This window comes from Erpetoichthys calabaricus, chromosome 2 (genome assembly GCF_900747795.2).
Source record: "Erpetoichthys calabaricus chromosome 2, fErpCal1.3, whole genome shotgun sequence".
Lineage (NCBI taxonomy): Eukaryota > Metazoa > Chordata > Cladistia > Polypteriformes > Polypteridae > Erpetoichthys > Erpetoichthys calabaricus.
Window position 1 is genome coordinate 97,301,019 of NC_041395.2, and position 138,593 is coordinate 97,439,611.

General features: G+C 37.2%; 1 protein-coding gene across 1 annotated transcript; it reads left to right on the top strand.

Moving 5' to 3' along the window:
* Nucleotides 1-40,108: 40,108 nt before the first annotated feature.
* On the top strand, nucleotides 40,109-112,222 carry LOC114645308 (mucin-5AC-like). Its single transcript, XM_051922828.1, has 50 exons — nucleotides 40,109-40,201; nucleotides 44,387-44,461; nucleotides 45,443-45,704; nucleotides 49,229-49,343; nucleotides 49,526-49,616; nucleotides 49,753-49,859; nucleotides 50,429-50,645; nucleotides 50,960-51,085; nucleotides 51,367-51,484; nucleotides 54,361-54,499; nucleotides 54,718-54,828; nucleotides 55,984-56,053; nucleotides 56,770-56,907; nucleotides 57,319-57,483; nucleotides 59,050-59,144; nucleotides 59,442-59,568; nucleotides 62,718-62,973; nucleotides 63,109-63,161; nucleotides 63,326-63,426; nucleotides 65,168-65,319; nucleotides 65,951-66,089; nucleotides 66,486-66,596; nucleotides 67,167-67,346; nucleotides 67,470-67,709; nucleotides 67,991-68,147; nucleotides 68,450-68,578; nucleotides 71,737-71,887; nucleotides 72,829-72,872; nucleotides 73,547-73,765; nucleotides 76,311-78,747; nucleotides 83,707-83,831; nucleotides 87,730-89,694; nucleotides 92,704-92,987; nucleotides 94,446-94,620; nucleotides 96,005-96,255; nucleotides 97,216-97,399; nucleotides 97,843-98,077; nucleotides 99,123-99,301; nucleotides 99,456-99,525; nucleotides 100,442-100,563; nucleotides 103,117-103,148; nucleotides 103,402-103,573; nucleotides 104,284-104,388; nucleotides 104,928-104,968; nucleotides 105,852-105,974; nucleotides 106,885-106,983; nucleotides 107,630-107,758; nucleotides 108,601-108,640; nucleotides 108,742-108,865; nucleotides 111,218-112,222. Exons 1-50 carry the CDS (start codon nucleotides 40,126-40,128, stop codon nucleotides 111,498-111,500), a joined length of 11,139 nt encoding a protein of 3,712 aa, XP_051778788.1. The 5' UTR covers nucleotides 40,109-40,125; the 3' UTR covers nucleotides 111,501-112,222.
* The last annotated feature ends 26,371 nt before the right edge of the window (nucleotides 112,223-138,593 follow it).

The window sequence follows — 138,593 nt, forward strand, 5'->3', positions numbered from 1 at the left end:
CAGAGGAGTTGGTGTGGTAGTCGGCTTGCATCCATTCGACATACATGGCCAAACCATTGCAGTCGACGTGTTTGAATTTGTTCCTCGATTGGCGGTTGGTTGTCACATCTCCGTCGGATGTCCTCATTTCGAAGCCGGTCTCGGAGTGATACTCGTAATATCTGCCGGAAGCAACGCATCTGGCAAATTTCGAGTTTGTTGAGGTCCGCCTTGAGCACGTTTCGGATCCATAGAATAGAATCGGCAGGATCAGGGTCCGGAAAAGGCGGATTTTGGTCGGAATGGAAATATTAGTTCGCTTCCACAAGCACCACTTTAGAGAAGCGAATGCTGTGGTTGCTTGACCTATTCGACTGTGGATCTCCGCCGTCGACGCGACTTTCTTCTGTTCGATCAGTGAGCCAAGGTATTTGAACTGCTGAACTTGCTGTATTTGGATGCCGTTGAGGTGGACATTTGCAGGTGATCCATCTGTTGTCAGCACCTTCGTCTTTTCAATGTTTATCTTCAATCCATATGGCTGGGTGGTGCGGGCAATCTTATAGAGAGCGTCCGTGGCTTCGGCGTCATCCTCAGCCAGCACACTGCTGTCATCTGCAAACATTAGATCTGTTACGGTGCCATTTTCATCGAACTGGACTCCGCGTCTGCCCCCAAAGACTTTCCTCATAATGGCGTCGAGTACGATGTTGAAGAGCAGCGGTGAGGCGACGTCTCCCTGGCGAACTCCAGTGCGAATGGCGAGTTCAGTCGACAGCTCGTTTCGGATGCGTATTTGGCTCGATGATCCGTTGTAATTGTCCCACAGTAGCTTGATGACTTTTGGTGGGATGTGCTCGGTCTCCAGCGTCATCCAAAGTGCTGGCCAATCGATGCAGTCGAACGCGGACCGAAAGTCAATAAAGACGATGACCGTCCATTTCCCACATCGAATTCGCTCCTCCATAACCTGGCGAAGGCTGAATATCTGGTCACAGCAACCGCGGCGAGGCCTGAAGCCAGCTTGCTCCGCGTGGCTTGTTTGTTCGCGATACTTCTGCAGGCGTGATTGGATTACTTTCATGAAGACTTTTCCAACAATCGAGAGCAGACTGATGCCATGGTAGTTTTGGCATTCTCGGTTGTCACCTTTCTTGAAGATTGGGATAATGATGGCCTTCTTCCACGTTCTTGGAATCGTCTCTGTGCGCCAAATGTTTTGCAGAAGCAGGTGCACTCGTTGGAGGAGAACATCACCGCCAGCCTTGATCGATTCCACGGTGATCGCATCCACACCGGGCGCTTTACCATTTTTCAAAGTCCAGATGGCCATCTTCACCTCCGCCATGGTCGGTTCATCATCGGACATTGGGGTCTCTGGTGCCTTGATGAGTGGCGGCTCTGCTAGTGGTCCTTGTGGCGGGTCGTGGTTATACAGTGTCTCGAAGAACTCCTTCCAACGCTGTAACCGCTCAGTCGGTGATCGTACGAAGGTGCCATCAGCTTTTCGGATGTTATCGTTTGTTGATTTGGTTTTTCCACTCAGGCGTCGGAGCGTTCGATAAATCGTGTGGTACTCGTGCTTTGAGGCCGCTTCTTCCAAGTCGGCTGCTACTTGGTTCCAGTAAGCCTCGCGTTCTTCCTTCATTTGGCGTCGGACGTCCTTGTTGAGCTGACGATATCGCTCAAAGTTGACCAGCTTTACACTTTTTCGTTCATCTACCATATCGAGGCATTCATCGGATATCCACGGCTGTGTTCGGTGGCGTGTGGGAGGACATAGTTCTTTGGCGCTTTCCATGATGGCATCCGAAACTTGTTGCTCTTCGACGTTGACGTCTTCGGATGGCACCAATGCTGTGAAATGGTTGGATAATGCTATTTGAAATTCCGCCTTGTGAGTGGGATCTGACAAGCATTTCCAGTCAAGTTTTGCCGATAGGCGCGATTTGCATTTGGCTCTTTGCAGTCGAAGTTTGACCACGGCGCGCACAAGATAGTGGTCTGATCCACAGTCCGGGCCACGCATTGAACGGACATCCTTGAGTGATGATCGGAAACGGGAGTTGATCAAGATGTAGTCCAACATCGCCGAGTCGTTGCTCGATGGATTTCGCCATGTGAGTTGATGCTTCTTTGGATGTTGAAATTGGGTGTTTCCAATGATATATTTGTTGGTGTTGGCGAAGTACAAGAGGCGCAAACCGTTGTCATTGATTACACCATGTCCAAAACGACCCATCGTGCTCTCCCACCCAGTCTGATCGGCGCCAATGTGGGCATTGAAATCTCCAGCCAGTATAATCAATTCGGTCTGTGGGATCGAATCCAAAGTGTGTTGTAGTTGGTTGTAAAAATCGTCCTTGGCCAGGTCTGGGTTTGTCTCGGTTGGTGCGTAGATGGTGACGAGGTGGGTTTTGATGGTGCCCTTGATGGTGAGCTCTGCAAGACGATTAGAGATCGGCTGGTATGCAACGATGCTATTGACTGCGTGACGGGCAACCATGAATCCGACTCCTGCTTCTCGCTTTTCTCCACCCGAGTAGTAGAGTACCATCTGGTCTTTCTTACAGTAATCTAATTGGCTGAAAACAAAGGTGTGAACTAATTTTTAGCAGCTTGCAGTCAGGAGAGATCTAACTTGTGCTATATTTCTTAAGTGAATATGTGATTTAAAATTTAGGTCAGAGTCAATAGTTTACCCCTAAATTCTTTACCGCCAACTTGACTTTTAAACCTTTATTTGTTAAACCTTCACTATATCCATCTTTGACAATCACTAAGATTTCTGTTTTCTCCTTACTTAGTTTGAGAATTCACACAACTAAATGTGTTTTTTGTTTTTTAACATTAGCACTCATTACCAATTTGTATATTATAAAACACAGTATCTGTATTGACTGATTTGGAGTGAGGTGCCGTATACCTAGGAATCTGTGAATTTCCCATTGGGATTAATAAAGTATGTATCTATCTATCTATCTATCTATCTATCTATCTATCTATCTATCTATCTCTTTATATGTTATATGTTCTCTTCTATGTCTTTTCAGTGTGAAGATGTCACCTTTTCACGGAGCACACTGGTAGAAAATCCTGTTGTGTTTTAATATACTGCCTGAAATTCACATGGATAGCCCTTGCTATAATTCAATTCTTACACTGGCCCAGCACTCTGCCACTAGAATTAATTTTCAATTTGAACCTCTAGGTCTTGACTTGCAATCCATTTGGTACAGCCAGTTGTGTCCCTGAGGTTTTGATCTGACGGATGCGCACACCTACTCATCTGAACCTTGAGATAACCTACCACAGGAAGTAATTAGCCTATAAATCTGACCTACAAGACCGTAAAAAGCAAGGAATGTGAGCACTGCTGCCTTACTTGCAGAAGCTCTCATTGGACTGAAACACAAATGTAGCATTAATAAGTTGGATAGTTACCAAAATTATGTATGGCCGTTTTTTTTTATCATTTTTATCCTAGCACCATTGGAGAGCTATGAGCACAAGTGAAATTTCTTCACTAAGAATTGTTAACTTCTATAATAACATCATGAAATTGGATATGGCTGACTTTTTAAAGAAAGGGTTGGACTTGTGGTTTCAAAGGCATAAGAAAGCTTTGTGTTTAAGATGGTGGTTTCACCACGACTAGCAAATCAAGACTTAATCCAAACAATGCTGGGTGAGGACCAGCATAAACAAATGGAGATTTGTACAGTATGACATTAAATTAACATTTTTAAATGAAGTCTGGTTCTTAATAAACTGTTTGGTTCTATGCACCACTTACTACAATATTTAAAAGTATAGCGAGTGGGATCTGAAATTTAATAATGAGTTAATTATGGATTTTAAATGGAAAGAAATGCAAAGTTAAATGGACAATGGGCCTCAGTTATAGTGCCATTGGTTAATCAGATATATCAGAATTACTATGTAACTTACTATTTATTTTTGAATACAATATTTTTATTTTTTTTATTATTTTTTTTAGTTTACTAGTGGTTAATATAATTAGTTCACTAGAGCTCCTTACTCTGGATATGCTACATGCATTTGCACATGACTAAAATATTCCTGCCATTGATCAATTCCTGCTTTTCCTAGTGACTGGCATTGGGTTTTGTTGATGGTCAATGCAAACAATTTTAGAGGAATCTATTCTTTTGAATTGAAATAGGTTATTAGTAAGAATAATGGGAATTTTGGGATGTTTTACTGTTATTTTGTTATTATAATTAATTATATTTATATGTTTCTGCTTTTCATTTGTTTAGATTGTTCAGTTAAGCATTATTTTTTGTGTTTTTCTTCCTTTGTATGTTCAAGCTTATATTTTATTATATTTTTTATTTTTGTTTTTTAGGAAAAGCATACCAACATGTTATAACTTTTATTTTGATCATTAGAAACTTTTCTTTGATCAGTTAATTTTTTTATGATTTTTGATGATGGAGAATTCAGATATATTAATGTTTTTAAATTATTTTGTTTAAGCTTGGTTGATTTTGTTATCACTATATTTTAAATTTTATTGCTCTGCTAAGCCATTTTATTATGTAGCAGGTGTTGCTATTTGCTGTGATGCTAGGATCATGGCCAACAGAAGCTGCACACTGTTATGTCATCAGAGCAACAATATTGAGGTCAACATGACACATAATCCAAAATTGTGGATAATCTTATGAAATATTCTTGAATGTGCTAAAGGGATTTAGTTCTTTGGTTATCATTCTTTCTGTTTGACTTTTGACAATAATTTAAGTTTGTGTAATGGTTTTGGCAGCTCAGTTTCTTTGGATTTCATAGTATAGAAGTTTTGGCCAGCTCTCAACTATGTCTGTTCTCCTGTGGCCTCATGTATAATGCTGTGCGTAGAACTCACACTATAACATGGCGTAAGCACAAAAGTGGAAATGTTCGTATGCACAAAGAAATCCAGATGCATAAATCTGTGCAAACGCCAACTCCCACGTTCTTCCGCTACATAAATCCCGGTCAGCGTGAAAAGTAACGCATGTGCACACACCTGCTGTCCCGCCCCAACTCCTCCCAGAATTACACCTCTTTGAATATGCAAATCAATATAAATAGCCCTTAAGCTCAGCGTTCTGTGAAAAGGCAATGGCAAAAGCATTGGAAGAAGAGAAAATTAGAGCAATTTCAGCGAAAACCAAGTGGAGGCAAGGAAAAACATACTATTTGTTGGTTTAAACAGTGCTATAAACAACAAAAGGAAGTTGATCGAGTGACATAGAGTGTCGGAGAAACTCGAAAGCACAAGTTCACAAAGTCGCACAGTGCCAGAAATAAAAAAGAATTTGTCAGATATCAAAGTCGCTGTGAAATAAGCGAGTCATAGCCCACCGTCTGAGTGTCATATGAAAGCTTACTAGGGTACAGAGAAAAGAATAAAAATAGGGACACAGTGGGAAAAAAGCACAAAATGTCAACTTCAATCTCTAAATTTGTGGAACATTATAAATTTCATCTTAAAATCGTTTAATTTACTAGTTTCTCAAATCCCATCATAACTAAAGTAGCATTTTAAATGCTTTGTTTTGTATTTGATCTGCTACTGTATGTGCTCTATGTGTGTGAATCACTACATGCTTCTTAAACCAGCTTTCTCTTCCTCCGACAGGACACAGAATCCATTACATTTGTGATATTACAGCTCTCTGAATAATTAAAATACTGAGATGTATACTTGATATAATTTTCGTGATGATAGGAGTTAAAGCATGTTATTAACCATGGGAACATGGTGGAGCAGTAATTGTTCATGCCTCACGTAGGATGCTTGCTGCGCCATGCGCACCTTCGATGAAATAATTTATTGCAGCAGTACTGTCTCTTTCAAACGTACTAACCCCCAATTCCTGTACTTACTTTTCTTTCTCCAAATACCCAATCGCCACACAATCAGCTCTGTAATAGACGTTAAGCCATCTGTAAGCTTAGAACACCGATTCTTCAAAACTTTTAAGGAACATTGAAATATCTTCGTACTACATGTTAAATTATTCTATCCATCCAGTGTCGCACCAGTCCCAGCATGAATACAACGCGAGGCTGGAACAATCCGCGAATGGAACACCAGCTCCTTGCTAGCACTGCCACACCGTGTCCTCACATGTTTATTTATTAACAATATAAATTATTTAAATGAAGTTAAAGTTTTATCTGTATAATATAATAAACATATTTTGCTGCATTTCACCTTAAAAATGATTTTGTCATCATATGTAAATACGCGCTTTATAAAGCGGCGCAGGTTGTGCAATATTATATCTGTATCGCTAGTTTACAGTGAGGTAATTGTACTTATAAGTACAAACAGTTCTACAAGGAGCACTTGATGGACTGATTGAGTGCATTTATAGTTCTTGGGATGAAACTGTTTCTGAATCGTGATGTCTCTACAGGAAAGGCTCTGAAGCGTTTACTGTATGAGAGCAGTTCAATAGACAGCATGGTTGAGGCAGTGTGTGCTTGATTCTGTATACCGATAATTTTCTTTTCCGATCAGCTGCTGTACAGCTGTGATTCCACACTCAGATACAGTGATATAAATACTCCGAGTGGTGCAGTGAGAGTAATATGAAAAAAGATGATCCACTGTGGCAACCCCTAACGGGAGCAGCTGAATGAAGAAAAAGAAGGTGCAGTGAGAGTCACAACGCTAAAGCAGCTATGGTATTTAGAAGAGTTTGACCATCCTGTGGACCATTATATCGTTACAGGTTAATTACAATCAGATGCATTAAACTAATAAACAATATGCGGTTCATTTCAGTGTATTTATAAAGCCGCATCAGGGATGTGGATCTAAAAAAGAAAGGGAAACCACACTGGAATAGTAGCACTGCTTTGATACTGGGTGCCACCAGTCTGAAAACCCGAGCAGAGAACTTGCGTATGCCAGGATATGAGCTACTGTGGAAATGTGCGTTGCTTTATGCCAAGTTTAGGTTTCATTCATCGTGATTTGGTCCCTTATTCTTTAATCCTGCCACATTTCCCAGTTCCCAATGAAACATTGCATTTTCCAGTTCTACCCTTCTTTCAATGTCTGACATTCACCTTGGTTAGAAAAGTCACATATTTTACAGGCAGAAAATGCTGCCTCAAAATGTCATGTGACTACAGTATCATATGACCAGCAACAGACATAGCCACCTGTAAACAGTATGGCTACAGCCATTCAGACAGCCACAAAATGGTGACGAGCCCCCAACAACAGAATGGAGTTATATGAATAATGTTAAAAAATAATAACCATAAAATGAAATACATAATACACAAAATACATAAATGGATTCTGCATTGTTCAAACCTTGAACTTTTAACAGAAAGACAGCAAAATACACTGCAATCTGCTATGAAGGGCTGAAAATTAAGAGCTTAGGAAGCTCACTTCCTACTTAATTGAAGGGTCCCAAAGGCGTTAAGCAAAGATTTTAAGCCATTCAAATGTAGCTGTTTAACTAAACTTGTCTGGAAAAGTGGCATCTAGAAAAAGGAATATTAATTTAAATATTAAAATAAATGTTAAGGCTTTTGGCAGATGATGTGGTCCTGTTGACTTAATTGGCATGTGAACTTCAGCATGCTTTGGGACGGTTTGCGACCAAGTATGAAGTGGCAGGGATGAAGATCAGCAACTTCAAAGGTAATAGTCCTGAGGAAAAGAGTGGACTGTCCTCTGTGAGTGGGAGGTAAGTTACTGCCTCAAGTGGAGAAGTTTAAATACCTCAAGGTCTTGTCCACAAGGTGAAAAGGAATAGTAAGATTCACAGATGAATCTGGATGGTAGGTACAGTTATGCAGTCACTATACTGATATGGAGTGGTGAAGAAGGAGCTGAACCAGAAGGCCAAGTTCCCAAAATGAGCTTTCTCTGTAGGGTAGCTGTGCTCTCCCTTAGAGATGAGAAGCACAGACACCTGGGAGAAGCTTGGAGTAGAGCCGCTGACCCTCTGCATCAAGAGGTGCCTACTGAGGTGGTTTGGGCATCTGATAGAGATGCCTCCTAGACGCCTCACTGGGGAAGTTGTATTGGGAGGACCCAGGGCTCGCTGGTAGGATTAGATCTTCCAGATGGCCTGGCAATGCCTTGGGATTCCACAATATGAGTTGACAAATTTTGTTGGGGAAAAGGACCTTGGGGTGTCACTGCTAAGACTGTTGCCCCCATGACTCAGTCTTGTATAAGCGATGGAAAATGAATGGATGAATAATTAATAAGGAAGTAAAATTTAGTATCTTAACATCCTGCTAAAGTCCCTGGGTAACTCACACATTATTTTTAGAATAGCAGTTTTATTGTTCAACAAAACTGTATTGTTCTCCTTCATCGGAAAAAATATGTTAGCATGGATTAAAAAAATTCCTAACTTTAGCAACAGCAGACCTTCAGCCCACAGTATAAAGTTACATTAAAGCCATTTATGGAACAGTCTGTCCCAGGGTCACACACTCTGTAGGCGGAACTGCTGCAACTTTCAGCTTTCCCACAGTCAACTGTGTCAATAAAATATCAAGTTGCTGGGACTGAGCAAAGAATGTAAGATATTAGCATGAAATGAGTACTGTGACACTCTGGAAAGTATTCAGAGAGAAGGATGTGAAACATCTTGTATTAAATATTAAAGAAGCTCTGCAACGCCTGTCTTTGGCCAAGACCTGTCATCTTGTATACTAAGCAAATACTAGGCAATTGACAAAAGTGGTATTGTCCTTAGGGTAGAAAGTTTGGAAATAATAGAATTGTAAAAGTAAGTTAATTGCTAGGTTATATTTTTTATATTGTGCAGTCTGAATGAATTCCATCCCACTGCCACACAGATGCATGCCTTACAATCCCTTCCATAGTGACCTCACTGAGCTCATACCCTAATACTTATTGTGCAATAAAGTAGTAGGAGAATTGTTTTGAATTTAAGTAATTTTATAAAGGTGACCAACTGATCAGTACTGCAGCACTGAGCTGACTAGCACATTCTGAAAATGGACAGTTGGTGAGTTTGCACTTTCCCCTTTTGTCTATGTGGTTTTCTTTGCGTACTTCAATTTCCTTCCACCTCACAAATGCTTACTGATGAAGTTAATGTAAAACTAATAAAAGTTTCCTTTAAAACTCCATGTTAAATGAGTTCTCATTGTACCCTTACACATTTTCCACATGGATTTTTTTCCTGACTAAGACAGTTTCCTCCATCAGTAAAACGTAATTTCGGGTAAATTCGTAACTATTACTGTGAGAACGAACTTATAGAGGGCAGAGGAGCACAGTGCAGACACGAATAAAGGGGATTCTGGGCATATTAATCCCTGATTGTGAGTGAGAGGAGAGATAAAAGTATGAATTGGAGCTGGGTGTGGTAAGCGACTGACTTGGATCAATAGAGATAAAGAAGTGATGATCAGTAAAGACAGAGCAAGAAGAGCGTGGGAATTTGGAGTGTGCGAGATGAAGAAATTACATTTGCATTACCAATAAACTGCTTTTTACCAATAGAGAAAATTAAAACAGAGGATACTAGACAGTCATTCTAGTTTAATGTCTTGAAAGTTCATGGGTATGTTTAAATTGATGATAATATTTTGGTGAATCTTTTTGCATTATTTTCGGAAAGTGAAATTACTGCTATGATATTATCCAAAAATGTCTCTAAAAATGTACATACTAATGAAACAAAACCCAGATCTGTTTTCTTGAATTTTATAACACAGATGTCGGGTTTGTTCCCTTTGCCTTTGTATTTCCTAACACCAAGTTGAGCTGGTCTTTCTAAAGTTTCTAAAGGCCATTCTTTGTTCTGTTTGATGAGCTTTAACCCCTGATTTTAAGTTTTAAATTTTAGGTTTGCATGATATATAAAAAGGATAAATTTAAAAGTACAACAGAAGATAAATAGTCATGTCTTTTGAAAACTATGCAAATATGTTTCTAGCATTCTTTATTTCATTCCTTTTCCTAATTTATTCTTTGTTACTCTATACATAATCATTTGTAAAAGTAAGCACACCCCACAATGTTTTTTTTCTTTTTTAACATATGTGAATATATCAAGATCTGATCTTCATTTAAAGAATATCTTTAGATAAAGGTGATAAAATATGACAAACATCATGCCACACTTATATTTTGTAGTCCATTGTATAATTCATTAAACATAAATGCAGATCTGTCAGAAGACTGATGCTCAATCGAAAGTCGACCTTGCAACATGACAATGACTCTGATTATAGCAGCAAATCCACCAAGGAACAGCTGATAACAAAATGAAAATGTGACTTTGTAATAGTTAAATCAATGAGAAATGAATGTATGCCCCAGTTCTGTCGTTCTGTATGAAAAGTAAGTACACTTTTAGCTCTACTAGATGGCATTGCCCCCTTTAGCAGAAACAACCTCAAGGAGCCTCTTGCTCGAGAAGCAAGCTACAGGAATTCATCAATGATTTAACTAGTTACCATCCATTCCTTAGGTTTAAAGTCAGTGTTTTCACTGCATCACTGCCATTTTTAGATATCAGTCTTTTAATCAGCTTTCCAGGATTTATAATCTATAATCTATTTATAGTCTAATACACGCCAAATGATTCACAAAATGACTCCAATGATACACAAAGTCACCTTCTCCGCATCTCCTTCCTTTCCAAGCATTCTAAGAAATTCCTACCTCTTTCACAGTCCCTTAGACCCTTCCACCTACATAGTGATCTAATGAAGCATTCCCTTGGCAGCTTTTTCTGAGCCACTCTCACCTTTCCTCCTTTTGTCTGTCCTGGGTTTGTTCCTTCCTCCTCTTCCCATGTAAGTTATCTGTTCTTTCTTTTTCAGTTGCATACCATTTCAGCGTTAAAATAACCTTTAACCTTTTGTTTTTGTTAACTGTCTAATACTCTCTGACATAGATAGATAGATAGATAGATAGATAGATAGATAGATAGATAGATAGATAGATAGATACGTTTTTCTCACCCCTCCATGCAAAATTCTTTCACCTGCTCTCTTTATTTTCAGCCATTCCTAGATTTGCTGGTGGATTTGCTGGTATATTTAGAATCTTTGTCATGTTGTGAGGTCTACTTCTGGATGAGCTTCATTCTTCTGACAAATTTGCATTTATGCTTATTAAATTACATATATCATCTTTATCTACATATATTATTTGAAAGGAAGATCATATTTTGACATATCCATATGTGATAAAAAGAAAATCATTTCATTGTGTGTACTTTGTTGGGAATTTGCCATTAATAAATTGTCAGTTCTTTTTTTTTTACTATCATTATAATTAGTGCTGGAATTGTGTAATCCTTTTCTGTGGACACACACTAGAACTTTGCCACTGATGTTCACAATCTGAATATTCATATTTGATGAGTTTTACTTAATAGGTAGACTTTGGACTGTATGTAATATATATGAATATAGCTATCTAGCCTAAATACATATGCTACGGAAATGGCGCTTAGCCTCTGAGGTTGTATATGAAACATTATGTGATACATGATAAATTAGCTACTGAACCTCTGAGGTTTTATTATAAAACATGAATTAATTAAAAAGCAATTAGCCTCTAAAACTGTATATGAGCAGCAACTACTAGGCAACATCTGATTGATTTCTAGGGCTTTAAACTTTAAACATTTTTAATGATAGTAAGTGAAGGTAACTAACTCAAATATTACGGAAATAATCCATAAAGGCAAAACCAGTCTTTAGACTAAAGGCAATAATTATGAGTCAGATTAATGGACCATGTTGCTATTTTGTTATTGGTTAGTAGATGTGGAGCTAAGGTGAAACAGGTTGAGAAGAAAGAAAATACCATCTGGTTAAACTCATAACCAGGTAAAAAATTAACAAGCGTGCTACGGGCATTATACTGTGTGTACTGTACATACACCCATGAAAAGACTCTTTATGTGTTTGTTTGTGTGTGTGCATTTTAATCTAACCAAGAAACATTAAAATGCACTATTTGTCAGAACTTTAGCTGTGTGCTAGTAATTGTAGATGAGTGTACATGCTCAAAGGCTTTATTGTCACACATTTTGGTTTGGATGCTGGCCACAGCTCAGAGCAGGTAATGTTACACACAATCAACTTGGCATCTACTGTAGTGCTTACTTTTATTGTGCTACTTTTATTTTCTTACTTTATTTTTTCTATTCATTTCCAGATACTGATCCTTTGAAAATGATCTGTCCTCAAATTTGTTTTCAGTTTTTTCATTTATTTTCTAAACATTCTGTAAATCAATAACTTCCTACTTGCCAAAATGAAAGCCCCATGGGAGATCTGATTCTTCAGTGCTCTTCTGTGCAGTGTTATATACGCCGATCAGCCTCAACATTAGAAACATCTGCCTAATATTATGTACACCCCCCCTCTTGTCTCAAAACAGCTTTGTTCTGTTGAGGCATGGACTCCAAAAGACCTCTGAAAATATCCTATTGTTTCTGGCACCAAGATGTTAGCAGCAGATCCTTTAAGTCCTGTAATTTGGGAGGTAGGGCCTCCATGGATCAAACTTGTTCTTCCAGCACATCTCAAAGATGCTCTGATCGGATTGAAATCTGGGGAATTTGGAAGCCAAGTCAGCACCTTGTACTCTTTTTCTTGATTCTCAAACCATTCCTGAACAATTTTTGCAGTGTGTAGGGTGCATTATCCTGCAAAAAGTGGCCATAGTACCATCAGTAAATACTGATGCCATGAAGGGGTGAATGCCAGGACAAAGGGTTTCCCAGCAGAAAATTGCATCACACTGCCTTAACCGGCTTGCCTTCTTTGCATAGTGCATCCTGCTGACATCTCTTCCCTAGAAAAATGACATACACTAACTTGACATCCACATGATCTACAAGAAAATGTGATTCTTCAGACCAGGCCACCCTCTTCCATTACTACTTAGGTTGGGACCGTGCACTGATACAGTGCATTGCCACAACCACCACACGACAAACCACCTCAGGATCCCAAAATAGGATCTGAGTGCAGCTGTGCAATGGGTGATACCTCAGCACCACACTAGTTTGAATTTGAATGAAACAGTGTGAGGTTTTTTACAGTGGCTGGAGGGCTAATCCTGCCAAAAACCCAGAGTTTTCTCTGCAAGTTGGAGGACCTGCTTGCAGGGCAGGATGCAGGTTAATGTCATACCCAGGGCAGAGCAATTGTAGGTTAAGGGCCTTGCTACATGATCCAGTTTTGACACCACTTTCGGCGGTCGACACAGATCAGCATCAGCCCTCTGACCAGTCTGTGGCTATGCAGAATCATATTTAGCAAGCTGCAATACATCTTTCTCTAATGGCCAACATTAAGGTTTTTGGCAATATGTGCTGCTCTCACTCTTCTGTGGGATCAGACCAGATGAGTTAGCCTTTGCTCCCCTTGGGCGCCAATGAAACAGCCACTGGTTCACTAGTTGTCCTTCTTTCGACTATGTTTGGTAGGTACTAAGCACTGCATACCACAAACATCTCTCAAGATCTGATATTTTTGTGATGCTCTGACCCAGTTGCCTAGCCATAACAATTTGGCCTTGTCAAAGTCACACTGGTCCTTATGCTTACCCAATTTTACTTCATCCAACACATTACCTTCAAGAACTGACAGTTCACTTGCTGCCTAATATATCCTACTCCTTGACAGGTGCCATTGTCACTTCATCTGTCAGTGGTTGTTGTGGCTGAATGGTGTGTATCTCTGTTTTATCTTAGCTTCTTGTATTGATTATCAATTTCAGTTACCTTTATTTTGGAAGAATATAGTTACAGCTTAAAGTTTCATATTATTACAGTATCTATATGGCAATACTTGGTACACCACAGTCTTAGCAGGTATGTGCACACAGTAGCACTGCTTTCTCCAAATCAGATAATCTAAAATAATGGGTCATGGATCATGTCACATTACAATTCAATGAAGTCACAATTTATGGCAAGTTTATTCATGTATTTATCCCTAAAGAAGCTTTATATTGATAGGAAGATTATTATTTCAATATTTAGTTTAGGAGTGAAAACATAAGGAGACTTGACAGAAGATGCAAGAGCTCATGGTATGAGTGTGAGAGCCATCCCACATGGTGAAAATCTAAAAAGTATAGAGTAGTTCTGATCCACTTCTTATCACTTTAAGCATTATTAAGATTTTAACATTTTGCAATTTGTTGCAACAAATATTAAATAAAAAAAAGCTTTACGTTTTCAGAGCAATGGATTTGATAGCTACAGAAAGCTCTCCAGCCACCTGGTAGATTATGAAGAGCCCTCACCATTAACGTGGGAACACAATGACTTCTCTTTCAGACTCTTTGCACTAGCTATGTTTATAATTTTCCTGTTCGCAATCAAGGTAGTTAAATGTCACACCTCTAGTACATATTTAATTTCTTTAACCAGGGTTGGCACCCTAGAGCATGCAAACAGCCAAAATACACAAGAAGGATTCATTATTCAGTCCCTGCCCAGTATTAATACAACTGGCATTATGTGTCTTTGTTCACTGCAGATTTTGTCATAGCTGCATTCAAACCCATCACTAACAAAAATAAATAATAAAAATGCTTTTTGCTTTAAAATATTTGTCCTGGAAATGTCTGCTTTTGTGTGCTGAAATGCCAATGAGTTTAAATATCAACCTCCAAGTGATTGGCTTAGAAAGTTTAATGTTGATTCAGGCATTTGACCAAGAACCAGATAACTGAGGGTGAGACAGGCTTTTAAAATGCCATCAGGTACCCACGGGGCAATGGTATTACGTAAGTAATCACATATCTATAATATCTAAAACTTACAGCATTATTTGTTTCTTTTACACACATTCATACAGTCATAAAGCCTTCACTTGGCAACCAAGGAAACATCTAATACTAAATCTAAAAAAAATCTTTACAGTACCAAGGCACAATGAGTATTTAATTATATAGAGATTTGTCATGCAATGTTAGCAGGCAGGAATTCAGCCCTCATCTTAAGCGCATCTTAAGCCCTCATCTTGTGCAGGCTGATTTGTGATGGAAAGAGGAGAGCAGGTGTAATCTTCAAGTGAGATAACTAAACAACATGGTCGGTAAAAGAACATACAGAACTCATTCTCACAGCCCACTCTTACAAGCAGTGCTGCCATATATGAATGGAGCTGGGGTTATATGAAGCATATGTAATTCATTCTCATTATATGGTGGTCTTTCTTCCAGAAATACATGAACTGGGGCAAAGAAATCTCTCCTCCGTGGAAGAACCATCTGCTTGTAAACTGAGCTCGCTATCCTTATTTTCCTTAATGGTGGCATTAAGATAAGGCAAAACAGATGCAGTAAGTGTTAGAGGTGTGGGCTTTCCATTGCATCTTCCCAATATCTTAATTATTTTTAGAACCTAGTGGTTAATAGATTCAGTGAATGAAAATACCAAAGAATGTTTAAATATTCATTCAGAAACAATCCAGTTTTGCTCTAATGAAAAATCCAATCTATAATATAGACCAGATTCACTTTCACCTTCACCTGTCACAACCATGATGAGGTAGCTAGTTTGTTAGTCATGATGAAGCAATCAAAGGTGAAGGAGTTTAAGGAAGGACTGTCCTGTTTCACTGGAGACAGGAGAAGGAAATCTAAAACAACAGAAACATAATGACATGTAGGAATTAATACAAGGCATGCTTAAAGTAGCTTGAATTTGAATGCCTTTGTTACGAGTTGTACTTATGCAGCACGTAGCTTTGATTTTTACAGGTGACTCAGAACCAAACCCTGTTCTTCAAATTACTAATGCAACAATTTTAATACAAAGAGAAACTAGTCTCCTTAAGTATATATATTTAAATGAGTAAGATGTTTAATATAAATATATCAAAATTTATTATTTCATTTTATAGAACAGCTCCAGTATCATAGGATTATAAAACGTTTCCCAGCCAGAAGTACTTGAATTGATTATAAATAAAAAACTTTTAGAAAGCTTCTGTAATGTATTTTTTCTGATTGTTTGAATTCCAGTAGCAATGAAAAGAAGGCAGCATTTGCATGAAGACAATGTCATATAGTACGATCTGATTTACTGTAGGTCTTCAGACAGGCTTAAATGATATTTGTCCAATGATACAGTAGTTACCTTTATTGTGTGTCACTGTATATTGTTTAATGTTTCATACTACAGCACATGAAGTGTCTGTCATAAACATATTGGTATTTAAACCAGTGTTTACATGCTCATATATACACAATGTCTTTGGGCTCCATCTGCTCATTGGATGTCAGATCATAAGATGCAGAAGCAGCTGTCTTCAGAAGAATAGAATGGGCCAAACATTGCAAATGTGGGGCTGGATATGCTGAATGTTTTAAGAGCTGGAGATGATGTAAGATGTTACTACAGGGACTAAATTGACATAATAATTAAACAAGAAGCAGTGATGGTAAGCCATTATTTCAAAGAAAAGCACTATTTTTAAAGGAATTAGGTGGCTCCAGACTTTATGTATATTATGTTTGACATCAAAATTTGAATGTCTAGTGTGGCTTCTAGAAGTAAAATCTAAATTGAGATGTTGGTCTTTAGTTACAACATTCCGGCTATGAACTACTAGGCCATTAAGATACAATGATGGGCATAGGCCCGGCAAGGTGATGCCAGCAATAAAAGGGATATGGGAAGAGGTATTTACAAGAGAATGATCCATGGTAATAAAGATATGGGTAAGTAGCCATTAAAGAAAACATACTGTTCCTCCTCAAAACCTTTAGACACCAATTAGAGACATGGGTAATATGCACATGAGTGGCCGGTTTTAGAAGATGTAATCTTCACTCCACCCTTAAAGATTCTTATGTGCTACAGAAGTGACTGTTCTGGAATGCTCAGAAGAAAAGGGGGGTCTGTCCCTTTAAGATAAAATAGGGATATGAAACAAGGAGGTCTTATAAAGATAGTTCTGTAGGGAAGGCCACTAGATTTTTTAGGAAGCATTCCAGAAGTAGTTGCCCCAAAAATGTACTAAAGGGGAAGATAAACCAGTAGGCAAGTTGGACTGTTGGCCTTTCTTTTAGGGAAATAGCATGTGGTCAGTGTTACATAACAAAAAGTATATGAGAGTGAAAGTGGTGACCAAGGAGATGCCATTGAGTGCTTTTGCACTATAGCTTTCTGATTTATTATAATATTATATTAATTTGTACCACATGTATCTCTCTCCTAAATATTGCTTTCTTTTAATAAAGCATTTTTGTTCAAGTAAACGAGGCAGGCAGGGGTACTCCATATCATTGTATTTTTGCACTAAAACTCCCAAATATTCTTGTAACTAAATAGTTGCATGCTCTAGTAAAATCACTTTGGAGTTGAATTTCAGCTGTGACGATGCAAAGATCCTCAGATAGCCTTGGTACAATTAAATTGTTCTAAAGACAGTAGAAACACAAATAAAAAAGGGTTGTGGCATTTTCAAGTAGTATGTGTCCAGACTCTCTGATCAGAGATCTATGCAGGTACACCAGCCATCAATTTTCTTCTTTTGTAGAACTAGATTTAAAGCCCATGGGGTGGTGTTCACTGATAGGATAATTCCATTTCCACCATCCCCTTAAACTTATCATGTACCTCAGGACTTTCCTGTTCTAAACTAAAACTATGAAACCCAAATCACGAACAGACTAATTAACGAAGACAGAGGCTAATCAAATAGAAATGTTGCTGGCATACATCTGACACTTCAATAAATCAATATGCAGACTAAATGTGACTGACAAGCTTAGTGCAAACAAAAAGGCAGCCTCATACATAGATTTAGAATTGAAACATTCACCACCCGTGTTTGCTGTGCTGTGTTTTAAAACAGCTGCACCTTCACAAAACAGTGCAATGGCGTGTTAAATCCTATAATATGTACATGAGTAATAATCCTGCCCCTAGAACAATAGGCAACAAAGGAGGCAGTACCAGTGTGAGATTCTGCCTCAAATGACTCAGGGGACTGAAGGTCCTGTTTGAATGCCCAACAATTCCTGAAGGATGTTTCAGAATCTAAAACTCACACAATACCTTGCATCAAAGATGACTGTTTTCATAATAACTGGTAACAAAAAGATGACTGAGTCATCAAGTGAAGCCTGTCTAATTTTGAAATTGTGATCCAGGAACTAGATCCTGGATTACTTTGTTTTATTTATCTGTCAGATTATTTATTTATTTGCAATTGTGAATTTTCCCTCAAAGCATTGCCAGTAAAACATAGTTTCATTGTATGGGCTTACTGTTAACAAAGCAATTAGCAAAAGGACTATTATTACTACTATTTCCTGGCATAACACAATAACCCCAAAGATTTTTGCTAGTTATGTATAACGAATGGTAAAGTCTGAGCTCTGTTCAGCCTTCTTAATAAGATCTGAAATGCACTGGTCCCACTTTAGTTAGGGTTAGAGTTAGGGTTAGGGTTATCACTGATTGTCATAACAAGGAATTTAAAGTTACTCACTCTCTCAACAGTATCCAATCCAGTGAAGATCAGAGTGTGGTCTGCCTTCTGCTTCTTCTTTGACAGCACTTTGCTTTTGCTAACATTAAGAATAAAATTATTTTGCTAGCAGTCAGTAAGGAAAGCTTTTCTCTGTAAGCAGTCTCTTCAGTGTTGTTGATCACACATAAGACGGTGGTGTCAACAGCAAATTTAATGATAGAGTATCCTGTGGATTGACCATGTTAGGGCTCAGCATTGGAGGATGTGAGACTGCCAGTCCACAGAAACATTTGGTTGGTTAGGAAGTCCAAAATCCAATTGCAGAGAATGGTGTATGTTCTAGATTGAGGAGTTTGGTGGTCATCTTTGATACTGCAAGTGTGAAATGCTGACCTCTAGCCGATCAGCAGAATTTGTATTATCCAGATGTGTCAGGATGATATGTAGTGGAAGGGATATGGCATTCTAAGTGGGCTGGCTGTGGCAACAGAGACAAGAAGTGATAAAAGTTTTACAGTTCACTACATGTTTTTAAAACATGGCTGAAGCTCCATGATTTATCATGAATAGTAATTAATTTTAAAGTCCTCCATATCTGTATTTTAATACTTTTTTCTGCTTTAAACCTTGGTTTTGGAGACTAAATTTGGCGTTCTCCTTTTTTATGGTGCAGAACTCATTTCTTTTGATCCCCCATTAATGAACTTCGGCCTGTAAAAAGCAATGCTGCATCTACCTATCTTCTAATAAACAAATCTGTTTTGTTTCTGTACTGACAGAAAACTTACACATGTAGAGAAACAAAAAAAAGATAAATTGTGTGGTGCTGTAGGCAATCGAATGGTAAGCTGGTTGTTATCCTGATTATTATATTATTATTTCTTAGAGTCTCCTGTGTTTGGAGGGGGGGTGAGTGTCAGGTTCTTTCAAGGTTTGCTTTTTATTTCCAAGTGGCTAATTATGCAAGCATAGCACATGCGCCTGCTTCTCTTATACTGACATGGAACTCGAAGATCGACCTCTACATTTGGAGACAAGCAGAGATAGCTTGTTATTTATGCTGTATATTTTTCATAAAAATAAAATTTTGAGAACCTGCATTATTCACTTATCTGTTCTACCACTACCTAAGTCCTACAGAGTCTGTAATTCAAATGATCATCATTATTACCCAGGGGGCGGATCCATTCAATGTTGGCTATTATAGCTTCGGGGTATGTCACACTGGCCTCGCAAAGCATTATGTGGCACTGGGGAAACAAGTTCTCCTGTCTCCTAAACTGGCTGAATTATACAGTAAATAATTTGTCGAACAAGGGCAAATGCAAATGCAGCAATTAACGCTTTGGCGAAATTTGCTGATCAACACTGCTCCCTAGCAGCAAAAACAACAAGACTACAAAATGGCTGCATGGGAAAATAAATTAATTTTTAATATAGTGACAAAACACTTCAAATCAAAAGATAAATGCATTTTTTGACATCTAAAATGTAAGTCTACACTAAAGGAAACATGAAGAAAATTTTATAAAACACATAACTGAATCATAACAAGGGCTGCCTGAGAGCCCTCCAACCAAAGCATTTCCTAGAAGAAACCGCAGGGTATTATTTAAAGCCTTCTTTACATGTTTTCTTGTTGTCTGGATTTGTAATATGAGTGAGGCAAAAACAAACTGGTGAGGAGTGAGAGAATTTGGAGTAGAAGGAGAAATGAGAGAAAGGCATGAGGTGAGAGGAAGCATTTCATGGCGTTTTCCCAAAATGGGAAATTGTAGAAGCCACTCCACCACACAGTTAGAATCTAAGTCTGTATAACTCATTTTATTGGGGCAGGCAGACTATTTAATTCCTATTAGTTGTTGTGTGTCTCTATAATCACCCTTCTCTTTTATGTTTAATTTAAAAAAACATATTTTTATATATCTGTTGTCAAATTTTGGTATCACTCTGGATGTGCTGATAGATAGATATGCACGTTTGTTTGGGAGACATTTAAGTTACTTCAGCAATCCAAACTTTCTTACTACAGTTTTATCTCCACTTCTGATTCATTAGAATTAAATTAATAAAATTAGTCATTAGGCTGTACTTCCTTAGAAGACTGGCATCCTTCAACATCTGCAATAAGATGCTGCAGATGTTCTATCAGATGGTTGTGGCGAGTGCCCTCTTCTATGCGGTGGTGTGCTGGGGAGGCAGCATTAAGAAGAAGGACGCCTCACGCCATGACAAACTGGTGAGGAAGGCAGGCTCTGTTGTAGGCATGGAGCTGGACAGTTTAACATCTGGCAGAGCGACGGGTGCTCAGCAGGCTCCTATCAATTATGGAGAATCCACTGCATCCACTAAACAGTGTCATCTCCAGATAGAAGAGCAGCTTCAGCGACAGACTGCTGTCACTGTCCTGCTCCACTGACAGACTGAGGAGATCGTTCCTCCCCCACACTATGCAACTCTTCATTTCCACGGGGGGTAAACGTTAACATTATACAAAGTTATGGTCTGTTTTTACCTGCATTTTTATTACTCTTTAATTTAATATTGTTTTTGTATCAGTATGCTGCTGCTGGAGTATGTGAATTTCCCCTTGGGATTAATAAAGTATCTATCTATCTATCTATCTATCTATCTATCTATCTATCTATCTATCTATCAGTCTATAGGCAAATAGCAAGGACATGGAGCATATATTGACTATGCACTTTACTTTTTATCTTTCAAAAGTTTAACAGTTTTAGTAATTTAACCATATTGAACTAAAGACAAGTTAAAGAAAAATAAGATTATTTAAACAAATAACAGGAAATAGTCATTAGACAAATATCATTCTTTTGATATTCCAAATCGATCATTAAATAACAACCTTAAATTGCATAGCATTTTCATTTACCTTATTTTTTGCAATTGGCAGACCTCAAAAATTACTTTTTTATCATTGCGAATGTGATTTGTTTTCAATCAAACCTTTTCCTTTTGATGGATACTAATTTACTAATAAAGTTTTTACCCTTAACTGCATGACAAAACTTTCTGTCTGTACTGCTGTTCATATTATACAGAAGAACAATGTATTATTATATTTCTAATATAACACACATTTCTTAACCCTATTCTTTGGTAAAATTATCCCTGTTTTTGTAGGCAGTGTGCTGAAAGCAAACACTGTAGTTGAGGAAGATGTTGTTGTTGTAGGGGTTGTTCTTGACGTTGTGGTGCATGCGTAAATTTCTCTGTGAATTGTTCCATTCAGGCCACAATTGGCAGTAATGCAGCTTCCTAATCCGTCAGTGGTGTTGTAAATTGTTGCTCCATAAGGGTACTTGTTCCCATTATAGATGCAATAGCACTCTGCAAGAGAAATAAATAATATATTGTAGGAACCACAAAAGTAAGTCATTTATATATGTAGTGTTATCTTTCATTTTGTATTTTTATTATTCTGATCTTGAATTTTTCACACAAAAGATGGATTTAAATTTGTAAAGCTTTCCTACACTAGAGGTTTTAGCCATTGTTACACTTTATGGTATGTACATTGAAACAATATTTTTACTTTCTCTCTTTTTCTTGCATTTTTATTTCTTAGTATAAGTAGTCTTATAATTCAACAGTTATTTGTAAATATCACAACATATTGTTTTAAAATTTTACATGTTGCTTTCAGACATTTTAAATTAGCATTTGTATTTGGTAAGTACAAAATATTCCTCAGTACTTCAAATGTGAAAGGTTTAGGCTAATGCAATAGATAGATGATGGTATAAAGAAGTCCCAGGAGTGTTTCTTGACACACTTCTGCTGAATAATTTGCTGGTGAAAGTCCTCAGTGTTAGTGTGTCAGAGAGGGGACATGTAGCTTTGTTTTAATTCTTTCCTTCACTACTGGGAGTCCAGAGTGTGTCCTATAACTGAGCCTTCCCTTTAATTAGCTTGTTGATTCAGTGGGCCAATCTTGTAGTGATGTCAACAGTCCAACACACCACAGATTAGAAGATTGCACCGGCCATCAGAGAGTTATAGAAGATCTGAAGGATGTCACTTCCCACATTAAAGGCACACAGTCTCCTAAGGAGTCCTGCTCTGCCCTGTCTTATTTAGTTCCTTTGTGTCCTCTGTGACCAATCCAACCTGTCATTAATATGGACCCCCAAGTACTTGTAGTAGTGCTCCACCTCCACATCCACTTCCTGAATAGGGACTGGACATACAGGCTCTTTGGAGTTCTGCAACTGACTCCCATACTTCATCTCATCCTCTTTCCAAAACACCCCATTAGTTCAGAGTCATCTGAGAAACAGATTCTATATTAATTTGAGAAATACACAAATATTAGTTTGTGTATTTTTTGATGGAAAATGATCATGTGCACTGTGGAGCATCCACCAAAGCATCAAAATGTTAATGATACAATGCGTACACTTTTATATAGGTTAGTATTCCATTCATATCCAGCAATTACTTTTCTTGCATGCAAAAAGATTTTTTTCCAGGGCTGCTGCCAAATGTTTGTTTATAAAAAAGTAAAAAAACATAACATTTTTTGTACTTCTAATCTTATGCCCATGGCAAACAATTCAGCTTTTGTATACATTTTATTAGCAAACATTACTTTGAAGTCTAAGGCTAAAAAAGAATCAAATGATGCTGAAGGGTTTGGCTCTACTCACACTGAAATCTGAAGTAGTGGCTTCTAACATTCACACTGTTTTAAACTGTGATTTGTTTATTTTTTTAATGGAGATACCTGGGAACTACACAGCCTGGTCCAACACTCATACCTTTCCTACAGAGACACACCACACTCTTTTTTATGGTAAAAGTCCAAAAATATATCTTAAATACACTATATACAAACACAAATATAAATCTAATAAATGTCCACTGTTTAGAATAATAACATGACAGTGACATACAACAAACTTCTGTCAAACACACAATCCAGTTTACCAGTTGAAGTTGATAAAGAAATATGAAAACTGCCAAGTGAAAAGCCCCTCAGAAAGATGTAAAGTTTGACTACCGTATAATGTAAATGCCCAATGATGACCTGTAAAAGAAGGATTGTGATCCATATGACTCCAACAAACAAATCCTACAAACAACCAAAACAAAGAAAAAAGCACACACAAATCCAAGAAGCATTGCTGGAATCTAAAAAAAGTGAAATAAAAATAATTTGCAGCTACTATGAAATACAAAAGAAAAAAATGAGATCCCTTTATTAAATCTTATTAAGTCCCTATCGAGACTTCCGTCTAATAGCCCTCAGAATGCTGGGAATTGTAGTCCCTGTCAACTTGTGCTACTACAGCATGATGGACTGTAATACTTTAGACTAAATCACCTTAAAGACAGAAAAGGTGGAAAAAATGTAAAGCCTACAGAATATCATCGCTGTGAAAGTGGAAAAATATGATGCAGTATGAACAGACATTCCATCAGCTCTAGATCCAAAGGACATTTATTCCTATTCTAAATGCTGTGATCAATCGTCCATCCGTCACATATTCTGATCAATTATTTCAAAGTTTTGAGCCATACCATAATTTAATATGGTGCTTGAAATGTTTCAAGGAGCTTTTGATAGCATCACATAGTTCTAGCAAATTTGTTGACCTCACACTAATGCTAAAAACCGCTTACTGTACCTTACCTCAAAGCTGAAGGCTATACAGGCCATTGAAGAAATTGACGATGCTGTCATGTAACGTGAAGTATCATCAGACTGAAGTAGCTTTATTAAAAGAATACATGGTGAGCAACGCTGATTAAGTATGCTATAAAATTCATATGACGCTGAATTGGTATTAAGAGGCCTCAAGTGTGCCAACAAGCATTCACCACACCATTACTCTATCACCAGCACTCTGCACTTTTGACACATATCAGGATGGCTTAATGGTTTTATGCTATTTAAGGAATATTATGGCAGTATCATCTGCATCGCTTGAAAAAAGATCTGTATATAAACATAACCAGTTGCACTCATATTGTATATAGTACCCCACCGCACAATGCAACTTGTACAATCAAGTGTATCTGGTATCAAACTAACACCTGCTAGGGATACACAGTAAATGGAAGGAAGGATGATACCTTAACACGATAGAGAAAACATTAAATCAATAACATCAAAGAAATTTAATAATATTAATTCTTCCTTATCTTCTGTGTATATTTCTTCCACCTTGATACAATTATGATGAACTTTGTAAATATTGAGTTATGTTATATTTTTTGATTTAGACATTTTTGTGTGTAGGACCTTGTTCCACAATTTAAAGTTGCTTTACTGCTTAATTTGGACTATAAGATCCTTAAGAAAGGGACCAAGACAGTTCCAAACACATTGGACAGGGCAATTAATTGTTCTACGACAACAATATTTTCTCTTCCCTTTGAAAAAGACATGAGTTTTGACCTCTGAAACCCTGAAGTGGAATAGCTCCACCTTATACAGGACACCTATTGGTATGCAGCATCCAGGTGTAGACATTCTCTTAGACTATTGTTTTCTGACATGACTGCCCCCCAAAACCAGGATCCACAGCAACTGTGGGTTTACTGAATGGGTTTATTGCTGATGCCCTTAGTATTCTGTATACTTTGACCTCAATTGTGGTGATAGGGACATTTCATCCTGGGGCATGGGATATGTTAATTGTCACAACTCTCTTGTACTGTATGCTTCATGTATTGTAATCATTACTTTGAGTAAGGTTAGATCTTTATTACTAGCATTATTTAATTGCATACTGGGATTAGTAATATGATGAATCTTGCACCTATTGGTTTATATGAATGTGAATATGACTACCAGATGTCCAGTGGTATTCTGATTCCCAAAATCTCTTATTTATCTTGTAGTTATTAAGGAATTTTCTTTTGATTTTATTGATTTAATGTTTTCTATAGCCTGACCAGGAGTCATCCTACCTTTCCTTGGTGGTGTGTTCATAGCTTGACTACACTGTGTTAGCACAATACGAAAGACATTTGATTGCCCAAGTTGTACTGTGGAAATGGGTACTACCACCTGCATGTCACAAAATACTGAAATTTCTCAGGCCATGCAACATTTTTTCCAAGTCTTACAGTTTTGGCTATCTTGTGCTCAACATAGACTTGTCTTCCTTTTCATAACTGATAGAAGTAGAACCTAATGAGATCTTTTTGTTGCTATAGGCCATCTGCTTCAATGTTTGATGTGTTGTCCATTCAGTGATGCCCTTCTGTACAGAACATTTAAAGAGCTGTTATTTAAGTATTTGTGAACCTTCTGTTAGAGTCAACAATCAGTCTACTCTCCTCTGGTCTCAACCATTAACAAAGTGTTTTTCATTCACAGTCCTGTTATTACACTATTTGGTATCACCCTTTTGTGTTTGGCATATCAAAACATTTTTGATCAACAGACTTTATTTAATAAAATTATAGTCCAATGAAACAATGTTTCCATCCATTATCCTACCCGCTATATCCTAACTATAGGGTCACGGGGGTCTGCTGGAGCCAATCCCAGGGCGCAAGGCAGGAAACAAACCCTAGGCAGGGCGCGCACACACAGGACAATTTAGAATCGTCAATGCACCTAACCTGCATGTCTTTGGACTGTGGGAGGAAACCCACGCAGACACGGGGAGAACATGAAAACTCCACGCAGGAAGGACCCGGCAAGCGAGCCCGGGTCTCCTAACTGCAAGGCAGCAGCTCTACCCACTGTCCCACTGGGCCACCCTGAAACAATATTTAATTTAGATAATTTTCTTTTAAAAGCTCATTACAACATTTACAAAAGCCAGTATTGAAAACATCCAAATCATTTTCATATTTGTTACTCATATCCATCCATTATCCAACCCGCCACATCCCAACTACAGGGTCACGGGGTTCCGCAGGAGCCAATCCCAGCCAGCACAGGGCACAAGGCAAGAAACAAACCCCAGGCCAGCCAGCCCACTGCAAGGCACACACGCACACACACTAGGGACATTTTAGAATCGCCAATGCACCTAACCTGCATGTCTTTGGACTGTGGGAGGAAACCGGAGTACCCAGAGGAAACCCACGCAGACACAGGGAGAACATGCAAACTCCACGGAGGAAGGACCCAGGAAGCGAACCCGGGTCTCCTAACTGCGAGGCAGCAGCTCTACCCACTGCGCCACTCTGAAACAATATTTAATTTAGATAATTTTCTTCTAAAATCTCATTACAACATTTACAAAAGCCAGTATTGAAAACCTCCAAATCATTTTCATATTTCTTACTCATATGTTTCATCATTTTTAATTTTTAGATTTCTGACATCTTTATATCTGTCTCCAGCTTTCACACTGGCTCACTAAAGGTCCCCAGCACTAAGTGGCACTAAGTTAAAAAATTAAGGTAGCTGGAGTGTGAACAAGGCTTTAGGGAGTACTATTCCTAGATTTTGTGTGTTGTGTTGGATGGGTGTATAAATATGTCCATAACCATTTTCTGTAATTGTTATGTTTCCAATAAATTGTATTAAAGTGATTGTTTTTGTGTTACTCTCTGAAAGCACAGTCTAGCATCCAGCAGGCCCTCAATACAGAACATTGGAGAAAATGTATTGCTTAGCATTTTCATATATAGAGGTACAAATGTCCACAAATCAGCACCTCATTTCTCCACAATAGACATATTTTCTTTTGCATTTTTGGGAAAAATAATTTTTCTCTTATAAGTTTAATTAGTTTGATAAAGTCTGTTTTTATTTTATTTTATAAGTCCTAAGGACCTCAGACTTTGTATAGAAAAATTTGGTTCAAGCCATTTTATTTTGTTTCCGTCTAACTGTCCTGCTAACCCGTCTTCTTGACCGTCTTCATTTCATTGATTTTGAGTTCCACTAAAGTCTTTTGTCTGTGATTTTCCCTCAATCATAATGCTAACCCAGCCATTTTACATGACATTAAGGTGACGGCTGTTTTGAGTCTGTCAGGTCAGCCATCTCCCTGGCGGCTGATTCCATTCAGCCTCTGGTCTAGTGAGGAGGTCTCATATTTGTCTTGCTGGCCGTCAATGCAGTTGGCGGCTATTCTCTCTTTCTCACCCCCTTTCTGTTCTGTGCAGCTACCTCATATTGGTCCTGTCTGCCAAGCAGCATTCTGAATGTTTGTTTTACACATCCTCTTTCGGACACTCCGTTTTTCCTCTAGTTGTAATGAACACACCTAGTTGTAGCACCTAATGCTCCTGACATTGAATTTCCGATTGTACCTTTGCAAATAATAAATGAATGTTTGAAGAATTTACTGACTCTAATCCTTTATCTTGTTTGTGATAAATATTTTGTCATGTAGCTACAGTAAAAAAAAAAAAAGAAAAATCTGAGATTTGGCAGGCATAAGGGTAAAATTATTATCTGACTTTTTTATTTTTGTTTATTCAGCTGGAGTGTGACATTGGTAAAATAAAGAAGTAGAAGAAACAAAGAGTGCCCTTTGGTGTAAAGTCACTTGTAAAGACATTTAAGAACTTTTATCCAGAACCGCAAACAATCAGATTCTGACAGAGCTAGTGTTAAGTCAATAAGTGAACCAAAACAAGAGGAGGCCAATAATTATTTGGTAATTCCACATAAGCTAGACATAAACAGAGGACCGTGATTCAGAGATATTTTCAAGCCTGCAGCTAAGGACGTTTAAACCAAATATTATTAAAAATGTGTAAAAGATTAAATGGAGCAATTAGACTTGGAATAGTTAAGTAAAATGCAGTGCGGCGGAGCGGCCCTGACTGTACCGTAAGTGGCCGCCTATTGAGGACAGAGGCACAGATGAGCCGTGGAGGCGGCAACAGGCGTGTGGGCCTGAGTGAAGCGTAATGAATATTGGAGTGCCGAGTGGAGATGTCCAAGTGGAGTAATAAAGTGATGGAATATGTTGCCGTGAATTATATATATAAAAAAATTAGTAATAGAGGTTGGAGTGAAAGAGTCTGTTGCTCCATTGGACCCTCCGCAGCAGCGTCGCATCACAGGAAAAAAAAAACCTTGGGTGCAGTGGGCCCCCTCTAGCTGTGGGCCCGAAGCGGTTGCTTCTTTTGCTTTGCCCTACTGCACTGGTACGCAGTATATGTGATGGCAGCATTCAGCAGAGACTTTTGTCAGAACTGTCTCTGTGAACTTCAAGAAAGTGCTGGAATTAGTCCAAGTGTTGGAAATGGCCGTACAGAACACGCGCAACAAGCAAGGGGCTGCATTTCCTTTTGGTGTTGCAAAAATCTATATATACAGTATATGACAATTTAAAAAGAATAAGTGCCAATAAATTGGCAACATTTACAGAAGCCAGAGACAACCAAATACTACCTCAAACATTTCGTCAAGCATTAATCACCATCTTTCCTAAACAAAATAAGGACTTGTTACAATGAGCATCATACAGACCAATTTCACTCCTGAATAATGATGTTAAGATACTCTCAAAAATTATAGCTAGAAGGATGGAGAAAGTACTGCCCTCGGTAATATCACAGGATCAAACTGGATTTATTAAAGGCAGACATCTATCTTCCAATCTCCGATGCTTTGTTTAATATTATATATTCACCAGCAAAATCATACACCCCAGAGATATTACTATCATTAGATGCAGAAAAAAGCATTTGATATGATTGAATGGAACTACCTTTTCACTGCATTGGAGAAATTTGGGTTTTGCCCGAATATTTGTGTATGGATCAAACTACTGTATACCAATCCAGAAGCTTCAGTTTGTATTAATAACATTTGCTCAGACTACTTTAAGCTAGAACGTGGTACCAGACAAGGATGTCCCTTGTTGCCACTGCTGTTTGCAATCGCCATTGAACCACTGGCGGTTCACTCCCGAAATTCTTATCAGATAAAGGGGATTGTCAGAGAAGGACTGGAACAGAAAATTTCTCTATATGCAGATGATATGGTTTTATATATATCAGACCCAGAAAGCATTGTCCCTGCAGTTTTAACAGCACTAACAGAATTTCAAAAGATATCTGGTCTTAAAATTAATCTGAATAAAAGTATACTCTTTCCAGTGAATTCACAAGCATACAATATTAGACTGGACACCCTACCTTTTACCATAGCAGATCAGTTTAAATATCTAGGGGTAAATATCACAAGTAAACATAAAGCTCTTTATCAACAAAATTTTGCCGTCTGTTTGGAAAAAATTAAGCAAGACTTGCATAGATGGTCAACCCTTCATCTCACTCTAGCCGGAAGAATTAACGTTAAGATGAATATCCTTCCTAAACTTCTTTTTTTATTTCAAAACATTCCAATATATCAATTAATCATTTTTTAAACAGTTAGATTCAACAATAACCTCATTCATTTGGAACTCAAAACACCCACGTATCCGAAGAGCGACCCTACAATTTCCCATTGGGATTAATAAAGTATCTATCTATCTATCTATCTATCTATCTACAAAGACCTCAGGCAGAAGGTGGCATGGCTTACCTAATTTTCAGTTTTTATTACTGGGCAGCAAACATACAAGCCATAAAAACCTGGACACAAATAAATGAACATACACAGGCTTGGTCCGCAATAGAAGTAAAATCCTGTAGTACTTCTTTATACTCCCTGCTCTGCTCTCCAGTAAATGCAAGTTATCGCAAATATACTAATAACCCAATTGTGCTTTACTCACTCAGAATATGGAACCAAATTAGAAAGCATTTTAAGATGGAAAATCTTTTATCGGTGGCACCTCTGCAAGAGAACCACCTCTTTCAACCCTCGCAAACATATCCAGTTTTTAATACCTGGAAAAGTTTTGGGATTAAAATGCTCAGAGATCTTTATATTGACAACATTTTTACATCTTTTGAATCAATTATGTTCAAAATTCAACCTCCCAGCTACACATTTCTTTCACTATCTTCAAATTAGAAATTTTGTTAAACAGAAATTGCCCGATTTCTCCCACCTCGCACCCCCCACAATGCTGAAAAAAATACTGCTCAATTTCGAGGAATTAAACACCATTTCCGCATTATATAAAAAAAGGACATTGGGAAGAAGATCTCATAATCAATATATCAGAAAAGGAGTGGAAGGTAGCAAAGCAGAGAATTCACTCGAGCTCCATATGCGCAAAGCATAGAATTATTCAACTAAAAATTACATATCGAGCTCATCTGTCTTGCTTAAAACTGTCCAAAATTTTTCCAGGGCAAGATCCAACCTGTGAACACTGCAACCAAGCTCCTGCCTCACTGGGGTCACATGTTCTGGGCCTGCACCAAACTAACATCATTTTGGACCAAAATTTTTAAGTGCCTTTCAGACAGCCTTGGGGTCACAATCCCTCCTAACCCATTAACAGCTGTGTTCGGTGTTCTCCCAGACGGACTTGAAATGGAGAAGGACAAGCAAACTGTGATTGCACTCACTATACTTTTGGCACGTAGACTTATTCTGTTAAATTGGAAGAATCCTAACTCTCCTCTGATAAGTCAGTGGGAAACCGATGTTTTATATTATTTGAAATTGGAAAAAATCAAATTCTCAGTTAGAGGATCTGTACAAAATTTTTTCAAAACCTGGCAGGATGTAATCAATATTACATTATCTCTCTTTCTTTTGTTTATTGCTGCCTTATTAAAAAGCCCTAAGCAATTCTCCTTTGGCTAAGCTCTCCTTCTCATGGGTGGGTTTGATTTGTCTTCAATTTTCTTTGGTTATAAATTGATCTATTTGTATGGAATGATTACAATAAAAATTAAATAAAAAAAAAAGAATATGTGGCATTTTCTCCCTTTATGTTTCCTCACCTAGAGATTTTTTCTTGTAAATATGAAAGATGTTAATGCTTTATACTGTAGATGTTGTTCCACGCTCATGCGTCACACCTTCAGAGCTCTTAGCATCTTTGTTTCCAAGCTTTGAAAATAAAGCACACTGCATTCAAAATCAGAAGAATTCCCAGCACCTATGACAATAAATACTGTATACTCTGAATACTTGAAATAACATTAAAGCATCAAAGAATGTAGTGAAGTACAGCATAATGGAAAAAAGCAATGGCAAACAGTGAAGTTTGATTAATGCTACAAATAAAGGTGTGTAATAATGGATGAAAAGAATGCTTCACTATTGAAGAGTCACTCATGAAAAATAGAGATTTAAACAGAATTATGCAACAGAAATATAAAGTCAGGGCAAATAAATGTAATGTTGGAAAACTCAAAGCTCTTGAAGGAGAGTTGACACCCTTTGCCATATGAGCTCTTTAAAGCACATACCAGTGCCTTTGTTGGTATATCAAAGACATTGATACCTGTTGCTTAAGCAAAATTATATAAATTAACAAGCTTAAGCTACTGTTGTTCTTCCACAGAAATAAACTGGTAGGCAATAAAGGCTAGTAGATCTTCTTCTTCTTCTTCTTTCGGCTGCTCCCGTTAGGGGTTGCCACAGCGGATCATCTTCTTCCATATCTTTCTGTCCCTCTGCATCTTGTTCTGTCACACCCATCACCCTGCATGTCCTCTCTCACCACACCCATAAACCTTTGCTTAGGCCTTCCTCTTTTCATCTTCCCTGGCATCTCAATCCTTAGCATCCTTCCTCCCAATATACTCAGCATCTCTCCTCTGCACATGTCCAAACCAACACAGTCTTGCCTCTCTGACTTTGTCTCCCAACCGTCCAATTTGAGCTGACCCTCTAATGTACTAATTTCTAATCCTGTCCATCCTCGTCACACCCAGTGCAAATCTTAGCATCTTTAACTCTACTACCTCCAGCTCTGACTCCTGCTTTCTGGTCAGAGACCTTCCCTTTCACTCTTGCTGATACCCGTCTGTCACAAATCACTCCTGACACTCTTCTCCACCCATTCCACCCTGCCTGCACTCCCTTTTTCACCTCTCTTCCACAGTCCCCATTACTCTGTACTTTTGATCCCAAGTATTTAAAGTCATCCACTTTCGCCAACTCTACTCCTTGCATACAGTAGATACAGGAGAGGAAATCTTTACCTTATGACAAGTAGGGGTCAAAGCCAGGAATCAAGTTATCATGTAATAAAACCAAATATGCGAACCAAAATTAAAATCTTGTATTCACTAGCCAAGAATCTGTCATACAAGAAAGTGCCAAAGAAAAGGCAGTTGCAAAAGTTTTTAAAGTTATCCTCAAATTTGGACAATGACTACTTCTATGTGGTGCTAGCCTAAATAGCAACAGGCCAACAAGGTGCATGTGGGCGCCATTAAAAAATGAGACGTCAACATAATAAAATATGATAGTAAATAATGAAAATTAAACTAAATTCTACATGTTTCAAAAATGGGTAATAAAAAATAATACAGTAAATCCCAAAGAAAGATTTATTAAATCTAGAATAAATTAAAGAAAATAGGAAATGTAACAAATGCACTCTCACCTGGCTCTAAGTAGGAACACATTCAACTTATCTGCAATTCAAAATGAGTCATATTTTGTATTCTTTGCATTTGTATGTAATGTTATGCATACTGTACATACAGTAGATTCACTTTCTGCATGCTTGTGTTGTAGATCTAATTTTAAATAGATAAATTTCCCATTTTTGCCCATCAATCTGCACTCTGCAGGAGTCTTTGTCTGGTTCCTTGTATTTCAAGGAGGCAATGCTTGTACCTGAAAACTTCAGATCCCACTGAGGGATTACACTTGTACACTGGTAGAAGAGTGTACTTTGTGTCCCACTGGCCAGGTCTTTCAGATTTGTTACAACTTGCGTCATAAAATTGTACTGCAGTTACTTTCTTTTGAGGTCTCATACAAGGATTTTCTCTTGCCAGAGTAAAATATGCAAGTCAAGTGTGACAGATCAGATAACCGTTAGTTTCAGTAAGATTAATTAATTTCCTTTAATTATATTCCCTCTGGCCTTGTGCAACCTCTTTTCCCTCAGTAAGACATTAGCTGCCATCCATAACCACTCCATTAGTTGCGGCCTTATGCTTCTGGTGCCCCTTTTGTTGTATTGAGGGCTGCATAGTAGTCCATAATGGGTGTGAGGCTGAGCCCAGATTGAGTAGTGGCAGAAGGCTGTAAAACTGAGAGTTCCATTTTCCTACAAAAGGATGACATTTTTTATTGAGGTCCTGGATGAACATAAGTCCAACCTGAATGATCATTGGTGTACAGGCTGCCCATCAAGACTTGTTAAGTTGAGTTTATGGTCACTGGTCTGGCTCTCGAGGCCAAATCAGCTGCCTAGTCGGTAGAATTCTGGCAAAGATGTCACCGCATTGTAATTTCATCTTGATCAGATAGTAAACTCTACTTATAAACAACAGAAGACTTATTTTTGCCATTTTTCAATAAAGACAATCATCCTTTTAATTTCTGAAAAGTTCCACATGCATTATTGCTAATCGTGCAGTACACATTTCAGCTTGGAGGTCTATGGTGTCTAAAGAATAAATGGTAGACTTATAGTGAACAGAAACAGAGGATTGTTTTAAAACTGATGATAGTCAAAGAACGTTTTCTCAAACCTAATGTCAAAAATGCACACATCACTGTAAATCATTGCCTTTATGGAGGAAAAATAAAAATAATGAAAAACACTAGAAATGGATACAAAAATAGTTTTTTGGCATTTTTGGATGTTATACTGAGTCCACTTGAGCATAATGTGTTTCTGAACTATTATCTCATTCAATAATTGCCTTGCACCATTTTAGTGGTATGCACCTAATTTTGAGATTTTTTCTGTTAGCTTTATTACATCCTAAGTAGCAGTTCTTATGTGTAAGCTCAGGGGTTACTTTTATGAGATTTTTCAAAATCAGCAGTCTACATAAATAAAAAATATCCTACAAACTTCTAAAACTGACATGTTAATGATATGCAGCTGGTGCTGATTTGCAGATGAGATCCAAGAAAAATGTTATAAAGAGTTAACACTAAGCTGGCAAGGTACACGGTAGGATAAATGATGACTTTAACATTAGCCCGGTATGTGTGATTGTGGATATCAATGAGTAAGAGCAGAAAAGGTGAAGTGTTCCTGCTACCCTGCAAAGGAAGAAGGTGTTAGAGTATAGAAGGATAATTCCATTCAAGTTATTTAAAAATATTAAATTCAGCAGTTTTTATTATTTTTTGTGCATTTTTACAAAATGAATACTTACAAAGTATGAACCTATTTTGAGATTTTGGGACCCAAGGATTCTGAATTTACGTTAGTTTTTGCTTTTACAGCAAACTGAAAAACTCTAATACAGTAATCCCTCGCTATATCGCGCTTTGACTTTCGCGGCTTCACTCTATCATGGATTTTATATGTAAGCATATTTAAATATATTGCGGATTTTTCGCTGGTTCGTGTGTTTCAGTGGACAATGGGTCTTTTAATTTCTGGTACATGCTTCCTCAGTTGGTTTGCCAAGTTGATTTCATACAAGGGACGCTATTGGTGGATGGCTGTGAAGCTACCCAATCACAGCACGTATTACATATTAAATAAAACTCCTCAGATATATTGTGAGCAGGGGGGCTGTTCGCACCCCTAGAGGATACGGAAGCTGCTCAAAAAACGATGAAAGACTACCTTCATATTGCTCCCTTCCTTGCTGGGCTTACTTGTGGCTGCTTTGTCGCGCAATATGCTTTCCACACAGTGCTTCGCATACTTAAAAGCATGAACAGCACCTATTGATTTTTGATTGTTTGCTTTTCTCTCTGTCTCTCTTTCTCTGACATTCTCTGCTCCTGACGGAGGCAGTGTGAGCAGGGGGGCTGTTTGCACCCCTAGAGGATATGGACGCTCGTCTAAAACATGCTGAAAGACTACCTTAACATGACTCCCTTTCTTGCTGGGCTTACTTGCGGCTGCTTTGTCAAGCAATATGCTTCCCGCATGGTGCTTCGCATACTTAAAAGCCCGAACAGCACCTATCGGTTTTTGATTGTTTGCTTTTCTCTCTCTCTCTCTCTCTGACATTCTCTGCTCCTGACGCACACTCATTTGAAGAGGAAGATATGTTTACATTCTTTTAATTGGGAGACGGAACTGTCATCTCTGTCTTGTCATGGAGCACGTTTAAACTTTTGATGAAGAGACAAATGTTTGTTTGCAGTGTTTGAATAAAGTTCCTGTCTCTATAACCTCCTGTGTTTCTGTGCAAATCTGTGACCCAAGCATGACAATATAAAAATAACCATATAAATATATGGTTTTTACTTCGCGTATTTTCACCTTTCGTGGGGGTGTTCTGGAACGCAACCCCCGCGATCAAGGAGGGATCACTGTATTTTTAGCCATATGCTGTGATGCCATCTTTGTTTTCCTATGGTTGCTTCCATTTCAGAGCAAACATGTCCGTCATTTCAATAGCAGTACCCAGAGTTCCCCTGAAATGCTTAACACATAGGATTATTGTCAACTGCATAAACTTTGCCGAGGTATTTCCAGGGTATCCAAGACTAATACAGATAACTCCTAGTGGTGCCTAAGAATGAAAATCTTTTTGTTTTTCATTTCCTGGTGTGGATGGGTGGAAGGAACACAGGATGCCTGTAGGAAGTGTTGGGGTGCCAGCTGGGCTGCCCCTTTTAATTTCAGTGACAAATAATAAACAAAACTGGTGCTCAAGGGTACAAAATAGAACATAAATGGCCTTTTCTTGCATTATCAAGAGTAGCTCTTATGAGCAGGTGGAAATCTTGGGACTATATCCTCAATGTTGCCTGGGTTCAAATGAGAGGCAACATTTGAGGGCATTGGGTTTTTATAGCTCTCAGGCTGGAAGGAGTGAGGTTACTTGCCTTCAAGGGGCATCTCCCACTGCTGTAGAAGAGAAAAAACATGACATTATTAATGGCAGCACACCCTCTCGCCCCTGTGGGGGTATTGGATACCTTAAATGAGCCTTGAAGGCATCCCTCTGATGTGTATGACTGATACTCGTTTAAGAATTCTCTGTCTAGTTTTTGGTCTTGGAGTTTGTGGTTTACAGTTTTGATTTTGACAGCAGATCAGTTTGACTTTTGGTTTTGACCTTAGCTTGTTCTAACTACATGCTTCTTCCCACCATTTTCATTCTTCACATACTGTCTCTTCTGAGTCAATACAAGGTGTGGTTTGAATGACACTTAAAATTCTCAAACTGAACTCTAAAGTCAGACAATTGATTACCTTAATAAATCAAAAAGTTAGCTTCAACATTTTGTTGGTGCTTGCCCTGTAAATATGATTAGACCCACGAACTCTTGTGATGGTGGCCTACTTTCTATCCCAAAAGACACGCGACCTGATTCACAGTAAACTCATTCTGTTGGTTCAAATTATACCTGAAGCGGGCATTTTCTCTTTTGCACTTTAGAACTGTTATTCTTTTATTTAAAAATTTTATACTGTTGGAACAAGTATTTATATAGCACATTTTCATATACAAAAGTAGCTCAAAGTGCTTTCCAACAGAATTGGCTTAACAGAGTTACACAAAAAGGTAAAAATTAAAGAAGAGTTATTTATAACTCTGGTCTATATATGAAGCAGTAAAAAATCAAAAATGTCCAGCTTAATCATAAAAACTGCACAGATGGCCAAGGAAGAGAAGAAAATAAAAATTCCAAGTGGTAGAATGCTGGAGAAAACAGACTTCTAAGGATTAAAGGCCAAAAGGCCATCCAGACCCACTTGAGCATTCTACAGTGCCACTAATGTGCCACCATTAACAGGATACTCTTGTGGAGCTCTTTCTCTTTAGCAGCATACTTAAACTAGGAAGGCAGTAGAGCACAACACAGAAAAAAGGAAACACACAAAGTAGTGACCATTCTATAAGACAACAAGTAAACGACATTTTATGCAAAGAATCCATTTCCACATTCCCCCAGTATGAAGGAAAGCTAGTTATGCTAGTAACTTCTTAAGAGATCAAGAGAAGTCCAAATCAAAGAGGTGGATTTTTAGTAGTTTTTGAACTGGTCTGAATTACTAACAGTGCATCACTAATGGTAAAGTATTCTGAATTTTAGGTGCATATAAACAAAAGGTCATCTCACTAGGGGCCTCATGCATAATGCCGTGCATAGAATTCACACTAAAACATGGCATAAGGACAAAAGCGGAAATGTGCGTACACACAAAAAAATCCAGATGCATAAATCTGTGTGTTTGCCAACTTCCACGTTCTTCCGCTCCATAAATCCCAATCAGCGTGAAAAGTAACGCACGTGCATGCCCCAGCTGCCCCACCCAAACTCCTCCCAGAATTACACCTCTTTGAATATGCAAATCAATATAAATACCCTTAAGCCCAGCGTTCTGTGAAAAGGCAATGGCAAAAGAACGGGGGAAAATAGAAGAATTTCAGTGAATACCAAGTGGAGGCAAGGAAAAACATACTATTTGTTGGTTTAAATAGTGATATAAACAACAAAAGGAAGTTGATCGAGTAACATAGAGTGTCGGAGAAACTCGAAAGCTCAAGTTCACAAAGTTGCACAGTGCCAGAAATAAAAAAGAAGTTGTCAGATATCAAAGTCACCGTGAAAAGGCGAGTCAGCCCATCATCTGAGTGTCATAGGAAAGCTTATTAGGGTACAGAATAAAAAAAAATATATGGACACAGTGGGAAAAAAGTTTGAAATGTCAACTTTAATCACGAAATTTCCATTTTAATCACATAGTTTATTTTGTCATTAAAGTAGAACATCTTAAACTTCATCTTAAAATTTACTAGTTTTTCAAATCCCATCGTAACTAAAGTAGCATGTTACATGCTTTGTTTTGTATATGTTCTTCTATGTGGTCTATGTGTGTGAATCACTACATGCTTCTCCAACTGGACACAGAATCCATTACGTGATATTACAGCTCTCTGAATAATTAAAATACTGAGATGTATACTTGATATCATTTTCATGATGATAGGAATTAAAGCATGTATTGAACATGGGAACACGGTGGCGCAGTGATAGTGACGAGCTGGCACCCTGTCCAGAGTTTGTTCCTGCCCTCCCGCAAGATGCTTGCTGCGCTGTGCACAACCTTCGATGAAATAATTTATTCCAGCAGTACTGTCTCTTTCAAATGTACTAACCCCCAATTCCTGTCCTTCCTATTCTTTCTCCAAATACCCAATTGCCATACAATCAGCTCTGTAATAGATGTTAAGCCATCTGTAAGCTGAGAACGCCGATTCTTCAAAACTTCTAAGGAACATTGAAATATCTTCGTATAGTACATGTTTAATTATTCTATCCATCTGTCCTTCCAGTGTTATTGGATGTAACCGAGGAGGCAAATTTCATGTTTTCTTGTGTAAACATAACTAAATAAAAACATAGAACCTTGAACCATAGATAATACAATGGATTCCTGATGCACAACTGACAAAGAATTTTCTTCTTCTTATATAGGAGTGAAACGAACATAAAGCTCTTCCAAAAATGCCAACCCATTGTCTAAGGCGGCTAGTAAGAATGCTGTGATCAACGGCATCAAATGCTGCTCTAAAATCTAATATGACAAGAAATGATAGAATATTTCCATTAGCATTAAACTGTAAGTTATTAACTACTTTAGCCACAACAGTTTCTTTTCCGTGGTTTTGTTTAAAACCCAACTGATACTATCAAGACTAGAGTTTATAGTCATTTCATTGTTGAAATCTAGATTTTCTACAATCTTATTAAAAAAAAACTCAGGTTAAAGATAAGTCTAAAATTGTCCAAGACAGAACCATTCAGATTATTTTTCCTTAATAGTGGCTTGACTATTGAAGTTTGTGAAGAATTTGCTGCCGATTAACATGCAATTTCTGCTGCCAATCTAATTCCGTGTACATTCAGCTCAATACCAGGCTCTTCCTAACACCTAAATATTACTCTGTTTGTTTTGTTTTTATTTTATATGAAAATTAGCCCATAATCACATCTTGGTATCTCTTTGTTGCAGTGCATTGTGATTTTGGCTCCTGTATAAAGTACCCAGTGATACAGTTCACACTTAAAGGCAGACTGAAATCTTCTAAACATGTTTTGGGCTTTGCAAATAAATTTGATCCTTCCAAATAAATGTGAATAAAGTGGTGTTTGTGAACCAGATGCAGTTTCCTACCCATTGGTTTTCTAAATAATTGTCAACAGTAAACCATCACAGAGATCATTGGAGACTCTTGGAGAGAGTCTAACATTTTCTAGCTTCCAGATACAGAGACACGCCTTGTGACATCTTCCTCCATTCTCATCAGTAAGACATGAAATCTATCTCACATCTGTTTGCCTAATGACAATGATCACAGAAGACAATAGTGACTGAAAATATTACTCAAGCAAATTACACTGGAAAAGAGCCTGACATATTAGCGAGACTGTGCAAACATCAGTCTAGTTAGGAAAACTAAATAGGAAAGTGGAGTGTTACTGAAATCTGTTCTTAACAAATGATAGCCATGAATAAGTAAACCGGTTTTGCTGCTTTACAAGTTAAATATTATTGGCATGGGGAGGGGGGGCGTTGGTAACCTGTTAATAAAACAAAATGCACTTCCTAACCCACCCCTCCACATACAATTCCTGATTCCGCCCAGTGTTCCCCTGGGATATAAGCTGAAATCAGAGTTGGGGTGAGACTATTGCCACAAGCACCTGTGAAGCAACCCAATCAGGGGCAGATGGAGCCTGGTGGGATGGCACCCTTGTGGATGCTTGTTTGGATGGCATCTCTTTGCTATGGCTCTCTGCAAAATGGTAGGCACTATTTATTACAATCTAACTTTGGACTTCATGTTTATGTCTCTGGCCAATAGGAGATGCTGTCAGCAAAATCTTAGTATAACTGTTCTGCCTGTCTGCATACTTGAGACTAAACATTTAGTTATTTTTTGACCCATGTGATGTTAGTGTAGCTGGACATGAAATCTCAAGCAAATTGTGATGTCTGTGTAACAACTAATAAATGGAGCTATTACATAAAGTCTATAGACACTAGAGCATTGGAATAAGGATGTATCTGTCTATGCATATCACATTCATCTTTCTGTCCAGAATTGTCTGTTTGTCTTTATGCTTGTTGTAAATAAGGTCACCTCTTTGTGTTCATGTATGGTCTCTCACTGAAAGGCTGAATTTTCATTTGCCAATGCATTCTATGTTGTTCATCTCTGTGTATGTGCTTCTTTACATGTGCTTTCTTCTTTTCTTCATGTTATTTTAAGGGAGCATCTCCTATTCCACCTACTACATCTTATAATGTAGTCCTGTGTAGCATGTAAAACGATTTGCACCTTGGAGGTAACACCAACTCTAGTTGTCGTGTATCAATTGTAAATCTTTATAAATTGTCGTTTACTATTAGTGTGTTAATAAATGATCAGTTAGTGTGCTGTTCTTTATACACATTTCAGAGCATCCTGAGAGTCTTCTTCTGGGTTGGCTTGATTTTTTGATGTGAATCCAACATGAGTGTTGAAAGGAAGAGAGAACTAGAGCTGCTTAGATTAATTGTAGCCACATGTGTCATCCGCCAATGAATTCACTACATGAAAAAGCTTCTTCTGTGATGGTTCAAAGGATGAATACCCAGACGATATTGGTGTAATGTAGGCAGCAAAAAGGCAGGCTTTAGGACAAGGAAGAATGGACTGGCTTTTATGTGTAATTCTTCACTTTCATACTTTGTTGATAAGAGATGTTTGCAGTTGAAGAAATTATATATATTAATTAATGTCTATTGGTCCGGTGTCTGCCTTATATGTCTACCATACGTATTTGTGATGGCACTCCGGCAAAGTGGTTAGTGATCCTGCCACAAGATATTTGAAACCATAGACGGTTTACTATCTAAGAGAGTCATTCTCCTTGTGTCCATCGAGTTTTCTATCCATATTAGAAAGACAAGCATCCTAGGCTAAGGGGTGAACCGAAACTGACTTTGTTTGGGAGCATGTGTGTCCTATGTTGGACCAGTTCATTGAGATATACTGTCATCATTTTTATGGTTCAGCCACGGGAATTGCACTGGCTTGTGTTTTTTGTGCATTTAATATTTTTGCTCCTTCCATGTTTCTTTGTTTCTGTTTTTGTTTTCTTTCATATCAAATGTTTATATTTGATTATGTTCTCTTTAATTACTTAATTTATAAGTATTGTGTTTCTGTGTGTAATATTATGTTCTCCCACTGTCTATTTATAGTCTATTATAGTCTGTCTATTAAAAACTCATCTGTTTGGTTTATCTCTTCAAGCCAAATATTTTTATGATTTCTTTTCTCTTGGGAGACCCTAAATTTATTTCAGAACAATTAAGGGTGTTTTGAACTTTAAAATATCAGTTTACCCAATACATATTCTTAATAAAGTATCTATCTATCTATCTATCTATCTATCTATCTATCTATCTATCTATCTATCTATCTATCTATCTATCTATCTATTATAAGGATGTGTAGGATCACACCTGGATATTGGTTCAGGCCTTACACTTCATGCTGCTAGCTGGGATAGCTTCCAGGCATCTGCAGCTTTAGATTTGATTAAGCAGGCTCCAAATGGATCTAACTAATAACCTAGATTTGTTATGCTTTCTGCTTTATTCTGTCTGTCTGCACTATTCCTCTTTATATTATACATGTATGATTCCCTTTCATGGCTCCCTTATACCACTGCTCTGATCATGCCATATCTCTGTCATCTATCCATTCTTGTCTGTTCATTCTTCAGCTTATTGTGAGACGTTGATATCTCTACCTAAGACAGACTCCGCTATCGATGCTCACATTAGACTTGACTGAATTTCTAAAATTCTTTGTGTGTACCTTATATTTTTCTCTACTTAAGTAATGACACATTTTCCACTTTTCTTTTCAGTGGGCAGGAAGTTAGGCAATAGATGAATACAGAAAAACAAAAGAGAATGAGAATTGCGTAGCTTTGAAATCATACAGTATGCTTCCAGTTAATCAACAGGAAGGTTAATGAAGGATTCCCATTTATGCTTATCTTTCCTTTAATTATGCGTAGAGCACTGGCATCATGATGCATGGTGTTCTTGCACTTCAGTCTACCACAAGCAATAATTTACTATCCATCTGTCACATGCAGTATGAGGATAATCATATGTGAAAGTCTGAAAAAAACATTTCAAAAAGGCAAATTAAGTGTCTTTCCCATTTACATAATAGACACAAGTATAGGGTGTTGTTACAGTGATGTGATTTGATTTCCACCTATTCTACTTACTGTTTGGTGTTCACATATATCACTTGTGTCCAGTTTCGTTCTACAACCTAATGACATGCTTGTTAGATTAATCAGGTTTGTTAATGCTGACTGACAATGGGTGACTTTGGGTTTGTGCTTCAATGCACCCCATGGTGGACTGGTGACCAGGCCAGGTTTGCTTCAGGCTTTTGATAGATATTGAGCTTCTCTCAGCCTGTAATAAAACAGTGGAAGGACAGATCTTCATTAACTTAATTTGCTGATAAAAAGACATGCAAAAGTACACCACTGTGTGTGGCAATACTAGTTAAGATAATGCATTTCCCTTCTTATGAAACACCTCTCCTTAATACACTACATTTTCAGCTGGTATACATCAAGACCACTCAACCCAGAAAATAGAGGCTGGCAAAAATTGCAGAATTGATTGAACCCGTTTATACTGTATACTGTATATTTAATCAAAACCATTTGTTTTGTGAACCTTCTTATTTTAATTCAGGCTCAAAAGAGTTTTAGCTAATCCTGACCACACTGATTGCAAGGCAAGAACCAGCCTATTTTTACCCAACATTCTTCTGTGCACACCCACACCAGGCCAATTTATCAGTCAACCCAACGCACATTGTATTTGGGCAAGAACCCAGAAAAGCCCAGACAGACAAAACCTCACACAGACTGAGACCACCCTGAACTTTGGAGCTGTGAGGCAGCAGTGTTGACCACTGAGTATTTAAGTGGCTGAATTGTTCTTATGTTCATTTCAGAGCTCAGGGTAAGGACTGCCAACATTAATCCACTGGAGTTTTGCTTTTGTATGACCGTTACTAAACTTTCTATCTGCTAAAGTGATTTCAGAATACAGAATTGTACTCTGTCTCCTTCATGTGCCTGTTAATTGTCCGTAAAATCAACAGATGGGTGCAACTAATAAGTAGTACAGAGGTGCTGGCCACTCACTGTCACCTCCTACAGAGTCTAAGTGAAGACTACGCTGCAGTTAAGGGAGTGTCAAAACACCAACAAGACAGTGAGAGCGTGAACTGCTGTCGTGGGTTCAAGTGGACTGAGCACTCACTAATCCAAAATGTCAGTGGATCTTAGTTGTAACAGAAACCAGCTTTTGTACACTTGTGTCAAGTTTTACTTGTTGTATTCACCCGATTTTTTGACACCCATTGCACAGCCCAAACCTACCTGGAAAGGGGTCTCTACCTTAATTGCCTTTCCAAAGATTTCTTCCATTTTTTTCTCTACAAAGTACTTTTTGTGGAGTTTTTATTGTCATCTAATGGAGTCAAGGCTGGGGACTGTCAAAAATCAGGGCCTTCTAAAGCCCATTGACTCATTCCCTGTGTGATGTTATGCTTTACAAGAAGTAAATTTGTGCTTTCTCAATTGTTTTATTTTTAATAAATTTGCAAAAACCTAAAGTAAACTTTTTTCACGTTGTCATTATGGGGTGTTGTGTGTAGAATTCTGAGGAAAAAAATGAATTTCATCCATTTTGGAATAAGGCTGTAACATAACAAAATGTGGAAAAAGTGATGCGCTGTGAATACTTTCCAGATGCACTGTATGTTAGCACCACATGTTCTAAAAGCAGCTACTTTACTCATTAATGCATTCAAAGAAGCACAGGGCTTAGCTTTCATATAAACTGAACAAATCCTCATTCATTGTGGTTTCTAATATTTCTTTTAATGTCCCCAGTGCTACCTTTGCCCGGTGAAACTGATGGACAGAAAATCAACATTATTCCAGGAATGACAATACCTATTAAAACTGGTAAGAAGACTTCACAAGTTTATTTCAAACTATATTAGTGTACGAAAGTGTCATTGGAGAGCACATATGGTGTAAATTCTTTATATTGTTAGCAATAAAGGTGAGTAATATTACATTAGAATTCAGGAATGTATTTCAGGAACACCACTGTTACACAGTTTGGCTTTCATGGCTGCAACATTTCAGCAGTCAGTCCCTTAAGTGTAGTGGTGGTATCCTGTTTTACTGTTCAGTTTTGTGTGTTTGGTCAGGTATATATCAAATAGATCAATATGCACACTGTACATTTAAAAATAAGGCAGGGATTTTAAAGTTAAGTTGGGGCTTTTTGCTCGAGGCTCAATAAGATTTAGTCCTCTCAGCAAGAATTGACTATTGCCAAGTTCACTTTCAGATTTTCTAATAAGGAATGCTGAAATGTGTTCAATAATTCATATATGAAATATAATATTAAAGAAACCTGAACATCTTTTTATGCAACCTTTGAAAGCCTACAGAGTAATTTCTACAGATATTGAAACACATTATTTATGGCATGTCACAAAAAACTTTGAAAAAGTTTTAAATTTTTCTGTCCCAGAATTGTTAATGTTCAGGTTTAAAAAAAAATCACCTAACAAGTACATAAATGATCTCATACCAGTTAAGAAAGCAAATAGGCAGGAGTAAGTGCTGACAGATGTCTTAAGTGGTTATATCCAAATATCAGAAATAAAAGGGATTTTCTGTACTATTACAAAGCACACAGATTTTTTTTTTATTTTTCTTTCCATGCTTCATTAAGATATACTACATATCAACCCTGCATATCCTGCAAGAATCTGTAGAGCAAATGAAACAGAAAAAATTGTTTTGGAAAAAACAAACATTCCATATTTAGTCTATTATCAGTGTGTGATTTTCTTTTTTCATATGCAGATTTGTTTTACCAGCTTGTACTGTAGGTGTTTGTTCTGTCCCTAAATTCTTCTTTCACCATAGCTGTCAGCCCTGCTCACAACGGCCGTGTGTGCAGCACATGGGGGAACTATCACTTCAAGACCTTTGATGGAGATGTTTTCCAGCTTCTTACCCAGTGCAACTACATCTTTGCCTCCCACTGCAAAAGCATTTATGAAGACTTCAACATCCAGGTCAGGAGGAGTGTAGTGGACGGCATCCCAGTCATCAGTAAGATTACCATGAAGCTGGATGGCACTGTGGTGCAGTTCTCCAAGAGCGGAGTCTTAATCAATGGCCAAGAGTAAGAGGCAACTTGACATCTAACTACAGAGATGATCTTACAAATGTTATTATTATAATGATAACTGTTATTATACAATGTTAAGTAGCTTAAAGTATTTTGATTGGCAACCAACTTGGCAAATGCAAAAGTGTATCATCATTACTGTTTTTCATCTTCAGCTATAGTAGTTGTTAAATACAGTGTTCATATTTCAATTAATACTACATCATTCCATTTTAAGGAAATCAGTTGCCTTGCAGGGTATTGCAACAGCTTGCTCTAAGTTTGCATAAAAAATATACACATTAAGTACATGAATGTGCCTAATTTATTTATTTTGATATAATATGTTAACAATGTCTATAATTGGAATATTTTTTCAATGCATTGTAACACTCATTCAGTAATAATAATTATTAATTTATTACATTTATACAGAACTTTTCGAACCTACTCAAAACATTTTATATAGACATTAGGGAAACACCTCAACCACAACCAATGTGTAGCATCCTCCTGGATGATGCAACGGCACCCATTTTTACACAAGTACAGTACATACACCACACATGAGCTATTATGTGGTGAAGGGGTGAGAGAGAGAGAGAGTTAGTCAATAAGGGACAGGTGATGATTAGGGGCCCAGAAAGACTAGGCTATGGTGGACAGTTTATTCAGGACATCATCATCACTTTTTTGAAAGATGCCCAGGGATCTTTTATGACCATGGAGAGTAAGGAACCTGGTTTTATGTCTCATCTGAAGGACAGTGCCATTTTTACAGAACAGTGTATCAGTCACTGCACTGGGGAATTAGTATCCACACACAGATGATGGATTAGCAGCCACTGATGGCCTCATTGACACCTCTTCCAGCAGCAGCCTAAGCCTTTCCTAGATGGTCTCTCATCCAAGTACTGGCCAGCCACAAATATGCTTACCTGTAGGTGTATTACCTGTTCTGAAGTGCAGGTGGTAAGGCGGCTGGAATCTATTTAGATGCATGTATTTTCTGAATCGTCTCATTCTAATTCAGGATCATGGGAGTTTTATCCTAACAACATTAGGTGCAGGGAAGGAGCCACGCTTAACAGGGTGCCATTCTTTAATCCGACAGTGTTATGCACATACCCATACCCACACCAGGCCAATTTGACAATCAACCCAACACACATTGTCTTTGGGAAAGTACCCTGAAAAATCACACAAAGGTACAAGGAGACTATGCAAACCTCACATAGAGAGAAACCACCCTGGACTCTGGATGTGTGAGACAGTAGTGCTGACCACTGAGTGTTTAAGCGGCTAGATTGTTCTAGTTTTACTTCCTGAACTCAAGGTAAGGACTGCCAAAGTCACGTTGTTAGTGTTTGCTTTTTTTTAGAAGGCCTTTAGTATTCATTCAGAATGTAGAATTGGATTCTGTCGCTTTGATGTGACTGTTACAAGTGTTAATTACTTGTAAAATCAGTTATCAAGTAGTATATAAGAGCTGGACATTCATTGTCACTTTCTTCAGAGTCTGTTAAGCACCAAGCAGCTGCAGTTAAGAAACAACAAAATACTAATAAGGCAGTGGCAGCATGAACTGCTGTTGTTGGCTTGCCTGGGAAATAAAAAGTCAGTGGATCTTAGTTACAGCTTTCTTAGTTCATTTAATTGCAATACTCATTAGTACTTCTTGATTCTTGAAAAACCAGAGTGTCCAAGCTAAGACCATGTAGAGACATGGACAATGTGTAAACCTCATACCCTTATATTCAAGTAGGATGTATAATATGTGTCCTATACCACAGATGTTTTAAGAAGATGGTGGAGATCAAAGTAGGTCTTTTTTTGTGGGCAAAGCAAACATGTCATCATTGTAGAATGCTAAAGCCATTACATAGAGATTTCTTAAATCATTCACTGCAATTGTTTAAAGACATAAACTAAAGTTGTAGTCAAACCAAACCTAAAGTCAAAGCCAACATTTTTTTTAATGTATTATTGTAAATTGCCCAAATTCTGTTCTCTTGGGAAGTCTTTCTTTCAACATATAAACTTTAGATGCAGTGAGGTGCTCACTACCGTCTGGTGTGCCATGGGTAATATAACACATGCATCACATGCCCAGCATCATAGTCAAAGCCAGGAGACTGAGACAACCTAAGCATCAAAACCGAAAAGGAGAAGTGAAAAATCAGAGTCTTTGAACATGGCTGAAGTTAGATTATCAAAAAAAAATCAAACAATAAATATTCTTTATAAGAGCACAAAGTAAGGTTTGTTATCCACAACCTAGAAGAGAACACAATGAATTGGGTGACCTTTTAACCTCATCGCTGCAATTACACAGGGGTCATGACCCCTGGTGACAGGAAGAACTACCTGGACAACAGAATACAATGTGGCGGCCAGAAGCAAAACAAAACCCAAAATATATAACAAGCAGCAGCAATAGAAAATCAAATGCAAAAAATGAGGATACGATGATGTTACCATATTACTGATAATGATAACTAACAGAAATACAAAATTGATAACACATCAAAACAATAAATTAATTAACAACACATTCCACACACAGACAGCGACCAAGTTGAGATTTATGCCCAGGAATTAGTCAGTAACACCTGGGCTGTAATGCCATCATAAATTATAAAAAGTAGTTACTATTTTAAATTTGTGTTATCAAAGCTGTGAGTCCATACCAAAGAGAATTAAATTTACAATTTATATTCAATTTATTTATTCTTTACTTAAGGAGCTCTTTACTTTTAAGTCCAAGGATATAAATGTGACTGTTTTTGTCTGTTTTGGCACTTATTTGATTTATTTTTGCTTTTGCTATTTACTTTTAGTCTTCGGAGAGTGATGGCATCACATCATCATTTTGTGGTGATATTTTCTGCTGCTATATTGAGTTTTAATGTTAAAGGTCACCATATGGTTTACTGAACTGGACCCCCATTGCTAGTAACATCTTCTATACCTAACAATACAGTACATAACATTACTTTGTAGACACTTCAAAAGATGGCAGCACCTGTCTCCAGGTGTCCAAGTTTTTGGATTAAAATTTTTAAAAACTCATTCTTTTAATGGTTATTTTAAGGTTTTGTTAGTGACAGGATATAGGCTAGGGACTTAGCTTTGTTTTTTGACAAATGTTTAAGCTTTTGGCAATAAATCTTAGGTGGTTTCTGGTACTGACCTTGGCCCGTCCATTTCACGTATGATTTTTGCTTACCCCACCTCACCATCACTCTGTCACTGGCTCTTTACCCATTACTGTTTTTTTTGTCAGAAACAATTGTGGTCACAAAGCCCAGCACGCTAAACACTATTAGGTGTAGAAATGACAAAGCACCATGTAATATGTGTGTATGTGCACAGCATATAGACACATACACTCAAACGTATTCATTACTTTGGCAGGATGTTCACAGCTATTACAACCTTAGCTTCAAATATTTTATTTGAATGGTGAGACAGTGTGTATATTTATTATTTCTGTAATTTGCTTTGGTTACATATTGTCTGATGTTTGTCTTTTCCAGGGAAACCCTTCCCTACAGCAGCTCTGGAGTGTTTGTTGAGAAGAGTAATTCCTACATTAAAGTCACAGCCAAACTTGGCCTCATGGCAATGTGGAATGAAGAGGATGCATTATTGGTAGGAAACTCAAATATATCTTCTTTTTCAAAAAGCACATCTGTTTCAGCATTTTATTTTATGTTTTTAAACCAATTTCTTCAAAAATGATTGATAATAAACCATCAGATTATAAAATGTTTAGATGATTGGCCTAAAAATTCCAATAATTCCATAACCTGTGACTACCTATTTTCTCACAGTTGGAGATAGAAGAGAAGTATGCAAACCAGACCTGTGGACTGTGTGGGGACTTTAATGGTGTCCAGATTTATGATGAATTTATTAAGAACGGTATGTCTACAACAGTCTTTAGAGATATATACAACTGCTTTTATAAGAAATATGCAAAGAAAAAGCTTTGGGATCATACACGAGTTCATAAGAGCCAGTACTGTCCTTAACTGACACCTATTTTGTTTTCTTCTAGATGTACAAATAAATTCTGACGACTTTGGCAGCTTTTGGAAAATGGATGACCCAATGGAAACTTGCGTAGACAGCTCTCCTCAGACTGAGCAGCAGTGTCCTGATCAGGTGAGTCTTCCCTTCTTCTTGCTAATACAAACTGTATGGTGAAAAAATTTTGGATTATCTACTATATACTAAATTCTGTGGAGTCAAGAGTTATGAAACTTTTCGTGATTAATAACTTTCCATTATACATAGCAAACCACAAAGAACTGTAAAAACCATTGTCATGTAAATTTGTAGTTTTAGTGTGAAATCACAATTATTCTATTGGAAAGCCAGCTACCCAGATGATTAGAACATTCCGCAGGGAAAATGATCTGAAATCAAGACCATCACTTATTTAAACTCTCTGTCAAAAACCTCCTGACTAAACTAATCCACAAATACATTCTGAAATAAGTGTGTTTGTGGTTGCAGAGTAGCTATTATTATGTGTAACGTTCACCTTATGCTTTGAGACTAATAACATTATGAAATTATTACATTTTGTAATATCTGCATACTGTAAATACAAATATTAAGATATTACTAAAGACTGGCTGCCAAATGAAAAGTATGTTTTGCATCTAAGACCATCCTGTGTGTAATAAACTAATCAATGCTGATCACAGATTTCTTTTTTATTTGTGCAGAAACAATTATGTAGTCAGATTCTCAGCTTACCTGCTCTGAACTCGTGTAGGGATTTGGTTCCCATGGATGCATTCATTGACTCTTGTAACATGGATTTGTGTTACTGTAACAAGTCCACCAGCTCCTTCTGCCTGTGCAGCACCATTTCTGAATATTCGCGTCAATGTGTTCACGCTGGTGGGGAACCCCAGGTTTGGAGATCTGAGCAATTCTGCTGTAAGTCTACTTAGATTTATGTCACCACTACACTATCCATTTTAATTTGTCATCGCCCTTCAGAACTATAGAGTTGAATTTCCACGACAGCTTTTACAGTACAATCATTCAGTTTTCTGAAGGAGTGTAAAGTTCCTTTTTATTATCATCATGATGTGACAGCTTGTATTACTCTAACCCTAAAACATTTCCACATTGCTTCTTCCCTATTTTATTTCCTTTTTGGACTGGACATAAAGGAACATGACAGGCTATACTACACTCATATTAAAAACACTTCAATGTTATAAACCTTCTCTACATGTTTTCTCCAGATAAGGACTGCCCATTTAATATGAAATATCAGGAGTGCGGCAACCCCTGTGCTGACACCTGTACAAATCCAAGCAGAAGTAGCACATGTGAACAACACTGCGTTGATGGATGCTTCTGTCCCCCAGGTAATAATTGCAATGCTTGAATCTTGTTCTGAAGTAGACAAGAATTTTTCTTCATGTAATTTATAATTTGGTTAAATAAAGCAAAAGTTCACTTTCGCATATCCAAATCCAGTTCATGTGGAAGTATTCATAATGGAGTATTCATAATTTTTGAAAAGCATGCTGATTAGAACCCAAACTAGTCAGATTAAACAGTATAGTAGATATTTGTGAAAAATAAGTAAAAAATGTATTTATATATATATATATATATATATATTTTTTTTTTTTTTTTTTATCAGGTACTGTTTTAGATGATGTTAATGGAAAAGGTTGCATTTCTGTACAAGACTGTTCTTGCACCTACAGTGGGAAAACATATATGCCTGGAGAATCCTTTTCTGGAAACTGTCAAACTTTGTAAGTATTATATAAGTTCTCTGTGTATGTTACCTGACAAGTCAGGTAAAGGTTGGCATTAAAACTCTTAATTAGGTGGTCCGGCAAAATGAGTTCAAATGTTCAGTGAAGAGAGAACAGACTTGATATCAAAATGCCTGTTTAGAGTTCGGTTCAAATCTGTCCCTCTCCCAAACATTTTTATGACAACACATAAACACAATATAGTTTAGAGGTACTGAGAAAGATTTTAATGAGAACAGGCAATTGAGCCCAAAAAAAACATGACAACCCTATCAACCTAATTTCTCCAAAATACCATCACTTCAAGTTCTAAAGGTCTCTAAATTCCTACTCTCTACCACACTAGTTTATTCCACGTGTCTATGGTTGTCTGTGTGAAGAAGAACTTCCTAATACATTTGAGTGACATTTACCCTTAACAAGTTTCCAACTGTGCTCCCGTGTTTTTGTTGAAGAATTTATTTTAAAGTAACAGTCTGGATCCACTGTATTAATTCCTTTCATAACTGCAAAACTTTAATCATGTCACGTCTTAATCTCCATTTGCTTAAACTAAAAAGATTGAACTGCTCGATTCTTTTTTTCATAACTTATACCTTGCAGGCCTTGAATCCTAGTCACTTTTTTTGGATTTTTTCTAAAGCTGACGTTTCATTTTGTACCTGGAGACCATCGTGTTGTTAATATTGACAGTGAAACTGATACTTCAGTTGTTATATTTTAATAAATGTGTAAAAAACTCTAAAATCCTGTTTTCATATTGTCATTCTGTGATATTGTATGTTGCTTGATGTGGAAAAAATTAATTTAAACAATTTTAGAACAAGGCTGAAACACAGCAAAATGTGAAAAAGTGAAGGGTCTGAATACTTTCTGAATCTACTGTATGTTTGGCTTATATATTTGTATATAATATTAGTTAATGCACGTAACACTGACAGGACTCACCTTACAGATATCAGTGTAGAATCTATCTATCTATCTACAAAAACTAAAACTGTTTCTTGTAAATTCCTTTAACTCTGCTCATGGAACACGGAGAAAGCAGGCATGAGTGTGTTGTGCTTCCCTCCACCCAAAGCAAGATAATGAGAGGTGACGACATCGCCCACACAAAAACCTACAATACTGTCACAAGGAAGGTGGAATTTAAATATATGATCTAGCCCAGAGATATATCCATTACATAAACAAGAATAAAAATAAAAACTATAAAATCAAAATAAACCTGGATTACAGTCTGGGTTTCTACCACTTGTTCACACATTTTCACTAAGGTTTAATCATTAATGAGATTTCATCTAGTCATAATACAAACCTTTACAAATACGCCAATCAAGTGAGTCGGGTCTGTTTATAGTGAAAACAGCTACAATTAATACCACACTTTCAGTTTCCTCATTTGCTCTCTATTTGACCCGTTGTTTAACTTCCCTGAGCTTCAAATGTAAGAACATGTATTTCCAGTTTTGTCTCTGCTTTGGAAGGTGGCTTGGGATAATGTTTATAATAACAGGCATCATCTTACATGTTAAGCTATGGGTTAAAAAAAAAAAATCTCAGAGGAAACCCAACCCAGAAAATACCTCAGTAAACTACCACAAGGTGTAAAGTTCAAGACAATAATAAGCTTGAGTATTTTATTCAATTTCAATTTTTCTTTTGCATTTTCTCAGTCAGACTACACATCACATTTAGCAAATTTCACATAGTTTGATTCTTTTGACACATTTTAATTACATTAAAGCCATTCAATAACATTTGTGAAAATTAAAAGACCATCGTGGTCAAAGTGCAATCATCATGTTGTTAGCAACAGGTTATTATGGGTTATATAGATTGGGAAGTTCAAAGAATATTAAATTCTATTAATACAAAAGTTCTACAGTTCAGATCCATTCACATTCCCTTAGTATTGGCCACACATACAAATGTAATTAAAAAATAAAACACACATTAACAAACAAACACTGAATGCTCATTCAGTCCAAGAACCTGCTAGGGGAATCCTGGCAAATCATAAGACCAGGCATCAGGGGTGGTACCCAACTCTAGCTATGCTACTGTTTTTTTATTTATAATAATTTTCAACCTTTCTATAGCACCATCTATATATAAATATCAGTATATGTGAGGCTGGTGTGCCTAGGACACACTCTTGAGGAGACTGCATCACTCTTTTGGGTACTGCAAGGTACTCATTTTCTTTTACAGCATGTAATGCTTCACCACCATTTGAAATGTATTAAAATACATTATATTTTATGTAACACAAAAAACAAGTCTGCTTACCCGAAGTGCTCCTTATCCATATTCATCATTTCTAGTATATTTGTTAAAAAAAAAAAAAACCTCAATTGTAGTTAGCAATTAAAGTCAAGTTTCTTAGACTTAATGTATGAGAGTAAGAATTATCAAAAAACACCAAACATGAAAAAAGTTTGGAGAAAACTAACAAGAAATTATTTAATGTTCAGTTTTGCTCTAATACAACTATTACGAAATTTATAAATTCCTGCAAGGGGTGTCCCCGTGGTGCTGGTCCACTTTCTCATCTTGGGTAATTTCAGAACATCTGGACCTGTAGGAGCTCCCTCAGAGCTGTGTGTCCCTGGGTTTAGACTTCTGGCTCCTTTCTAGGGAATGAGAAGATCGCTCAATAAGGCATATGGATTTTTCAGGCACCTTTCTCATTGGTCTTCTCTGTGCTTGCCAATGTTCTAGCAGGGGTGGGAGGAGCAAAGCATGGCAATGCACAGTGAACCAAAGAAAGACAGAAAAATAGTAAAGGTTGTACTTCATTGAAGTTGAAAATTTCTGGAATATGATGAGTCTGTCCTGGATTAGAAGTGTTTATTTTTTTTACTTTATAGCAATTGCTCTGGTGGGAAATGGGTATCTGAAAAGCAAGATTGTCCTGGCACATGCTCTTTAGAAGGAGGGTCTCACATCACCTCTTTTGATGGACGCCTTTTCACCTTTCATGGAGACTGTTCTTATGTCCTTGCAAAGGTGAGCATTATCCATGACTTTAGCCCAATGTCTTTAGAATGCTTAGTAGAGGACAGAGTCTGGCGTTTTCTTGTATGACTAAGTCTTAAAGCAAGTCTAAAACATCTCTCATTTTCTGAGAACTGTGAGCATAAGGAAAACCCATTAGATAATTGTGAACTCCTCACTTCTTCTACATACCTGAACTTTATTAATTTTTAAAATTTTCTTTTCCTTAGATTTGCAGTAACTCAGCCTTTGCCATTCTGGGAGACATTATGAAGTGTGGCCTGACAAATACAGAAACCTGCCTTAAGAAGATAATTTTAAATATTGGAAATAACACCAATGTAAGTAGATATACTAGACAATGGTGGGCTTTGTGTCCAATTAGGCCATGTTATAGCTAGTATATGAATTCTTCATTTGTGAGAAGTCAAGCAAAATGACACAATTTGTTGGCTAACTAAAAAGATTACAATATGCAAGCTTTCGAGGCAACTCATTCCCCTTCTTCAGGCAAGATGTAACTTGCAAAATTTGGACTTACAAATTTAAGCAGAAAATCTGAAACTAGAACAGCAGGCATGATGAATGTTCATGAGTCTTATGAAGTCTTTTCACCAATAACTTCAAGGAATGCTGAAATTTGAATATTTGTAATTTCTTATTTTATTTTTATTTAACCTGCAGACACAAAACAACCCCAAGGATTTGTAAAAAAAAGTTGCATAATATTAGTTTTGAAATGTAGTAACTAAATCTGAGTGTTTATTATGATTATTCAGTGTTTATATTAAATTAGAACATTGTACTTTTTACATTAACATACCCAATAATCATTCCCTTCTGCTATTTTTGTTAGCCAATACTCAGGACAAATTCCTGAGTCATTTTTCAAAATTGTAATAAAAGCTGCAATCCAATGCAGAATGAAAGTGACCCAAATCATTGCTTTTTCAGAGGACTGAATAACAACCTGAAATGCACAAAATGGAGTTTAAGTAAAGAACTGAGCAGGCACAGTACTAACTGGTGCTGTTTTAGGCCTCTAGATTATTGTGTTCAAATCTAGGGTGGGTCACTGGTCATGTGCTCTTGTGTCTATAAGGATTGTCATTGGTTGAGTGGGTGTATGTCAGCCTGACATGTGAAGGACTGGTGTATTCCCAGATTTGGCTCTTGCCTTGCACTCGATACTGTTGTGTAAGCATCATCTACCTGTGACCACATAGTCCAATACTCAGATTTATGGAAAAAATGAGCAGGTGTGAAATGCAAAACTTGTAAATTTGACTCAATTTGTAAAGGCAAACATTAGCTAAACACTTATTTTTCAGCTTTCTTTTATAATGGCTGCATAGGTTTGTAACAATGCAGGCATAGACTGAGGAACAAAGGCACAAGAATCTCTTATGCAGAATATTTCAGAGTCTGTTTGTGCACCAAGGTCTGTAACACAGAATTCTTACTGAACCTTTAATCAAGTCAGGTTTCTGTGCTAGGTGATCGTCATCATGTCTTCTGGCATTGTCTTTGTAAAGGACGTCTTGGCTCAGCTACCACTGTCTACAGGTAAGTTGCTTCATGACTTAAATTTTTCCTTTGTCATTACTTTTTAAAAGAATATCAACAAAAGTCAAACAAAATGACACCTTTCATTGACTAACTAAAGGGATTACTATTTGCAAGCTTTTCGAGGCAACTCAGGCCCCTTCTTCAGGCCAGAACAAAAAGAACAAAACATGTAATAAGTATCTAAATGCAAGTATATATAAATAGATATAAACAACAGATAATAATGACTGAGCTGTACATACACATCTGATAAATGATTTTAATGGATGCAACAACTTAGGGAAGTTGGAACTTCCTCTGTGGTAATGGCTGTAAACAGTATTTTTTGTGTGTGTTAGTTAATGTTGTACAGTGTTACGTTTGTCATTATTAGCCTACATAAACAGTATAATGTGCTTTTAGAAGCGGCAGGGATGATTGCTCAAGCTGAACAAAGCACAAAGTTAAAGATGTCACAATCAGATTGAAGAATTAATCTACTGTACATTTTGTATCGACTACAGGGTACACTTGCTCTTGCTGGTATTTGCTAATTAATGAAAGCATTTTTTGGTCAATATTAGATTAAAAATATTTTGACAAGAGATTCTGCAAACAAATACTTGATTTTTACAACCCATATGAATTTAATATCCAAGGCTATGTACTAGTTAATTAATAATTTTTCCATCTGTTAAAATTTTACATTAACTTCATTTTGTTACATTCTACAGAGGGTGTCACCATCTTTAAACCCTCCACATTCTACCTGATCATCCAGACTTCATTTGGACTCCAGCTGAAGATCCAGCTCATTCCCATCATGCAGGTGTACATCAAATTAGATCAATCCTACAAACAACAGACTTGCGGTAGGTGAAATGGTTATTAGATGAAGCTGAATTAATGAGTCCTCACACACTAAATACTTTTCAGATTGACATTTCTGTAATTCATAACTACAGCATTCTACCCTAGTGACTTCCCGTGTTTTTTCTCTCAAAACTTAAAACTTTTCTCAAGAAAGCAGTCAAAAACAGAATTAACGTAGCTGAAAGGCATATAAAACACATTTGTTTTGATTATAGAATGATTGCCTTGTAGCTGTAACCTAATGTGACTGTTTCTTTCAATATATAATGTGTATATATATATATATATATATATATATATATATATATATATATATATATAACTCATAAAATATACCTGAGAATGTGCAGAATATTCTTAATATTGCATATCTCAGTATGATTTCTCTTTTACATTATATGTGAATTCAGGTCTTTGTGGCAATTTTAACAACAAACAAGAAGACGACTTCACAACAATGAGTGGAGTGGAAGAAGGAACAGCATCAACCTTTAGCAACACATGGAAAACTATGGCAGGCTGTCCTCAAGTCCAGAATTTTTATGACAATCCTTGCAGCCTGAGTGTTGAAAATGGTAAGTCTAAGCAAAAAAAAACAAAAACAAAAACAAAAAAATATATATATATATATAAATAATATGCAACACCAAAAATACAGGACACCATAAGAGTTACAATAAACTCACAACACTTCCTTTCTTCATACCAAAAGAAGTACATATGGCTGAAAAATAGAAAAAAGAATTATGAGCTCTATCCCATTTATTATCTATTGCTCAGCACAAAGTGCATTATAGATATAGCGATAATAATGTGTGTGTAAGACATATTGTAGTATTCCAGCTACGTAATTAAAATACATGTGCACAGTTAATATTTGAGTTTTAATGGTTTATTATCTTGTATGACCAACATTAACATCTTATGTAAATGACAAATTAAGTAAAATTAAGAAGTCAGAACTTTTCTTTTTTTATATACAAATAAAAAGTGTTCATTTGTATACCATTTGTATGAGAATGTATTTATTACATAAAACCTCTCCCTATCAAACTGAAGAGTGAATTCCCTAAGCTCCTCCTGGCCTTTGGATCATAAGTGTTCATGTGCTTCTTTTTATAAAATCTACTAAGTATGAATAGATATACTATAGCGAAGCCCTAGTTAAGCACATTTTTAGTATTTTCCAGCTTTCTTCTTCAATATTTCAAGTTCCGTGAGATTACTATCCACAATTTCAAAGAAAAATATGTTAGGAAGCAGAAGCAGGAGATTACTTGGGTTTGAAACTGAATAGCCGTATCTAAGAAAGAGCACAATAAAATAGATGTTGCTTTTTCAAGTTCACAAAACAAGCTAAAAATGTCATTTGCTGTCACTCTAAACTCAGTTCAGCATACTAGTGTGTAAGTAACCCCCGAGGAAGACAGGAAGAGTTCAATCAGCTTTTATTCAGTCACAGATGAGTAGATGGATTCATGCGTTTCAAGGTAGAAGAGCAAAGTTCATCTTTTCTATCGGCTTTTTATATTTTCTCCCTCCCTCTTCCCCTTACTTATCAAAAAGATTAATATTTTTTACCTAAGTATTTCATCTTATATTGCGCAAATCGTCCAACTGTTTCTGCTTTGTGTACGTGTCAGATGGGGCCCTAAAGAAGGGAAAGGTCATCTTTCCTGCGTCTAACAGACGCGTTCCTAAAGAGGAAGTTGTCCTAGGTCAGCTTACTGCACCCTGTCTTATGACAGACACCTGTATGAATAACCTGCCATTATAGCAAAACAGCTTTGTCAGCTTTTAACCCTTTTAGATTGCAAGCAGTTACATTTTCTTTCACACTAGTTGTTTTTGACTTGTTATACGTTAACCACATAAAATCTATCAGTAAATCCCAGCTCCTACCAAGTTACCAGTGGGGTGTAGCCTAGTGCTACAGAACTGGGGTCTAAAACAGAGATTCCTGGTTCAATCTCGTCATCCTCTGCCTTACTGTGTGACAATGGCCGAGTACTGATCCAGCTGTGACCAAAAGAAAATAAAACAGAGCAGCTCCTAACTACTGTTCTATAGGTCTGTACTTACAAATTTGTTTTGAGCTGCTTTATTTAGGTTCATTACACATATTTTTTGTTTATCCTCAGAGAGGTATGCCAAGTACTGGTGTTCATTCTTAACCAATTCTGTGGGTCCATTTGCTGAGTGCCATTCTGTGATCGACCCTGCTCCTTACAAAGCAGTAAGTTTCACAGTTCTGACAAACTGTTCTCTAAAGAATGTTAATATTCTTTTATTTTATTTGTTAATTTTACAATGTTTTCTTTATTTAAACTAATAAACAAATAAAATGATTTGTTGAAGATTATGTTAACAATGACAGTTTTCTCTTTCAACTTGAGTGCAGTTAAATCTATAAACTTTTGCCTCTTGTCTTCTGCTCAGTCCTATTCTCTGTAACCCTGTGATGAAAACAGCAGGTTCAAAAATCTCAATAAATATTTTTTCTGAATTTTCTGCACCTTTTATTTCAATGTAGAACTGTATGTATGACATCTGCAACTACGAGAAAAGTGAAGAGTCCATGTGTGCTGCCATTTCTTCCTATGTGCAAGCCTGTGCTGCCATTGGTATAGAGCTGATAGACTGGAGAACCACCATCTGCAGTGAGTTTTTCAATATGTTATTTCAACACCTTACCCGCTTCCAAAGAAATGACAGTTGCAGACCTGATTAAAAGAGTGCAGAATGCAAGAAACTGTTAATGGAAAGACAAGTAGAGATGAGGAATCCAAAACATTTAGATATACAGAGCAGCATAAAGTTTTTTTCCCCAGCTGTGTTTTTGGCATGGAATTTCTGGAAAGGCCATACCTGAATTGTCATAAACATTAACTTACCTAACTAATAATATCTGTCCCTGTTTGGCTAATGACTAATGAAACATGCAAGTTCACAAATCTTTCACATCATAAAAATTAATTCATCAATGGAATGCTGTGGCCAGGTCTGTCTCGATCATCTAAAAAAGTACAGCCATACAGATTTAAATATCATAAAATAGTGAGAGCCCCACAACCACTTTCTTCTCAGGAAAAATGAAGGCTTTTTAACTGCTTAAATTCAAAGGACAAGCCTTCCATTTTAGAATTAAATGGTTTTGGGGAGAAAATAAACATGCCAAAATAACATGGAAAGAATCACCAGACTACACAAGTGAAGAGAACACATAGACTACAGCATTAACTACCATGTGGCTTGGTGTTTATCGGTCAGTGCAAGGCCAGCAAACCACTGAAAAACTGATTTTCTATGCTCACACCTGTTTTTTTGCACCAGGAGTATGTATTTCTTTGAAACAGGAGCATCGCATTGCTAACTTCTTTTACATGAAGTGAAAGGAGCACAAGTAGGCTTCCTTGGTGGTAATGAATTCCTGATATTCATTTCCTTTCTTTGTATCTTCTTTAAATTGCTGCATAGCCTCTCCAGGGAAGATGAAATGAGTGATTAAAAAATAGAAAGCAACAACAACAGGCAGCAATGACCTTCATGTCCAGGCACTAAATTGGAAATTTCACAATGGACATGAACACATGCATACATGGGTACAGAGACCACTGCAGGGCCAAGTAGCCAACCCTTCAGCCGGAAACAAGTTTGCTGCACCTGGCATGAAGACAGTCTCACACACTATAAGAATCCATATTTTTCTACATTTAGTTAAGTCCATATGTATTTGGACAGTGACACAATTTTCATAATTGTGGCTCTGTATGCCACTACAGTAGATTTGAAATAAAGCAATCAAGATGTGATTGAAAAGTAAACTTTCAGCTTTAATTTAAGGGGTTTACCAAAAATACCGCATGAGCTGGTTAGGAATGACAGCCATTTTCCTGCATCGATTTCCAGAGGCTCAAAAGTATTTAGACATTTGACCAATAAGCTGTTTCATAACCAGGTGGGAGAAGTTCCCTCATTATTTCATTATGTACTAAGCAGGTAGAAGGTCTGGAATTGATTCCAAGTGTGGAATTTGTGTTTGGAAGCTGTTACTGTGAACTCTCAATATGAGGTTCAAAGAGTTGTCCATGCAAGTAAAAACAGGCCATCATTAGACAGAGAAAACAAAACAAACCTTTCAGAGACATAGCAGGAACACCAGGTGCGGTCAAATCAACCATTTGGTATATTCTTAAATAGAAGGAAGGCACTGGTGAGCTCAGCAACACCAGGAGGTGTGGAAAACCACAGAAGACAATTGTGGTAGATAACTGCAGAATTCTGTCCTTGGTGAAGACGAACCCTTTCACAACATGTAGCCAAACCAAGAACACACTCCAGGAGGTAGATCTATCATTGCCAAAGTCTATAATCAAGAGAAGATTTTATGAAAGTAAAGAGAAAGGGTTTATCACAAGGTGCAAACTATTGGTAAACCTCAACCAGAGGAAGGACAGATTAGACTTTGCCAGAAAACAATTTTTAAGAGCCTGTCCAGATCTGGAACAATTTTCTTTGGACAAAGGAAACTAAGATCAATATATAGAAGAGTGCTGGAAAAAGAAGAGTATAGAGAAGAAAAGGAATATCTCATGATTCAATGCATACCACATCATCTGTGAAACATGGTAGAGGCAGTTTTATTGCATTTTCATGCACAGCTGCTGAATGGAAGTTAGTCACTAGTGTTTATTGATGATGTAACTGCTGCAGAAGTAGCAGGTGGATTTCTGAAGTGTATAGGGCTATAGTGTCTGTATAGATTCAGACAAATGCTGCAAAACGGATAAGATGACACTTCACAGTACAGAAGGACAATGAGTCAAACCATACTGCAAAAGCAAACCAAGTTCATTTTAAAATGGACTATTCTTCAATGACCAAGTCAATCAACTGACCTCAACCGAATTGGACATTCATTTCACTTGATAAAGACAAACTGATGGCAGAAAGTCCAACAAACAAGCAGCAACTGAAGACAGTTGCAGTAAAGACCTGGTAAAGCCAAAGTAGGGTGGAAATGCAGCACTTGGAGATGACCATGGGTTCCAGACTTCAGGCAGTCATTGACTGTAAAGGATTTTTAACCAAATATTGAAAAAGATCATTATATTTATGATTATGTTAGTTTGTCAAATTACTTTTGAGCCACTGAAAATAGGGGGACCATGTATAAAAATGGCTCTTAAATGGCTCACATGATATTTTTGGTAAACCTCTTAAATTAAAACTGAAAGTCTACACTTCAGTCAAATAATGATTGTTTATGATTGCTAATGATTGCTTAATTTCAAGACCATTATGGTGGGGTACAGAGCCAAAATTTTGAAAGTTGTGTCATTGTACAAATACTTATTGACATAATTATAAGTACATTAAACATATGATATGAAATTAGAAAAAAAATACAAAGCTAAGGGTTGTTATAAACATTTTAGCAATATTTTAAATTATCGAGAGAAGCTTAATACTTGTTTTGCACAGCATCTGCTGGCCCATAATGTAGAAAACCCACTGTTAATCATAAAAAGAACAATAGTATAATATAATGGAAATGTATATTACATTTTTCTTCCAAGGGGAGGCTCAACCATATAGACAAATATATGAAAACTTCAAATGTACATCATTATGTGATATTTGTACCCATAAGAACACAAATATATATTAAATATCTGGTGTTAGACTGTTATAAAGATCACTGTACTTTTTCATGACTGCTCCAACTATGTAGTATTAAATATGATTTGGGGGGTTGCTGCCACTTCCATTGTTTAACATATGATCATTTATTATCCATTTCCATCAGCTAAGTACTCAACCAACTGCCCTAGGACTATGGTCTACGGATACAAAATGACTAGCTGTGGCCACACTTGCCGATCCCTCAGTGACCAGGACATCACCTGCAATGTGCCATTTGAGCCTGTGGATGGCTGTGGTTGTGCTGAAGGGACTTTTATGGATGAGGATGGAAAGTGTGTCTCTGCAGATTCCTGTCCTTGCTATTACAAGGGGACTGTAGTACCAGCACAGGAGGTGATTAGTGACGAAGGAACCACATGGTAAGGAATAAATGGAAGCAGCTTGTCTTCCCTTTGATGGATTGTGAAGGGGCAATGCTGAATTGCTGGACATATCAGGTGTTAGTAACTAAACATTTGGAGAGATTCCACAGTTTTACTTTTTTCTCATTCCAGCACCTGCCTGCAAGGGAAAATGAAATGCATTGGACTCCAGTCAGTGCAGACAAGTGAGTCTGGGATTATACTATTAGAAAAATATAAAGTGATCATAAATATTTGTCTGCTTTTAGTTTAACATGTTGCTTGAGTACACTAAATTATGTTAGAAATTTCACAACCTAAAGTGCAGGATTTATTAATACACTCCCTCTCTCTGTGTTTCTTTTCAAAGGCTGTAGTGAACCGATGGTCTTCTTCAACTGCAGTGGTGCTCCATCAGATAGTTTTGGTACTGAATGTCAGAAAAGTTGCCAGACACTAGACATGAACTGTGTAAGTGGCTATGAACATCATCTAAAAGTTGATCCAGTATATCTCCAATTGTGCCAGCTTTACAGACAGAGACAGAGACATGGAGCTAAAACCTCGAATGCTTCATTGTTGCAGTATAGAGAGCCAGGTGATGAACTTGGCAGGAACACCTTTACCTAGGTTGGCTGACTCAACACTAATAGCTCATCTTGTGTTTAGTTAGCAGTGTTATTGCAACCTCTTAATTCAGTTCATCTTAGTTTTGTATACTACTTTTCACCAAGTACAGCCTCAGACCACTCTAATACACAGATAAATGCAATTACAAAATACAAATTATTAATTACGTAATGAGAACAAATACAGACACAAGTTTGTTTAACCAGACAGGAATGCATAGTGGTTCAAAACTGATTAACATAAATGGAGCCCAGCCATATCTGTCTATTCATTAACTGTTTAACTATGGCCAGCTGACAACAAAGAAGTAGAAAACAAAACCTCCAATCACTCGAGTCTGTCTAGTCTTAGACATATTGGCTTCTTGAAAAACAAAGAATCTGCTGACATTTTGACACTGATATTGACAATACTGCATATTAATTTGCTTTTTATTTCAATTTTCTCTGATATTCCCTATGATGCCTTACATTTGATAGTCTGTACAGTTTAAACAAGAAATCTACTATGAAATGCCATATATATTCTTTTTTTTTTTAAACTAAATCGAGTGTGTCACAACAGCTAAATTCAAAGTCCAGAGTACTGGACTCAAATCCTGCATGGGTTTTCCAAGAGATCTCTGATACCCTCCGATATCTTAAAGTGTATCAAAATAAGTAAAAAACTTAATAAGAAGATGGATGAATGCATGAACTGCACAGATCTAGGATCTTCACTCACACTCCAACCAATTTCCCGATAAAAAGACAGTCCTTGCTGATAATGAAACTTGACATTTAATTATATTGCTTGTTAGTGCTTTTCTTCATCCAAGATCATTTTTAATTACACTGTACAAATTCACCATAGTAAATGGAACCAAGTTAGCTGGAGAGCTGGTGGTGTCTTTGTTATTTGTATTTTGTTATTAACTGTGGCAGGTTAAGAAAACAGGAAATAATTAAAATATGCAGCTGCTTTAAACTAAAATAAGAGATTAAGGGATCTGAATCATAACAAGTGACTAAAATTATCCCATAAAACATATTGCTTTAGCAGCAAATAAATGAGTTTCCATTAAGAAATTTGGTAATCTGAAAACCTGCATCCACTGTGACCCTCCAGGGCTTTTTTGTCCACATAAAATAAGACAAAATATTTAGAATATGTTGTGTCTATAAACATAAATAATTAAAACAGACTAAGGACCAGAAAAAAATAAAATGCAACAAAAACATCATTAAATATGCTCTTTTAAATTATCTGAATATCTGAAAACAGAAAACATTTATGAATCTATTAAAATATATGTAATAAATATGGAAATGTTTTTTACATATTGTAGTCAGGTGCTAACTAACATAATTATATGGACTGGGCCAGAGTAATAACAAACAGAGGCTTAATCTCTCCTAACAAGATTTATCTACGCCTGTTTTTGGTATGTGTTAATGACGTTAATAGACTTTTCATAATAAAGCTTCTTCTAAATAAACACTTGAATTTTACATAACAGTGTGATAGTTAATCATCTTAATATTGTGAATGTACAGTGACTGAGTTCAAAAATCCATTCTGTGTGTGTTTTCTTGTCCAACAGTATAGCACAGAATGCATCTCCGGTTGTGTTTGCCCAGAAGGTTTGGTCTCAGATGGAAATGGTGACTGTATCCCAGAGGACCAGTGTCCCTGTGTACACAATGGAAAATCCTACCAACCTGGGGAGAAAATTAAAGTTGACTGTAACACCTGGTAATTTTTTTTACTTTCATTGTACTCCTAAATTGTCTTAAACCTCATAAAGTAAAGCAATACTTAGCCATTTAAATATTTAAAAATGCTCCAGTATTTCAGATGAGGCTTCCATATGACAGCATGAACTCTATTTTGTAGGGTAGTTTCTGTGGAAATACATCTTTAACTGAAATACCTATGGGCTTCTTTCAAATCTTATGTTATTTCTTGACAAACAAAAGTCAAGCTGGGCTCATTGGTAAACTACATGTAGGTAGAACAGAGGAGTCAAATATCAGCTAGAGGAATGTAAAAATTCTAATTGTTGCTCAATGAATAGAACATGGACACCATGCAAACATGGGTGGTCAAATATTAGAGGTTTTTCATACACTTCTTGGGTTTTTAATGAAGGTATACACAGAGGCACTCTCAGTGTGAATTTGGAAGTTTAGTTAATGAACAAGAGTAATCATATTGAGTAAAAACCTAGGTCCACCTGCTACTTACAAATATATTCACTGAGCAGGAATTTAAAGGAGAGGATTTTCTGTCTTTTATTTACAAACTACTGAAGCATTTCATGCAATTGCATAGACTTCACGTAATTTTGTAAGACTCTGTCTAGATGAACTGTATTTTTTGACAGCACCTGCAAAGAGAGAAAATGGAAATGCACAAATAACCAGTGCCTTGGTACCTGTGCCATCTATGGGGATGGCCATTATATCACTTTTGATAAAAGAAGGTTCAGCTTTAATGGAGACTGTGAATACACCCTTACTCAGGTAAGCTGAGATTTTTTTCTAGCAAGAACAAAAAAATGCCAGTGAATATTACATCCATTATTTGAACAGAATTAATGGAGAAACACATCAAAATAATACTATTTACGTTCCTCTTATCTAAAAACAAAGTGACATAACAAGAAAGGAAAATGAAATTCAGCATGAATTTTGTCTTTTACTCTAAGCATAGTCTAACAACCACTAATGAGGATGCTCTAAATTTCCAATTTTACATAGTAGGATCAACAGATAAAAAGCAGTAGCGTGTCACAGAAGGTATGGTGGTACAGTACATCACCAGACAATGATACATTAATTAAACTTACTGAGTGACTTTCTAAATGTACACTAACTTTGATGCCTTAACACTTATGGTTCAATTTCTTCTACCCTCAGGATTATTGCAACAGCAGTCCAGACAATGGAACCTTTAGAGTGGTCACAGAAAATATTCCGTGTGGAACAACTGGCACCACCTGTTCCAAGGCAATAAAGCTGTTCCTCGGGGTATGAGTCTTATCTATCTATCTATCTATCTATCTATCTATCTATCTATCTATCTATCTATCTATCTATCTATCTATCTATCTATCTATCTATCTATCTATCTAGACTCAGTGAGTATCATTCCCACCTCACAGTACTTCAGTATGACAGGGTAGGTACCTCCTGCTTTCATTATCTCTCAGTTACTTTCACAGGACTCTTCTGAGGACTGTATTCATTCACACGAATACTCTGTTTAGATCATTGGTAACTGTAAATCTGTTACAGAAGTACAGCATATAAAATTATGGTACATACTGTATGAGCAAATGTGTATATGTATGGCAGTGCCCTGCAGTAAGTTGTATATCATTCAGGATGGCTTTGCCTTGCTCCCACTGCTGATGGGATGAGTTCCCACTTCGTAAGAATCCAGACAGCTAAAGGTAGATTTACAAAATGCTGTAGATAAATCAGGACATCTATTTTCTTTTCTTTGGAGGGGTGCTGTAAAATGCTCCTCTGGAAGGCACTCTTTTGGTTTTGGCTGAAAGTATGTAATTGCTAAAATATTTTCCTTATTTTTGCCAGAATAATGAACTCAAATTGTCAGAAGGACATGTTGAGGTGATCCAAAGAAACACTGGAACTGAAGTACCTTACAAAATTCGGATAATGGGCATATACCTTGTGATTGAAGCTAATAATGGAATGATCCTTATGTGGGACAGGAAGACCAGCATGTTCATAAAACTCAGCCCTAAGTTTAAGGTAAAGAAATGAAAAAAATAGGATATGAATCCCACCTGTCTTCACTACAGAAATACCAATTTATCTTTCTGTCTAATGACATTAAAACTGAAAAATTCATAAGTCATGACCACTGCCTTTTAGGGTGATGTCTGTGGCCTGTGTGGAAACTATGATGGAGATGCAAACAATGATTTCACCACCAGAAGTCTGTCAGTTGTTGTTGATGCTCTTGAATTTGGAAACAGCTGGAAGGTGTCACCAAGCTGCCCTGATGCAAAATATGCTAAAGATCCCTGCCTTTCCAACCCTTACCGACAGTCCTGGGCTCAAAAACAGTGCAGCATCATCAAAAGTGTAGTGTTCACAGACTGTCACCATCAGGTACTCTTGAAACTCATCAAATATATTTTTGTTGCTTGAACTAAATAGTAATGAGCATTATTGTTGTCCAAGTCACAAATGTCAGGGTTGCAGCATTGTGTCTTGTAGTATGCTTTTTTACTAACTAGTTATGGCAATATGTAGTCTCACCATATTGGTCAGATTATCTAATTAATTTAGAGAAGTCTTCTTTGTTCTCTAAAATCCATTCTAAAATCATAAAATAGTACCGACTGATCTGAATGTAACCTCAATGTATCACATGGTTCTTTAACCTCAAGGTGGACCCCATCCCATACTATGATGCCTGTGTGCAGGATTCCTGTGCTTGCGATTCTGGTGGTGACTGTGAGTGTTTCTGTACAGCTGTTGCCTCCTATGCCAAGGCCTGTAATGAAGCAGAAGTGTGTGTGGCATGGCGGAGCCCAGAAATATGCCGTAAGTTTTTCTTGTCCTGATAATTAACAGCAGTTCTTAAAAGCGATGTTTTACTAGAAATGTTTACATGTGGTTGTCTAAAAATGTTTGCTATTATGAAGCTAAAAAGCATTCTATGATGCATTCATTGCACCCTTCAAATTGCCATAACTTCTTGCTGCAACACTTCATTGAATTCGTCTAAATACACATGTATAAATGTAAGAGTCAACATGAATAAGAATTTTATCAATTGCGGTCATGAATGATTGGTAATAATATAACTTGTCCAAGTAAAATGAATGTTCTCAAATTGTTTTTAGCTCTTTTCTGTGACTATTACAACCCTCCTGGAGACTGTGAATGGCACTACAAGCCCTGTGGAGCACACTGCATGAAGACCTGTCGCAATCCAAGTGGAATGTGCTCTGAGCACATTAAAGGACTTGAAGGTACTTTGACCAAGTTAAGGGCAAGCATAGTCATTGTGAGGAAAACAAAAAGGATAACTGCAGAAGCAGAACATAAACTAATACTACCAGCAATGAGAACTGTCATGATATTTTCTCAAGAAAAAAGTCAGTACTGTACTCCTAATTAAGAGGACTTCCTGGAAGTGTAGTGGTTGGCACTTTTGTCTCACAAATCCAGGACCTTGGATTTGATTCCTGGTCCAGTCACTGTCTATGTGTAGTTTGCTTGTACTTTGCATGTCTCCATGGATTTTTTTACAGATCTTCGGGTTTTACCTTTCATCCTAGATCAAGGTATTATAGGCTGCATTGACTGCCAACTCTAAACTGGCTGATCATAGGATTATGCATGGAAATGGTCTGAAAAGTACTGACATCCAGTCTATTGTTGCATCCCCCCCTTGCATTTAATATTGTTCTGATCCCCATCAGTTCTCCATGATCTTCTAATACAAAAGGTTTAGCTGACAATATATATTAAATGTCACTAATAGCAGTGTACATTCACTGTAACTACTCATCAATTTGCTGAATAACTGCCATATTATTAGTAGTAGTAATGCAGTACTTGATAACATGCTACTGTAATCTCATTATATTTCCCAGTAACTAAGACATGTACAATGTTACATTTTAAAGTGTTATAATTATATTTCAATCAATGACTTAACTAGAAAATTTTTATCTACATTAAAACATTTTTTAAGCAAATATTTGTAAATATTGTAAATGTCTCAAAAGGCAGGAATTTCATCTTACATAATGGCAAAGGAGGGAAGTGTGGCTACCCAATCTGTGTCCCCTACCAATTTGCACTGCACATGCACACTATATTCTCACAAGCACAGAATGCGTTGAATTTCATGACAGTGCCAAATCTGTAATGGAGATGTGTGTCATTTTACAGCAACACATGACAGCCCAATTTACTCTGGTATTGTATTAATATCAACTTACACATTTCAGATTTAAATTTAAACAATAACAACTTTTCAGTTTTACAGCACATTGGAAGAATTTGTCTAGCGCAGAAAATGTATGTCTAGTTGATAGAAAAGCAGAGTGAAGTGAACCACAGAATGCATCTGGGAAATTTATAATTCAAAGTATGATAACTAAATGAATATTTTTGTTCCTTGTGATGTACAGCCTCTTGATCGAAAAGCTAATAAGAAATTAGATTTACAGGCAAAAAAGTCTTTCAATATCTATTTTAAAAAAGTGGACTACATTGTAAAATGTTGCACCATATCCCAACAGATATTCTGAAAAAGAAAAAAATCTCTGTACAAGTAGGTAACTGAATAGTTACCATAGTTATTAGTGAATGTATAATAGTTAAATATAAAATGTACATGCTTTCTTTCTGTTTATCGATCACCTTTTTTGATAGTGTATAGAGCACAGAGACAGGAGAGACATATGTACAATGGCCCATTGATTGTGTTACACATTAAACACTGCAGGTAGCTGGCCTCACTTGATCAATAAGTGCTCCCTTCTACTGCCCACAACAATTAACAATATGTTTACTCTCTACTGACTTCATGGTTTGTGCTGTATGCAGATTCAGAACTTTAATTCAAATACTATATTTATCATACTCAAACAAATGGCATTCTTGACTTTCCTTGATAATGTGAATCAGACCTGAACAAAGTAAAGTAATGTGATGGTGGTTTTACCAGTGGCACTATATATAAATTTCACTCTAATTTCACTGATGTTAGTGTTCTAGAAACATATTGTAGGAAGCATTCTAATCATAATAGCTTACCTGCACTGCCTAGATACAGGAAGTGACTTCAGTCCTAGGTACTTCTCATATGACTAAAATTGCATCCCTTTCATTTCACAAAAAAATTCTATTTGTTCCAGCTGTAGCCCCTCACATGCCTGACCATACACTTATTAACCTGCCAAGTGTCCTAATGATTTTCCAGTTAAACACACATTCACATTTAGCCATGGAACAGTGTCACCACAATTGTAGAGCTACTGTATGCTGCATGTGTGGGAAGATACATCACTTCCATCTATTCATTGTCAAAACCAGTTTTATTCAGTTTTGGGTCACAGGGGCCGGAGGCTATTCGGGAAGAATTGGCTGTAAAGCAGGAACAAGCCATAGGAAGTGTGTCAGTCCATCTAACGGTCCACACACCCACACTTACTCATGCAAAGCCAATTTAAAGTTGCCAATGAGCCTAACTTCTTCTTCTTTGAAAAGTGGGAAGAAAATTGGAGTACCCAGACAAAACACACACAGGGCAGAAGAGAATGTGCAAACACCACACAAACAGTGGAAAGGCTGAGATCAGAAGCCTGTAATCTATAGCTGTGAGACAAACCCACCAAACATTATCTAAAGCTAACAATCATTTCAGTGTAGAATTGGTGATATTAATTTGAAATCGATTTTGCACAGAAAATAAGTCACAGAAATACTTAGAAAAAAATATCATTTTAGGAGTTCTTCTAATAACTACAGCTGTATATTTAATTTTGATTTTACAGTTGGAACAAAAATTTGACCTATTAGTATTTGAAATATAAAAAAAACAGTAAAGTAAGATTAGATAGACTATAGAAATGTGTCTAATATATTATTTAAGCTGTTTTCCTAAAGTAATTTTAATTTAATACATCCATCCATCCATCCATTATCCAACCCGCTGAATCCGAACACAGGGTCACGGGGGTCTGCTGGAGCCAATCCCAGCCAACACAGGGCACAAGGCAGGGAACCAATCCCGGGCAGGGTGCCAACCCACCACAGGACACACACAAACACACCCACACACCAAGCACACACTAGGGCCAAGTTAGAATTGCCAATCCACCTAACCCGCATGTCTTTGGACTGTGGGAGGAAACCGGAGCGCCCGGAGGAAACCCACGCAGACATGGGGAGAACATGCAAACTCCACGCAGGGAGGACCTGGGAGGCGAACCCAGGTCCCCAGGTCTCCCAACTGCGAGGCAGCAGCGCTACCCACTGCGCCACCGTGCCGCCCTTAATTTAATACATAAAAAGGATATTTCATAATCATTCTAAAGAACTATCATCACAATTATAATTCAAAATCTATCTAAAGCTACCCAACTTCTGAATCATTTTTCACTGTCTATTTCAGGCTGCTACCCAGAATGCCCACCTGAAGAACCCTTCTTTGATGAGGACAGCATGAAATGTGTTCCAAGTGAAGACTGTGGATGCTTCGATGATGAAGGACACCATTACCAAAATGGAGATCTGGTCCCTTCAAACAATAACTGCCAGGAATGGTATGTAATCAACTAAGTAAATACCTATGTATCTTGTGAATCAGCATGAAACACGTCAGGTTTTACTTCAAATATTTAAACATTAAGAAACCAGACAAGTACTCCAGATGGAGTCCCAACAGCAAATTATACAGTTTCAGCATACTGTTTATTCAGTTATTCAATAGATTTTACATTATCACCTAACACTATGTGTAATTTGGTATTCTAACTGCTACTTCATATTACCTAGACAATAAGAATGTTGCATCAATGTACTGTAAATCCTAAATCCTTTTTGGAGTTTGCTTCCTGTTACACAACATCTAAGCTTGTAATCACAATTAATGTTCATTTTGTCTGTGCGTAACATTTTGCAAATTAGGTCCTGATCCTGTTTATCCAGCAGAATGGCTTGCCTCACTGACCCACCTCAATATACCAGTACACAAGCCCAAAATATTCCATTTGCCTTTTGACTTTCTCTTACTTCTTTTCTCTCTGTCTCCATAAATTAAGTTTCCCAGTCTACCTGTTAGTTGGATGTTTGTGTTCACTCTATCTGAAACTTGCAAGTAAATTGTCTGTTAGGTGGCTTTAAATTTCATTCCAGAGCTCAGAGATACTCCAAAATTGAAAACAGAGACATAAGGTCAGGATGGTGCTTCATCATTACAGTTACCAAATAATATAAGGTGCATGTCTTTGGCATGTGGGGGGAAAATTGAATTACTCAGTGAAAAACCCACAGAGATGATGCCTGGGTCAGAATTCAAACAAAATTTCTGGAGCTGTGGATCACTAACATTCATGGACCCAATAGCTATCCTAGTTGTGTCCTTGTTTTATATGTTTTAGGCTTTCTTTGTTTTTTCATAAGAATACAGTAGGCTTAAATTCTGTTTTGATTTTTTAAGAATTGAATTCATGATATTGATTCCTATCCTATGTTTCCTTTCTAGCCACTGTAAATCTGATGGCATACAGTGTGACTATAACATATATGGTATGTATTATCAATGTATTCAGAAGTGTGTATTGAAGTAGTTCTTTTAATTTCTGATTACCTTAATAATAATAAATGTGATACAGATGAAGTAAACATGAGTGAACAAATAATACCAAATGATAATGCTCATTTTTTATAAACCAAATCATTAATCATTCCAGTTTGTTAGAGCTAAGACATTAATCACCTCTTTTTAATTAACAGCTATACCATTATTAGTTGTAGTAACTATTATTGTGACTAACGCCTTTAGCATCTGAGGGTTTCTATCATTAACGGTTTGATTTGCATCTATCTAGATTTTACATTGACCTAAACCTTTTACATTTGAAGGACAATATCACTGACTGTTGTACTGAGGAATATTTTGTACTTACCAAATACAAACGCTAGTTTAAAATGTCTGAAAGTAACTAATTCAAACTAAGTCAGTAATTTCAAGTATGGTATTGTAATATTTACAACTTACTGTTGAATTATAAGACTACTTATACCATACCATAAAGTGCAACAATGGACAGAACTTGTAGTGCAGGAAAGCTTTACAAATTTAAATTCATCTTGTGTGTGAAAAATATATGTAAGTCACTACATCTATATATATATGCAATGACTTACTTTTGTGGTTTCTACAATATATCTCAATTTAACTCACTTTATCTCACTTGCAGAGTGCTATTGCATCTATAATGGGAACAAGTACCCTTATGGAGCAACAATTTACAACACCACTGATGGATTAGGAAGCTGTATTACTGCCAATTGTGACCTGAATGGAACAATTCACAGAGAAATTTACGCATGCACCACAACGCCTACAACAACCCCCACAACAACAACAGCTTCCTCAACTACAGTGTTTGCTTTCAGCACACTGCCTACAAAAACAGGTATGATTTTACCAATGAATAGGGTTAAGAAATGTGTGTTATATTAGAAATATAATAATAAATTGTTCGCCTATATAATATGATCAGTAGTACAGACAGAATGTTTTATCATGCAGTAAATGAGTATCCATCAAATGGACAAGATTTGATTGAAAACTAGACTCAGTGAGTACCATTCCCACCTCACAGTAATTTTTGGGGTCTAATAATTTCAATAAATAAGCTAAATGAAAATGCCATGCAATTTAAGGATCATTTTGGAATCTGAAAAGAGTGCTATGTGTCTATTGAGCATTTCCTGTAATTTGTTTAAATAATCTTATTTTTCTTTAACTCATCTTTAGCTCAACATGGTTAAATTGCTAAAAATGTTAACTTTAACAGTAAAACAGATAAAAAGCAAAATGCATCACCAATATATGCTCCAAGTCCTTGATATCTGGCTCTAGACTAAAGACTGAGAAGTTGAGATGAAACTGTAGTAAGAAAGTTTGCACTGCTGAAGTAACCTAAATCACTCCCAAATAAACATGCTATTTATTACATATTTATATTATATATATATATTATATATATATATATATATATATTTATATTATTTAAAAATAAAACAAAATAGAAGTACTTATGTATCTATCGTCGCACCTTTGATCAACCAGCATGGGTGAAAAATTTAAAACATTTATTACATCCATCCATCCATTTTCTAACCCGCTGAATCCGAACACAGGGTCACGGGGGTCTGCTGAAGCCAATCCCAGCCAACACAGGGCACAAGGCAGGAACCAATCCCAGGCAGGGTGCCAACCCACCGCAGGACACACACAAACACACCCACACACCAAGCACACACTAGGGCCAATTTAGAATCGCCAATCCACCTAACCTGCATGTCTTCGGACTGTGGGAGGAAACCGGAGCGCCCGGAGGAAACCCACGCAGACACGGGGAGAACATGCAAACTCCACGCAGGGAGGACCCGGGAAGCGAACCCAGGTCCCCAGATCTCCCAACTGCGAGGCAGCAGCGCTACCCACTGCGCCACCGAACATTTATTACAATATTGTAAATTAGATAATTATGTAAAATTACATATTCCATATCTTTAGATAAATGTTTCTCCTTCATAATATGAATTTAGATCAGTAGTGGCTCTTATTTTTGTCCCCCAGCACTTTTTTTGTTGGAAATAGACAATCTTCTTATATAATACGCTACTGTGGCTGTCTGTCTGTCTAGGATTTTAAATCACCTGTAGGTCGCAAACCATTTGAACTATTGACCTGAAATTTGCTGCACATATACTACGTGACGTCTACTATCCCCTTTCGGGTGATTGACCTCCAAGGTTATTCTTCTTTTTATTTTATTTTATTGTAGAATTAACTCTCAGCAGAGGCCAACAGGGCGGCCGTTTGGTGCATGCGTACTGGTGCCGTTCTCATCCCTACCACCTTCACCATCACTTCCCCTACCTCTTCATATCTTAAATTATTATTGAGGCAGATTGAAGACTTAAGTGCCAACTTAAGTGAAAAATTAAAGAAAATGTACCAAGTAATTGCAACACAAAAATTGACTTAATCAGTTTTAATGCAAAACGATGCCGACAATAGAAGGAAAGAAGCAGGCCACTAGGGTGGAGAAAAGAAGAGCTGCTCAGGGAGCAGCAAACGCATCAACCTCTGAGCAAACGAATGCTAAACACACAGAGAAACAGTATGAAAACGAAGAAAGCTCAAGTCAAGTGTATTCACTGCACATCATCGTGCAGTGAGCCGTTACTGGTGACATTATACTACAGGAAGCCACAATTACAGCAGAAAACATATTTGCACAATTTGTATTCAAGTGTGTTTAAGTTAAAGTGGAAGTTCTAATAATGTAATAACAAGCAGCTAAATCGAATGACATAATTTAAAATATGAATTGGCTTCTTATTAAAAACTAAACCTACAGTCAAAGAGGCTCTTCAATAAGTGAAACTGAAAATAATACTAAAAGTGTTCATTTGAAAGCATATAAATGTATACATGTACTTTTGGTTAAAATAAATCTTTAAAATCTCTGTTATTATTAGAAAGCATAGGACTGTAAGGTATCTGCTTCAATTTGTTTGAAAATGTGACAAATGAAATCAACACAAAGGAAGTATGTTCTGTAAACTTATAATGTTTTAAAGTGCTTAAAATGTATTTTGTCCATGCTTGTATCATATAAAATGAATGTAAAAGTGGTACTCTCAAAGTGCTCAAAAAGTATTTGTAAACATTTAAATACTGCATATATTTCTTTCAAAACAAAGGTGAAATTTCTGCACTGACAGAATTCAAAGGTGATATATTTTGTATCATCTAAAAATAATAAGATTCAATTAATTTAATCATCATGTATAATCACCTATATATTAATGTGAATTGTGGCATCTCTTCTTAAAATTCACCATTTCTAACATTTCTTAATTTTTGTAGCTGATATTTATACAGCATTCAAGTGTATTTGAAGTATGCTCAGTGTATAATGCATATATTTGTTTTTCATTTAGCTGACGTTACTTCCTCTTGCTTAGAGGAGATCTGTCAGTGGTCTGTTTGGTATGATGTCAGCCTACCAACCAAGGAGAATAAGGGTGACCAAGAAACTTTTGACAACATTAAAGCAAATGGATATTCAATTTGTTCAAATCCACTAAAAGTGCAATGCAGAGCTCAACAGTATCCTAATACTCCACTGAATGGTATTGGTCAAGTGATTCAGTGCAATACATCTTTTGGTCTAATATGTAATAATGAAGACAACCCATCAATATGTCTGAACTATGAAATAAGAGTTCTCTGCTGTGACATGCTACCCTGTGGAATCAAGACATCAACATATTCTTCAACAACTGAGGCAAACACCTTGGTGTCAACGTCCATCAAAACCGCCACTCCTCCTCTAACAACAACACAGCCACAATACCCAAGTACATCTCAGGAGAGCACAGTGACTCCTACTCTTCAAACGCAAACAACTCCAACTGAAATATTTACATCTACTGAGATTCCAACACCATTATCCTCTAGTCCTCCAACATCGTGCAAGCGTAAATGTGAATGGTCTAGATGGTATGACAATAGTTATCCACTGTTTGGACCATCTGGAGGAGACTATGAAACATATAACAAAATAATTGCAGCAGGTGGGAACATATGTAAAAATCCTAACCAAATTGAGTGTCGGGCAGAAAAAAACCCTGATATTCCGATTACTGAAGTTGGACAGATTGTAACATGTGATATTTCCCAGGGGCTCATCTGTAAAAATACAGATCAAGAAGGTGATTTTCCACTGTGTTACAATTATCAGATTCGAGTACTGTGTTGTGATCATTTTAACTGTGAAACAACATCATCACCACTGTCTACAAGTAAACATGTAATGACAACATCTGCAAAAATATATACCACAACAGCAATTACCCCTACGTCTCAATCACCTGGAACCATGCCAATAACAACTGCTGTCACAAAGGAGGTAACAACAAAAACTATGCTGCAGTCTGAAACAACAACAACATCAGTTAATATACCGACAACATCTGTTAGCACTAAAAGCACAGCCACCTCAACAGCAATAACACCAAAACCAACAAGTGCTAATGAAACTCCTACTAAGAAAACTACAATCCCAGAAACAACAAGAATTATTACTTCTGAAGTTACAATATCTACTGAGCAACCCACCTCATCCACAGCTACAACGGAAACAACAGGCACACCTATTAGTACAGAAATAACCTCTGTCAGTACTGAAGGCACTTTCACTTCAACAACTTCAACACAAAAGCCAACAACTCCAAAAGAAACTACACTCATAGAAACAACAATAATCACATCAGAATCCACAATTGCCTCATCTCATTTTACATCAGGCTGCACTCCGAAATGCCAGTGGACGTTCTGGATGAGTTCATCCAGTCCAAGTACTGGGTCAAACGGTGATTATGAAACATTCAACAACTTAAGAAATGCTGGCTACAATATCTGTCCACAACCCATGGAGATTGAATGCAGAGCAGTTCAGTTTCCTGAAATGTCAGCTTCTGATCTCCAGCAGATCATTACATGTAATATAAATTCCGGCCTCATCTGTAATAATTCAGACCAGAAAGGCAAGTTAAAACTGTGCTATGACTATGAAGTACATTTTTTGTGTTGTGGAGGTTGTGAACCTACAGAAAGTCCTCCAACTGAAACATCAACTAATATATTAACAACTGTTTCTGAATCCACAAGTACCACTGGCACCACCACTTCTTCATCAGTTGTTACGGGAAGTACTACATCTCCTCAGACAAAACATATCATCTCAACTACTGGCTTAATTCCTACTACAACTTTTCTACCAGGCACAACTATAGAACAGACAACCCCCCACACAACTGAAAGTACCACAATAAGGGAGATAACCACAGAAAAAACAACAGAACTAAAGACCACACTCCCTATGACTATATCATCCACAGAAGGCCCACTACCATCCACAACACTAACAGAAGGATCTACATCCATTTCTCATTCTACAGAAATTAAATCGGCAACAACTGCTGTAACCTCTGAGACAACAACAAAAACTACTCTTCAGCCAGAGATAACAACAATGCTGGTTACTGAGCAGACAACCTCTATCAGCACTGAAGGTACTTCCACTTCAATAGCTACAACACCAAAGCCAACAACTGCTAAGGAGACTCCAACTTCAAAAATTACAATCCAAGAGACAACAAGGATTATGACATCAGTAGTTACAGCATCCACTGAGCAGACACCTTCATCCACAGCTGTAACTGAGACACCAAGCATCACTTCACCAAAAACTACTTTGGAAACTTCAAAACCCAAGACAACTTTCCCTGAGACAGCAACATCCACAGAAAAGCCACAGAGATCTACTACTTTAATAGAGACAACTACGTCTGTTTCTCGTACTCCTGAGATCAGGTCTCCTACAACTACTGCTGCACCAGAGACAACAGCACCTCCAGTTACTACAGAAACAACATCCGTAAGCACTGAGGGTGTGACGACATCAACAGGTTCAACTCCAAAGCCAGCCACTCCAAAAGAAACTCCAACTCCCAAAACTACAATCTTACTAACAACAACAACAGAATCCCCAATAATCTCAGGTAGTACATCTCACGTTACATCACGCTGTATTCCAAAATGCCAATGGACTTCCTGGATCAGTTCATCCAGTCCAAGTACTGGATCAAAAGGTGATTATGAAACAGTCAGCAACTTAAGAAAAGCTGGCTACAATATCTGTCAACAACCCATGGAGATTGAATGCAGAGCAACTGAGTATCCTGCTGTGCCACTTTCTGATCTACAGCAGTTCATTACATGTAATATAAATTCTGGCCTCATCTGCAATAATTCAGACCAGAAAGACAAGTTAAAACTGTGCTATGATTATGAAGTTCGTTTTCTGTGTTGTGGAGGTTGTGAACCTACAGAAAGTCCTCCAACTGAAACATCAACTAATATAATAACAACTGCTTCTGAATTAACAACCGCCACTGGCACCTCCACTTCTTCATCAGTTGTTACGGGAAGCACTACATCTCCTCGGACAAAACATATCATCTCAACTACTGCCATAATTCCTACTACAACTGCTCTACCAGGAACAACTATGGAACAGACAACCCCCCACACAACTGAAAGTACCACAATAAGGGTAATAACCACAGAAAAAACAACAGAACTGAAGACCACAATCCCTTTGACTACAACATCCACAGAAGGACCACTCACATCCACAATTATAACAGAAGGATTTACATCTGTTTCTCATTCTACAGAAATTAAATCAGCAACAACTGCTGAAACTCCAGAAACCACAACAAAAACTACTCTTTATCCAGTGATAACAACAACTCTAGTTACTGAGCAGACAACTTCTCTCAGCACTGAAGGCATATCCACCTCATGGTCTATAGCACCACTGCCAACCACTTCACCAGTTACAGGTTGTGTGCCATGTGATTGGTCAGAATGGTTTGATGTAAATTACCCTAATCCAGGACCAACTGGCGACTATGAAACCTTTGAAAATATCAGGAAGGAAGGTTATAATATTTGTGATGAACCAGAAGACATTGAGTGTAGGGCAGTGGATTTTCCAGATTTACCTTTAGAAGAACTCAGACAGACGTTAGAGTGCAATCGTTCTGTCGGTTTAATTTGCAACAATGAAGATCAAGGTATCCCTCCAATTTGTTTCAACTATAAAATCAGAGTAAAATGCTGCACCAGCAAATGTAATACAAACCCTACTAGTACAATTTCTACCCAGTCTTTTCCAACCACACAATTAATAACATCAAAAGAAATACCACCTGTTACCACACATTACCTTAGCACAACTGAACAGTCATCTTCTACCCCAGTCACCAGACCTAAAGAGACTGTTGAAACCACCAAAATGTATATAGTTACAACAGAAACAACTACTATTCCAAAAACAACTACAGAACTCAAGACCATAGCACCAACAATAACAACATCAGCTGAAACGTTACACTCGTCCACATCAAGAGTGGACACAACCACTACCCTTAAATCTCAAACCACTGAGAAAAAATCTCCAACAACTACAGCAACTCTTGAGACAACAACAAAAGCTACTCTTCAACCAGAAATAACAACAGCAGTTACTGAGCAGACAACCTCTGTCAGTACTGAGCTTACATCAACAACTTCAACACAAAAGCCAACAACTCCAAAGGAAACTCCAACTCCCAAAACTACAATCCTAGAAACAACAGCAATTATCACATCAGAATCCACAATTACCTCAGGAACTACATCTAATGTTATATCAGCCTGCACTCCAAAATGCCAGTGGACACCCTGGATTAGTTCATCGAGCCCAAGTACTGAAACAAAAGGAGATTTTGAAACATACAGCAACTTAAGAAAGGCAGGTTACAATATCTGTCAACAACCCATTGAGATTAAATGCAGAATAGTTGAGTATCCTGAAGAGTCAATTTCTTATCTTCAACAGACCATAACATGCAATGTAAATGTTGGGCTCATTTGCATCAATTCAGACCAGAAAGATAAAACAAAACAGTGCTATGACTATGAAGTACAGTTTTTATGCTGTGAAGGTTGTGAGGCTACAGAAATCCCTCCTACTAAAATGTCAACTGCTTCTGAATCACAAACTGTCACCGGCGCCTCCACACCTTCAGCAATTGTTACGGGAAGTACTGTGTCTCCCCAGACAAAACATATCATCTCAAGCACTGCCATAGTTCCAAAAACTACTGCACAACTGGGCACAACCTTGGAACAGACAACCCCACACACAACTGAAAGCACCACAATAAAGGTGGTAACCACAGAAAAAACAACAGAACTAAAGACCACAATCCCTGTGACAACGGCAGTTACAGAAACAGCACTGTCATCCACAACTGTAACTGAGGGTTCTACATCTGCTTCTTACTCTACAGAAATTAAACCACAAACAACTACTGAAACTCCAGAGACAGCACCAAAAACTACTCTTCATCCAGAGGTAACAACAACAGCAATTACTGAACAGAGAACCTCTGTCAGCACTGAAGGCACTTCCACTTCAACAGTTACAACACTAAAACCAACAACTGCTAAGGAAACTACACCTCCAAAAACAACAATGCTAGAAACAACTGCATCAGAGACAACTAGCACTGCTACACCTACAAAAAGTGCTGCACCAGAGACAACCACTAAAATTACCGTTGTGTCTGAGTTAACAACAACACCAGTTACTACAGAAACAACACCTGTAATCACTGAGGGTGTGACAACATCAACAAGCTCAACACTAAAACCAACAACTGCTAAGGAAACTACACCTCCAAAAACCACAATGCTAGAAACAACTGCAACAGAGACAACTGGCACTGCTATACCAAAAACTACTATGGAGACTTCAAAATCAGAGACACCATTGCCTATTTCAACAATATCTACAGAAAGGACATACACATCCACTACCTTAACAGAAACAACTACATTTATTTCTCGTACTCCTGAGATCAGGTCACCTACAACTACAGCTGCTCCAGAGACAACCACAAAAACTACCATTGTGTCCGAGTTAACAACAACACCAGTTACTAAAGAAACAACATCTGTAAGCACTAAGGGTGTGACAACATCAACAGGTTCAATATCTAAGCCAACAACTCCTAAGGAAACTCCAACTCCAAAAACTACACTCATAGAAACAACAACTATCACATCAGCATCCACAATTACCGCATCTCATGTTACATCAGGCTGCATTCCAAAATGTCAGTGGACTTCTTGGATCAGTTCATCTAGTCCAAGTAGTAAAACAAATGGAGATTATGAAACATACAACAGCTTAAGAAAGGCTGGCTACAATATCTGTCAACAGCCTATGGAGATTGAATGCAGAGCAGTTCAGCTTCCTGAAATGTCTGCTTCTGATCTCCAGCAAACCATAACATGTAATGTAAATTCTGGCCTTATCTGCAATAATTCAGACCAGAAAGGCAAAGTGAAAATGTGCTATGACTATGAAGTTCGATTTTTGTGCTGTGGAGGCTGTGAATCTACAGGAGTGCCCCCTACTGGAACCCCCACGACAGAAAGCACCACAATAAGGGCTGTAACCACAGAGAAAACAACTTCTGAGGAAACAACACAAGTGCCATCCACAATACCTGTAACTACGGTATTTACGGAAAGGCCACTCTCATCCACAACTGTAACAGAGGGATCTACATTTGTAGGATCTACATCACCTACAACTACATCTGCTCCAGAGACAACCACAAAAACTACCATTGTGTCCAAGTTAACAACAACACCAGTTACTGAAGAAACAACATCTGTAAGCACTAAGGGTGTGACAACATCAACAGGTTCAACACCTAAGCCAACAACTCCTAAGGAAACTCCAACTCCAAAAACTACACTCAAAGAAACAACAATTATCACATCAGAATCCACAATTACCTCATCTCATGTTACATCAGGCTGCATTCCAAAATGTCAGTGGACTTCTTGGATCAGTTCATCTAGTCCAAGTAGTAAAACAAATGGAGATTATGAAACATACAACAGCTTAAGAAAGGCTGGCTACAATATCTGTCAACAGCCTATGGAGATTGAATGCAGAGCAGTTCAGCTTCCTGAAATGTCCGCTTCTGATCTCCAGCAAACCATAACATGTAATGTAAATTCTGGCCTTATCTGCAATAATTCAGACCAGAAAGGCAAAGTGAAAATGTGCTATGACTATGAAGTTCGATTTTTGTGCTGTGGAGGCTGTGAATCTACAGGAGTACCCCCTACTGGAACCCCCACAACAGAAAGCACCACAATAAGGGCTGTAACCACAGAGAAAACAACTTCTGAGGAAACAACACAAGTGCCATCCACAATACCTGTAACTACGGTATTTACGGAAAGGCCACTCTCATCCACAACTGTAACAGAGGGATCTACATCTGTTTCTTACTCTACAGAAATGAAACCACCAACAACTGCTGAAACTTCAGAGACAGCACCAAAAACTACTCTTCATCCAGAGGTAACAACAACATCACTTACTGAACAGACAACCTCTGTCAGCACTAAAGGCATTTCAACTTCAACAGGAACAACACCAAAGCCAACAACTGGCAAGGAAACTCCGACTCCAAAAACTGCAATCCCAGAAACAACTGCAACACAGACAACATACACTGCAACACCAAAAACCACCATGGTGACTTCAAAACCCAAGACATCATTGCCTATTCAAACAACATCTACAGAAAGGACATACACATTCACTATCTTAACAGAACCTACAGAAATTCCCTTTACTGAAACATCAACTAATGTGATATCAACTACATCTGTTTCTCATACTCCTGAAATTAGGTCACCTACATCTACAGCTGCACCAGAGACAACCACTAAAACTACCATTGTGTCCGAGTTAACAACAACACCAGTTACTAAAGAAACAACATCTGTAAGCACTAAAGGTGTGACAACATCAACAGGTTCAACACCTAAGCCAACAACTCCTAAAGAAACTCCAACTCCAAAAACTACACTCATAGAAACAACAATTATCACATCAGAATCCACAATTACCTCATCTCATGTTACATCAGGCTGCATTCCAAAATGTCAGTGGACTTCTTGGATCAGTTCATCTAGTCCAAGTAGTAAAACAAATGGAGATTATGAAACATACAACAGCTTAAGAAAGGCTGGCTACAATATCTGTCAACAGCCTATGGAGATTGAATGCAGAGCAGTTCAGTTTCCTGAAATGTCCACTTCTGATCTTCAGCAAACCATAACATGTAATGTAAATTCTGGCCTCATCTGCAATAATTCAGACCAGAAAGGCAAAGTGAGAATGTGCTATGACTATGAAGTTCGATTTTTGTGCTGTGGAGGCTGTGAAACTACAGGAGTGCCCCCTACTGGAACCCCCACAACAGAAAGCACCACAATAAGGGCTGTAACCACAGAGAAAGCAACTTCTGAGGAAACAACACAAGTGCCATCCACAATACCTGTAACTACGGTATTTACAGAAAGGCCACTCACATCCACAACTGTAACAGAGGGATCTACATCTGTTTCTTACTCTACAGAAATAAAACCACCAACAACTGCTGAAACTCCAGAGACAACTACAAAAATTACAGTTCATCCAGAGGTAACGACAATACCAATTTCTGAGCAGACAACCGTAGTCAACACTGAAAGCACTTTCATGTCACAAAGAACGACACCAAAACCAACAACTGCTAAGGAAACTTTAACTCCAAAAACTACAGTCCTAGAAACAACAAGGAGTATGACATCAGAACTTACAACATCTGCTGAGCGATCACCATCATCCACAGCAACAATAAAGACAACTAGCGTTTTTACACCAAAAACTACTGCAGGGACTTTAAAACCCAAGACATCATTGCCTAGTCCAGCAACATCTACAGAAGGGCAATCCACATCCACTACCTCAATAGAGTCAACTACGTCTGTTTCTCATACTCCTGAGATCAGGTCACCCACCACTACTGCTGCCCCAGAGATAACCACTAAAACTACTGTTGTTTCCAAAGTAACAACAACACCAGTTACTACAGAGACAACCTCTGTAAGCACTGAGGGTGTGACAACGTCAACAGCTTCAACACCAAAGCTAACAACTGCTAAAGAAACTCCAACTCCAAAAACTACACTCAAAGAAACAACAATTATCACATCAGAAACCACAGTTGCCTCAGGAAGTACATCTCATGTTATATCAGCCTGCACTCCAAAATGCCAGTGGACACCCTGGATTAGTTCATACAGTCCAAGTACTAAAACAAAAGGAGATTTTGAAACATACAGCAACTTAAGAAAGGCAGGCTACAATATTTGTCAACAACCTCTAGAGATTGAATGCAGAGCAGCTCTGTTTCCTGAAATGTCTATCTCTGATCTTCAACAGACCATAACATGTAATGTAAATTACGGCCTCATCTGCAAAAATTCTGACCAGAAAGACAAGGCGAAAGTGTGCTATGACTATGAAGTACGGTTTTTGTGTTGTGGAGGTTGTGAACCTACAGAAATTCCTCCTACAGAAACATCAACTAATGTAGTAACAACTGCTTCTGAATCTACAGCAATCACCAGCACCTCCACTCCTTCATCAGTTGTTACAGGAAGTATTACATCTCCTCAAACAAAACATATGATCTCAACTACTGCCATTGTTCCTACTACTGCTCCACATCTGGGCACATCCTTGAAACAGACAACACCCCGCACAATTGAAAGCACCACAATAAAGGTGGTAACCACAGAAAAAACAACAGAACTAAAGACCACAATCCCTGTGACAACAGCAGTTACAGAAATAGCACTGTCATCAACAACTGTAACTGAGGGCTCTACATCTGTTTCTTACTCTACAGAAATCAAACCACCAACAACTACTGAATCTCCAGAGACAGCACCAAAAACTACTCTTCATCCAGAGGTAACAACAACAGCACTTACTGAACAGACAACCTCTGTCAGCACTGAAGGCACTTCCACTTTAACAGCTACAACACTAAAACCAACAACTGCTAAGGAAACTACACCTCCAAAAACAACAATGCTAGAAACAACTGCATCAGAGACAACTAGCTCTGCTATACCAAAAACTACTACGGAGACTTCAAAACCCCAGACATCATTGCCTATTTCAACAACATCTACAGAAAGGCCATACACATCCACTACCTTAACAGAAACAACTACATTTGTTTCTCGTACTCCTGAGATCAGGTCACCTACAACTACTGCTGCACCAGAGACAACCACTAAAATTACCGTTGTGTCTGAGTTAACAACAACACCAGTTACAACAGAAACAACACCTGTAATCACTGAGGGTGTGACAACATCAACAAGCTCAACACCAAAATCAACAACTGCTAAGGAAACTACACCTCCAAAAACAACAATGATAGAAACAACTGCAATAGAGACAACTAGCACTGCTACACCAAAACCTACTGTGGAGACTTCAAAACCAGAGACACCATTGCCTATTTCAACAACATCTACAGAAAGACCATACACATCCACTACCTTAATAGAAACAACTACATTTGTTTCTCGTACTCCTGAGATAAGGTCACCTACAACTACTGCTGCACCAGAGACAACCACTAAAATTACAGTTGTATCTGAGTTAACAACACCAGGTACTACAGAAACAACACCTGTAAGCACAATGGTTGTAACAACATCAACAGGTTCAACACCTAAGCCAACAACTCCTAAGGAAACTCCAACTCCAAAAACTACACTCATAGAAACAACAATTATCACATCAGAATCCACAATTACCTCATCTCATGTTACATCAGGCTGCATTCCAAAATGTCAGTGGACTTTCTGGATCAGTTCATCTAGTCCAAGTAGTAAAACAAATGGAGATTATGAAACATACAACAGCTTAAGAAAGGCTGGCTACAATATCTGTCAACAGCCTATGGAGATTGAATGCAGAGCAGTTCAGTTTCCTGAAATGTCCACTTCTGATCTTCAGCAAACCATAACATGTAATGTAAATTCTGGCCTCATCTGCAATAATTCAGACCAGAAAGGCAAAGTGGGAATGTGCTATGACTATGAAGTTCGATTTTTGTGCTGTGGAGGCTGTGAATCTACAGGAGTGCCCCCTACTGGAACCCCCACAACAGAAAGCACCACAATAAGGGCTGTAACCACAGAGAAAGCAACTTCTGAGGAAACAACACAAGTGCCATCCACAATACCTGTAACTTCAGTACTTACAGAAAGGCCACTCACATCCACAACTGTAACAGAGGGATCTACATCTGTTTCTTACTCTACAGAAATAAAACCACCAACAACTGCTGAAACTCCAGAGACAACACCAAAAACTACTCTTCATCCAGAGGTAACAACAACATCACTTACTGAACAGACAACCTCTGTCAGCACTAAAGGGCATTTCCACTTCAGCAGGTACAACACCAAAGTCAACAACTCCTAATGAAACTCCAACTCCAAAAACTACAATACTACAAACAACAAGGATTATCACATCTGAAGTGACAGCATCTACTGAGCAGTCACCATCAACCACAACTGTAACAGAGACAACAATCACTGTTGCACCAAAAACTACTGTAGAGACTTTAAAACCCAAAACATTGTTTCCTGTTTCAACAACCTCTACAGAAAGGCCATACATATCCACTTCCTTAACAGAAACAACTACATCAGTTTCTCGTACTCCTGAGATAAGGTCACCTACAACTACTGCTGCACCAGAGACAACCACTAAAATTACAGTTGCATCTGAGTTAACAACACCAGGTACTACAGAAACAACACCTGTAAGCACAGTGGTTGTGACAACATCAACAGGTTCAACACCTAAGCCAACAACTCCTAAGGAAACTCCAACTCCAAAAACTACACTCATAGAAACAACAATTATCACATCAGAATCCACAATTACCTCATCTCATGTTACATCAGGCTGCATTCCAAAATGTCAGTGGACTTCTTGGATCAGTTCATCTAGTCCAAGTAGTAAAACAAATGGAGATTATGAAACATACAACAGCTTAAGAAAGGCTGGCTACAATATCTGTCAACAGCCTATGGAGATTGAATGCAGAGCAGTTCAGCTTCCTGAAATGTCCACTTCTGATCTTCAGCAAACCATAACATGTAATGTAAATTCTGGCCTCATCTGCAATAATTCAGACCAGAAAGGCAAAGTGAGAATGTGCTATGACTATGAAGTTCGATTTTTGTGCTGTGGAGGCTGTGAATCTACAGGAGTGCCCCCTACTGGAACCCCCACAACAGAAAGCACCACAATAAGGGCTGTAACCACAGAGAAAGCAACTTCTGAGGAAACAACACAAGTGCCATCCACAATACCTGTAACTTCAGTACTTACAGAAAGGCCACTCACATCCACAACTGTAACAGAGGGTTCTACATCTGTTTCTTACTCTACAGAAATAAAACCACCAACAACTGCTGAAACTCCAGAGACAACACCAAAAACTACTCTTCATCCAGAGGTAACAACAACATCACTTACTGAACAGACAACCTCTGTCAGCACTAAAGGCATTTCCACTTCAGCAGGTACAACACCAAAGTCAACAACTCCTAATGAAACTCCAACTCCAAAAACTACAATACTACAAACAACAAGGATTATCACATCTGAAGTGACAGCATCTACTGAGCAGTCACCATCAACCACAACTGTAACAGAGACAACAATCACTGTTGCACCAAAAACTACTGTGGAGACTTTAAAACCCAAAACATTGTTTCCTGTTTCAACAACCTCTACAGAAAGGCCATACATATCCACTTCCTTAACAGAAACAACTACATCAGTTTCTCGTACTCCTGAGATAAAGTCACCTACAACCACTGCTGCACCAGAGACAACCACTAAAACTACTGTTGTGTCCAAAGTAACAACACCCATTACTACAAAGACAACCTCTGTCAACACCGAAGGTGTTTCCACTTCAACAGCTGCAACACCAAAGCCAACAACTTCTAAGGAGGCCCCAACTCTAAAAACAACAATACAAGAAACCACAAAAATTATCACTTCAGAAAGCACAGAATCCACAAAACAGCCATCCTCACCTACAGCCGTAGCACCAACTACAACCAATCTTTTGTCAACAACTCGTGGAGAAACGAGTAAGACTACATTACCTGTGAGTACAGCATCTACAGAAAAAGCACATTCATCTCCAACTCTTAAAAGCACTACCATTTTAACTGGTACACCCCCAAAGAACACAACTCCCATGGAAACTACCAGCCTAGCGACTTCTACCCATGGAACTACTACTACTGTCACCCCAGAAACTCCATTTTCTTTAAGGAGTACCTCTCTTGTCTCACCTGCCTGCACTCCCCAGTGCCAGTGGACATCCTGGATCAGTTCAAATTATCCTACTTCTAAATCCAATGGAGATTTCGAAACATACACAAATATTAAGGAAGCTGGTTATGATATCTGCCAGAAACCTATGCAGATTGAATGTAGAGCAGTTGAAATTCCTGATGTACTCATTTCAGATCTAGATCAGGTCGTAATTTGTGATGTCAACTCAGGTCTTATCTGTAACAATGCAGACCAGAAGGAGGATAGTCCATTTTGTTATGACTATGAAGTGCGCTTTTTGTGCTGTGGAGGTTGTGAACCTACAACAAAACCTGCACATACAACACCGAAAAACACTCCTGCCCATACAGAAACAATTCCAACCACTGTCCATTCAACCTCAGAGTCTCCTACAACATTGTGCTTCTGCACAGTCTCTCAACACTCATTCCTACCTGGTAAGAAACTTTCATTATTATTAGATGCCATTAAAATATGCAATATTATTGAATGCAGTGGGTTAGGAAATATGAAATTATTGATTTTGTCAAAGTAATCTTGGAGTGAACGTGGACTAATTAAGTCTTAAATGTTAACAGGCTGATTATAAGCTTTGCACCAGACATAAAATCTGTAACCAAAACACATGAATAGCTTTTTAAAAATGTGCAGATGTATTGTTTTCTTTTTTATTTTACTTTATATATTTTTTTGCAATATAAGGAGAATATTTTTTTAGACAAAACAGGAACAATCCATGTAGACTCATAACTAGTGATGAGCAAACCTTGCAGAGTTTGTTTCACCCTGAGTTCCGGAAGAGCACAGAAATGTTTGAGAACATTGCCAAAATCAGTGAAATGCATTGAAGTCAATGAGGAAGGAGGAAATTAACTAGTTTGGAGTGGATTATAATGGTACAATGGTCTTTTCAGTGTTCCTGAGGACTAAGGAAGCATCTGCCAACTATGCTTGATCAATTATTGTGGCCAAATAGTAATCTGAGGTGTGAGGTAGCTATGTTAATTACTTTTCCATTGTGTGACATCAAGGTAAAATTAATTGAATTAAATATCTGAACACTAAAATTTATTGCAGAAGGTGGCAAAAGGTGCAAGAAGCATGAATTCACTTACACTTGACCGCCACAGATTCCATTGCAGGTACTCACCTCTCCTGAATAGAAAAGTACCAATTTCCCCTGACACATTTGTTCATTCCCTGCCGCTGCTAACAAATAAGCACAACAATAAAGTATGTGGATATTTCACTCCTTTCTGTCTGCATCAACTGCACAGCACTCTGGGTAATAAGATTTAATGGATTCATACAAAAAGACATGAATACACTAACACATTTCCAGTCTCCTTCTGCATGGGCATTTTGTAATTAAATGTATTTACAAGTTGTTTTCTAATTTTTAGAATACTTGTAACAAGTCGTTATCAATTCCTCCAATATAGTTGTTGATCCGGCATACTGCCCACTTATAGGGGAGTGGTTCCACTTAACTTTGTCTACTACAATTCTGTTATGTCACATTGGCCTCACAATGCCTTGGGTGCTGAGAAAAAAAAAGTTCTTCTAAGCTGATCACAAAGTACATTCTTAGCAAAATATTCGGCAATCATGGTCACTTGTGAACCCAGCAAACTCGCTGCAAAAAACTCTATGTTAAAATTCGACGATTCACACTATTCATAACATATAAAGCAACAGCTTGTGAGTGTAAAGTTGCATTCTGAAGTCTTTCATCCCCTCCACTCTCAGACACTATACCTTGATATAAATGATTTACAACTCTTTACTTACTGGATGTCATCATTGTAAATGACTTCTATTTATGTTTTATTGATCTTATTTATACAGTAGTGGTGTTATAAATATTATGCCCTGTATGTGTATCAAGTAACAGTTAGTTCCTCATACCATCAGAGTCAAAACCTTGAACCTGGATTTGCTCTCACATCCAAAAGACACGTGTTATAAGTTAAGCATAACTGAATGTCTGTATGTGTAAAATGCCCCTGATGCTGCCAAAATTGGCCTCAGCCCATAGGATTGTAAATTTGGTTAAGCAGGTATCCTAATGGCTGGATTAGGTGGATCATAACAGGCCCTTTGGTGTACATCTTCCGCAAGCAGGGTCTTCTACAATTAACTTTACAGAATTCCTTTACTTCAGGGAGCTACAGTACTATCATTCTTCTTCTTCATGTGAAGTTGTGACATTGTTTTACTGATGGTGAAACAAGTTTACTTCTTTACCCATTTTAAATTGTTATAAAGCACTGTGGCAACAGGACTAGCACATCCACCTCACAGCACTGGTACCAATAGTCATTCCCTAACTGGGAGGTTCTGTGTTTGAATTCTGCATATTGCTTCTTTGTTACTTTTGGAGAATCTGATTTCCTATCACCCTTCTAAGATTTGCTACTAATTTCATGAGGAATTTAAAACTGGCCAAGCATGACATTGGTACTACAATGGATTTTATGCAATGGATGGTGCTGTTTTTCTATAAGCCATGTAGGCATCCATCCATTTTCTGAAATTAAGTTTTCGATTACAAGATCATGAAGAACTTTATTTGAGCATCATTATTCTTAAGGCAGGGACCAACCCTTACAAAATGTCACTCAAACACAAACACAAGGACTCATCTACAATGGACCAGTGTAGAGTTACCAGTTAACCTAAAATGCACCTGTTCATGATATGAAGAAAACAAGACATGGTATTAATGCCGTAATGCCAGGCAGGTGGTAACGAGGCAGAGAATGAAGCCCAGGTCCCTGCAGTTCAGGAGGGCCAGCAGCTTTAACTATATGTAGAGGTGTGCTTGCCTCCCTACAATCATGACAAATTGTCAACAGAGGTTAACAACGTAAAGGATGGACGCAAAGATGCAGATTCCCAGCCTTGTTATTATAGGCTAAAATTAAGTTTCAGTTGAGATGGCTGGTACCACATTGATGGTCCGCTATGGTCCCTATATTCCTGCTGTGTCCCTCATTTCCTCCCACGGCCCAAAAGCATGGCCTCAGGTTAAATTGTGATTCTTTATTGGCTTAATGAGACTAAGCTAAGCCTGTGGTTTTATTCCTGCCATATGCCAGCTGACGCTGAATTCTGTGCCATATAGATAAATGCCCTGGAAATTGATGGAGTGTTATTTTTTTTAAAAATTTTTAAAGTAAAATAGAATATATAAAATAAGTAAGTTAGATATAGCTTCATGAATTATTTTTTTGATTTTTGAGGACAAGGAGCATTTCAGTTTTTACCTGCTATCAGATCAAGTAACCTAACATGAGGAATCATCACATTTCCTTTCTTTCTATGCACTGTACAGAGTTACATTTTGTTTAAAATTGGCTTGGTTGTTTTTTTTGTTTTGATAATGTATAGTTCAAATATTTTCATATTTCAGATATTGTAATTTGATTTTATTTCTTGCACAGGTGAAATTGTATACAACAAAACAGATGGTGATGGCTGGTGTTATATTGCTTACTGTGGCAAAAACTGTCAGATCGAAAAAAATGTCACAGAATGTCATTTAACAAGTATGACAACAATGCCATCAACAGCTACTTCTGCCATAAAAACAACGCACACGCCGTCACTAAGTACAAGACCCCCAGTTGTAGAATCAACAGTTGCTGCAACATCAAAACCATTCAGCACCCTTGAAAAAACAACCACAGCGCCACCTGACTGTAATGAGCTGAACCCACCACGGAAGGTAAGTTGCCATCTACTTCTAATTCTCCACTTACCAATGTGGGTTTCTCTTAAATTTGTGTAACTTATTTGTATTTTAATGTTGAATATTTTATATTAAAGAATAAATAAGTACAAAAAGGAAAATACAGCATATTGAGTAAACCATAACCAAGCCATAGAAGTCTAGACAATGAGGTTGTTATCCATAACAGTCCTATAGAAACAGGCCAATACATAACTACTGAGTTTAATAGTAGGAGGAGAAGTATTAGGATTAAGAAAGTCATTAGCTGTGATTTAATGATAGATATCAATGTTCTTGTACACTGACAGTGAGTCAACTTTTGTATAAATATATAGATGAAGTGCAGTAATTTTAAGCACTACTCAATAGCAGCAAATGCACACAGCAACAAAGCGCTCACACTTAAGTAATTTTCTATCAGGTTTCCACAATTTACATTTGTCCGAATTAAAATACTATCTGGCCAATAGTGCTGCTAGTGGGTTACTTATTCCATCCGTCTCAGAATGTCAGAGAGTCACCATTAACGTGGTATTAGCTTTAAACTTTGTGCCTTGTGATGATGTGCCTGCTACCTTTCCAGAACTTGTAGATACATCACCTCCAGAACAGAAATGTCCAAATCAAGATGCTGTATGCCTGGCTTAATTGCCTTCTGCATTAGTTACTACTGTTTCTAAGGAATTGTACATAATGTGGCGCTAAGTTAAACTTTTTATCTACACGGTTTTATGTTTCCAATCCATGTGTGTATTGTGTTCCTCCTGTTTTTGTCACAATATCATTTTTTTTGTTTTTAATTATATCCTTTCAGTCTTTCAGTGCTAAAATCACAATTCATAACAGGCTGATATATTACAATTGAAATTATATTTAGGTGTGTTCTACATAAGTAATGGGGAAATTATTGCAAATGGGTGTTTACCTTAAACATTTAAACAATACTGAGCCGATTTGTCACTGCATGCATTATTCCTCCAGTCAATTATCCTCACACACTTTTCTCAGCACACTCAGCACACTACGTACATTTTTTGGTATGTGTTCAGGGAATACCTCTTCAGTGCATGTACATTGTAGCAATGTTAATATATATGAGGACCACACTCTTCGAATCGATTGTTCCAATAGATTCAGTTGGCAAATAATGGTGCAATATTATTCAAATAATAAACACTGATAACAATTCTTCAAAGGAACGATCAGGTGACAGGTCAGAAAAGGACATATTTGCCCAAAATTAAAACTTGTCAGATTTTTAGCAGATTGTAAAGAAATGGTATGGTCACATCTGTGGTCAAATACCTATATTGTCCCAGGCATATGTAGATTAAATAATATATTATACTATAGTATTTAAGAATTTCCCTTTCTTTTAGTTTGTGTTTGATTATGTAGTGATGTTAGTGCCTTATGGTGCATTAGGAACATGTGATTGCTTTCTATTCGTAGTATGGCGAGTCCTGGAATATAGATAAGTGTACAACAGCTACCTGTGAGGGAGGAAATAATATCATTCTGCAACCTGCAAAATGTGACACAGTGAAGCCAATGACATGCGATAATGGACGCCAGCCAATCAAGGTCTATGATGAAAGTGGCTGCTGCTTCCACTATGAATGTGAATGTAAGTACAGTAAACCTAAGTTCTGAAACCAAGTATATGCTGTCTGCTATGTTTTTAGTAATAATAACTGTAATCATTTTGACTAAGAATCTGGTGTGAGAAACAAGAACTGATGCACTTGAAAATCTCTACACATTAATTGAAGTCATTCTGATTAAGCAAGATGGCTCTTAGATCCCAGTCTATCAGGAAGCAGGGCTGTGATCCTTTCCAACTTTCTGTCTAATGGCCACATTTAACAAACTATGAAATTAACAACTACTGTTTATTTGTAAACTATTGCATCCCACGGGGAAAAGTCAAGCAAAATGACACCTTTTATTGGCTAACTAAAAAGATTACAATATGCAAGCTTTCGAGGCAACTCAGGCCCCTTCTTCAGGCAAGATGTAATGCTGTAATGTCACAAAAAATGAATTTATGCAATAAGGATCAAATATCTTGTTATATGCAAGTCTCCTAAATTTCATTACAAATAAATAATGTAGTCAAGTGTGATTTCATTCAGTGTGTGTTTATGATTTGGAGTCAATGCTATTAAGATAAATAGGTTCAGAAAATTCTGAAAGGATGTACTGTATGTATAAATAACTGTGGATGTTTTAAAAAATGGTTGATTTGGCATTGATTTACTTAATGCCAATATGGACCAGGAAAAAGCATGTGAACATAGTAATGCTTAACAATGGCAGACATATGAGCATGAATTCTGCTTTGCTGTCTAAGTACTGTTTCACCATGTTTTACATACTGCATCACTGATCACCTCAAGAGTGAACCTAACACATTTTATTCTGCTCCACTGTGTGTTTCCACGCTCTAAGCTACAAAACATATATCTCCTGTGTTTTCTCTCTCCTTTTAAAGCTCCAATGAAGAATAAACTGTCCTTCATTAACCAGAAATTAAATAAAAACAAATTAAAACTCATGTTTGTAGAATAGTGGATCAGTAAAACATTTGTGCAATACACCATAGTATAACACAAGTCAGTTTGATCACTTGCTCCAGATGTAATAATGTGTCTCTCAACAGATATGGACGATATGGATAATATCACCATCAAAAGTAATGTGTAAATCCAACAAAAACACTAAAGTTCATTCCACAATTAAACAATTTGAAAACATAAATTGCCTGAAGAAATTGTATGATTATAAACAATGACTTTTTAAATGTTCTTCTTCTTGTTTCCAGAATTAAGTTTTACGTATCTTTCCTTCATGCTGATTCACTCTGATGCAGGGCATGTTATCTCTTTTTTGTAATATAATATTATATATGGAGTATAAAAAACACTTCGACCAACGCATTTTACAGTATATTATTTAAAAATGAAAGTTCTTATTTAAGTTCAATCTCTGCTCTTTTTCTGCCTTACCAGGTACCTGCTATGGGTGGGGAGATCCGCATTATGTTACATTTGATGGAACAGTCTATGATTACCAAGGAAATTGTACTTATGTTCTGATGAAGGAGATCACTCCTAAATACAACAACTTCAGTGTTTTAATTGATAACTATTTCTGCAGTGCACAACAGGGCCTATCTTGCCCACGAGCATTAACGATTTATTACAAATCCAATGAGATCATTTTGACCGTGCAGACCATAAACCAACAAACCAAGAACCTGGTAAGATGATTTTGAAAAATCATTTGTAAAAAAAAAAAACAGCAGCATAATGGTTTGTTATCTTGCCTCACACCTCAGTTGACGTCAATTCTGGAGTTCTGTGAAATTTCCAGGATACTGAATAAAACTGCACTTTTTGTGTTTATACTTTAAATTATAGAATAATTTTTATAGAAAAAGTTCTAATAATTACTGCTTTTTTGTTTTTGAAGAATTGCACATTTGATTGAGGAGATCGTTCCTCCCCCAAACTATGCGACTCTTTAATTCCATCCGGGGGGGGTAAACGTTAACATTTAACATTATACATAGTTATTGTCTGTTTTTCACCTGCATTATTATCATTCTTTAATTTAATATTATTTATTGTATCAGTATGCTGCTGCTGAAGAATGTGAATTTCCCATTGGGATTAATAATCTATCTATCTATCTATCTATCTATCTATCTATCTATCTATCTATCTATCTATCTATCTATCTATCTATCTATCTATCTATCTATCTATCTATCTATCTATTTTCTTTGACAGCATTTTTAATAGTATGACTGGGTGCTTGAAATTCAAAATAAAAATAAAAGTTACCACTCGTATAGCATTATTATTATTATTATTATTATGAATTTACTAGAATTTTGTATGATAAATAATTTTAAATGATACTGCCTTTTATAACACTGTATGTACAATTTTCATTACTAATAATATCATAATATGAGGACACTAAATTGACCTTTAAAAAGAACGGGTCAGTGTGTGATCTGCAAAGTGTTTATTCTTGCATTGTGATAAGTTAAGTTCCAGTTCCTGATAGCCCTATAATAGAATATGAAAATTCAGAAACACGATGACTATCCTATTGACGTACTCATCATTATTGTAATAAATAATGCTTTTGTAATTGATCATTTCTCTCTGTATTTCACATACATATTTTGTTGTCAAATTCCATTTTTTAGATCTTATTTAACCAGAAGCAAGTTATTCCTGCATTTGAGAAAGATGGCATTAAGATCACTAGCACAGGAATTGAGATGGTTGTTGAAATTCCAGAGATCAGTGCCCACATATCATTTAAAGGCATGATGTTCAGCGTTTTCCTGCCCTACTCTCTTTTCCAAAATAACACTGAAGGGCAATGCGGTAAGAAAACTTGTCCCATGGCTGTCAACATTCTTTATTGAGTCATAGTAATATTTGTTCAGCCAGTCTTATAAAACTAGAACTGAATTGAGTATTTTATAGCCTAGTATGCAGTGCAACTCCAAGTTGCATAAGTGTGTGTGTATGTGTGTGCCAGAGTGTCCTGCAATAGATGGGTGTGTTGTCAAGTGTTAATTTCTGCCTTGATCCCACTTCTGCAACTCCCTGAAATCCTGAAGTGGAGTCGCTGGATTCAGTAAATGAAAGGATGAATAAATAGATGAGCAGACACAGGATTAGCTTACATTATATATAATAATAATATGAAATGTTTGAGCATGTTAACTTTAAATTATTTATCAGCATGAAGAACTGATCAATAAAAATAAACAACATCTTTAATTGTTTGGGTTCCCTTCTCGTATCTTCATTTTTCAATTTAGGGGTCTGTGACAACAACAAGACTAATGATTGCCGCTTGCCAGATGGAAGCATTAATCCTTCATGTCCATACATGGCTCACCACTGGCGTGTGAAAGATAACAATAAGCCATACTGTGAAAATCCACCAGCAACCACTTCTGCACCCCATACTGCATCAACTCATGTGCCACAAACGGTGCCTCATACATCAGTGGCCCCCTGCTTACCAACTATATGTGAACTCATCAAAAGCGAGTAAGATTTTACTTCCAGGTTAATGTCTGTTATGCAAATTTATTTTAGCTTAGATTTACATTTAATCAAAAGGTTTGCTTTTTAAATACACAATTCAGAAAAAAATACCTTAATACACTATAACAGAGTGAAGAGAGGGCAAAAAATAGTATGCATAATATAATAATAATAATAAAAGAAGCAGATCCTTTATTTTCATTGGATCTACCTATATAGCTATTGATCTTTGTCTACTAGTCTACTAGGCTTGATAACATGTCTACTTACCCAGTACTCCATTACAGTAAAAGTCCTCCCACCTTTCTACTCCCAGTTCTCTTCCACTGTCTCTCGCCTGGCTTTTCTTAGTCTTTCTTCTAGATTCAGTGGGCAACAAACCAGAGGAAGCCTTAAATCTCATTCCAGGATCAATGGTGAGTCTACAGGGCTACCAAACCACACTATCCTCTTGTAGACACTGAGTTCACTTAAAGACTGGGTCCCTTAAGCAGCAACCAGGATACCTCACCTAGAAGGGCAGCATTCCAGTCTAGGACCACATTGCCATTGGACATGGGCTGGAAGGAGACAGTTGGCTTCCTGAAAATCTTAACTTTTAAAAAGTTCAACATGATCCCATTTCATTCAGGCTAGGATCATTTTCTTTTCTATCAACTGTTAAGTGCTCAGCACTCCTGTCAAAAACTTTGAATCCCCTGGGTGCTTCTGGAGCAACTTGTACATGCATAGGACATGCCACCCAATGGAAGTGACCTGCATCACCAGTCCGACACATGTATTTCTCTCTCCCTCTTTGTCTCTCTCCATTTCTTGGCACTGCTCTATACTATCCTTATCTGATGTCACTTTTTATCTGTCTAATAAACCATTCACCACCTCAGTATATTCAGAATCTTTTCATAAAAGTATACTATGTATATACACTCAGTAAATCTATTGCAGGGGAATACAGCTTTCCACAAATCACCTAAAACAAATACTTCCTTTCTTTTAGCTGTAAATATGTTCATGTTTTAATCAGACATTAACTTTCTTCCCATTCCAGCCTGTTTAAAGACTGCCATGAACTTGTTCCTCCTCTGCCTTTCTACCTGGCCTGTCAATATGATGTCTGCCACATGCCAAACACAAGTATCGGTTGCTCCAGTCTGGAATCCTATGCATCTCAGTGTGCTGCTGAAAACGTTTGCATCAACTGGAGAAATTCCACCAAAGGAGAATGCAGTAAGTGGGCTTGAATACCCGCTTCTATGACAATAATTTGTCATAGAAAATTCTCATGCCAATGTCCTCCCTGCCTACTCTCTGAAATTATTTCAGATTATTTCACATATTTACATGCAATGAGAAACTGTCTTCTTTATTTGATTTTTCACAGTGATCAAGTGTCCATCCACCAAGGTATACAAAGCTTGTGGACCAGTGGTGGAGCCCACATGCAATTACAGGTAAGGGAAAATTGTACACAATAAATATGTTTACTTGTTCTTAACTTAGCTTCTGCAAATAATTAATTAGAACATTTTAAATCAATTGTTTATTGTAATTAAAATTAAGGATGGCATTTTTTTCCTTTGGTATTGGAAAAGTACACTGAAAGTTACTATTGTTAAATGTTTATTAAACAAAAAATTACTGTAAATAACAATAAAAATAAATTCAACTAATAAAACACTAATAATAAATTTTGAGAACAATAGTCTGGGCTTGTTAAGGCTTCTGCTACAGAGCTATTGTGGTAGGAAATGTAGAGGCCAACAAAATGAGCTAACAGCTAAACATCCTGTAAATAGACATCAACTAACTTTAGATATAAAATATATCCTTTGTGAACCCTAGTTTTCCATGAACTTGTGGATAAATTTCAGAAGATTAATTGTTGATTGTCCTCAAGAATAACTACAGTCTGTTTAAGCTGTATAGAGTAGGGGCTGAAAAGCAGTGCTCTTCAGCCCCAGTCATTCCAGTCTGCTTTTAATGCAGGATGCAAGCACACTCACTCCCCTCCATCAGTTAATCTTCTTCCTATAGAGCACAGTTAGTGCAGTAAATGAAGGCTGTAATCAATCCACAAAATTTGCAAAGAACCTGGTTAGAATTGGACAAGTAACTAAGCCTCCTTTAAAAAATTATATTGAAAACATATTATTCAAATGTTGTTTTAACAAATTACATTAATCTGCAGTCCATAATAATCAGCACCATAGGATTTTCCAGATATAAACTATTCAAAGACAAAGCAGGAATATTCCCGAAAAAGTGAACATGAACCAAATTATCGTGCATATTTATCGGCACTGACACTTTTAATGGAGGATGTTTCACCTTCTCAGATTGTTTTCAGCCTCTCTCTTTTGCCTCTAGGTACAATGAAAAACACATCAACAAAGACACAGAAGAGACTATGGTATTTAAAGAAGGCTGCTTCTGCCCTGACGATAAAACTCTTTTCAATTCCTTTTCTGATGTATGTGTCTCTTCTTGTGGTAAGTACAACACAGTAAAGCACTTTAAAATTCTCCAGGAAACAAATAATATGTGTGGAAGCTAATAAATAATAACAATAAGGAGAAGAAGAATTCTTACATTTATATAGCGCTTTACATAGTTGGGTGGGAGGTCACTTCAATCATCACTAAGAATAATGCCAAAGTAATTAATTTTAGTCAGGAGACAGAGGAATAAGTGATCTACTAATTTATTAATGTACTTAATGGTATTTTTTATTATATTATTAATTATTCAATATGATGAGAATTCTAGACACCAGATTAAATGCTATACATACCACTGAGAAGAAGAATGGACTCCGTACTATACAGGGTATACAGTATTATAAATAAGCTGAAACTGTAAAGATCAGCATTACTTACAGCTGAAATCGCAAGAAAATCTTATAATAAATTACATATTTCTGTTTTCATCAAGTAAAACTTCCATTATGTGAGATTTCTTTAAATTAACAGCAGTAATTGTTAATTAATATATGGATACCACAGAATGATAATCTTTTAATAATATATTGAACTAAGTTTTTATTAATTTTCTTATTAAATAGTCAGTTTCATGAAATTATTAGAAAATGAAAGTTGTGCCACACAATGGAGAAAGTTGTAAAATAAAGTGTCCATTACTATAAGTTTCTGTATTTCATGATCTTATTGCAATATTGTTGATATAAATCTATCCTGAATATGCCCTAAAAGCAATAAAAAGAAATCTATAAGATACAGGTGACCTAATTGTCCAACATGAAAACCAACTCTCTGCACTGCATCACACTACTTAAGTATCTATCTATCTATCTATCTATCTATCTATCTATCTATCTATCTATCTATCTATCTATCTATCTATCTATCTATCTATCTATCTATCTATCTATCTATCTATCTATCTATAGGACTTCCGCCATAGAAAACGAATGATCGTGTCTCAGGAACATTTATCACTGCCATATTTGTGTAATGAAATCTGTAACTACAAGTGAGGAAGACAAAATGTCAGAATAATCAGGCAGACATTCAGTTACTTACATGGAATACACACATAAAAATATTTCTGTCAGAAAATATGTAGCACTTGTGTTGTATTTGTTTTTTTTACATTGCTGAGGGGTGAGTAGCCCATAGTATTCCATCAGACAAAAAAGCAGCTTCAACTGTAGAGGAGCCAGTACAAATGGCAAGCCTGTCAAAGTCGCATAAGGATTTCAACTAGTGCAGAAACAGTAATCAAGCTACCTAAAAAGCGATGTAATAAAGGGTAATTAAACTATCTGCACATGGGGTCGGTGAGCACTGCAGCTAATATGAAATATACCACTTGCAATGATTGTGACTTTGTGATAATGCTTTAAAACAGCACATCCTATTACAATTTCTGAACAATTAACATACACATGAGATGCATTTGATTTAAAATTGTAGTTTGACAATGTAAAGAACATAAAAAAACAGTAGATTCAACCATTTCTTGTGGACCAGTAGAAGACCCTTCATAGACCAGTGACTGAAAACCCCTGACTCGCACATCTGTTGGGTCAGATGCTCAGGCTCCCCTTAAAACACCATGGCCTGCAATTATCAAACTGCCTCTTTGATATAATACAGAGCCAAAAACACATAAAAATGTGTAAAAAATGTAGCATTAATTAAAATATCCAAAATACAAAAAATGATTATGATTGCTATTTTCTGTGCTTGTGTGTTAGGTACCCTTTGCACCCTAGCAAATGCACCCAAGGTTAGAAGGCATGGAAAGTTCTTTAAAAAAAAGTAGCACAGTAATGCAAATCTATTTTTGTCATTAACACGTATTTTGACTACAATAAAATAAGTATTTGTTGATGTTACTCAGTTAAAACGTAATCTGAAAACAATAGCACACATTGCTTCTACCTTGTTACCCCTAATATTGGTTATCAGTAATAATGCTAGTGGATTTACAATAAAGTTAAATGACTATGTTTATACATTTATATAATAATGCAAATTCAAAAATGTATCCAGTGAAACAGATTATTCAGTCCAGCATGCTTAAGTGGTTATGTAGCGGCTAAATTGATTAGACTAACTCAACATGTTGATTCTCTCATTACAGTAGATACCTTTTTCAGTAACCAGACTACACAGTTTGTTTCAGTCTTAAATGTTATACCCTTAAACATAACCGATACAACAATTTAAAGTTTACAGATGTACTTTTTGAGTAGTACTCCTAAGGGACTGTCAACCTTTAGCAGTATTGCTGTTGTTGGCTATCTAATCATTTGGCAAATGAACTGAAGATGGCATGACATGATTGGACCATTTGACAAAACAATAAATACAAAGTGGAAACACAGTTTGCTAACTCTTTCTAATCTGTTTTCCATTCAATAGTTGTTATAAATGAAGAATAATATTTTTAGCTGAAATACAGGACAGAGTGAAATCAACAGCAAAAACTCAAGAATCCTGTTTTGCGTGCTTCTTTATTCATTTACTATAAGGAAAATTTTGCCAACTGAATAATGTGTATTTTGTTCTCTTATTTAGATTGTACTGGACCTGATGGTATGCCCAAACAGGTAATGATACCTTTTAATTACTTTGAACGTGTAATAAATTGAGAAACAAACTGAAGGGAAAACATTAAAAGCCTCTGTGCACCATTGTGTATGAGAGTGATGGTAGTTCTTTACTCATATTAGTACAGTAAAACCAATTCACACAGGAGTCATTTTAAAATAGTGTCATCAGAATATCATAAATATTTTGTTTACTCTTGAAAGGTTTTTGAGAGATCGCCTTTGATTAAGTAGCATCTCTTTTTATTTACAGCCTGGTGAAACATGGCAGAGCAACTGCAATGACTGTGTCTGTGACAATGTTTCCATGAGTGTCCAATGCAGGCCTCACATATGCCCACAAGAACCAGCTGTCACGTGTTCAAACCCTGGAGAGGTCCTTGTAATAGATGCTGTTGACGTGTGCTGCAACAAGACAAGATGCGGTCAGTATCTGTTATTAAGCCTAGGTAGACTTGAGTAAGATTTGGGCCGTCTAGACCTGGACAATAGTGCTATTGTCAGTGAAAATTTTTGTTGATTTAGTTTTTTCTAACAAAAAAATTCAGCAACGTATCAAAAAATCTCCACAGGAATTATTATCACTAATTACTAATAAAGAATATACTGCATTTTGACTATAATTTGTCAAATTTAAAATAAAGTATGTTATCATTTTAAAAATATGGTCAGGGAAATCCAAATTTATACTGGATTTGGAAATTTAATTCCATGTAGTCTGCCTGAGACTACAAGAAATATGTTTCAGTTTGACATGCGGGCAATTCATAGAAGCATTTAACTGGTGCCATTGGAATGGTGTTCATTGTTGATGTAGTATAATATTGATTGTTTAGAAATTTTTTACATGCTTTTTTTTATTAAATGTTGTAGTACAGATATTATTTCATTTTTATTTGAGATTAAAATTCCAGATAAGTATCATCTTTATATCAAATTCTGCATGTCAAATTCATTAAAATTAAAATAGTAATATTAAATTAGTTTTAATCAGACATGAAATCGTCTTCAATTGTAATATTCTACACCAGACCATTTATGAGTTCTGTTAAATAGATTCTGTTAGTTAGCGAACAATGTCATTCATTATCAGTCTCACTCACTTTTTCTTCTTGTTTTCATTCTCTTTGGACAGAATGTGATTTGTCTCTCTGCCCCAAACCAACTGACAATTGTGAACTGGGATTCAAGCCAGTGTTCAGAACTTCTCCAGATGAATGCTGCCCCATTTATAGCTGTGGTAAGCATCATGATGACTTCCATCTTCTTGGCGCGGTTCTAGGTAGTCTGTGTCACTGTTCTAAATAGTCCTTGAGTTCCTAAAAGCCAAGTTTAAATGTATAGTTGAATATTGTTTCAATGTGAAATTAGCATGTTCTTCTCTTTGAATTCCCTTCTTTTCCTTTTACAGTCTTATGTTTAACTGATGATGCTTGATTGACTGCTTGTATTTTAGTCAGTGTGAATGTGTGCCCTCTGGACATGTTGGGCTCCCTTTAAAGTTGAGGCCAATGTGTTGAACTTACAGTTGTAGTAATGGTACAGAATTCCTACTAGAAAGTGACTAATGGATAAGGGCTTTTACACTGTTTTTACAATATATAACTGATAATTTTAAGATATATACATAGGTTTTCTGGCAAATTGTATTAAAGAGAATAATTGTTAAATTCTGTGGAAAATAAGGTAGATTTCGCTGTTAGGTGCCTCCGTTGTAAAGAACAATGTAATTTATTTTTCATTCCTGTACTTATGTACTTTATTTTTTTTCCTTTACAGAGCCCAAAGGAGTTTGTGTGTACAACAACACAGAATATCAGGTAAACTTGTAGAAACAAACATCTAAAACAGCATGCTGTATAAAAACTGATTCTAAAGTCAGATGGATTTCTTCTTTTTCTTTTCGGTAGTTCTAAGAACAGACAGCTGAGACATATCTACCATGTTTCATGTACTGGACCAGGAATTCTTGACTGCATTTTGTGATGACTCTTAATGTTAGCTTATGTTGCCACACCAAAAGACACATGTGCTATACAAATGTTACTTTTGCATTAAATTAAGGGTGTGGAGGTATAATTAGTCATTGGAGACACTTGTAATGACATTATCAAACAAGCTTAAGACATGCTGTACCTTTTTATTATTTCATTGTTTTCAACATTTGCTGAACCAAACGTAGATAAACTTCTATCAATAACCAGAACAAGAAAGTTTAATACCTAATATTCTTCACAAATACATTTGTAAATATGGTGAAAAACAAAACACAATGCCTTCAATAAACATAAAGTCAGGGGCCTGGTGGCATCTTTTAAGCTTTAAACTACAGACCCCAGATCAAATAATACAGACGTACCATGATTCACAATTTATGCAGCGAGCTGTTCTCAAATACTGCACTGGGCACCTGTCTTGAACAGCTAAGGGTGCTGAAAGTTACAATAATAATTATGGTATGTAAAATATGATCTCATAATCCTCAGATACAAACTTTTAATATATTTGTCTGAAGCCGTTTGCATAACATCTGTAACTCCCTACAGTCATTCACGGCATTTCGCCAAAAATCTCTTCCCAGATTGAATAACTGTTTACAGAATAATAATTTTACAAAGCTTGTAAAAATCTCCAGCATTGACTCCACTTATTGCACTTTCTTTTGAAATTTTTCTTGATCTTTTTTTTTTAATCTCTTTCTAGCCTGGAGTTCCTGTCATCATGGAAAACTGTTCTGACTGTACCTGTAGCTCTACCATGGACCCAGACACCGAGCTGAATATCATTGACTGCCAGCCAATATACTGTGACACCAACTGCCAAATTGTACGTAATGTGCACAACCACTTCAGCTAACAAATGTGTAGGATTATACAGCTACAGTGTAGTCACAGTAAAATATATTCATTCATACTTCACCAGTATTCAATAAAAACTGTATGGAGGAGTATTGTTTGAACTTATATAGATTATAATTTATAGATAGATAGATTGATAGATAGATACTTTATTAATCCCAAGGGGAAATTCACAAATTTATATTATATGTATATATATAGATAGATAGATCTTTATTGTCATTGTCACTTTTACAAAGGAACAACGAAATATACTGCGGTGGGTTGGCACCCTGCCCGGGATTGGTTCCTGCCTTGTGCCCTGTGTTGGCTGGGATTGGCTCCAGCAGACCCCCGTGACCCTGTGTTTGGATTCAGCGGGTTGGAAAATGGATGGATGGATGGATATATATTATTTTTATATATATGTTTATATTTTGGGGCGGCACGGTGGCGCTGCCGCCTCGCAGTTAGGAGATCTGGGTTCGCTTCCCGGGTCCTCCCTGCGTGGAGTTTGCATGTTCTCCCCGTGTCTGCGTGGGTTTCCTCCGGGTACTCTGGGTTCCTCCCACAGACCAAAGATATACAGGTTAGGTAGGTATAGGGCGATCCTAAATTGTCCCTAGTGTGTGCTTGGTGTGTGCGTGCCCTGCGGAGGGCTGGCACCCTGCCCGGGGTTTGTTTCCTGTGTTGGCTGGGATTGGCTCCAGCAGACCCCTATATAGATAGGATATAGCGGGTTGGATAATGGATGGATGGATTTATATTTTGGCCTTACCAGGATAGCTTTCCACTACTTTAGTAATTGTAGGTCTTAAGTAGTTGGGGTAACAGCGAAATAATTCACAATGATTATTAATTTAATGTAATGTCTTTTCTTCAATCATTTCTTTTTGCAGGGTTTCACATACCAGGAAGTTCCCGGACAATGTTGTGGACAATGTGTTCAAAAGGACTGCATCATTCTTTTGCCAGATGGTACTGCTCACATAATTCAGGTGAGTTCAAGTAAAACACATTGATCTTTGTCATTGGAAGGCTGATGTAAAAAATTTGGTTCATGTAAAAGTTAGAATGTAAGTTTGGAGTAAAACTAGTCTGTGCTTTTGATACAGATTTCCAGTGGTGTACTCTAAAATAATATTCTTCTGGCCACATGGGTGTGATTCTGCCTCTGTTTTCCACTCACATCTTTAACAAATACAGTCACAATAATAATATACGGTAGTGGCATAAATATTCAAAGTATAACATTTTCTCAAAATGATAGGCATAATTAGAGATGCTGTCTCACTTGTGTGGGTCTCTACATTCTCTCCAAGAAGTTATGGATTTTTTATCAGGTATTCCAGTTTCCTCCTGTAATCCACAATAATGTAAGTTAGATTTACCTGCAACTGTAAATAGTCCCACTATGTTTATCTGTGTGTACTTGAGTTTGCCCAGTGATGGACAAGCATCTGGTCCAGGACTGATTCTTGCTGTGCACCCAATGCATCCAACCTGGGCTTCAACTCCCTCTGACTCTGTATGGAAAAAAAAAATAGGTTCTAAAAACAGAGAGATGGGTGAACAGTAATGTGTGGTACTTAATTAAAATGCATAGCACGGGGCCTCTAATGTCTGCCATTGATTTTTTTTCAGGTTGATCAGTACTGGAGTCCTGCTAATGACACATGCACTCGGTATGAGTGCCTCAGGATTGAAGATCAGTATGTCACGATGGAAAGCAGAACAACTTGTCCAGAATTCCATGTTGAAGATTGTGTTCCAGTGAGTCATATGATACATTATAATACAATTAAATGGTAGATGAAACTGATATATTATAATATAATTAAATGATAGATTAGGCCATTTTAGAGAATTCCTCTCTAAAAAGAAAACTCTTCATCTATTTTTATTTTTTTCATATTTGTGTGAATTGCCTGCATAATGCTGTTAAGGTACAAGGCAGTGATAAGCATTTTTAACTTTATGTAGATGGTGGTAACCAGATTTATCTAATATATTTCATAAAAAAAACAAAAAAACTTTTGAGGTCCCCTAAGCAAAAATAAGAAATGAATAAACAATTCAATTAACTTCACAGCAAAGTAAAAGTGTTCTGATCCTAACTAAAGGAATGACAAGAGGATTTGCTCCACAGAAGTCAATGAACGCCATAAGCGGTATTGTAGCTTAGCTTGACCTTGGACCAAAATGTGTAATGTCTAAAGCTATTTTTCATTTCCTTATTTTTTTTTTTTGGCTGACACCTTTATTCAAGGTGATTTACACCATTTGAGATGCAACTGGTTTCATTTGTTTTACTTTTTTCAATTGGAGCACAAGCAGGTCACACAGTGTCAGTAGTGGGATTTACACTCACTGCTGCAGGTGAGGAAGTCCAAAGTCTTAACCACTATACCACACAAACTGCCTATTCTAATGTGATCTTTCTTTCAGAAGAACCAGAATCCTCTGGCTGGTCATATACTGTAATTGCTACTTTTTTCCTCCTTTCTTCTTAAAAAATTGCAGTGGTACAGAAACATTGATGAAGTTATGGTTGATATTGCAAGTTTTCAAAAATGTACATGTCAGTTCTAAGATGTATATAATTTTTATCACAGGGATCAGAGAACATATCTGCTGATGGATGCTGCCGTACCTGTAAGTATATAAAATGATTAGTATGAAATGTAAACTAAACTAAATTAATATTTTATTGTCATCTACTGTAAGTTTACTATTTATTTTCTTAATCTATATAGGCACTCTTAAACCTAAGGACTGTAACATTCAAAGGAAAACCACTACAATTGTCAAGGATGGGTGCCAGTCCAAATCACCTGTGGAACTGACGTCATGTGGAGGTTCTTGTGGAACATACTCCATGTAAGTTTAAAAAAAAACAAAAAACTTTTCAGTTAATTTGAATTATGAGTCACAACAAGAAAGCCTTGCCATGCGAATAAAAATATAAAAAATGTAGCATGCAGAGAACGTTAAATGTGAAATAAATGTTTTGGAAACTGGACAGTGAGTGAAAAGATGTTATTGGAAGCGCTGGCAGCAGGTCTTATCAACTACACAGTCCACCTGAAAACATTAGCTGTTGATGTGTCATCTTTTTTAAGATAAAGCTATCCATGGCTGATTTTTGTATATTGTTGAGAAAATGAAATGAAAAGGAAGGAAGATTTTGCCGTGATACGAATGTAAAACTACTTTTACAACTGGGACAGATAATTAATGATCTTTTACTTTGTTGCACAACCAAAAAGTGTTGATTGATTACAAATTTATTATAATTTACTGCTGAAAATTGCTGTATAATGAACTTTGTAAGAGAAATTTTGAAAGCCAAAAATATGACTCTCCTATGACTAATTTGACATATTAAAGAAAAATACAAACTAAAAAAGTAAACAGCTTCTGTATACCAATTTATTCACAGATTTGAGTAAACAGGGTATTACTATTTAAAATACAATTTGCTTTCCTTTTACTTGGTACAAACAACTACTCATCTTGTTTTCTTCAAACAGTCTGTTTGCAAACTTTTACAATAAAAACAGACCTAAAATTTTTTTTTTCAATCACCACCATGTAAACTGAGCACGACGCTTTAATAAACTCCTCGGCTAACAGGCTGTGATTGTGGCTTTGAGGCTAGGGATCTGTGTTAGCAATCGGAAGGCTGACAGTTCAAATCTCATAAATGCCAGAAGTGACTCTACTCCATTGAGCCCCTGAGCAAGGCCCTTAACCTGCAATTGCTTCGTCTTGGGTATGACGTTAATGTGCATCCAGCCCTGCAAGTAGGTCCTCATACTAATAGGGAAAACTCTGCGGTTGGTGGCAGGATTGGCACTCCAGTCACTGTAAAAAACATCACATTATTCTAGTGTGGTGCTGAGGTTGAGCGGCTACACTTGGGTCCCAATCCAAATACACAATTACAATACACAGCACAAAAATCTAATTGTGCACAACTCAAAGTAACCCTAATATGCTCCCCAAAAAATATACAACTATATATAAATGTAATAAAAGCACCAATGGTAGGCAAATTTCTGCATCAAGTACAGGGAAGATCATATTGCTTCAGGGAAAAAAACGGCTTCCCTGTGCTTCCTTCCTTGAAAATTCTGTGAATTATTCTAATAATAGACAATGTTTCAGCTTTGTGGTTCTATGAATAGTCCTAACCAAATCAGAGGGTCTCATTAAAACCTCAATTTTTTAAAAGCAATGCCCTTTAACCAAACACAAAATGACAAGAGTCAGCAAACATTTTGTTTGATCCGCAAACTATACAAACACCAAGTGTTGTGTTCTAAACTGGGTGTCTAAGATAATGTTAATTCTTCATTTAAACTTCTTCACAATAAGAAACTTAAGGAAAAAAAACATACTAAACGCATTCAGAAAAATGAATAAATGTTCATTTGTTGATGTTATCTTATACATCACCATGTTGTACTGTAACTTTAAAAGGTTTAGATAATATTAACCATAATTCACCATGTCCACCATGTTGTTTTTGATTGTGCCAGCTAGCAGGCTACGAGCACATGGCAGCTGCCTTACCTCACAATTATACAGCTAAAGTTATGCAGATGTACAGATTGCCTGTGGAATGGGGGGGCCATGTATAAAAAGTGTTTTAATTTCTACATGGTGAAATCGAAATGTTTACATATACCCTTAAATTAAAGTCTGCAATGTGCACTTTGATCTCATTTGACTTGTCAGTTAGTCAGTCATTATCCAACCTGCTATATCCTAACACTGGGTCACGGGGGTCTGCTGGAGCCAATCCTAGCCAGCACAGGGCGCAAAGCAGGAACAAATCCCCAGAAGGGTGCTAGCCCACACACACACACTAAGCACAATTTAGGATCGGCAATGCACCTAACCAGCATGTCTTTGGACTGTGGGAGGAAACCGATGCAGACATGGGGAGAACATGCAAACTCCATGCAGGGAGGACCTGGGAAGCGAACCCGGGTCTCCTAACTGCGAGGCAGCAGCGCTACCACTGCGCCGCCCTATGTGAATTGTTTGATTTGTAATTTTAAACTGAGGAGCAGAAAGGTAAATCAAGGAAAAATGTGTCTTTGTCACAAACATTATGGAGGGCACTGTATTTGTACATTTCACCTTAGTTTCACTCAAGTTTAACTTGTCATCTAAGTATGCTGTCTTCATTTCCCTTTTAACTTCAAGTGCCTTACTTTTTAGGTATTCATCCGAGGTCAATGACATGGTGCACTCTTGTACTTGCTGTCGGGAGAGGGTCACTAGCAAAAAGCAAACTGAACTGCAGTGCCCTGATGGAACCAACATAGAGTACACATATGTATATGTGGAAGAATGTGGATGCCAAGATACAGAGTGTGTGAATCCCACACCACAGCAGCAGCAACAACAACAACAGCAGCAGCAACAGCAACAAAATGGGCAAGTACAAGGAGGACAAAGCAACAAACGCAGAAAACGCAGAAGTCTGGCACACATACAATGAGTCTGCTTAAACTAACTGACTAAGAATGAATATTTCTGCTTGCAATTTTTTTAAACTGAGCTACAATGTTTCTTCATGAATTTGTATTTTTTGCTATTGAAATAAGGGGAGGGCTCAAAAGACAGCTATATCTACAACTTGATTATTTCAGCTTCCTGCTTGCTTACTTCTTCTTGGAGCATTCAAAAAATATTGGAAGGAAGGTGATACGTTTTGTGACATATTTTAATGACATATAAGTAAAACCTTGCAAAACTTCAGCAAGGTCTAAATAGAAAAAGGCCATAAAATAAACTATGCCCAAGCAAAGCAACAGTCATGACAGCTAATAAATATACCTCTATTGATTCTAAATGTTTACAAAAAGAAAAAGTGCAATGCATGACTCCGGATTGTGAAAGAAATGATGAAGAATTCATATTTGAACATAAAAATAGAATAGATGAACACATATTTCACTTAGTGTTTTAGAATGAAATGTGTATTTGTTATTAGCTGCTATCCTGTTAAAATTATTTAGGTACTGCAGAGCCACAGCCTGATGCACGTTTAAATTAGGCATTGACAAACAACTTTGGGCTCAGTGGCCTTTTCCAATACAAACTCTTCATAAGTTCTTGTGTGTTTTTTTTTCCAAGAAGAAATTTTAAGAATTGTATTTTTTTTACCTGTCTGGATGTAAAATACTGATCTGCATTAATAAAATTTAGCACTTTGCATTACCTCTTGTAAGTTCTGTTTTGTTACTGAAACAAAAGTTATTTGTTGTGTTGGAAGATGTCACGTTTATATTGTCTGTTTCTAGGATGTTTCCTTTGAAGAAGAAAAAATGCATAACCTTCTGGCACATCTTCTAGCATCTTCCATCTTTCATATTTTATAATGTACATTCTGAACAGGCAAAATATCTTTCAAAATGTATCCTTCTATACATTTTCTGCACTTAATAATTCACTTATTGAGTTGTAGACACTGATTTTGGCAACTTCAGACAAAAGACAGAAACCAACCTAAGATAGGCCTTCACTTTATGACTGGGCACATTCTCACAGAAAGTGGCACTCAGTCATGCAAGGCCAAACAACCAACACACAGCAGAAAACCCTTATGACATTGTAAGTACCTACAATGTCTACACTGGACTTATAAGGCCGTGAAACCTTCTATCTGGAAATGTGAGGCTAACCATTGTATCAATATGATGCCTCGCTAATATTTCTGAACATACAAAACCTCCAAAGAAACTGCGTGAGATACATATTTTCTCATATAAGAAAAAGGGTATTTATTTTATTAGAAACATTAAGCATACAAATACAGAGCACATGGTGCTCTTTCAACATATGTAAGCACACTCCTGTGATGTCACGTTCATGCACTCCTGAATTTGTGCTGAACAACATCAAAGCAGGAAGTTCTACTATGCCATCCTAGGATGATTTCACTCAATATAAGACAAAAGAAAAATATTATTAATAACTAGCAAAATACCCGCGCTTCGCAGCGGAGAAGTAGTGTGTTAAAGAGGTTATGTAAACATATATATACATAAACATAGTGTATATACATAAATATATACATATACACATCCACACATATATACATATATCAACATATATATACACATATATATATATATATATATATATATATATATATATATATATATATATATACACACACATGCAGACACATATATATATACATATACATATTTGTATATCTACATATATATACACATATATACATATATATACATATACATATTTGTATATCTACATATATATAAACATATATACATATATATACATATTTGTATATCTACATACATACACATATATCTATCTATCTCTCTCTCTCTCTCTCTCTCTCTCTATATATATATATATATATGTATATATATATATATATATATATATATATATATATATATATATATATACACACATATATATATATATATATATATAGCTGATTAGCCAGTGGATTCGCTCACTGAGTGCAAGAGAAAAAAATAAAATGTATGTATAAAATAAGTTAAATTGCCAAATTTATTTTTCCACAAATAAAGAGCACTTACAATAACATAGAAATCAATATAAACAACATTAACATCATTATCATTTGAGAATATGAAGTAATATATAAGAAGCACATTGCATATAAATATAAATTATTAAACATTAAAATGTTCTTCTATAAAACAGTACCGTGGCTATTAGTTTGTCTGTCCAGGATTTTAAATGAGCTGTAGCTCGCAAACCGTTTCACCTATTGACTTGAAATTTGGTACACAGATACTACGTCACGTCTACTATTCGCTTTCCCACACATATGAACACATATATATATATATATATATATATATATATATATACACACATACATATACACACAGATACACATATATACATATACATACATAGTGCGTTGCAACACGGGCTGTGATTGTTACATGGGAGGGAGACGACAAATCACAGCTTCCCGCTTTGTAATCGGGCTTGTGATTGCTGCTTTGACGGATGTCCAGATCCCACAGTATTTCCCCTTAGGAGAGGCGTTAGGCAAGTGTAATTGAATAGCGGTGGTGCAAGTTATTACTCTTTTTATCTTTATTTTATTTTATTGTAGAATCAAGTCACAGCTGCGCGCACCAGTGCGTGCGTGGCGGATGCGTACGGCTGACGTTTTCATTGTCTACCACCTTCGCTAATCATTCTTGAGGCAGATTGAAGACTTAAGTGCCAGCTTAACTGAAAAATTAAAGAAAACATACTAAGTTTTAAAAGAAATCAGTTTTAACGGGAAAAGATGCCGACGAAAGAAGAGAAGCAGCGGGACGCTAGGGTCAAGAGCTGCTCATTAAGCAGCAAGCGCATCAACCTCTGAGCAAACGAATGGTAAACGTACAGAGAAAGAGGATAAATACTATGAATGGTCATGTCAAGTGTATTCACTCCACGTTATCGTGCAGTGCGCTGTTACTGGTATTTTGATAAAAGAATCTGAATAACATATAAGAATCGTATAAATTATTAAACAGTAAAACATTAACATTTAAGAAGTAAAGATACATTGAGTACTACTGTAGTGCTTTCGGGTATAGTACATTTTTTGTTTGCCTATTACATGCATAAATGTATAAATTTTTTGGTGTACCTACCCAAGAACACGCGACATGACCCGGCAGTTAAAAATGTATCGCTCCAGCAATTTTAACTCTGTTACAAAGTCATCTAATATGGTATTGCAAACGGCAGCGGGAGCGTTTCTATAAACTCAATTTAAAGTTACTGTTTACACCGTGCTTTGAAGATGCATAGTATGCGACACGTGTTTCGCCGTAATTGTGGGCTCATCAGGAGTACACAGTCACTGCACTCCCTTACGGGAATCGATCCTCGGACGTAGAGGCGAAGCCCCTAACGTTGTGCCACGGCGTGAGGTTCGTTCATTTGACAGCATGTAGATCGGGGTAATTACATTGCAGGCATTCGTAGTCTGATTCACAATCTGATTGTATGGGTGGTTACCTACCAGGTAACGCTTGTGGTTGGTGAGCAAGTCGGCTAACTTCTGCCACGGTGCCCTCTTTCAGTTGCGAGAAGCAGATCATACAATGGTTGAAATAGTTTAATATATATAGCAAAATCACCGCGCTTCGCAGGGGCGAATATGGTATTGCAAACGGCAGCGTTTCTATAAACTTAAAGTTACGGTTTATACCGTGCCTTGTTTCATATTCTTTTCCTACCTTATCAATTGAGTAATGTGTTTTTTGAACAGGTTTGATTAATGCAAGTGATCACTCCTGCTGCGTTCAGTCACTTCACGTGAGCCACTCTCTTGTGTAATGTTGCGATGTCCACGGGTTTATTTAATGTTAGCTAAGACCCGGCAGTTAAAAGTTTGTCGCTACAGCAATTTTAACTCTGTTACAAAGTGATGCAAACTGTCGTTTATACCTCGTGTCTTCTCATTAAACTTGTATCTCGCGAATATGGCACTGCAAACGGCAGCGGGAGCGTTTCTATAAAGTTAAGGTTACGGTTTACACCGTGCTTTTTTATACCTCGTGTCTTCTCATTAAACTTGTATCTCGCGAATATGTTATTGCAATCCGCAGCGGGAGCGTTTCTATAAACTTAATTTAAACTTACGTTTTACACCGTGCTTTGTTTCCCTTATGAACATGCTTGTATGCTTAACTCGCTCCGTTCTCAATTGTTTAATTAATTTTTTGCTCTTCGCTGTTTGCGGCTCTTCCTCCATTTCCCCCTACTTCGTTCTTTTATCTCGCGAATATGTTATTGCAATCCTTAACGGGAGCGTTTCAATAAACTGATTGAAAATAGTTTTGCATTTACCTTTTTAGTAAAAGGCGAGCTTTTAAGCCTGAGAAATCACCCCGTAAATGCACACGTTTAATTGGACATGTGTTAATATGTATGGTTACACAGTATTAAAAGACAGTGAACAACGTCAGTTACCTTTGTTCCCGCGTTTGATAAAAGGTGAGCTTTTAAGCCTGAGAAATCACCCCGTAAATGCACACGTTTAATTGCACATGTGTTAATATGTATGCTTACACAGTATTAAAAGACAGTCAAAAATTAACGTCATTTACCTTCGTTCCCGCGTTTGACTCGTGCTGTAAATGTCTTCCTTGTTTTTAGTTCACGTGATTACGTAGGAGGCGTGATGACGCGATACGTGACTCCGCCTCCTCCATTACAGTGTATGGACAAAAAATATGTTCCAGTTATGACCATTACGCTTTGAATTTCGAAATGAAACCTGCCTAACTTTTGTAAGTAAGCTGTAAGGAATGAGCCTGCCAAATTTCAGCCTTCCACCTACACGGGAAGTTGGAGAATTAGTGATGAGTGAGTCAGTCAGTCAGTGAGTGAGTCAGTCAGTCAGTCAGTCAGTCAGTCAGTGAGGGCTTTGCCTTTTATTATTATAGATAATAGTAATAGAGTGTCTTTCAATTTTACCACTGGTCAGCAGATATACAGATAAAATCTTGGAAATTGGCAGGAACTCATTAATTTACACTGGCCTGGCTTGCAATGGAACATAAATCCTGTTCTAAATCTTCCTTCTATGTCCTGCTTTGCACTCCATTCAATATTAACTATTATCATTTTACCTTTAATCCATTCGTGCACTAATTATTTAAAACATGGAACCAATGCAGGACAGATTTCAAGGTAGAGAAGCTCTTATCTGTTGCTCCTATAAATGTTAACTTTTTTACCTTCTCAGACCTACTCATGATTTAACATATAGAAAATGCTACAGATTAAGACACTTACAGATCTTTATATAGACAACATGTTTGAAATTTATGAACAATTACACTACAAATGTAACTTTCCAACTATGCACTTTTTTCATATATGCAACTTTGAAATATTTTTTAAAAGAAACCTACCCAACCTTCCCCATCTCACACCCATATTGATTTCAGAGGCTTTACTGATTAGTCCTGATGAAGGCTCAGACTCCATTTCAACAAGATATAAAAATACCTCAGAGGATCTACATTTCTATGATCCTTGGGAACGGTGGGAATTGGACCTTTCAAACAGCATCTTAGCAAAGGAGTATAACTCATCTATAGACAGAATACATTTTAATTCTACATGCTCCAGACATTCCATAATCCAATTGAGGGTCATTTCCTTGATCACATTTATCTCATTTTAAATTGTTTAGAATGTACCCAGGGCAAGACCCAGCCTGCAAGTGCTGCCATCTAAGATGAGGCCTACGACTTGTTTACTGGACCCCATCCCTACCACATTTCTCAAATCCTGCCTTCATGTCATAATCCCCATTAATAATATATACATTCCTTAACACTGGCTCTGTGCCAGCTACTACGAAAACCTCAACATTAAAAACATCTTGTCTTGACAATCTCAACAATTTCCCGCTCATCTATTGCTTACCTTTTCTGTCTAAAGTTCTTAACTCCCAAATCCCTACTTGTAATAAGCTGAAAGAGGTCTTTCAGTCTGGATTCTGAGCAGAGCACAGCTGTAGAATTGCTCTACTTTGAGTAACTTATGCTTATGTCAGCAGACAATGAGCAAACAAGCATATTAATTCTGTTAGACCTTAGTACAGCATTTGATAATGTCAAGCATGATATTCTACTGTCCAGAATAGAGAACATTCTGAGTATCTCTGGCACTGCCCTCCAGTGGTTTATCCTATCTGACTGATAGGCGAGAGAGGGTTTGCTAGTCTTGGTCCAGCTCAGCTAGAGTCACACAAGGAGTTCCCAAAGGCTTTGACCTCGGCCCTGTGCCATTCTATGTCTACATCAGGGGTCCTCAATCACAGTCCTGAAGGGCCACAGTGGCTGCAGGTTTTTGTTCTAACCCGGTTGCTTAATTAGAAAGCAATTCTGCCAATAATTTAATTTCATGGCTTGTTAGTGCTTTAACTCTGCTATGTCAGGTCCTTCTCATATCCTAGATTTTCTTCCCCTATCTAAGGATATCAGCCAAATGATTTGAAGGCTAAAATGGACGAGCAATTCTCAATCTTTCACTTTTTTCTCTTCACTTTCCTTCCAAGTATTTAATTAAACCAAATAATGCATGATAAATACACACAGGTGTAAATGGTGACAAGCCAAATGGAGAAATGCTGGTCTCTTTTGTCATTTGCATGTTATTGCTAATTAGGAGCCATTAAAAACTGAATGAATACAGCTGTTTAAGATGAAAATAAGCAATAAGGGTTCAAAATCTTAACGAGCAATAAGTGCTTCTTCTTAAGCAATTGGGTTGGAGCAAAAACCTGCAGCGACTGCGGCCTTCCAGGACCGTGATTGGGGACCCCTGGTCTGCATGCTTCCCCTTGGCCCTAATATTCGTAGCTATGGACTGGGCTACCATATAAATGCAGATGTTACTCTGATCTACAGCATTGTTAAATGTGAAAGTTTGTCAGAGCTTTCCCAGGTCACAACAAAACTGTAATAAAACCAAAGTCATGCTAATTGGCACTAAAGCTCAGCTTAAGAACATGAGGTCCTCTGTTTCTTATTCTACCCACATTCATCACATTAAAAAAATTTCTTATTCCACCTCCGTAACATACCCCATGTTTGTTCATTCTTCTCCTTTTCAGATGCTGAGAAACTTGTCCATGCTTTTAGTACATTCCGCATCGAGTACTGTAATTAATTCAGAATTCTGTTGTAAGAGTCTTTACACAGACCTGCAAAAGAGATCAAATAAGCTCCATCCTCATCAGCCTTCACTAACCCCCTAGTGTGTTACAAAATAGAATATAAGATTCTATTAGTAACCTATAAAGTTTGAAATGACCTTGCACTGACTATATCAGTAACCACTTCCATCACTATATTCCTGTCTGCCCGTCAATGTCCACTGATTCTGGCAATCGCATTGTGCCCCAACCTAATCTGTGACAGAGCCTTCAGTTCTATAGCAGCCAAACTTTGGAACAACCTTCCTAAATTAATGAGATCAGCTGACTCAATTAATTCAGAAAACAACTTAAAACTCATTTATTCAGGAAGGCATTTAACTTGCCTTGACTTTCTGCAAGAGAGTTTACCCTCTCTGTCCAGATGCCCAGATGTTTGTCTGTATTGCTATGTAGGTGCACTTTTGTGTCCTAAGAAGTAAACACAACAATCACCATAATGAACCCATAGCGCTTCAGCCATCTTGAACATATAGACCAGGGGTCCCCAACTCTGGTCTTGGAGGGCCCCACTGGCCGCAGGTTTTCATTCGAACCCTTTTCTTAATTAGTGACCTGTTTTAGCTGCTAAATTCTTTTGAATTAATTTTATTTGACTTGCTCTTGGAAGACTCAGACCCCTAAATTATTTCTTTTTCCTTCATTAGCAGCCAAACAATAATGAGATACAAAATGAGCCAAAACTGGTAGCAGCAAGAATACCTCAAACACTGCAGGCTAGATTTGAGCTTTTAGGTTAGGTTTAGGGACAAATAATATCAGTTCTTTATAAAAAAAATCATTGGGGTAAAAAGTTTTGGCAACACATTAGTTTAGGTACTGCAAAAATCCATCTATTACTCATTTGCTGTTATGAAACAAGACCTTACCAAACACTTCTTAGGGTCTTCATAACACAAAGCATCAGTAAAGTGTTTATCTCTGCAATGTGACCGACTAACAAGACTTCATGTTGGAGTGGTCTGAGCTGGCTTAACTGAGACATAATTATCTAGATATCACATATTTTGTATAAGACCTGTGAATCCTTGATATTAAAAAGTAGTTTTACAATCATGTTCATAAGCCACACTGCACAGAGATGAATAACCTATCTACTGATGCTTTGTAAGTGTTATGAAGACCAAAAATGCCTTTGTTAAGGTCTTGTTACATAAGAGTAAATAAGTGATAGATGTATTTTTGCAGTACTTGAAGTAAAGTGTTACAAAGCTTATGTGGCCTCGGCTGTTAACAAGGAGTTGCCAATCTCTGGCTGGACAGATCTGCTACCCTCTTGCCTCCAGGAAGAACTGGAGAGCTTTAGGGGAGTGGACACCAAGACACTATCTCTCTTTCTCTCTCTCTTTAATTGATTCTTCCATCTCTGAACCTTTAATGTTTATTCTCCCACTTATATATTAACTCTCAATTGACATTCCCTGGGTTTCACCTTGCCTTGTGCTCATTGCTGTCAGGATAAGCTAGTGCCCTAATCAATTTGGCACATAATAATGGAGCTTAGAACATTATTGATTATAAAAGACATGTGGCAGCTATTAAAAATCTGAACTTGAGATAGATGTGCAGGACAAAATATTAATTGTCTAAGAAAGGTAGCCTGATTTTTTTATTTTATGATTCAAGATGAATTCCCAGGCTTACATAATTAGGTAAACTATATTTTTTATGACCCAATGGATACACTGGTAGGTTTGGAGCAGTAGGGGCATAATAGATAGCTTTTTGAGCTACCTTACCTGATATTTACAGGTAACTTGTCATAAAAACATGTAAATACCAAATCTCATTCACTGCATGTCAATTAGTATCCTTTAAACTATTATAGCAGCAATAGCCCACACTCCTGATTTATTACAGTTAGTAAACAGGGTAGTCAAAAGAGGAATGTGGGATAGCTGAGACATTTTGCCACTTTTTAAAATGGTAAAAATTAGAGTCACTTGCCTCGGTTGGGAACAGGGTGGTGCAGTGGCTGTTGCCTCAAAGTTCCAAGATTTGGTTGCTGCCTGCATGGAGTCTGTACATTCTCTTCTTGTTTTTGTTTCCTTTCCCCCTTATACTCTGATCTTCATCCCACATCCCATTTAATTGGGTACTTTTCATTTAGAGCATGTCCTGTGATGGCCTGACACCCTGCCTCGTTCTTAGTGCAGCAAGGATAGGCCTCTTAAGAAAGAAAAACATTAACTGTAATTATTTAACTCATAATACCAAGGACTGTATTTTGTATTAATCATGCTGCAGAGAGCTATATGATTTATTACTTCTATATGATTTGTTCCTCATTTATGCAGAAAAAGAATTAAGCTTGTGCATAGAATTAAGGGACTAACTTGCATGCTTTTATAAGAAACTACTGACCTCTTAATAATAACAGAACACCCTGTGATATTACGAAATCAGCTGTGACCGGCTTCTGAACTCTTGCTTAAACTGTTTTGAGCATATTGCTAAAGACTTGGGTATGTAGTTAATTCCTCCCAGCTGTTGTGCAAAAACATTGCATACCTAAGCAAAATAAGGTATTGATCACTAAAGCTTGCTATGATAAGTTCTGCTTCGAACATGAGAACAGGTCTAGTATAAAAGAGAGAAAAACCCTGTAATGTGAGGCTGACTGCACCAGCTGCTGCAGCCTCCTACTCACCAAGAATGAAAAAGCTTCTTTCAATCTAAAGGTCTCCTGTCATTCCTGACCCTCAGCGTCCACACTCTCCAACAATGAACTTGATTAATTGATGTGACAAATGGATAGATGGATTAGTTTGGGATTGCAATTAATAAAGTAAAAATTTTAAAAAAGTATATTTGGCCTTTATCTAAACTAGAAATCATATGAACACATGGCAGAATAAAGGTGCCTATAACTATTGCTGAGTAATTCATCAACAGAAAACTTAACAACAGTTATGTGCATTCCTTAAGTATTTATACAGTAGTAGAATTTTTAAGCACATGAGCTGGTCTGCATTAGGACCTGAAATCTACAGTAGAGGTACATTTCTGATCTTTTTCATCATAAGTTATTCCATTTTGTGAATTTATTTAAGGTTATATCTTAAATTGCTTACCTATTCCGATTTTGTTTGGTTATGTGACATTGTCTCCAGTAGATCAATTTTGCATACTGCACAAGCAAGTCCTTCAGCATGCATTGCATGTAGACCCGAGTTCTATTACGGGCAAACAAAGGATCACACCCTATGAACAGTTAAATGTTTGTTCATCCTAGTTTCACATCACTATGGATCTAAGTAAATATTTGCTTAGAAAACTTTAAAAGTGCCATCCTAACACGCTGGAGGGGAGAAAAACTTTACATCCGGTTAGCTAGTGCAAATGTCAGGTAATTCAGGAATACAACATAAGCGGGAAAGGATATGGACATGCTGATGATAGGCAGCCTTCCCACTGTGATAGACTTGACATGGGGGGGCGAGTACCAGATTGCACCAGGGTGTGTGCTCTCTGTTCTTCAGCAGAACTGGGGAATGGGTTGCATGAGGTAAATTGAATAAATTGAGACAAATGGGTTAAATGGAGTTAAAGTTTTTTCTTTCATTTAGAAATGATTTATTTGTAATTAAAAGTAATCTGTAAATAATTTTTGTATAAAGTTTTTTTTTGATAGTTAATATATACAAAACAATATTATATGACTTTAAAAGTTTAAAATGTGGAGGCTTTATATGAAAAAACAAGTAGCCTGCATTCACAGACTTTCAATCATATGTTGTTAAAGTAGGGAAGTAATGTAAAATATTGTAGTAAATTTTATCTTTTTATGAAATGCTTAAAGCACATAGTTAAGAATTTATTTTATTTTTTCCTAAATTTGTATCAATACCCACAAAGCACTGGTAAAAAAGCAATCTCAATACTTTAGTTACTGATGGGCCCTAAATAAAAGAACATTTGTGTACCAATATGTATAATTTTGCATAACACAATTTCTTGGTACAGTGCCACAGTGGGTAGCATTGCCATGACATAGATCCAATATACTGGGTTTAAACTCCCATACAGGGTTCACACATTCTCCCTGTTTCTGTATGGAGTTTTCTACTGGGTACTCCATTTATCTTCAAACATCCCTCTCCCAAATGATATGCAGTTTATATTAACTGGTGATGCTAATTTGACCACATCCTGGAGTGTGACTGGAGTTTCATGGTTGTACTTTACAGTTCTTATAATGATTCTTGCAGCACCATTTTGATTGAATTGAAGACTGCATAAAGAACACATTGAACAACCAATGAATAATACATTGCAGCAGCCAGTCCTATCAGAAATAATGCATGCATTATTTTTTTAGTATCCTCAATATTTAACCATTTTAATTTTGCAATATTTTTGATATTGGAAAGAACAGTTTTAGATAGTTTTGTAATGTGTCCTTTAAAAGACATATTGGTATCAAATATTAGACCTAATTGCATGTTGATTCAGTAAAATTAATGTTGAGAACAGCTTAGCTAAAATGTCTTTTTTTCTGCATTAGAGATAAACAGTTGTTTTCCATTCACTATTTTTAATGCATTCACACAAATAATTAAAAACAATATCAGAGAAATGTAATTTTGTGTAAAACAAAAAGTTATATTTCGGTATCATCTGTACACAAATGAAAAAGAATGTTTTCTAATAATAGTTCCCAATGGAAGCATGTAGTATGAATGCAAGTCCTGTTGGATGTTAGACTTTTTAGATGATGGCTTGGAGGAGCCAGTCTCCTATGAAGGCTGTATCTGCAGGAGATGCCAGCTGATCCAGCACCTCAAGCTCAGGGTCGCTGAACTGGAAAAGGAGTTGGCTGTCCTGCATTGTAGTAAAGAATTGGAGGACCTGGCCCAGGTGTCCTTTAGAGAGATGATGTGTACCTCTAAGATGGTGCAGGAGGAGAATCCACACCAGACAGGGAGAGATAGGTGAGTCACAGTCACGAGACATAAGATAAATAGTGCACACTGTCCAGGGGCATCAACCTCAGAATTGGAAGTGCCAAACTGTTTTCAGGTCGTTGCGGAGCTGGAAAGCGTCCCTGAAGATTCTTAGGTGGTAGGCATGGATGAGGAGCCCCAACAGGCCACCTGAAAACCAGTTCCTAGAAAAAGAGAGGTAGTAATAGTTGGAGACTCAATCATTAGGGGGATTTAAGTGCAGGTTTGCTCCAGAAACAGAGAGTCTCACATGGTGTGTTGCCTTCCAGGTTCACAGGTGGGAGTCCACCCTGGAAGGGTAGATAGGCTCTTGGCCAGAATGGGGGTGGACCCAGTTATTATCATCCATGTTGGAACAATTGATATACATAAGGGCAGTTTGTCAGTTCTGCAATCCACATTTATCAAATTTACATCACAGAACTGATAAGGTAGTCTTCTCTAAAGTTCTGCCTGTGCCACACACCAGTCCAGATAAAATTGAGGTGATCTGAAGACTTAACGCACGGCTCAAATCTTGATGGAGAATAGAGGGCTATAGGTTTACAGGACATTGGGAGTCCTTTTGGAACAGATGGGACCTGTTCCACCGCAACGGGTTACATCTGAACTGGAAGGGTACCAGTGTTTTGGGGACTTGTATGATTAAGTTAGCAGAGGGTTATTTATACTAGGGAATGTTGGGGCAGGGAGTTTAGGACAGGCCAAGCTTAGAACTGTACATGGAGGTAGATAAAATAGTGTAAAAATAAAAATGCATAGTAATGCAAATTCCTATCTAACATTTACATTTAAAACGAGTAACACATTAAAAATAGCTTGTCTTAATGCTAGAAGTATCAGAAATAAAATAACTGAGTTGGAGTTATATGTAGAGGAACATAATTGTGATATTATAGCAATTATGGAAATCTGGCTAAATAACAATGATGCAGATGAGTATATCATAGAGATACACATTTATAGGAAGAATAGAGAGAACAGAAAAGGGTGTGTGTTGCTGTTTATGTCAAACAGAACTTAAACACAAGTTCTCTTCAGTTGGACAATGAGCCCCATCTTAGTGAGGACACATGGCTTCTCCTGAAAAGCATTAGGGAAAGAGGTCATATAATAGGAGTGTGCTATTGACTGCTGTGATAGTTCGAGGTCTCCGTGACCCCTTGAACCCTCAGACTAGACGTCAGACACCAGGTAAAAGTCCAAATAATGATTTATTAATAATAATAATTGTGCACAAAGCACCCTCCTCTCCACAATACTCAATAATAATAATAATAACAACAATAATCCTCCACACTCCCAGACGCGTTGCCACCCTTCCACCCAGCTCAGCTCGACGTCTGGGATTTCCCATAGTCCTTTTATATTCCCTGACCCGGAAGTGTTTCCCATCCTACAGTCCATGTGATTTCTTATCACTTCCGGGTCAGATAAAAAGTTCTTTTCTTCAACCCGGAACTTGCCTATGACGAACTTCCGGGTTATAGGGCACAAACAACTCTCTGGGCCTCCCTGCAGCGTCATCTGTTGGCCCCTGTGATATCCAGCAGGGCTGTAAAGGAAAACTCCATCGTCCATGATTCCCTGCTGGTATTCGGGGCACATCCATGCAGCAGGGACAGCTCTATCTGGCGGCCTGGGGGTGTTGGCCAGGGTGACAGGCCGGCCATATCCCACACTGCCCAATACAGACAGTAGTTTCAACACACATCTTTTTAGTAATATTTAAAAAAAAAAAAGCTTACAGTGGGAAATTATAATCACGGGGGACTTTAAGTGGGATAACCTTGCAAATAGTGGAGCACAAGAGCAGGAGTTTTTATAAGTAATCAGTGACTGTTGTTTAACACAGTATATTAAAGCACCAATGCGGGATGAAGCCTGTCTAGATTTATCATTTGTAATAATCAGGATAGAATTGAGGGTGTAGATGTGATTGAACAGCTAGGTTCAAGTGACCATAAAATAATACAATTCTCAGATCTTGCCTGAAGAAGAGGCCTGAGTTGCCTTGAAAGCTTGCGTATTGTAATCTTTCTAGTTAGTCAATAAAAGGTGTCATTTTGCTTAACTTCTCACTACATCCATAATGGCTAAAATGGTACAAAACACTGGTACTAGGAAATTTTAAAAACACTTTGCAGTGAGCTAATAAAGAGAATAAAAATGAAGCTGCAAAGGAAAAAATAGCTGCATAAGGTGTATAAGAATAATAACTCCAATGTGAATTGTAGGGTGTATGAGAACATGAGAGCAACCATTAAGAAGGATATTACGGAGGCTAAAAGACAGTTGGAGAGGAATATAGCATAAGGCGAAAGATGACCCTAAGAGATTCTTTCAGTATTATAGTAGTAAAAGATCAGTCAAGAAGGACGTGAAGTGCATCAGGAATAGTAAAGGGGAATTTAAAAATACAGACAGTGAAATAGCGGCTGCTCTAAATAAGCATTTTTCTGAATTCTTCGCAAGTAAGGAAGCAGATAACCTCCAGGCAGTAAATGGGACTACTAAGGAGGTACTGATTGATTTGGAAATTGTAGAGGGAAAAGTACTGCTCAGATTAAAAAGGGTGAAATCAAACAAATCTCCAGGACCAGGTAATATTTACCCTCGACTTCTTAAGGAGGTTAGTAAGTACATAAATAAATAATTGACAGATATTTCTAGAAAGTCACTGCACACGGGAAAGTCCAAAGGACTGGAAAATTGCTAATATTATCCCGTTACATTAAAAATGGTAACTGAGCAGATCCAAGCAACTATAAGTCAGTAAACATAATGTGCATCACAGGAAAATGAATGGAATGAATTATTAAGGATAAGACTGAGCAGCACATTACAAGTACAGGAGTTTTTCCAAACAGTCAGTATGGGTTCAGAAGAGGGAGATCATGTTTCACTAACATGCTAGAATTCTAAGAGGAAGCAACAAAAGTAAATGATGAAAGTGGCAATTATGATATTTTTATGTGACTTTCAGAAAACATTTGATAAGGTGCTACATGACAGCTTAAGCATCAAACTAAAAGAAGTGGGAGTTTAGGGTGATGTTTTTAGATTGGGGCAGAATTGGCTCAGACACAAGAAGCAGAGGGTGATGGTGCGTGGAACCTCATCAGAACTGGGCGATGTTAAGAGTGGTGTTCCACAGGGGTCAGTGCTAGGGCCACTGCTGTTTTTATTATACATAAATGATTTGGATAGGAATGTAAGTAACAAGCTGGTTAAGGTTGTAGATGATACCAAGACAGGTGGATTGGCAGATAATCTGGAATCTGTTAAATCATTACAAAGGGACTTGGACAGCATGCAGGCTTGGGCAAATTTGTGGCAGATGAATTTTAATGTCAGTAAATGTAAAGTATTACACGTGAAATAAAAATGTTAGGTTTGAATAAACAATGGGAGATGTGAAAATCAACAGTACACCCTGTGAGAAGGATTTAGGAGTTGTAGTGGAGTGTACACTATCAAATTCCAGACAGAAGGCAAAGGGAATGTTAGGTTATATAGCATGCTGGGTAGAGTACAAGTCCAAGGAGGTTGTGCTCAAGCTTTATAATGCACTGGTGAGGCCTCATCTGGAGTACAGTGTGCAGTTTTGCTCTCCAGGCTACAAAAAAGACATAGCAGTGCTAGAAAAGATCCAGAGACGAGCGGATAGAATCATTTCATGGCTACAGGAGATGAATTATGAGGAAAGATTAAAAGAGCTCAGCCTTTTCAGTTTAACCAAAAGAAGATTAAGAGGTGACATGATTGAAGTGTTTAAACTTATGAAGGGAATTAGTTCAGTGGATCGAGACTGTTATTTTAAAATGTGTTCATCAAGAACAAGGGGACAGAGTTGGAAAATTTCTCAGAAACATTAGGAAGTTTTTCTTCACACAGAGAACCAGAGACACTTGGAATAAGCGATGAAGTAGTGCGATAGACAGTAAGAAGTTAGCCTTGATGTTTTTTTGAAGAATTAAATGGATAGGACTTGCAAGCTTTGTTGGGCTGAATGATCTGTTCTTGTCTATATTGTTCTAATGTTCTAATGTAAATAGTAAAGGTCTGAGTACTGAGCCCCGGAGGACACCATATTTAATTTTTGGGTATAAAGACAAGGTACTTGCAGCATATTTCAGTTGTAAGATAAAATACAAAAGAGAGATAAAGAGTTGGTGCACCTTGAAGGTGAGCACCCTGTATCCTTAGTGCCTGGACTTCTGTCAGAGCAGCCACAGATAAAGTCTGGTCTACTGGTTCGCTCATGGCCATTATGATCCTGCCAACTACGCCACTGTAATATAAAACACAGGAGAGAGATAAAGACTTGAGACACCTTGAAGGTAACAAAACAAAAAACTGCAAAATAAGTGCAACATCCTTCCAGGCGTGAGTCATCAGTCAGATTGACTCTAGATCACTGTCAGGCAACCGGTGCAGTGCGCCGCGGAATTTTCTAGGGGTGCCGCGAAAACTTTTGTAAAATATTTAAAATTGCTAGTGTTTTTGAACTTTTGGTTGATTAAAAAGATAATGTTTAAAAAAATATTTTATGTTGGAAAAACAGATAACGGTTAATCAGATTGTTGAATAAACAAATGTATTTATTTTGAATGCAAGTTAAAATTTTCGCTGTTCACCATTCATCATAATATCAACACCAGTGGTGTCAAAAACACATCTCGTGAGACTTAAAAAGTCTCGTTGTTAGAAGATCTCGCTCACTGTATGGATACGGAAATGAAGTCTAAGAAATGTGAGAGACTTCAAATGATCAACAAGGAAATGCGCGTCTGTCTTTCGAAAATTGATCCTCGCATCAATCTCATATGTGCTGAAAAACAATCTCAACGTTCACATTAATTAAATTTAAGATTTATCCTTTGATTCCTTTATTATTAAAATGTCTTTCAAACTTGTAAAATTAACTGTTTTTATTGGCGACTGTCCATAGATTGTGTCGTCACGACTTTATTTATGGGCAGTCCCTCAGGTGCGCCGCGAAAGAAAATTTTTGGACTTAGTGCGCCGCAACTCGAAAAAAGTTGCCTTTCACTGCTCTAGATAGTGGTGGAACCTCTTAAGAGGAAGCCAGACTGGAAGGGGGCTGCTGCAAGGAACTGTGTTCCAGAAGCTACGTCACTGTTGTTCCCAGTCATCTGATCTGCAAGGGGTGGAGGAGGAGAAGCACAACGCAACAGTGCTACCCCCTCAACTCAGGGTGGAATTACCATTAGATAAGCCTTCAAGTTGTCTAATGGGCACACGTGTGTGATACAGTGCATACTGAAAATAATTTTATAAATATCAACTAAAACAGACAAGGACAGTGCCTGAGAATGCAGTGTAATTTTCCAGCCTATATACAGTAAAAGAATAGAATGCTCAATGATGTTAAAGGCTCAGCTTCCATACCAAGATATCACATATTCTGAAACATTGTCATAGTAAACAATGGACATTGTACATCTGTGCTGACAAGACATGTACTTATGATTTTTTTCCATTTTTTTTTCGTCTACACTAAAAGAAACTGCAGCATGGCTTGTCTTGGGTGATTTTAAAATGTCACTTACAACTTATGGTTACCTTATATTTATAAGGATACATTTCAATTACTGTAAGTACATAAGTTACATGTAGATTCTTTATAAATCTACTCTCTATATATAAAATTCTAAGCCTAAAAGTGCAACGATTTTGTGCAATGATTTTATGTGACATTTTTATGTCACATTTTTTGTCTCGCTTTAAATCGGGTTTATTTTAAAACCTACATATATATGTTTGGTATCATTCTTTTAAGAATTTACCAAACTTTAACGTGATGTTGTTAGATTTATAAACTATAAAATTTCTGCAAGACAAGACTTTATTCCAAGACATTTAACCACGTCCGGGGCCGGAAATAAAAGACAAAGAGTAGATAACAAAGACAGCTGCTGTACAGGCTTTTAAATGTTCGAAGCGCTGCGCGTGATGCAGATGACGCGGAATGGCAGCAGCATCAAGCCAGCAGCTGATTGAGCAAAGAGGAGGTAACAAAAAACTGTATTTGTTTCCCATTGTATCACTGTTTAAGAGGGGTGTGTTCAGCCCCGTTCTTCACAACACGAGCGACAGAGACATGAAGTGGCTGGCGCGTAGCGCAGGCCAGGGGGGTTGGCGAGCGAAGTGAGCAGGGGGTAACCCCCTATTTTTTTATAAAGAGTGTTGATTGGATCTGTAGCATAATGACTAATGCTGTTGTTTCATACATCCATTGTTCTGCATTAGAGTCTCATTTCTAATCACTGTCTATGTGGGCTTGCCCATTCTCCCCTCTGACTGTGTGGGGTTTTCTTTAGGTGGTCTGGTTTTATTCCTCTATCACAAATGTGTGTGTATATGTGTCTTATGTTAATTGCCAATACTAAATTGGTCCCGTGTGCGTGAATTGGCCCGGGGTGCTGCCAGGATAGGCTTTGACCCCTCAGGACCCTAACTTACATTAAGCAGGTTTGAAAATTTTGTTCTGTTAAAACATTTCTGATAATATGAAGCAATATTAATAACTGAATAAAGATTTAATTTTCTTTTTTCTCTTTCTGAATACAAAAGAATACCTATGCTATTGTGTACTACTTTAAGAAAGCACTTGTTTTAAGATTAGCAGTGATTTGATATTGTTGAGTAAATGAGCTTACAAAAACTCTAGTGTTCTAAAACTTTTCTTAACATATTAGGAATATTCTTAGGTTTCATTCCTACCCTGACTCTTTGTTAAAGTGTTTACAAACATTTGTTAGTTACTATGAATGAGATAAACATATTATTTCAAACATTTTAATAAGTACAGGTATCTATATTGGAATGCATCAAAGTTTGCTCTGTGCATTTTCTAAATAAAATGCATACGTCATGTTAACGAATAGTCACAAGCCGGATGTGTGTTAGTAATTGCAGTCCCTCTTCCACAATTTATAAACCTGCTTTGTTGTATTTTAATTGTGGTAACACATGCCATAGACTTTGTTAAGCCATGCGTGTTAGTTTGAAATGTTTACCTTAATTTTTATCTCAAATTTCCTCATACCATCAACACCTTGTGTCATTTGTTTTTCTAGATACTATTTAGAAGAACTTTTTCATGAGAAGGAATATTTGAATAGACTAGCTACTGGGTGAGAGCACACAACAATAACCACAACAACAACATTTATTTATATAGCACATTTCATACAAATAATGTAGCTCAAAGAGCTTTACATGATGAAGAAAGAGAAAAAAGACAAAATAAATAAGAATTAAAATTAGGGAACACTAATTAACATAGAATAAAAGTAAGGTCTGATGGTCAGGGAGGACAGAAAAAAACAAAAAAAACTCCAGACGGCTGGAGAAAAAAATAAAATCTGCAGGGGTTCCAAGGCCACAAGACCACCCAGCCTTCTGGCTGAAGAAAGAGAAAAAAATAAAAAATAAATAAGAAAATAGAATTAGGGAACACTAATTAACACAGAGTAAAAGTAAGGTGGACAGCACAGTGGCATTCGCTTCCTGGGTCCTCCCTGCGTGGAATTTGCAGGTTCTCCCCATGTCTGTGTGGGTTTCCTCCAGGTGCTCCGGTTTCCTCCCACAGTCCAAAGACATGCAGGTTAGGTGCATTGATGATCCTAAATTGTTCCTAGTGTGTGCTTGGTGCGGTGGGCTGGCGCCCTGTCCAAGATTTGTTCCTGCCTTGCCCCCGTGGTACTGTGTTAGGATATAGCAGGTTGGACAATGACTGACTGACTGACTAAAAGTAAGGTCCAATGACCAGGGAGGACAGAAAAAACAAAAAAAAAAGAAACTCCAGATGGCTGAAGAAAAAAAATAAAATCTGCAGGGGTTCCGAGGCATTCTACCTAACATTCTACCTCACAATCAGTCCTCATTGTATTCAGGGTTCACATGGAAGAAGTTGATGCACAGATCGCCACCACAGTTGGGGTTAGTACGGATTATGGAGCCACCAGGAATGATATTGAAAATTAAGTGTATATACAGAGTATCAGGGTTAAACTAAAATGAAGCTATGAGAAAGCCAATGTTAAAATAATGAGTTTTTATCAGTTTTTTAAAGTGCTCCACTGTATTAGCCTATCTATAGGTAAGCTATTCCAGATTTTAGGTTCATAACAGCAAAAGGCTGCCTTCTTTTAAGTTTAGCTCTCGGAATAATAAGCAGACACTCATTTGAAGATCTAAGGTTATGATTTGGAGTGTAAGGTGAAAGACATTCTGAAATATAGGATGAAGTGAGATTATTTAAGGCTTTGCAAACCATAAGCAGTATTTTACAGTCAATTCTATGCATTCAGAACTCAACCTCTTGACAACTAAAGAAAATAAACAGCTCATTTTTAAATCAAGACATCATTACTATGAATATGGAGAGAAACTTAATAATAGTAAATAGTAAAATAGTAAAAAGGGTTGCAGCATTTTGTGTGCTGATGCTAGAACACATGACACTAGTCACCCCGAAATATTTGTGCCACAACTCCTTCTCTAAAAACACATGATCTGAAAAGATCTTCAAAATTAAAAAATTTTTTTTTTTTACTTTTTTACTCAACTGTACAGTGCATAGGATATATATTTTAATCTAAAACTACAAAGGCTAAAATAAATTCTTAATACAAAATAATTATTTTTTTATATGAAGCCCTTTAAATATTGAGCTATGAGGTAATAGTAGCAAATGATACTGTAGGTCAAAGGTCATTGAGAAAAAGGAGAAAAGGTGGTAAAGACAAAGAAGGACTTGGAGAAAAGAAAATAGATAGATAGAGCAAACTTTATTTGTGGCTTTTTACAGAAGCTCTTTAAATATATAAATAGATAAGTAAATATATATACACAAAAACTATGGCCTGAACAGACACCAGAATGACTAAAAAGGAAGAAAATGAAAAAGAAAGAAAACTTCTGATTTTACAGCCCCAGAGAGACATTATGTAGATGCATTGCTGTTGGTATAAAGGAGCCCCAGTAGTGTTTCTTGACTCACTTCTCCTGAATAATTAATTGGCTGAAAGTCCTCAGTGATAGTGTGTCAGAGAGAGGATGTGCAGGATTTTTATTTTTTTATATATACAGTACTGTGCACAAGTTTTAGGCAGGTGTGAAAAAATGCTGTAAACAAAGAATGCTTTCAAAAATATAAATAATGATTGTTTATTGTTATCAATTTACAAAATGCAAAGTGAGCGAACAAAAGAAAAGTCTAAATCAAATCAATATTTGGTGTTCCTACCTTTTGCCTTCAAACCAGCATCAATTATATAGGTACACTTGTACAAAGTCAGGGATTTTGTAGGATTATAGTCAGGTGTATGATCAACCAATTATACCAAACAGGTGCTAATGATCATCAATGTCACACGTAGGTTGAAACAAAGCCATTAACTGAAACAGAAACAGCTGTGTAGGAGGCTTAAAACTGGGTGAGGAACAGCCAAAGGTGAGGTTGTGGAAGACAGTTTCATGTCATGGCAAGATTGAGCACAGCAACAAGACACAAGGTAGTTATACTGCATCAGCAAGGTCTCTCCCAGACAAAGATTTCAAAGCAGACTGAGGTTTCAAGATGTGCTGTTTAAGCTCTTTTGAAGAAGCACAAAGAAACGGGCAACGTTGAGAATCATAGACGCAGTGGTCAGCCAAGGAAACTTAGTGCAGCAGATGAAAGACACATCAAGCTTATTACCCTTAAAAATCGGAAGATGTCCAGCAGTGCCATCGGTTCAGAACTGGCAGAAACCAGTGGGACCCAGGTACACCCATCTACTGTCCGGAGAAGTCTGGCCAGAAGTGGTCTTCATGGAAGAGTTGCAGCCAAAAGCCATACCTCCGATGTGGAAACAAGGCCAAGCAACTCAAGTATGCACGAAAACATAGGAACTGGGGTGCAGAAAAATGGCAGCAGGTGCTCTGGACTGATGAGTCAAAATTTGAAATATTTGGCTGTAGCAGAAGGCAGTTTGTTCGTCGAAGGGCTGGAGAGCGGTACAATAATGAGTGTCTGCAGGCAACAGTGAAGCATGGTGGAGGTTGATTGAACGTTTGGGGCTGCATTTCTGCAAATGGAGTTGGAGATTTGGTCAGGATTAATGGTGTTCTCAATGCTGAGAAATACAGGCAGATACTTATCCATCATGCAATACCATCAGGGAGGCGTATGATTGGCTCCAAATGTATTCTGCAGCAGGACAACGACCCCAAACATACAGCCAAAGTCATTAAGAACTATCTTCAGCATAAAGAAGAACAAAAAGTCTTGGAAGTGACGGTATGGCCCCCACAGAGCCCTGATCTCAACATCATCGAGTGTGTCTGGGATTACATGAAGAGACAGAAGGATGTGAGGAAGCCTACATCCACAGAAGATCTGTGGTTAGTTCTCCAAGATGTTTGGTTAGTTCTCCAAGATGTTTGGAACAACCTACCAGCCGAGTTCCTTCAAAAACTGTGTGCAAGTGTACCTAGAAGAATTGATGCTGTTTTGAAGGCAAAGGGTGATCACACCAAATATTGATTTGATTTAGATTTCTCTTTTGTTCATTCACTGCATTTTGTTGATTGATGAAAATAAATGATTAACTCTTCCATTTTTGAAAGCATTCTTTGTTTACAGCATTTTTTCACATCTGAATAAAACTTCTGCACAGTACTGTGTGTATATATATATATATATATATATATATATATCCATCTATTATCCAACCCGCTATATCATAACTACAGGGTCACAGGTGTCTGCTGGAGTCAATCCCGGTCAAAACAGGGCACAAAGCAGGAAACAAAACCGGGCAGGGCGCCAGCCCTCCGCAGTATGTGTATATATATAATATATATATATGGTACACCCCCAAAATTCGCGGGGGTTACATTCCTAGAGAGCCTGCGAATTGTGAAAAAACGCGACTTTTGGATGTGGTTAAAAAATGTCTTTTAAATTTCTATTTTTATAGTTTAAACCCTAAATACAGTATGCCCCCAAAGCACTTTAATTTCATTGCAAACTCAGCTTAATACATGAATACATTACCTAAAATATTACCTTAATACATTACCTAAAAACAGAATGTAAAGGTAAGCCCGTCTAATGTACAGTACTGTACTGCTATGTCTCCCGCGGTGCTAGAATGTAAAATACCGATGTTACCGATATACGTACTGTAATTCATGCTAGTGCGTTTTCTTTGGTATGCGCTGTCGTTTTCTTTTTTATAAGTAGAGTAAATACATAATAATTTCATTTTATTAAAATACAGTAAAATGTACGGGTACTCACCAATGATGAATGATATCAGTGATGATGATGAAGTAGCTGTGCAGTACAAGGTAAAGGATTTAAAACTCCTCGGGTGGCGCCTCTTCTTCAGGCACTTCAGAACGAGTCATATCTTTGGACGGATCTTCTTCTGGTGGGGTTTCGTGCTGGCTTTTCTTTATAGGTTTCACGAACATTGTGATGGGAAGTTGCTACATTGTCTCCTGTAGCGAACTGCGAGTACAATATCCATGCTTTCTCACGGATGATGTTACCGTCCAAGGGGATGTTCTTCTTCCTACAATGCCAAGGCAGATTCCATCCTGACGATATTTTTATTCCTTATGGTCGTTACCTTTTTGGTATTATCACAGAAACTTACAGATACAGTACTCCAGATCGCTGCTCGTTCTTCTTTATGTAGTGTGTCATTAATGCCATAGTGGCACGCTACTGCAGCATAAATTTTTAGTTCCCGGAGCAAATCCAGTAGTTCAGCCTTCTCCTGGAGTGTTTTAAACTTCTTCTGGTGGTTAAGCTCAGTGCAAGAAGCCTTAGAAGGTGCAGGGCATTTTGTCAACATCTTGTGCATTTAAGAATAATAAAATGAATACAATAACAAAAAGGAAAGCATGAGGACACTCAGCTGGAGACACGTCACAGGGCAGCAGTTAATCAGCAGCAAGGAGAAATGAATAATGCTCTCGGATTGGCTATTTTCACCATCCCAAACTGCGTTTCCCTCAGCGGTTGCTTCCTGTTCTCAGCAGAAGACCAATCAGATCCACTGCAGGGACTGCTGGGAGTTGCAGTTTCAAATTCTTTTGGCTACTTTTACCATCCTAAGCCGCAGTTCTCTCTACAGCTCAGTATTGCCACGAGAAAAGCGATTAAAAATTGCGGAGGATATTTGCGCTTTCCGCTAACAATTAATAGTTAGGCTCTAAGGAAAAATCTGCGAACAACTGAGTCCGCGAATCCTGAACTGCAACTTCACGGGGGTCTACTGTTATATATATATACTAGCAAAATACCCGCGCTTCGCAGCAGAGAAGTAGTGTGTTAAAGAGGTTATGTAAACATATATATACATATACATATCTACATATACACATACCTACATATACATATATATACATACATACATAGTGCGTTGTAACACGGGCTGTGATTGTTACATGGGAGGGAGACGACAAATCACAGCTTCCTGCTTTGTAATCGGGCCTGTGATTGGTGCTTTGATGGATGCCCAGATCCCACAGTATTTCCCCTCAGGAGAGGCGTTAGGCAAGTGTAATTGAATAGCGGTGCTGCAAGTTTAGCTTTACACCTGTTTTTAAGGCTTATTGACTGAAAGGAGTTTTCATGAAAAAAGTTAGGGCTTTGCTACAGGATACACCCTCCACATGTTAAGGAAGTAAAAATAAAGGTATATATTTCTGTTTTATTTAAACCTTTTAAGTTTGTATGCGGGCGGTATGGTGGCGCAGTGAAAGGTGCCAGTTAGGAGACCCGGGTTCGCTTCCCTGCGTGGAGTTTGAATGTTCTCCCCGTGTCTGTCTGGGTTTCCTCCGGGTACTCCGGTTTCCTCCCACAGTCCAAAGACATGCAGGTTAGGTGCATTGGTGATTCTAAATTGTCCGTGGTGTGTGGGTGTGTGTGGGTGTGTGCGCCCGGCAGTGGGCTGGCACCTTGCCTGGGGTTTGTTTCCTGCCTTGTGCCCTGTGTTGGCAGGGATTGGCTCCTGTATTTAGGATATAGCGGGTTGGACAATGGATGGATGGACATTTGTATGCATAGCCCCATTTGCCCGTTTTCGTTTTTTTTCTTTCTTCAGTAATATTTCAGCAAACCCGGAGCTTGTCAGTTCAAATCCTGGTACTGACACCACTGTGTGACCCTGAGGAAGTCACTTCACCTGCCTGTGCTGCAAAAAACAAAAGTAATGTAACAAATTGTACCTCAGATGTTGCAAGTTGCTGGAATAAAGGCATAAGTCAAATAGATAAATATGTATTATACACATAGGAACTATTCATTTATTTTCAGTTAAGTCATCTGCAGCAAACCTTTATAAATGAGGGTTTCTCCTTCATTGAGGTTTTCTCTTGGAGAGCTTTTTTCATTTCATTGAAAATTAAAGCAGCAGCTGCCAAAATATGTAGCTTTCTTATTAATTTTTCAACATTGTGTAAAATAACTTTATAAAGTAACATAAAAGGTTTAAATACTGGTTATCATTTTACACTAAAATATTACTAAAGAGATACAAAAAAAGTAAAATGCATATGTTGTTTTTCTTTAAGGAGATTAAATATTACTGAAGAAAGAAAAAAAAAAAAACTAAAACAGCTAAATGGGGCTATGCATACGAACTTAAAAGGTTTAAATAAAACAGAAATATATACCTTTTATTTTTACTTCCTTAACTTGTGGAGGGTGTATCCTGTAGCAAAGCCCTAAGTTTTTTCGTGAAAGCCCGTTTCAGTCAGTAAGTCTTAAAAAGAGGTGTAAAGATATTGACAATAAGCTACGCAAACCCACCAAGACATGCAATCATTTAAATCAAGGCGCGAGTCGAAAAACACCATCCCATAATATTAGTTAACGATTAACACATTTCTATATGTATTGTAAGCATACAATACAACTGATAATATGTTGCGCTTATTTATCTGGTGTACTGACATTTTTGCTTGTTTAACAGCTGAAATCCAACGTGGTTTGTGCCCTTCAGAATGAAAACAGTTTGCATTTATTTTTTTAATAAAAGGCAAGCTTTTAAGCCTGAGAAATCACCCCGTAAATGCACACGTTTAATTGCACATGTGTTAATATGTAAGCTTACACGAACTTAAAAGGTTTAAATAAAACAGAAATTTATACCTTTTATTTTTACTTCCTTAACTTGTGGAGGGTGTATCCTGTAGCAAAGCCCTAAGTTTTTTCATGAAAGCCCGTTTCAGTCAATAAGTCTTAAAAAGAGGTATAAAGATATTGACAATAAGCTACGCAAACCCACCAAGACATGCAATCATTTAAATCAAGGCGCGAGTCGAAAAACACCATCCCATACTATTAGTTAATGATTAACACATTTCTATATGTATTGTAAGCATACAATACAACTGATAATATGTTGCGCTTATTTATCTGGTGTACCGACATTTTTGCGCGTTTAACGGCTGAAATCTAACGTGGTTTGTGCCCTTCAGAATGAAAACAGTTTGCATTTATCTTTTTAATAAAAGGCGAGCTTTTAAGCCTGAGAAATCACCCCATAAATGCACACGTTTAATTGCACATGTGTTAATATGTATGCTTACACAGTATTAAAAGACACTCAACAATTAACGTCGTTTACCTTTGTTCCTGCGTTTGACTCGTGCTGTAAATCTCTTCCTTGTTTTCAGTTCACGTGATTACGTAGGAGGCGTGATGACGCGATATGTGACTCCGCCTCCTCCATTAGAGTATATGGACAAAAACAGGTTCCAGTTATGACCATTACGCATAGAATTTCACAATGAAACCTGCCTAACTTTTGTAAGTAAGCTGTAAGGAATGAGCCTGCCAAATTTCAGCCTTCTACCTACA

Coding starts and splice junctions, on each gene's coding strand:
- LOC114645308 (XM_051922828.1), top strand. CDS start 40,126: ATGGAGCCTGGTGGGATGGCACCCTTGTGGATGCTTGTTTGGATGGCA. Junction 99,526..100,441: donor GAGCCCACATGCAATTACAG/GTAAGGGAAAAT, acceptor TTTTGCCTCTAG/GTACAATGAAAAACACATCA. Junction 105,975..106,884: donor GTGACACCAACTGCCAAATT/GTACGTAATGTG, acceptor TTCTTTTTGCAG/GGTTTCACATACCAGGAAGT.